The 109,550-nt window shown below is 40.6% G+C and overlaps 4 protein-coding genes across 11 annotated transcripts; 2 read left to right on the top strand and 2 right to left on the bottom strand.

The window, feature by feature from the left end:
* Positions 1-6,551: 6,551 nt before the first annotated feature.
* Positions 6,552-54,283, bottom strand: frem1a (Fras1 related extracellular matrix 1a). 5 transcript variants are annotated; one of them, XM_029526238.1, is made up of 37 exons: positions 54,202-54,283; positions 48,979-49,416; positions 46,537-46,631; positions 46,144-46,454; positions 42,218-42,414; positions 41,656-41,979; positions 41,307-41,415; positions 37,480-37,611; positions 36,796-37,140; positions 36,560-36,702; positions 35,863-36,059; positions 35,684-35,774; positions 35,430-35,597; positions 35,143-35,351; positions 34,305-34,398; positions 33,954-34,206; positions 27,093-27,296; positions 21,615-21,800; positions 21,333-21,529; positions 21,007-21,217; positions 20,603-20,747; positions 20,368-20,509; positions 19,322-19,517; positions 18,900-19,164; positions 18,303-18,720; positions 17,673-17,874; positions 17,447-17,591; positions 17,210-17,339; positions 16,949-17,021; positions 16,479-16,622; positions 11,530-11,726; positions 11,395-11,442; positions 11,144-11,308; positions 10,883-11,014; positions 8,952-9,067; positions 8,730-8,815; positions 6,552-8,307 (listed from the first exon to the last, which is right to left on the bottom strand). In XM_029526238.1, exons 2-37 carry the CDS (start codon positions 49,210-49,212, stop codon positions 8,105-8,107), a joined length of 6,507 nt encoding a protein of 2,168 aa, XP_029382098.1. In that variant the 5' UTR covers positions 49,213-49,416; positions 54,202-54,283; the 3' UTR covers positions 6,552-8,104. The 5 variants fall into 5 exon arrangements, 4 of the variants coding, with proteins under 4 accessions (XP_029382098.1, XP_029382100.1, XP_029382099.1 ...); XM_029526240.1 differs by having other exon boundaries at positions 6,553-8,307; positions 11,132-11,308; positions 34,038-34,206; XM_029526239.1 differs by having other exon boundaries at positions 6,553-8,307; positions 11,132-11,308; positions 21,088-21,217.
* Positions 54,284-57,046: 2,763 nt separating this feature from the next.
* LOC115059304 (uncharacterized) lies at positions 57,047-58,868 on the top strand. The gene is made up of 3 exons (XM_029526961.1): positions 57,047-57,332; positions 58,037-58,048; positions 58,465-58,868. The coding sequence occupies exons 1-3, from the start codon at positions 57,047-57,049 to the stop codon at positions 58,866-58,868; spliced, it is 702 nt and encodes a 233-aa protein (XP_029382821.1).
* A 1,290-nt stretch (positions 58,869-60,158) lies between these two features.
* On the top strand, positions 60,159-75,710 carry tspan5a (tetraspanin 5a). 2 transcript variants are annotated; one of them, XM_029526662.1, is made up of 10 exons: positions 60,159-60,514; positions 64,679-64,729; positions 67,776-67,922; positions 68,015-68,185; positions 68,587-68,712; positions 69,410-69,457; positions 70,220-70,336; positions 70,435-70,496; positions 72,780-72,820; positions 72,917-75,710. In XM_029526662.1, exons 1-9 carry the CDS (start codon positions 60,434-60,436, stop codon positions 72,790-72,792), a joined length of 816 nt encoding a protein of 271 aa, XP_029382522.1. In that variant the 5' UTR covers positions 60,159-60,433; the 3' UTR covers positions 72,793-72,820; positions 72,917-75,710. The 2 variants fall into 2 exon arrangements, with proteins under 2 accessions (XP_029382522.1, XP_029382521.1); XM_029526661.1 differs by lacking the exons at positions 72,780-72,820; positions 72,917-75,710 and adding an exon at positions 71,483-72,743.
* A 1,040-nt stretch (positions 75,711-76,750) lies between these two features.
* rap1gds1 (RAP1, GTP-GDP dissociation stimulator 1) lies at positions 76,751-105,843 on the bottom strand. Of its 3 annotated transcripts, XM_029526280.1 has the most exons (15): positions 105,481-105,843; positions 101,431-101,538; positions 99,762-99,884; positions 98,339-98,464; positions 92,998-93,144; positions 89,700-89,828; positions 88,824-88,949; positions 87,530-87,673; positions 85,851-85,982; positions 85,550-85,684; positions 84,591-84,716; positions 83,463-83,602; positions 81,331-81,457; positions 80,912-81,040; positions 76,751-79,055 (listed from the first exon to the last, which is right to left on the bottom strand). In XM_029526280.1, exons 1-15 carry the CDS (start codon positions 105,482-105,484, stop codon positions 78,928-78,930), a joined length of 1,824 nt encoding a protein of 607 aa, XP_029382140.1. In that variant the 5' UTR covers positions 105,485-105,843; the 3' UTR covers positions 76,751-78,927. The 3 variants fall into 3 exon arrangements, with proteins under 3 accessions (XP_029382140.1, XP_029382141.1, XP_029382142.1); XM_029526281.1 differs by lacking the exon at positions 92,998-93,144; XM_029526282.1 differs by lacking the exons at positions 76,751-79,055; positions 80,912-81,040 and adding an exon at positions 81,707-81,791 and having other exon boundaries at positions 81,346-81,457.
* Between the last annotated feature and the right edge of the window lie 3,707 nt (positions 105,844-109,550).

Genomic DNA, 109,550 nt, shown 5'->3' on the forward strand with positions numbered 1-109,550 from the left:
CTCTATTAACAATTGTCATCAACAACAAAAAACATTATTAAAAATACTAATTTGTAAAGGAATGTAACTTGGTAAATTTGATACTTACCTGGGGACTTACCTGTGGAAAAAGAATAAAAAAATTAAAAAATATACTTACCTGGATTAAAATTACATATAAATTCTATTAAAAAACACTAAATTACTCTAAAGGGTCTAAATAAAAACATCAAAATTAATTCATGATTGAGATTAAGTTAAAAAACACAAAGAATACTAACAAACAAAATCTTATTTGGGAATCCTTAAAACAAAAACTTACCTAAAAGAATCAGAGTGGGCGGATCCCTCGGAGAGTATATAAAGCCGAGCCAGGCTTCGACTCTCATTTTTTTTCTGTTTGTTCTCGGGGTAACATCTATGTGCACTCAGCCTGAAGAAGACCTACTTCGGTCGAAACGTCACGGCAGTGCACACAAAGGCCTATTATTTTAATTTCTTTATTTTGGGGTTTTATTTGATTTAATTTTGTTTTATTATTTGATTAATTTAATTTATAAAAAACAAATAATAAAAACTAAAGTTTGGATGGGAACTGGGAGGCGGCCTGATGATGGCCTGTGCATCCCCGTAAGGGGATGGCCAAAACACCCTACACCCTACACCTAAACCTAGCCTTATCCTAACCCTAACCCTAACCTTTTGTCTTATCCTAAACCTAAACCTAGCCTTATCCTAACCCTAACCCTAACCTTTTGTCTTATCCTAAACCTAAACCTAGCCTTATCCTAACCCTAACCCTAACCTTAAACCTAAAATTAGCCTTATTCTAACCCTAATCCTAACCTTTTTTCTTATCCTAAACCTAAACTCAGTCTTATCCTAACCCTAACCCTAATTCTTATTCTAACCCTAACCCTAGTCTTATCCTAACCCTAACCCTAACCTTTATTCTTATCCTAAAACCTAACCCTATTATTTTTATTATTATTATAAATAATTATGATGAATAATACTTTTTTATATATACATATTTAAACAGATTGAATAAATAAATACATTATAAAAATAAAATGGTTTTATGGTATATATAAAACTATATAAATAAATTAAAAAATGTATAAATAATTTTTATAGATTTGAATAAATATTTATTTCATTATTTTGTTATTTGATTTTGAGTTAATACATTCAAGAACATTTATTTGCATGAAAAAACAAAAAAACAGACTAAAAAAGTAAATTGGGAAACTAAGAAACAAAGTTAACAAAAACCGATAAATAAGGAAAGCTTGTAGGAGGGTATAAAAGGGGAAGCACACATACAGACTCATTCTCTTTCTCACTTTCATAGGGACAACATCACACACATTTCTCTCTTGCACACATACATTTTCACATACACCCAAGCCTGAGGAAGACCGACAACGGTCGAAACGTCGCGATTGGGTGTATGACATTTATTTTTCATTAAAAACAAATTGATTTATTTTATTTGAATAAAAAATAATTTCAATTTTTTTATTTTTTTATTTTTTTATTTTTTATTTTTTATTTTTGTATTTTTCGCCTTGATTATTATATACATATATTATTAATAAATACTTTATTTAATAAATAGTAATTTAAAATAAAAAATCATTACATAGAATAACCAAGGCGACATTACAGACAGACATAAATAAATAAATAAATAAATAAATAAGTAAAAACACTAAACAGAAAAATAAAAGACCCAATATGGGTCAATATGATGGAGGCTGGACGGTGGTGCAGTACGGTAGGGGGCGCCACCGTCAACCATTCCGGGACCAGGGTGGCGGAAGAATGTGGGGGAAGGACCGTGCCCCTCCTGTCCTCAATCGAGGACAGGCTCAGCCCTTCCGCCCTAACCCTAACCCTTATTTCATTTTATTTGGGGATTATAGGGTTAATACTAAAAAGAAAGGGAAGAAAAGAAAAAAGTATTAAGGATAAAACCGAAAAAAAATAAAATTAGGCGAAAAGCGAAAAGACAAAATAACTCAAAAAACAGAGGGTATAAAAGGGAGACGCTCAAGAGGAAAACCCCATTATCGGTTAGACTCTTGAGAGGAACATAGCATCCAGCCATTCTTTCTAAAGAGTTTTTTGTGTGCTTTCCTTTTTCTTTTTTACTTTTGGACCTGAGGAAGACCCATAGAGGTCGAAACCTTTTTTTGTTTATTATTATTTTTTAAGAAGCACACTTTCCTTATTTCATTAAAAATATTCAAATAATTTAATATTTCTTTTTTTTAAATAAATAAATAAATAAATAAGTTAAAAATCATAAATAAAAAAAGAAAGGTACCCTCTACAAATGGGTCCTTTCTTTGAGGATGGTTGGACGCTGGTCCAGCGGGGCAGACGCCACCAGCGGACCCGCGAGCCTGCATGGGACCGGGATGGGGGTTGGTCTAGGGGGTGGATGGAGAGTGCATCTCCCGCCTCCAGATGGAGACGGGTTCAGTACCCCTATCCTAACCCCCTAACCCTAACCCGTGAAAGGATGGCCCCTCTCTACCTCAAACCTAACCCCCTAACCCCTAACCCTAACCCTCCCACTCGCTCTTCATCTCCAGCCCAGTTCCACCCCCCTGGACCGCCCCAGCCCGACCCCCCCTACCCAAACTTGGTTTTGCATCCCCAACCCCATCCTCACCTTGATCCTATCCACAACCCCTCACCTGACAACATTTGTATAACATTGGGGAGGGCCGACTGGCCACCCCCTTAGTTCAACATTTTCAAACACACCCTCCAGCCCACCTTATCATTTCCGGACTTGAAAATAATGACTGTTGGACCATTGGGCAGAGGAAGAGGGCGGAACGGATTTGGATTAACAGGCTCGGGACCACCGTGCCGGGAGGCCTCAACGCTGACTGAAGCCCACCAGGCCCCTAGGCTCCTGGCGCGGTCGTCTCGGGCCTGGGCCCTATTATTGGCCACAGGGTTCTTTATTCTCATCCCCTGTTACAGCAATTCAGGTCTGGACACCACCACTCTGACTCTTATTTTTTCCTTTTAATAAAGCTCTTAAAACATAACATGTCTTTTGACTTTATCCACTAATCAGAAACTTTTCATGGTCATACTGTTCCTTTTTTAATATACTGGACTAGGACCTAATTTTGACTTGCATGTTTTACAATTCTATTCTTTTGATGTTCCTTGTGGATCTTAGCACTTATCTTATCTTGTTATTATAGCACTTATTTGATTGCATATGTATGTGTTTGTGGATAATTCCATGTTTTTTTAAGCACTTAACTATTAATTTTTTACCTCTTTTATCTCATTTTATTATGTTTGTCTTATTCATTATATTTAGCACTTATCCTAGCATGTTGCCTGCTTTATCTTTTTAGCACTTACCTGCGTGCAGTTTTAGTCAATTTCAGTCCTGGTTTTTGCTCTTTCCATTTTCTACTCCTTGTTTGACCTCCATTTTGTCTCAGTTCTTCCTCCATTTTGATCCCTGTGACCCAGACGGGGGTGGAGTTCCTCAATCATCCCTCAACATCCACACACAATTTATTTAATTATTTATTTATTTATTTTTTTCCTTATCACATACACATAATAAATAGCCTTGGATTCACTACTCCACCCCTGTCCCTTCTTTCTGAGACACTTGTCCACTCCTGGGCCTCCGTCCCTTCCTCTGCCGTGGTGCTCTGCCTGGGGTTTGAACCCTGGTCCCTGGGTTGAAGGTCATCCAGAGCACTTTAATGTGCCTCATGTGTACAAGTTGGTGTATTGGGTTGCTTGGCACGGCAGGTACACCCATTGCTGAACTGCCCACTTCTTTTTTAAGTGTAGCATGTGAACAGGCCCTGGCATGTTTTTTTTTTTTTACAATCTTATATTATTAAATGCCTCTTTAAAAAGCACTTTTGCACATTTTTGAAGATAGAATAAACTTGTAAAATGTATTTTTGTGGCAACTTGTGATTTTTACTCACTTAATAGAGCATTTGAAGAAGCAATACTGCAGTATTTGAATGGATGCAATTTGACACTACAAAAGGGTGAATTAAAGTGAATTTTTAGTGAGAAAGTGAGTATTTGTGCAGTGTTAATGGGTGTTAGGATGTGACTCTATTCGAGTAATTTTTCACTGCAACAGAGTAAATTATCAACACAGTAATGTGTAACATTAACACTTATAGAGTTAAAAGACCCTCCAGTTCTAACCTTTAATAACTCAAAGCAGTGTTAATGTGCATTAGGATCAGAGTAGATTTGTTATCTCAGAAGAGTAAATTATCAACTCTGCCGAGATTCACATTTACACTCTCCAGAGTTATTTAACCTGTAGTGTTAAGCTAAAATAACACTATGCAGTGTAAACCAGTGTTAATTTTTTTACTAAATTTTTAGTGAATTTTACTCTGAAATGTTAGCACTATGGAAAGAGTCAATTTAACACAGATTCCGATAAAGACCAAATACACTCAGGAGTAGTGTTAAATTTAACTCTCTAAGTGTTGATTTAACACTTCCCAATTTACTGTGCTGATAAAGCTTTTGAGACAAATTATTTTTTTTCAATTTTATGGAGCTGTTGTAATGTGAATGATCAAAATAAGTGCATAAGTTGGTCTCCACAATGTAACTACGGCCCTTTGCAGTGGTTCACACATGCCTACTTGACAGGCGTATGACAGAAACCTCCGGTAGCAGCCCCCCGAGTCACTGTTGAAATTTCTGCCAAAGAATTTTCTTGTTATGCCATAAAATAACATAAATACTATATTCTTCTGTTTGTACGTTGGGGGACAGGGGAGTGCGGGGTGTTTGCAGCTATACCACCTCATGTAGCTACATTTGGATTTATATGTTGCTTCATCAGAGTAGGGTAGAGTGAGCTGAGGTGGCATTGGATTGCACTGACTCTTTTGTGTTTCCCTGAGAGTCACACCTTCATTGTTTTGTTGTATGTGTGTATCATGTATCATTTGTTTTTGTTTTGTTTTGTGGTGGTGTTTTTTTTTTTTTTTGTCCTGTAATGTGGTTCAAATGTGTTTGAATTTTTAAGTGAATTTTAAGTTTGATATGTCCATGTGTCTGATCCCCATGGAATTATGGTTAGGAAAAGATATGGTTTAGGTCTATTGCTTTAAATGAAAGTAAATCCCAAATTATCTTATATTAAAAATTATGGTTCAGATTCAAAGCAAATTTAATGAGATTTTATTTAGATAGCAGCAATCATAAGAGAGTTACATCGCAGCGCTTTGCATAAATCCGTCTATGAGCAAACAGTTGGTGACAGTGGAAAACTTCCTTCAAGAAACCTCAGGAAGAACCAGGCTCAATGAGGGCAGCCATATTCCTTGATCTGTTTGGAGGGAGGAGAGATGCTCAGTGAATAAAGTCAATGAAATGAAGAAAGAGGGCAAGGGAGAGAAAAGAGAAATTGAGAGAAAGCACCACCCCTAGAAGAGAAAAGAACAAATAAATTGAGAGACACAGCTGCGGCAGGGCTAAAAGAGACAAGGGAGGAGAAGGTGAGAGAGAGAACTGGACCTAGAGAGAAAAAACTTGGGTTAGAGAGCAAAAGCTGGGCTGTGTGGAAGGAAAACGTTAATCACCTAAAGTTCTATGAAAGAGAAAGAGAGAGCGCTCAAGGCACCATGGCAGCATCAGAGGATTGTTGTTTGCTCTCATCTGAAACAAAAACAAATATTAAAATGGCAGTGGACCAGTGGGCTCATCTCCTGAAGAAAGTGGTGAATCGTCTCCACAGCACCCTCAGACGACTCGGTCTCCTTTGCTGCTGTATTTGCACTGCATTTTGGCATTTGAGCTGAGAAATGTAATGTCTGAGCTCTGACATTTCTTCTTCTTGCTGCTCTAGCTTCATTCTCTCAGTCAGTAGTTCGTGAGGATGGATCGGAGCTTCTTCTCTATAATAAAACCCATCTAGGGTTTCCAGCTCAATATTCAAACTTCGTTTTCTTAATAGAGTTCTTTTACACTCACTTATTTCTTTGTAGAGTCGGTCAATCTTTTTGTGAAAGCTTAACTTCTCCTCCTTCCACTGCATCACTGATGAATAACTATATTCTTCAAGCTCATCCAGTATTTTCTGATTAGCTTCTTTCTGCTCCTCCATGAGCTTGATCTTTTGCAGCAGAGTTGCACAAAGTCTTTCAATATTTTCAGTGTCCTCTGGAGTGCTTTCACTCAAACTGATGTTCTCCTGGGAATCCCTCTCCACTCTGATGCTCTCCATGCATGTCATTTCTCAGTTCTTTCCTGGTAGGGTAATTTATAAATGAGATGCCACTATATCTATAAATATACCTTCTATATACCTGAACAAGATCATGATGATGATGTCACAAAGGGTTGATGACATCACACAGCATCATCATCCCCTGTGTCACTGATTGGTGGAATTCTTGTCAAAGCAATTCCAGGCCACGGATCAAAGAATTTGCTCTTCTACTCTTTTCTCACTGGTTGTTGCAGAAAATTCTTTTAGCTCTTCCAAAGAAATTTTCCTGGCATTACTTTTATTAGCAATTTGTCTAAAACTTTCCAACATTTTGATGAACACATTGACACAAATAGTTGAGGGAAGCTTCAAACATGTACTGGTGGCGTTTGTTAACATCCTCAGCTGCCTGGTCATACTTTAAGCTTGAGACTTTTGGGTTGGGCTTTCTGTTTTATATCTTCCTTAAACATGTCCCAACACTTTTCTTAGGTTATGCATCTGGCTGTTACAGGGTTTATAATGGGAGTCTATGCGAGCAACTTAGGGTGATGACTTCATAGCTACAGTGGGAGAGGCTGTTTAGGTCATTTTTGGCTCCACAGACTAAATTTGAATATGTTATAGTGGAATATCTTTTCTCAGAAAATATTTGTCACTACACAATAAAGATAATTTACTGATAAGCCTTACTTTGACAGGTACCTTTCAAATGAAATGTCTTCCTCAGCAGAAACTGTTACAGATTGCGTCACCATGGTAACCTTTGCCTGCAGGTCAGGACATAAGGTGATCAGAGACATCTGTGTGCTTTGTGATGTTTATCAAACACTTTACAGACACAAACTGCTCCATATCAACATATGAAAGTGATGGATTTAAACATGCCAGGAGTTTCCAGTGCAAATATGTTCTCCTACATTTTTAAGTCAGAAAAGCTTGCCAGTTAGTCAATTTCAGTTGACAGTTTTGTGTTTTGTTTTTTGTTTTTTGTTTTTTTAACAGCTGTACTTGAAGTGTTTGTTGCTGCCTCGTTGAAAAATGAAGCAGCAACATTTAGTAGTTGAGTGAAATATTCCACTATAGCCTCATTTCCAGAGATTTTTTTATTTTCCCTGTACTTTATTAAGAATGGAAAGAGGTTTGGATATGTAGGGATACATGGATGATCTGTTCAAGATGGCAATGATGAACGGAGGCGCTGGGTAAAATACCCCAGTTGAACCACACTGTGGAGAGTCCTTTTCACTCTTCCATATCTGACAAGTCCAGTATCAGATATGGTCCTCTCATTTTGTATTTTGTCTTTGGAAATTGATAATAACAACTTCATCCTGCCAGAATAATGTGTTGGTTTGTGGGAATGGCTTTGTTATTAATCACTTATTCATAAAGTATTCGCAATGCAAGGACAACTTAAAAGGAGTCTTAACAGAAGATGCCAAAGATAAAAAGATCCTGAAAATAATTTGCACAAACTTCAAAATTAACATACTGCTTTGCAACTAATAAGCTAACACCACAACATTGGATTTTAGGCCCTTGTTGCTTATTCAGTTTGAGCTCTGTCAGAAACAAATAAATGACTCCAAACATAATTTTTCTAAATCTCAAGAGCTTCCCAAACATAACAATAGTTTCAGTGGCTAGTTCAAATAAATGCTGTGTAAACAATATCAATTAGTATAATATGTTATTATTTAGACAATATTGTCACAGGTTCAGTATAAATCATAAAAACAGCTCCAGTTCCCACTGATACTTATTGAAGAACTGTCTTCTTGTGCAGTTTAGACATCCTGAGGATGAGTCCTTCCTCTTTGGTGAAAACACAGTCAGGGGATTATGGCCATGACTCTGTACAGAAAGCTGAATTCAAGTCTTCACTGAACAAACAAAACGATGACCTCTGCTGGCGTTACAGTCCCTTATCTGCCACTTTGCCCTTCTCCACACTAGAACGCAATTTTTGCTTCCCCTCTTCTTTGACCAAGGTGGCATCTTTCTCCAGTTGGTGTAGCTGAGTGGCTCACCGCCTGTCCACGCCCAGTGTCCTTGGCCTTCCCTGTCATTTAGACCTTGAACAGTAGTAGGGGAAAAAGTGTTAGCTGCCTTAAAGCCCTGTGCTGTGGAAAATATTACCATTGATGTTGTTCATTAAAGCCCATAAATAGCTCTACAGTCCCCCTGCAGTGTGAAACAATATCTGTACTGTACAATACTGTATGTACACTACCCCCATACCTGTAAATGTGCAAAGTAAAATAAAGTGGCATAAGTGTGAACAGTGTGAACAGCCGTAGATCTTTGAATTGGGCACTGGGAAGACATGGCAGATTTCTATGAAATATTTTAATATCTTCTCTCCCAAATTTCATGAGGATTTATGAGAAGTAGTTTGCATGATTTGTAAAAATCAACATACAAATCATTTCATTATTTTATTTATTTTTACACTGTAATGTCATGCCACAAAAAAAAAAACAAAAAAACAACCCACCTATCCAGAATGGTTTCCTTCCACTAAAGTCCCACAGCCAGTCCATGTCAGCTTTAGAGAGAACACTTACTAGAGTTCCTTTATATCTGAAATAAAAAAAGGGAAATCAAACTTCCACTTTTCAGGGGGTCATTTGCTGAGCATACAGTACAGATTATTCTTCTATGTGACAGTGGGCTAATGTGAAGAATGCTGGATGCTGATCTTGATGTTGAGCTGTACCTCTCCCGACAGGCCCGGTTCGCTGTGCTCCAGGTGGCTTTGTGCTCAGTGCTGAGGATGAAACATTGGCCAGCATGAAAGGTCCAGCCCCGGGGACATTTCTGAGTACTCACCATCTGTGTTTTAGTAACAAATGCACATACATGAACATAAATAAATCGAAGTAAAATGAAAATACAGAGGATATCAGAGAGAAGGAAGGCAAGGGGTAGGGAGTTTTGCTGGAACTACATAGAAATCTAAGGTTTCACTAAATAAATCAATGTTTAAATTGTGAAAAATCTGTTTATTTATGATCAGGGTTTCTTTAGCACGACCTGTGACTGTCAATGATCATCTTCTGGACCACTGTCAAGTATTCTCTGTGGTTATGGCTGGCTGTGCTGATCCAGAATGAGAGATACTAGATATATCAATAGTGTATGAATTTTAATTCAACCAAATGACAAATACTGTAATATTTTGAGACACCTGATTTTTTACTTTCATGAGGTGCAACCTATTCATTCATCTTCTACTGCTTATCCGTCATCTTGGGGGATGCTGGAGCCAATCCCACCTCACATTGGGGCAGGGTGGGGTACACCCTGGACAGGGCGACAGTCCATCGCAGGGCCAACTCACAGAGACAGACAGAGACTAACAACCACTCACACACACTCCTCCGGGCAATTTAGAGTCACCCATTAAGCCTAGACATGCATGTCTTCGGACAGTGGGAGGAAACTGGAGTAGACGGAGGAAACCCACACAAGCACAGTGAGAACATGCAAACAGCGCACAGAACCACTAACCACTATTCCACAGTGCTGCAGCTGTAAACTACACTGCTCAAAAAAATAAAAACAATGCAACTCAGAGTCAATCACACTTCAGTGAAATCAATCTGTCTAGTTAGGGAGCAACACTGATTGTGAATCAATTTTACCTGCTATTGTGCAAATGGAATAGACAACAGGCCAGTACACAAGGAGACGTGGAGGTGGCCGGAGGAGGGCAACAACCCAGCAGCAGGACCGCTGCCTCCTCTTTTGTGCAAGGAGGAACAGGAGGGGCGCTGCCAGAACCCTGCAAAATGACCTCGGTTGGTATGAGGGCCCCGACATCCACAAGTGGGGCTTGTGCTTACAGCCCAACACAGTGCAGGTTGATTGGCATTCCTCCATGTGCTTGCCAGAGGTACCCTGACTGTCATTAGGTACTGGCATGAGATCCTCAGACCCATTGTGAGACCCTGTGCTGGTGCAGTGGTGCCCTGGGTTCCTTCTGATGCATGACAGTGTTAGGCCTCATGTGGCTGGAGTGTGTCAGACGTTCCTGCATGATAATGTCACTGATGCTATGGACTGGCCTGCCCGTTCAGGGACATCATCTCTCGTTCCATCCTCCAACACCACGTTGCACCACAGACTGACAGAGGAGTTGACTGATGCTTTAATTCAGGCCTGGGAGGAGTATCCCTCAGGATAACATCCACTGCCTCATCAGGAGCATGCCCTGGCATTGTAGGGAGGTCATACAGGCACGTGGAGGCCACACACACTACTGAGCCTCATTTTGACTTGCCTTGAGGAATTTCCACTGAAGTTGGATCAGCATGTATCAGCATTTTTTATTTATTTATTTATTTTTTGAGTACGATTCCAAATCCAGACCTCTGTGGGATAGTAATTTTGATTTAAATTGATAATTTTTATGTTATTTTGTTCTCAACACATTCCATTATGTAATGAATAAAGATTGTCAACCAGAATATTTCATTTATTGAGATCGAGGATGTGTTATTATAGTGTTCCTTTTATTATTTTGAGCAGTGCATAATCATTGAATTGAACTGAAAAACACTTGAAATGTTTTTCAAGTGAAAAAAAAAAAAGGCACTGCTGTATTGTTTCAAAGATGATTATGGTGTACATGTGAGGCTGGAATACCTGATCTGTTGGTGACCAGGCCTTCCACGAAACACCATTGCAGTGAAAGAGCTGATTGATTGATTGGTTGAAATGCAGGAGTCCCATCAGTTCTGGCACACAGGCCTTGGGGACAGTAATGTCAGCTGTAGCCTATGGACCATAGGAATAATAGAAAGTTTGAAGCAATTAATATTCAAATAAAAAAATTTGACCCACAAAGGTTCTAGAGGTAGAAATTCTTCCAGCGATCAGAAAAGAAACAATTACATTTGCTCTCACAGGTGCTTTATCCAGTCCAGTTCTTTGAGGATCCCGTCTTGATTCAGTATGGACTGCTGACGCCCCTTGCTGTCCCCCTCTGGTAGCCACACGGATGTTTGCCTTTCTGATCTTCCTGGATGGGGAGGTGCCATCTTCTACCTGAACTTGCATGATGCCGTGATACTGTAATCAAAAGGACAAAGGAAATTGTGGATTTTATGACTTTAAAAGATGAGGTCATGTTAGAGTCAGCTGTTGCTGCTACTTACGGTGTAAATGATGTCACTCCTGTTGTGAAGAACTGATGAAGGTTCAATCTGACAAACAGGACATTGTAATTTTTCAGCTAAACATAAACATCAAGCCAAGACAAAGTCTGCTAAACTATAAATGCAGATACTTACAGTCTTTGGATTATCCACAACTCTGAGTTTCTTTTTGGGGAGCCTGGAGATGCTGTCTCCACGGGTCCAGATGTTGGCTTCACTGCCTGAAGGAAGTTTCTCTAGTCGAATGGATCCATGCTGGGGATATGTGTCTGACTTAATCTCTTTCCCTCCGAGGACAGGAGCCTCCCCATCCTGTTTCGGTCTGCACTGTCCTGTGTTGGTAAAAGATTTAACTGTCAAATCAGTATATTTGGACAATTTGCAGAGTCCTCAGATCTCAAGAATACAGAGCTGGTGGGGTTACGTGATCAGCCGGACACAAGGGTGGCCTAGGTCAAATCTGCTCAACCCAGAGTTACTATTTTTGTTGATTTTCACTGTTGTGACTACCTTTATTTCACTTGTTCAACTCTGCTGTTTATTGTTGAAAGCACCACGATTATTTAAAATAAGAAGATAAGTGGAAAATTTGACATGGAGGCCACAGCGGAAGCTGTATTGGAGAAACAAGGCTCTGTCTGGTGGAAGTTTTAAGTCTGGTCTTGAAAATAGCTAAAGAGTCCACCCCCCGGACCGATACTGGAAGTTGGTTCCATAGAAGAGGAGCCTGATAACTGAACGATCTGCCTCCAGATTTACTCTTGGAGACTCTAGGAACCACAAGTAAACCTCCATCTACAGAGCAGAGTGGCCTACTAGGACAGTAAGGAACTATGAGCTCTCTGAGATATGATGGAGTTTGGCCATTAAGAGCTTTATACGTTAAAAGAAGGATTTTGAATTCTACTCTATATTTTACTGGCAGCCAATGAAGAGCAGCTAAAACGGGAGAGATATGATCTCTTTTCCTAGTTCCTGTTAATATTCGTGCAGCAGCGTTCTGAATCAACTGAAGGCCTTTCAGAGATTTGTTTGGACATCCAGATAGTAATGAGTTACAGTAGTCCAGCCTAGAAGTTACAAATGCATGGAGGAGTTTTTCTGCATCATCCTGAGAAAGGATGTTTCTGATTTTCCTAATGTTTCTCAGGTGGAAGAAAGCTGCCCGACTAACTTGTTTTATGTGAGGGACAAAGGACATGTCCTGGTCAAAAATTACTCCAAGGTTTCTTACAGTGGAGCTGGAAGCCAAAGTGATGCCGTCCAAACTGATGAGATGATTAGATAGTATTTTTCTGAGGTGCTTAGGGCCGAGTACAATAACTTCTGTTTTGTCAGAGTTGAGAAGTAAAAAATTTCCAGTCATCCAGACTTTTATGTCTTCGAGACATGTCTGCTGTCTGACTATCCAAGTGACTTCATTTGGCTTCATTGATAGGTATAGCTGAGTGTTGTCTGCATAGCAGTGGAAGTTGATGCTGTGTTTCCTGATAATGTTGCCTAGAGGAAGCAGATAAAGCGTAAAGAGGATTGGTCCAAGTACAGAACCCTGCGGGACTCCATGACTGACTACAGTACATGAGGAGGAGCTGTTGTTTACATGAACAAACTGATGTCTATCTGATAAGTAGGATTTGAACCACTTTAGTGCAGTTCCTTTAATCCCAATTTCATGTTCCAGTCTCTGTAGTAAAATATTATGATCTATGGTGTAGAATGCCGCACTGAGATCTAGAAGGAGAAGTATGGAGGCTGATCCATTGTCTGAGGCCATTAGAATGTCATTGGAGACTTTAACCAGCGCTGTTTCTGTGCTATGATGGGCTCTAAATCCTGACTGAAATTCTTCAAACAAACTGTTCCCATCCAGATGCTCGTGTAGTTGTTTTGCTACAGCTTTCTCACTGATTTTAGAAATAAATGGAAGGTTCGATATGGGTCTATAGTTTGCCAAAACATCTGGATCAAGCTTAGGCTTTTTAAGCTGGGGTTTGATGACCGTGGTCTTAAGTGCCTGAGGTACATAACCCAGAAATAAAGTCAGATGAATCAAATGTAGAATGAACGGCTCAATTAAATAAAAGATCTCTTTAAAGAGGCTATTTGGTACTAGGTCTAATAGACAGGTTGATGATCTGGATGATGATACTATAGAAGCGAGCTCTGAGAGATTCAGAGGTGAGAATGATTCCAGATGTAAGGTGAGGTGAGGTGTTGGAGCTGATTCAAGGGTTGCTGTATTCTTTCTCTGATCATGAGAATTTTATCTGTAAAAAGCTGCTCTGATTGAGGCGCAGAGGAGCGTGTTAAACAGCGGCTCTGCCTCCTGGTCTGACTCGGGATTGTCAGGGTTTTGGATTTCTAATAAAATCGGCCATATATAAATGAGAGCGGCCCCCGTCCACGGTGGGATGGACACCATCTCTCCTAATTAGACCAGGTCTCCCCCAGAAAGACTTCCAGCTATCTATGTAGCCCACGTTGTTTTCGGGACACCACCTCGACAGGTCCAATTGGGGAGGAGGCCAGAGAAAACTACAGTGTCCGACATCGTTTAAGCAAAAGTACACACCACATAAATTTTTGTGACTTCCGACTGGCGAAGTCAGGTGTCGTTACTGCCAACGTGAATAACAATATTAGCATATTTACGTTTACCCTTAGCCAGCAGTTTCAGATAAGACTGGATGGCGCCTGCTCTGGCCCCCGGGATACACTTCACTATGGTCGGCTGCCGTATGAGCTCATCTAGGTTGGGCCGCACTGGCTACAGGGGGAGGCTAGCTACACTAGCATAAGTTTAGGCTAGCTAAAGCTACATCATCCCACTTGAGTGTTCCCACATTCAAACACCTCAAACTGCCAAAAAGTGGGAAACTCTGAGCATAATAGAGAGATGCAGAGAGTGCAGAACATCAGCCTGACGCAGAATGTGTGTAGTATATCCCTCACAAAAGAGGTTTATTATCCCAGAAAGCCTGATGCCTTGATGTAACTTTGTTATGATTTGGTGCTATACAAATGAATATGACTTGATTTGATTTGATTTTTGGTTTTTTATTGTTCTGTCAAAAAATAGTGCCATATTTCTCAATGATCACTTGCTTGCTGCACCTGACCTCACAAATGGCTTGACCCACCCAGATTTTGCAAACACCCAAACTGTTTCAAAAGGATAGAGATTATTTGCAGTTTGTGTGGTGGAAAAATGGTGAGACCATCTCAGGACCAAAGGAGTGCCGTATGAAAGTCCACCTCTTTGGAGCAGCGTCCTCTTGTGGCTACGCAAATGCGAAAGAGTATCCTGCAGCAGCTGATTTCATCAGGAAGACATTTTGTGGTGATGATGGCCTCATCAGCATAGAAACTGTGGACACAGCCATCAAACTAGTGAGAGCAGCGCAGACTGTATGTGCAAAAGGGAAATTGCACCTTCATAAATTAATATCAATAACAGAGAGGTTCCGGAGTCAATCCCGAACAGTGAAAGAGCTAACGCAGTTCATGATATTGATCTCACCTATGATGACCTCCATGTCCAGACCCTGTTGGGATCAAAACCTATAAATGTTGGGGAAAGATCCTGCCAAGAGATGGTGTGGTGACACGTGTGATCACAGATTACTGCCACCACAACACTCAGCACCAAGGCAGAGGACCAACACTCAATGAACTTAGAGCATATGGTTACTGTGTTGTTGGTGGCAGTGAAGTTATGGCAAACCACATAAACTGTGTCACATGTAGGAAAGCACGAAGGCCAACAGAAAGGCAAAAGATGGCAGACCTACACATAGAGCTCTTGGAGGATCTGGCCAACAATTCCTTCATAAGTGCTCAATGTGGACCAGTGAGACAAATCACATCAGACCAAGGAACAAACTATGTGGGGGTGAAAAACAGACAAAGAAAAGCTTTAAATGAGCTTGATGAAGACAGGCTGACAACTTGCCCAGCTGAAAAACAGTGTGACTTCACTGTGAATGTGCCTGATGCTAGTCACATGGCAGGTGTTTGGGAGTGTCAGATCAGGACAGTTAGGAATGCCATGAGCTTGGTCCTCTCAAGAAGTGCTGGGAGATTGAATGATGCTTCCCTTTATGAAGCCATGTCAACTGTACATGGCCGTCCACTCACCATTTACAGCATCAGTGACTCCAAAAGTCTAGAACCGCTTACTCCAAATCATTTGCTGACAATGAAAAAACTCATGTTTTGTTTCCCTTCCTGTTTTATTTTGAAGTCCTGTGCTGTCTTGTCTTTGGTTGTTTTACTTCCTGTTATCTTCGTTCACTAACTACTGTCCCCACCCTAACCCCACCCGGTGTCTTCCCCCATGTCTGTCAGATTGTCTGCATCCTTAATGAGTTGCTTTCCAGGGTTATTTCCTTGTATTTGACCAGTTTTTTGTCTGTTGTGCCTAGCGTCTCTGTGCCTTTGCCTGTGTTTTTTGATCTCCGTTTTGATCCTTGCCTGCCTTTTGGACTTCTGATCCTGCCTTGTGTTTTTGTATTGCTGCTTATTCTGACTGCCTGCCTGTGTACCGAACCTAGACTGATAATAAACGACTTCTCGCTACTTGCTTCCTCTGGTCCGCTCTGTGGGTCCCAGTTTGGCTGTCTGGTCCTGACACTTTAAGGGAGTTGATTTAAAGATGACAATCTAGACGTGACTGTGTTACAGATGAGTATCTGTGTATGGTGTATTACTAGATTTCCTCAACATTTGCATTAAAGTCATTGTATTAAATCTTAGTAATTTGGCGGGAGTGTGACTGTCAGATGTGTGCATTTTTTCTTTCACATATTCATGTTCATTTTAGTTAATCTAAACATAAAAGTTTACATTTATGTAAAATTACTTTGCATAAAAATGTGCCTTTAAGTAATTCATGTGAAAAAACAGCCACACGTGACTTAACATGTAGAGTCAAGATCACATGATCAGAGCTAATTGCATTGGGATAGAAACCTCCCCATTCTGCCAGCATAAGATGTTGGCCCCTTGCTTTCGCAAATGTTGTATTTAGTACTGTCCACTGCTAGAATTAATGGTGTGAGTCATATTTTGTATGGTTCGTTTACCTGAATCCCTGATGTTGACTTGAGCTGAACTGATGCCACTGATGATTGTGCCTTCAGGGGAGACTAGCAGCACTTCAAACGTTTCCTCCGCCTCCTCAAGGTGATCCTGAATAACCTCTATCTGCCACTTCCGCTCTGACACCCCTACACAAAGACACATATCACAACTTTGGCACACAAATTTGTCTGATTAATTGTGATAATTCCCGGCAGAAGTTTTTTATTTTGCAGCTCTTTCTAAATTACTGACTAATTAGAGCACAATAAGCTCTGAGTAATCAGCTTCAGAGAGGGCGGGTGGGCTTGAAGAACAACAACAAAGTGTCAGACAGGGAATGAACAAAGTGTAAGATGAAAAAATAACATATTTTTGCATATCGAAGCATCTAAATTTATTTTGAGCATTTGCCAACTATTTAGCATTTGAACTCAATGCTGTGCAACAGTTTATTTAATCAATGAGGACATACCTGGATCAAACTGAATGAGCGAAGAAGGGCTAATGAGGAAATCTTTTCCGGCAATTGCATTCATCTCGTTTACCTGAGCAAAGACTTCTATGTCAGGAACATGTCTTAAAGAAACAGGGTAGAAATATCAAATCCAGTGGATATCAAACTGTTTAAGGTAGTGAGAAGCTTTATACATACAACTGAGCTCTATTTAAATATGTTTATAAAGTGAAAAATATAGTAACAACTGGTCAGTCTCAGGATGCATGGACTGCAGACCTTGACAGTGACATACGAAGACTCTGCCAAGTTTCCTTTTCGGATGATTTCCAGGGAAACGCCTCTCCGCTCCTCACACACTGAGTAGTGAGACTGAGACAGCTCCACGCTGGACCAGCTGAGCTTAAGTCTGCAAAGACAAAGGTCGAGCATGGTGTGGTTAGGGGTCATGTTGTGATTTGTGACAGTATAAACTGTAAATATGTCATGACATTGCCATTGAATTTTGCTTCTTACATGTGAGGCGGTCCAACGTTCCCTAAAGGATCAGACACTCTGAACTCTAAGCTGTCTGAGAGAGACTCACTCCCTGGACTGATGATGTAGATGATGTTTCTCTTGATCAGTTCCACCTGCGAGAAGCATTGTGGCACAAATGTGCCTGCAACAGCAAACAGAGAGACTTATTTCTTCACTCCAAGTCGAGCTGAGGTGGTAATAGGAATAAACTTAATTTTCCAACCTGTAGTGATGTTTTCTAAGTAACCAAAGTAAGGTTGGCGAACAATGCAGAATATCAGCTCTTCTTCTCTGCTGTCGCTGTCTTGGGCCTTCAGCTCTCGAGATGACAGGAAGATCCCATATCGTTTATCACCTAAAACCTCAGCTTTCCAAAGAGGGAGGATCTTCACTACCTCGGGAGGTGACTTATCCAAAATCTTGACCTGAAATCAGAAAACACTAGAAATCATATTTGGAGGTGGAGAAAGTAGAGCTGAGCAGGAGTAAGGGTTGGATCTGACCTGCTCTGTACTCCATAATCTGTCAATCACATGGCAACCACACCCTGATGCACACTAACCCTCTGAGTCGGCCCATAATTTAAAATGCTGAAAAAAATCATGTTACTTTGAAACTAGAAACTGAGACCATAAACCAATTTGGAAAATACTTACTGAACTAAAATGTCAAGTAAAATGTAGGAACATTTTCACATAGACCTCAATATAATCTGACTTCTACTGGCAACCAGTGGAGATGCCCCCTGATGGTGCTTAGATATAATGATGGTTTAATGCTCTTCAGCATTAGCTTCACTTTACAACTCAAGTATTTATCTCCAGGTTTTTATACAAAAACTTTTATCACTTACCTGAATAGTGAAAAACACAGGGTCCAAATGTAAGTGCCCATTCAGGAGGAAACCTCGGTTGGTGCTATCAGAGGCCGTAAAGGCGAAGCGGTCGATCTGCGATGGCCCTCCATCATGTCTGTATGACAGCTCCAGCTCCTGTATGTGTCTGTATGTGAAGTTTGATCCAGCAGTGAGTGTGCTGCCAGCCAAAAGTAGTCTGCCATACTGTGGAGGCTGGATGAGGGTAAAAGTCAGGGCACTAGGGGGGGTGTCTGGGTCAGACAGAGCCAGGCAGTCAGGACCCAGGATCATGGCAGAACCCTGGGGGACTGTGATGCCTTTGTTGGAGGTTAGAGATGGCAGGACCCGATCCACCATTTCTACTGAGATCTCAAAGCTTCCGTTTCGACTGGTCTTACCATTACCCACAACAAACCTATTGAAACATACACCAGACTGGGTTTAAGACCAAAGGTTGTTAGTGCGCAGGCAAAAAGCCAATATTTCACAAATATTAGTATGATAATATTATATATATTATATATATATATATATATATATTATTATTATATATTATTATTATTATTATTATTAGGATAATATTAGGATACTCACTGAAAGGTTTCTGTGGATGAGCTGCCTCGGTTGTCGTGCACATAAGCTACAAGGTTTGCTGCTATGTCCATCTGGCTGAAGGTCGAGATGACCAGTCCAGGATGCTTGATATACTCAACATATCCGTAAGTGGGAGGGTTAGTGATGACATACAAAAGCTCCTCAGGCTTTTCTGTCCCATCTGTGGCTAGAAGGACGTCAGTAGTAAGAATCACTCGATCACCCCGACTGACTTTGACCGGCTTTACCAAAATAGCGATATTCCCTGGAAAATGATGGTGGAGGAAACATTTAAAGGTTGCATCAGAACTGTATGGATTGAATCACATTGGACATGTGTCCTGCAGTCATGAGGATCTCACATGCAGAAAATTTGTTCCAGACCCAGGTCTAAGAACGAATATAAGACTTGCTTCAAGCACCTTTCTCAAGATCTTTCATGGAGATGTGGAAGTGCTGTGGGGGTGATTGATTCTTTCCGTCCATCAAGTGGAAGACAAAGAAATCCTGTGTTTTAGCTGCATGCAGGTCTGTGTGCACATAGCGCAGAAGGTTCATGTCCACCATCTCCTGGGTGCAGTTTGCTCCAGCTCTCAGTGTCACCCAGTCTTGACCTTCCTGAGATGGGATCAGTCAGAGTTAGGAGCACAACACCCCTGTGTCTTACTTATGTTTACATTGAATTTACCATGAAGTAAAAAACCCCAATGTCATGGGATGAATTCATTCTTCAACAGGTCAAATTTCTTGTCTTGTTACAGGAATACCACTACTTCACGACAGCTTTTCTTTTCCATATCTTTCCTTTTCAGTAAATAAAAGCTTTTAACCACAGTAATTTTGCATGCCTTGTCACATTCACCAGTTACAACCATTGCCAAATTGTCATAAATCCAAATCAAATCCACTTTCTTACAGTACACATGACCTCTGGATCTTGCTCCAACATCTTGGAGGGGCAGCTGACTCTCATAATTACAAGTTAACTTATTTACATTTTTGAAAATTTTGTTTTTTACACTTTTAGATTTATTTTAAGGACAGTCAATAAGAAATACAATGATACAGGACTGCTTTGGGGGCAAATGAAGGGAACTTGAGCTCTAATGCAAATGTTTTGATTTAATTAACAGAATTTAGAAAAAATAAAATATTTTTTTTAAGTAATTGAAAAAAAAAAAAAAAAACTTTGCATGCTTATGTCAGAGGCTTAAATGGCAGGTGCTTGAGCACCATCTGATGTCTATCTGTCCTGATACCTGTGTGCTGTATGATAATACAGCAAAATGTATCAAGATTGCATTTTATTACATTTTGAAGGCCAGCTATCAGGTTCTCCAAAAAGCCTTCACCATTTAACGGCTGCCTGTATGACAGTCCGGTGTGAATCATCTATTGGGTAAAATCATTGAACACAGCTGAAGTGACAGGAGACATAAGAGCAGATGTATTTCATCATTGCACCAACCTTGAGTTGAAGTAATCCCTGGGAAGGAATGCTCTCAAATATGTATCTGACCTCTGAGGAGGGAGTGTCATTGTCCTGTGCTAATAATGCCATGCTGGATATGAGCCGGGTGTCTCCTGGCTCCATCTCCAGCCCATTGTTCCTAAAGGACAAAAGATTGGAACACATTCTTCTTTCCTTTTTTTAACCAATCATGATAACTGATGAATCACTTCAAATGGTCTAATGGTCAAACCTTATGCTATGTGGCTCCTCATCGTTGACTGGCAGTACTTTAACCACCACTTGCTTGTGGAGTTCATGCCTGCCATCAGTCAACTTGATAGTGAAACTATCCTCCATGTTCTCTGAGTCGTCGTGCATGTACATCAGATTCATACCTGCAAGCCAGTAATGATACAGATGCTTTTCTGATTTGATGAAAGATTGAATACAAGCATTGAAGTATTCTGCAAAGGTTTTTCCAACTTAATTTCATCTAATTCACCTTCTAATTCACAATCTGTCACATATCAACCATAAATATTTCTAATCTACTCCAACACCTGAGCAAGGGGCCATTTGTTGGAGAAGGCCATGAGTTTATTCAAAAGCTTGGATAGCAGTTTAGTGTTGCAGGTGGGACTCTTAAACAGATACCATTAAGCAGATCTCTCATTGTAAATTCGACCACAGGGAGAAGGGGACCGGCATTTCGTCTCTTGTTGACAAGCTTCTCACTGTTATGGTTGATGATGTTGCCGTGCTGAGGGGGTTTCACTATGCTGAACAGCAGCACGTTCCTGGGGACATCCAGATCCACTGCATTCAAAAAGGATGAATCCAGCTGCTTCATTTCTCCTTCTTGTACCTAATCCCAAAGGGACATCAATAAATATTGTAAAACGTGAACAAAATCTGATTCTGACAACTCTGACAAAGTGTGTCTCCTGGTTATTTTGAGCTTCATGACCATGAAAACTTACCGTGAAATTGCGAGCCATAAACTCTGGGATCTCATCATTTGTTGGGTTGATAATAATGTAGAAGGCAACCTGGGCAGATGTGTGTTTGCCATCTGACACACAGAGCATGAGCTGATCGGCTATGGGTTCCATCCTCTCATGTCTGGACTGTACGTAGTTCACATGGCCATCTATTATGTCTTTGTATGAAAATGAAGCTGGAAAAGTGATCAGACAGGAGAAAGTATGGTCCTAATTATTTGTTTCAGCCACATGATGAAAAACACATATTTTAATGCTTACCTATGCTTATGCCCATGTTGCTTTTCTCAAAGCCAGGACTGGGCAGGATATTTTCAACATAGCCAAACTGTGGCGGAGAAATCAGACTGACCACCAGTTGATCCAGCATAGTGTCTACGTCAGAGGCCTTCAAATGAGAAGCAGTTATTGAGGCAGTTCCACCTTCACTGACCACAAAGATGTCTCCTGCAAACAAGAGAAAATTCAAAATACTCAAACATCTATCCCTGCAACAATTTTAATCATTGAATATGTTGTTGATGATTTTTATTATATATATATATGTATATATATATACATATATATATATATATATTTTTTTTTTTATTTTTTTTTTTTTTTTAACTTACTATTTCTTTTTACAGTATTTCAATGCATCCAAACCAAATCATAAGGGAATGAGATATGTGACATATATGTCCCTATAAAGAAAAGAAAGAAAAAAAAGAAAGTAGCGGGTTTGGTTCCCGGCTTGGATCCTTTCTGTGGAGAGTTTGCATGTTCTCCGCATGTCTGTGTGGGTTTCCTCCAGGTTCTCCAGTTTCCTCCCACCGTCCAAAGACATGCATGTCTAGGTTAACTGGTGACTCTAAATGGACTGTAAGTGTGAATGCAAGTGTGAGTGGTTGATTGTCTCTGTCTGTCTTTGTGTGTTGGCCCTGTGATGGACTGGCGTGCTTGTCCAGGGTGTACCCAATCCCTCACCCAATGTGAGCTGGGATTGGCTCCAGCAGCCCCGCAACCCGGAAACGAATTAAGCAGTTGAAGATGAATGAATGAAGATATAATATATGATATATATGAGGATATGTTTATACTCCTATGGTATAATATCAACATACATTAACAACCTTTTATATACACAGATTTCTCATACCTGTGTTTATTTTATAATCTTATGTGTAATTTTACATTTTGGATTTTATACATTCATAGTTTAAATATTGAACTCATAGGTTCCATTGGTGTATGGGAAATATTGTAAAAAATTATCAGTTTGTGTGACAGGGTTGCTGGTTTGGAGAGCACAAGGGTTCTTAAAATATATTATGGTTTTCTTTTTCTTTAGGCATGTTTGGTTGCATATAATTATATTAGTGTATTCTATGCTTTAGGTCTTTTTCCTCATCATGCATTCATCTTCTACTGCTTAGCCATTTCCAGCTCGTGGGGGCTGCCGGAGTCAATCCCAGCTCACATTGGGCGAGGGCGAGGTACACCCTGGACAGGTCGCCCTTTCAGGAAGCCATTCTCATGGCTTCAGACAATGGATCAGCCTCCATACTTCTCCTTCTAGATCTCAGTGTTGCATTCGACACCATAGATCATAATATTTTACTAGAAACTGGAACATGAAATTAGGATTAAAGGAACTGCACTAAGGCGGTTCAAATCCTATTTATCAGATAGTCATCAGTTTGTTCATGTTAACAACAGCTCCTCCTCATGTACTGTAGTCAGTTATGGAGTCCCGCAGGGTTCGGTACTTGGATCCAATCCAATCCTCTTTACGCTTTATCTGCTTCCTCTAGGCAACATTATCAGGAAACACAGCATCAACTTCCACTTCTATGCAGACGACACTCAGCTGTATTTATCAATGTAGCCAAACAAAGTCAGTCAGATAGTCAGACTGCAGACATGTCCTGAACATGTAAAAATCTGGATGACCAAAAATGTTTTACTTCTCAACTCTGACAAAACTGAAGCTGTGCTCGGCCCTAAGCACCTCAGAGAAACGCTATCTATTCATCTAACCAGTCTGGACGGCATCACTTTGGCTTCCAGCTCCACTGTCAGAAACCTTGAAGTAACCTTTGACCAGGACATGTCATTTGTCCCTCACATAAAACAAATCAGTAGGGAAGCGTTCTTCTACCTGGGAAACATTAGGAAAATCAGAAACCTCCTCTCTCAGGATGATGTATTAGTAGTGAGTTACAGTAGTCCAGCCTAGAAATTACAATCTGGATGTCCAAAAAAATCTCTGAAAGGCCTTCGGTTGATTCAGAACGCTGTTGCATGAATTCTCTCTCTCTCTCTCTCTCTCTCTCTCTCTGAGTGCGTGCTGGGAGTGGAGGTCGGTGAGAGTGAGTGAGTTTTCCAGGCTAAAAGTCTTTTCTTTTTTTTTTTTTCATTTATTTTCTTTCCTGTGTGTCATTGTTCGGTTACTGGTTTAATTGTTGAGCGTTTGTTAGTGTTTAGTGACTTTTTTGTGTCTTTGTTGGTGTTTTTCTCTGTGTTTCGTGGCAGGGGTGGCGTCCTCAGAGACGCCGTCCCCGTCTCTGAAACATGCCGTGAGGCTGGTGCCTCAGCCCAGCTCCTACATGGAGCAGGTGCTGCTGGCAGTGGGAGAGCAGGTCGGCCACGGGAACATCTGCTACACCTCCCGAATGAACAAAGCCGTGGTGGTGTTTCTAAAAGATCAGGCCTGTGTCACCCAGCTGATAGAGAGCGGGCTGAACCTGGGGGACGAGTTCCTCCAGGTCTCCCTGCTGGCGCTGCCTTTGGCCCGGGCCCTCTGTTCATCCCAAACAAGGCTCTGGACAGAGAGCTGAGGTGGTCTGGGTCTGGGTCTGAAGGGCAGGAGACTGAGACTGAGATGAGGACTGAGCAAGTGAGCGCTGAATGTGTAACCATGGCAACGAGTGGTCAGGAAAATACTGATGTGGGCAGGGATGAGCAGGGACAGGAATGTGGTCAAGGAGGAAAAGTGGGCGGGGCTGACAAAGAGCAGAACTGTAGGGAGGTAAGTCAAGTGGGCAGGGCTAAGCAGGACTGTAGTGAGGTAGGCGAAGTGAGCGGGGCAGAACAGGGGCAGGAGGGTGCAGGTGGAGCTCAGCAGGCTGAGCCGGTACAGGCCAGCCTGGACAGCAGCCAGGTAACAGAGATGGAGGTGGAGTCAGACTCAGACTGTCTGTCCTTAGCAGAGAGTGTCTCTCAGAGCGCAGACCTCTACTCTCTGAGGGACATTAATGAGTTTTTAGATGAAACTTTTGGCAGACAGGTAAATATTACAGATTTCTTCCCCAATGTTGAAAAATTCATCTGGTCTGTGTCCACCCTGCAGAAGGTGGTGGGGGTGGACCTATTGGATGAAAAAAAAAAAGGTACAGGCTAAAAGAACATGTGGCTGCCTTAAGAAAGGGCCTCAAAGGCACCAAAAAGGTCAAGAAAATGAGAGTGACCAGATAAGGAACAATGAACAAACAACGCAGGGTGTCTCTCTCCTGCTGTGTCTGTCTGTCTGTCTGTCTGTCCCCCCTCCCCTCTGATGCAGGGAATCAGGGTAGCCTCTCTTAATATTAATGGGGGAAGGAGCGCTGAAAAGAGAGCTCTCGTGTCAGAGGTAGTCAGGGACAAAAAACCTGATATGGTGTTCTTACAGGAAACCTACAGTGACCCTGTAAATGAAACTGACTGGGGCTTATGGTGGTATGGGCAACATGTCCTTAGCCACGGCAACAACATAAGTGCTGGAGTGGCTATTTTATTCTCTCCCACTTTAGCTGCAAACATTTTATCCAGTTCTGAGATAGAGGGGGGGAGGGTGCTCATGGTCAGGGCTGAGGTAGGGGCTTTTGTTTTTAAAATTTTTTAATGTATATGCTCCAAATCACGGCCCTGAACGCCTCGCTCTGTTCCAACGGCTGAAAAACGGGCTTGGCCGATGTAACCAGGGGGAGGTTGTTGTTCTGGGGGGGGACTGGAATTGCTGCACAGATTGGGTGGACAGGACGGGACAGGAGCCCCACCCTCAGTCCTCCTCTTTTCTGGACCAGATGCTGAGGGAGTCTGATCTGGTGGATGTTTGGAGGGCAAAACATCCGTCAGCCAGGAAGTACTCATGGTTCAAGATGTCAGACAGCAGAGTCAGTGCAGCCAGGCTGGACAGGTTTTATATCTCTGAGTTTTTTATTCCCTGTATCAGTAGTATCCTCTGGGGTTTACAGACCATCACTTAGTGATGGAAAGGAGAAAAACAGAAAGGAGGATTTCCCCTCCATTAGTCAGTGGTGGGAGATGGGAAAGGGGCAGATCAGGGCCTTCTGCCAGCAGTACACTCCTACTCAACCACCAACACCAGGAGGGCTGTGGAGCAGCTGGAGAAGGAGATCAGGGAGCTGTGGAGTGTGTCTCCAGCCAGCACATAGACTCTGACGTCCAGGAGACAGCAGCTGAGCGGCCTCATGAATGAGAGAGCAAGGGAGCTCTGGTCCAAGCTCGCTTCACCAGACTTAAGGATATGGACGCTCCGACCAGCTTCTTCTTTGGTTTGGGAAGTATGAGGCCCAGAGGAAGAGGATGGTGTGTCTCTGTCTGCCGAACGGGAGGCTAACTTCCGACCCAGCGGAAATGAGGAGGCATACTGTGGATTATTATTCTGACCTGTTCCGGGCAGAGGACTATTTTTGCGAGGACTATGGCTGACCATTGGAGAGAGGGCCAGGACTACATCTTCCCCTCGGTTAGTGTGAGCCCTGCTGTGGGGGAGTGGACCGAGGAGAGCGGCCAGCTCCTCTCCCTGAGGACACCAGTGCTGGGCACCTTCAGCACATGCAACAAAAAACTCCTGTACCTCAGCTGTATCAAGGTGCTGAACCACCGTTCGCTGGCTGGAGTCTGGAGGTCGAGGTCCCCTAAAGGCTGCAGGCGTCTCCTGTATAAGCGTCCTGTTGAAAAACGGATGGCCGACCTCCGGTGGAAGATTATACACAGAGCTATAGCCACGAACAAACACAGAGCTCACTTGGACCCCAGCACTGAGGAGAACTGCCCCTTCTGCCCTGAACCCGAAACCCTGGTGCTGTCCTGCCCTCACCTGGCAGGACTGATGGACCTCCTGAAGGTGGAGAGGCTGGATAAACCTTCTCTCCATCCCTCTTTGTGTTTGGACCCAGATATACTCCCGTGAAGAGACTGTCCCTGGTTTTAATTAATTTTATCTTTGCAGCTGCTAAGTTGGCGATCTGGAAAACCAGGAAGAATCAGATGAGGGGTGAAGGCTGGACTGACCCGGTCCGCTATTTGAAAGGTTTGATGGTGGCTCGGTTGAAAGTAGAGTGAGCGTTTTTCACCCTGAACATGAACAGGTTCAGAGCCTTGTGAGACTGTGGGCAGGTCCTAACCTCACTGGGGGACAGCACTTAGCTTGGCTTATCTTAGCTTAGCTTAGGTTATTTTAGCTTAATTTAGCTTGGCTTTGCTGGGTCTAGCTTAGCTTATTTTATTTTTCTTCCCCCTTAGTGTGAGAGTGTGAATGGAAGTTTACACGTTTTGTTCTTTTTATTTATTTATTTAATTTTCAGATTTTTCTTTCTTGATTTTTTTATGACTTTTGACTTATTTGAAAAAGTTATTAAGAATGGGCTATCAATAAGGTTTAAAATAACGTTTTTTTTTTAAGTCAAAACTCCCTCTCTCTCTCCCTCTCTCTCTTTCTCTCCCTCCCTCTGGAGAGACTGGAGTTCAGCCCACCTGTTGTTAGTGAGGGTGGTTCACTGTCGACTGGAAACACTGTGATCTGGAGATCATACACAGGAAGGCTGTCCCGGGATTGATCTGTGGTTGAGGTTCTGGCGCTATTTCCTCTGATGCAGCATGGAAGCGCATTCTCTGTTTCACCATCAGAAATGACAAAAGTGATGGTGTCATAGCGAGGAGTGAGGCCGATCTCCAGTCCTAAAAAACAATCATCACAGGTATAGGTGACATTTTATTTTTTTCTTGCAGGAGGAAGGAGGAAAGATATGAGAGGTATTTAGAAGTTCTATTTCATCCCTGCTGATCACCAGAGGCGGTGCTTTAAGCACTGAATATTCCCCTTTGCGCATGCACAGTTCGAGCATGTATATAACAATATAACCTGTGACTTCTGGGTGACCCGGAGGAAACCATATCTTCCGGTGTCACCTGAGGCTCATTTCCTTCTTTTCTTCTTGCACGCAGTTTGCTTTTGGAAGCACTGAGCTGCACTCGGCCCGCTTCACTACAGCTACCTTTTTCCGTCGCTAGTAGTTCCGCAACCGTTGTTGGTTGGAGCAGCGACCATTCGCCCTCCAGGAGCTGCGACGGCGATATCTCTCTTTTTCAATTAGTCGTATTGAGCTCGCGTGGACACCGCGACACTCTCTCGCTGGTAAGGCAGTGCCCTTACCTCCCTCCTGGGACAAGGTGAATATATTCTTATTTCTTTGCAGCTACTTTGTTTTGCTTATTAACTTCCTGTCGGTGACGATGGCGTTCGCGCATCCTTCTCCCGGCATATAAATTACTTGCTCAAGCTGACGTCTTTCGCTTGCTTACCTAGTTGGTGGGTTGCCCGAGCGCGTCCCAGTGCCCAACGTAGATTCTCTGCTAGCAGGAGTTTATAATTTCATTCGTGGATGAGTGTGGTTGTCAACCTCTGTTGGTACAGGCTGCGTGCGCACTGCCTCCCCCCAGCACACAGTTTGCCCTGATTAGTTTTGTTAATTAAACTTGAGAACCCTGATTGGGTAAGGGTCACAGCGGTGGCTACCTTTGTTTTGTAACAGCTTCTGCTGCTGATTAATTTCTCTGTTTGGGCTCCTGCTGGGATAGGAAACGTACGCGCTTCCTCCCTTCAGTATACAGTTCCCACACTTGGCCTGCCCATAGCGTCCATGCTCAGGGTTGCCCAAGTGGTCACTGATCTCTACTGAGCCCATTGCCTGGCACAGGCGACACACGCGCCCCATCCCCCCAGTAAAAGGCCGCAATTGGACAGCAAGGCAGGATCACCTAAGCAGTCTTGAGCTATCACAATGGATGACTCCTATCTCTGCACATCTTGTGAGGCCCCTCTACAACCAGAGGATGGCCACGACCTCTGCCCCACATGCCTTGGCCCTGAGCACCTGTGGGATGCACTGTGCGACAATCCCTGCATGAACTGCAGCTACTTACCTCGAGCTGTGAGGGCTGCAAGCCTGGCAGAGCCTGGAATATCCAGAAGATGGGCGTGACCTCCCCCCATCAGGCCAGCCACCTCCGGACTCTCTGAGACACTCCAAGCGTCAAGCAATGGCGGCGGCAGCTGCACCCCCCAGGAGGAAGACAAAGTCTGATCATAGCAGGCTTTCGTCTAAAGTAGAGCAGCTGTCTGCTGAGCTAGCCCTGATGAGATCCTGGCAGCCCGCCAGCCTGACGCTTCCTTGGAAGCTGAGATAGCACCCTCTCCTCCAATGCCAATGCTGATACCTGAGGAGGTTAGGGTTAGGGTTCTCCCTAGCGGCTTCAGCTACCCGCTTTCACGATTACGGGGAGGAGCCAAGGGAGGGTGGTTCCCAAGCATCTGAACAGGGTTCCCACTCCTCAGCTCAGAGTTCAGTGGCTGGAATGGAGAACAGCTCCATGCGTGCTATCATGCGCTTGGCCCTACAGCGGCTGCACATGGATGTACCACAGCAGGCAGAAGCAGCACCAGCAAGTGCCTTCTTCAAACGCAGGCCGGCCCCCACTGCCTTTGCTATTCCCTACTCAGAGGACTACCTGGAGGAGTTGTAGGCCTGTTGGAGGAACACTAAAGCCTGCTCCCGCCTCTCTGCAGACAGGCGGACCCTGGCAGCCATGCACGATGCAGTGAGAGTTGGCCTGGATTGCATGCCAGCCGTTTTTCACAACGGGAAAACGCGGTGCAAGTGCGTTGCAGGGAGGACCCAAATGCAGGAGCCAGAAAACCAGGTAGGTGATGAAGAAAACACTTTAATAACAAACGGACAAGGCAGGAACAAAACGACAGGGCATGGGCAAAACAACAAGGCAGGGCATGGACAGGGCTTGGACAAGGCAAGGACGAAATTACAGGGCAAACGACAAAATGACAATGATCCGACAAGGACTAGGCTGAAAACAGGACTTAAATACACAGTGCTAAACAAGACGCAGGTGATCCACATTAGGGCAGGGAAGGCAATCAACATGGGACACAACCAGGAAGTAACATAATGGGGAACACTAAGGAACCAGGACTACAAAATAAAACAGGAAGTTACGTGGACAGAACACTAAACACCAGAATTAACTCAAAACCTGACACAGTTGAGCCCACCATTGCCTCACTCATAGTGTCCCCGGATGAAGCTCTGCGAAGGGATGCTAGGTGCCCTCGACCCCAGTGTCGGATCACAGACGATCTCCTCACAAGGGCCTACGATGCTGGAGCACGTGCTGGTCGTATGGGGAACTCAATGTCACATCTCATGTTGACCCTCTCAGCTTCACTACAGGAGGGCAATGTGACTGCTGAGTCCGTCACCTTTTGTGATGCCTCACTGGAGGCATTTCGCCTTATGTCCAGAGAGATTGGAAGAATGACGTCCATTCTGGTTCAAGCTCGTCGCCAGGTTTGGCTTTCACAGTCACACCTGACAGAGACAACTAGAAGAACACTGCGCAACCTCCCGGTGGAACCAGGGGAGCTATGTGGCCCGGCAGCGCAGGAGGCACTAGAATGTACCATCCAGGCCGGACAGGCCAGGGGCAGCCTAGGGGCCCCTTGGCTGCCTCTCACACCCGCTTATTTCCACCAACCCACCCCACTGGCCGCCATAATGTCCAGTGTCCCGCACAGAGACCGGCCAGGGAGTTTCGAGACCCCACCTGCCTGCCCTCCAGACAACTTCGTGCCCCAGACCCCGTTCGTCCCCCTGCTAGGGCTCCTAGAGCCCGGGGGGCCAGACACTGAGGCCTCTGGGCCGGTGGTCGGGTATTTCTCGCATCAGCAGCTCCAACAGTGGACTGCTCATGCTTCAGACCCGTGGGTAGTTACCACCTTGACCCACGGGTACAAATTTCAATTCCGCCGCCGGCCCCCGACATCCGACCAGGTCAGAATAACTTCCATCAGCGACCCGGCAAAGGCTCTTGCACTGGACCAAGAGTTATCCGCCCTCCTGGCCAAAGGCGCCATCGAGGCTGTGGCTCCTTTGTCATGTCCCAGAGGGTTCTACTCAACCTATTTCCTTGTGACAAAAAAGGCCGGGAGCTTTCGCCCAATCTTAGACCTCAGAGGGCTAAACAGATTCATGAAAGTCATACCCTTCCACATGCTGACCATAGCAGAGGTCCTGCGAACTGTAGCACATGCAGAATGGTTCACATCCATCAACCTCAAGGACGCTTACTTCCATGTCCCCATCGCTCAGCAACATCAGCAGTTCCTTCGCTTCGCCTATCGAGGCCGCCACTGGCAGTTCAGGGTGCTGCCCTTTGGGCTCTCCCTCTCCCCAAGGGTGTTCACGAGGTGTATGGCCACAGCCCTTGCGCCTCTCCAGTCTCAGGGCATGAAAGTCCTTCCGTACTTGGAGGACTGGCTTGTCTGTGCGCCGTCTCGGGCCCAGGCATCACAGGACACAGCGTGTCCCCTGTCCCACATGGCCCGCCTCGGAATCAGGGTGAACTTGCAGAAGAGTTGCCTGGTGCCGTTACAGACCAGATCTTTCATTGGAGTGACATTGAACAGTGTTACAATGACAGCCAGACCGTCCCCCCACCGGGTCGACGACATCCTCCACCTTCTTACACTATTCCAGGAAGGCCGCCAGCTGACCTATGTTACATTCCTTCGCCTCTTCGGCAAGCTAACATCCATTTCAGCTGTGGTTCCCCGGTGCTTGTTGTCACTGCGCCCCCTGCAGAGATGGCTGAACAGTTTCCACCAGGACGCCAAGCAGCACAGGTGCAGGAAGCTCAGGGCATCACGGCAGGCTGCCCTCGCCTTGGCCCCTTGGAGAGACAGGGCCTACATGCTCAGGGGTATGCCTATGGGCTGCGTTCCGTCTCGCAGGGAGACTCTCACCACAGATGCCTGCACCTCAGTATGTTGTGCAGTGTGGCAGAGCAGGGCAGCCCATGGGCAGTGGCCCATGGGAGACTGGGGTGCACACATCAATATGTTGGAGCTGCGGCCAGTACACCTAGCTCTCGAACACTTCTTTCCACACCTAAGAGGAAAGCATGTCCTCGTACGGGCGGACAACACATCAGCTGTGTATCATATAAATCATCAGGGCGGGACCAAGTCTCCGCAGCTGCTGGAAGTGATCTCCTCACATGGGGAGCTCCCCGCCTGATCAGCCTTCAGGCAATGTACCTACCGGGAGAGCAGAACCACCTGGCAGATTTTCTCTCCCGCCAGAAACCTCCAGCAGGAGAGTGGTGCCTCTACCTAGAGGTAGTGCACACTATCTGGAACCTCTTCGCTTCAGAAGCGTCAACCCACTGCCCTCTGTGGTTCTCCTTGGCCGAGATGACAAGCCCGCAGCTGGAGGGCCCGAGCCGCTTTTGAACATCTGTGCGGACCCTGTCTGACAGAGTGCCGTCCACTCGTCTCCAGTATGAGAATAGATTGAGACTGTTTTTCAACTGGTGTACGAGTCGTGATGAAAATCCTGTGTGCTGCTCTGTGCTTTTTGTCCTTGACTTCCTCCAGTTCCTCCTGGATGAGGGTTGTTCTCCGTCAACACTAAAAGTGTACGTGGCAGCAATATCCTGTATGTGTGTATGTAAGGGTTAACAACAGCACAGTAGGGAGCCACAGTCTGGTGTCCCTCCTCTTGAAGGGCGCTCAGAGATTACATCCTCCGAGGGTCACGAGAATTCCACCATGGGATCTTTCACTAGTGCTGGCTGCACTACGCCAGCCACCAATTGAATCCTTGGCACAAGCAGAGCCTCTGCAAAGCGTGTCACTGAGCTGCACACCCTGTCAGTCAGTGACTCGTGCTTAAGGTGGAACTCAGATGGCTCGGGGTCACTCTGTGGCCAAACACAGCATTCCTCCCTAAGGTGCTGTCCTGCGCTCACCTCAACCAGCCTATTCGGCTTGCGCAGTACAACCCTCCTCCAGGAGATGGAGGGGACAAACCTGAACTAATGTGCCCAGTGCGGGCCCTGGGGGCTTACATCGCAGCTACTGCGTGCATTAGGAGATCTGACCAGCTCTTTCTCTGTTATGGTGGCCCTAACAGGGGTTGCGCTGTCTCCAAACAGCGCTTGTCCCACTGGATTGTTGACGTCATTGCCCATGCATATCGGGCAAGTAACCGTCCCCTGCCATTTGGTGTGCAGTGCCACTCTACCAGGAGTGTTGCTACATCATGGACTGCCCTGAGGGGAGTGTCCCTGGAGGACATTTGTGCCGCGGTTTTGTGGGCATCGCCGGACACTTTCTCCAGATTCTACAGGGTGAATGTGGCCACCGACCATCCATTGGCTGTGGTCCTGAGGCCAGAGTCCACTACCTCTTCACACTGAAGGTTCGTACTCCGGATTCTTTGTGACCTTGCTGGTATGAGTCGTTCAGTCCTTAAAGCACTGCCTCTGGGAGTCAGCAGGGATGAAATAGAATGAAAGTTACAAATGTAACTACGGTTCCATGAATCCCGAATGACCGCCAGAGCTCTCTGTCACTCAGAATCCTTGCGTGCTCGTGAGAAGATTCTGAAGAAAACGAGCCTCGGGTGACACCGGAAGATATGGTCTCCTCCGGGTCACCCAGAGGTCACAGGTGATATTGCTGGTGCTGGTATATAACCGAACTGCGCCTACACGAAGGGGAATATTCAGTGCTTAAAGCACTGGCTCTGGCGGTCATTTGGGATTCATAGAACCGTAGTTACATTCGTAACTTTCGTTTTCCCTACAAAAAAGGATGCAAAAGACATATGTTTCCATTCTGGGGCTTAAATTTGGGAACAATTTCAATATAAATCTAAAAAATCTAATTTTACTTTCTGCTTTTCAAGAGAATGAGCTGCAAAGCAATTTTTAAGGTAACAAATGTGACATTTCCTTTTCTTAAATTCTGGAAAAATGCAAATGCAAGTAAAAAGTATTTTGAATGAACAGTTTTCTTCTCCTTTTGTTGTGTACACTATTGATGAGATAAAAAAAAATATGAACTTTGGCCTGAGCCCTTTCAGTCACTACTTAATATTAAGTACTTGTCATCCATTGGTGCGTGACCTGCAGTTTTGAAGCCTGCACTTTTTTGTCCATCAGCCATCTTGGTTTTTTGAAACCAGTAAAAACCATCTTTGGAGGAGAAGGTGTAGCTGTGGAGGGAGGGCCTGATCTGACCTGCTCTGTACCCTGGTTGTGTGGTACACACTGTCAATCACAGAACAGCCCCGCTCCCTAATTCAACCCCTGTTTCATGGTTTAGTTTTGCATAATCTTTGCATACAACTAACCTGGTGTCAGTAAGAAATATAAAAAAAAAAAAAATGCTTAAAACTATTAGCTATAATTGGGTCTCTATAAATTGACACCACATGATTTTCAATGTGCTGATATATGGATGTATTTGGTGTCTACCTGTGTGTCTGTAGGAGATGATGCCTGCACTAATGTCTGCCTGGATGAAGCGATCAACCACAACACCATTTCTTAGCACCACACCGTGATAAGGCTGCCGGGCAATTAATACAGACAGGCTGCTGTTGTCAGTGTCTGCATCAGAGGCATAGATATACTCTGCTGTGATGACAATCTCCTGTCCCTCGGCACAGCTCAGAACTGGTTTCAAGCCAGGAACCAGCACTGGGACCTCATCATTGATGGGATTCACCTGCAGATGACCAGAACAGCAGATGGTTCAATATCCACAAATGTGAAGCCAGATAGAGTGTTCATGTTTAAAGGAACCTTTTGAATAACAGCAGTTACCTTCACATGCAGGACAAAAGCAGCTGAATTGGTGCCATCTGTTGCAGTGAATTCAATGCTGTCCTCCACAGTTTCTGAGCTATCGTGACTATAACTATGATGAATCATTAAAATAATAATTAAAAGTCAACAGAGAAAATGTTTCCACAGACAGACAGAAAAAAAAAATCAACAGTCATCAAAGTCCCTAAAACTTCTTGTTGAAGAAAGGTCTTGTGGCCATTCTTTCCCATGACAACACAATATTAACACACATACACAAGGGTGCGAAGTGACATGTTTATGCAAGTTGAGTGTGGGGGAATCCCAATTCTGGGTTTGCTGGATCTTTCTGATGCAGCAGTGAGTCAATCAAGGGTACTTATGTAATCTAATTATGTTTTGTCTAGGCCTTAATCAACCATCAAGCTTCACTACATTTAAGAAAAACATGCAATTATTTATGACACCCCTGTTAAATATATTAACATGTTTTGAAATATGTTTTCATTACTAAATCTTTACTTATTTACTTTGTTGGAGAAACATATAAAACCCCAGAAGCCAGAGCAAAATGTTTTCTTTTTTTTTCGGCAAAAACATATTTATGTCCAAAGATAATCAATCAAAACACAAACATGACCATAACAAGATCATGTCATAACGTGATAGAGCAGATTTATCACTCCCATCACTGCTCTTGGCTTCCACATTAAACAGCTGCACTGAACAACAGATCATTTGTGAAATGTTGAATTACACAACAGCTGATTCTGTGTTTTTAGTGAAAGAAATTTTTGCTAGCACTGTGATTAAATTAAATATAACATAAATACATGAATGTTCCAGGATGTCTGACCTAACTTTAAAGCTTTTCAGGTCGCGCACTGTGAATGCCTGGCCTGGTGTCAGCAGAGTGCCATTTAGCTGCAGAGCTCCATGCTGTGGGCCCCCCTGCAGCTCCACCTGCAGGACGTTCTCCAAAGAGTCCACGTCTAACAGCAACAAGTGCTCAGGGCCAATCCTGGCCTCACTGCCCTCATCCACAGTCAAAGCATTGGTGACTGCCTGAAACAAACAGAGCACTTTCATATATTTTTACATGTTGGCATGCATGCAATGGGATTGGAATTCTGTCTTCTTCACCTTTGGTGGCTGGTTGTCTTCAGGGATCACGGTTATGTTAAAGCAGACCCCAGTGACTGTTTTGCCCAGATGGTTAGTGACAGAGAGAACAAGCTGGATGTACTGAGGGTAAGGGCCGATATCCATGATAGGAGGCATGTAGGCCACTTTCATGAAGTTTACAGCATGCTAGGACAAAAAAAGCACAAAAATGGTTTTGGCTGAACCTATCTCACAATATTTTCACTCAAAATATTGGACATGGAATGTATTACCTGTGTGAAGAGCCTCAGCACTGGTGCGGTTGGGTCTTTGGTGAATTTGGCTATGCTGTCCACCAGGAACAGCCTCCCTGCATCAGGGGTGCTGCATGTCCAGACGGGAGCATACAATTCAGACAGCGCTTCTCCACAGTTGGGTGCACAGTGTTTTCAGAAGCTGAGGACACACTGACCTGTGAGGACCGACGTAGAAAGGCGGAGTGGTGACTGTGTATGTCAGCTCATTGTCAAGAGACTCCTGGTCCACGAAGTGAAGCTGCTGTCTTGTTAGGTGGAGCACTTCGGTTTCTTTAATGACAAGGCATCGAGTGGAACCAGGAACCTCTTTAGGTGGTTGGTCTGGAACAGGTTCTATGTGGACCATCACCACCTGAATACAACATCATAAAGAACCACATAAATCAGGCATTAAAAACAAGGCTCATAGAATTTCATTGTACTAGTACAATATTAAAATGTGGCTTTTTTGTTTTACTGGGTGTTCATCGGCACCAATTTGATTCATACTTAAAAATCTCTGATACTACTGGATGGATTGCCAAGAAATTTGGTAGTTATGTACATTAAAGCTCTCCAGAAGATGAATGAGAAGATGGTGATCCTTGAGAGTGATAGTTGAGATTTCTTGACAAATTCAGTACAAACCTTCTTATTTCTAGTGGCTGGTTAAGTGGTCATGCTAGCATACTGATGTTAGCATTTAGTTCAAGTTCACAAAGCTACTAGCATGGTTTTGGACCGTTGACATCTGCCATTAAACAACTATGGACCTTTGACATATACCTTTAGCATTGGCCTTTAGTCTGTTGTGGACCTTTAGGTTGGAATTGCTCATACAACAGTCAGTCAGATATGCATGCTGTTACCCACTTGAGGTTCTGACAGGTTGGGTGGTTCATGGAAATCAGATAGCACCACCTCAAAGGAATCATCAAAGACCTCATTGCCAAGGTGTCGATAGTAAAGCATGGACTGAGACAGATCTTTCTGCAGAAAGTGGCTGACAGGGTAACCTGGATGAGCGGATCAGCACAACACAGACAAAACAGGATGCATTAAAATACAAATCAAATTCTATGTTGGATTGAAAAGTCCTCTCTCCTGACCTGTGAGCCCTGTTCCAGGGATCTTCATGACCTCTCCTGCCTGTGGCAGGCGGGTGATGTTATAGAGGATGTAATCGTCACTGGAGTCCATGTCTGAAGCCTGAAGGGTGGACCCTCTCAGCAGAGCCGTTTGGCCCTCAGACACCTCCAGCAGCATGTTGGTGATGAGGAAAGGAGGGCTGTCATCTTTGGGCAGGATCTTGATAGGGAATTTGTGCCTCGTCTGATGCCGACCATCAGAGATACGAAAGATAATGAAGTCTTTGGTTGTGTCGCTGTCATCATGGTGATAGTGAACAACACCTGCTCTGATGTCATTGACAGTGAACATGAAGCCCTTTCCACCTGGAGTTTACAGGAAACAATAAACAGAATATATTTTTATTATTCATTTGGCTGATGCCTTCATCCAAGCAACAATTAAAATCACAGAAAGTACTATCTTAGATACTGGATAGCCATAAAAAATTACTGTCCAGAATTTTAGGATGATGATTTTTACTCTAGTCGGGCTCTATTTAGCTGCCTTTCTGGGTTTTGCTAACGGACCAAAACCAAACAGATCCAGGCTGCTGGGTTCAGTCTGTCCCCACTGATTTTACCATGACTTTCAAACTGATGTATTGGGTTAGGGTTAGGGTTAGCAGTGGATGAATGTGATGTCACAGACAGTTGGGTCAGTACCCCTGACAGTGAGCCGGCCATGCTGTAGACCATCCACAGTGATGATTCGAACAGCATTCAGGTTGTCGTTGTCCACAATCTGGAACTGCTCCCACGTTATTGGACGGGATTGACCCTCTAACAGGCTGAGACCTGCAAGACAACGAGCAGAAAAACCTAACATATACCATAAACATGTGAACACCAAGCCTGAGGCTGCATCCACACTGTTTTTTTAACTCTGGGAGAAACATACCAACCATATGTTTACAGCAAGGCAGACAGATATGTACAGTTTGACTTACCTATTTCTCTCTGTTTCTCTCCCTCCCATTTTGTAATAAATAAAATATAAAATGAATATTCAAACAATGGATGTCACACTTCCTTTCCAATATTTGTAAATCAACAGTCTGGTACTTCAAGTCATATAACAGAAGTACTTATAGCATTTCAGGTCTCTGTGCTCATATGTATCCTGTCCATTTGGAGCACCATTTCTCAAATGTCTCTGACTGTAGCCTTAGCGCAAGTATCAGTTTCTACATAGAATAGATTTCTTGAACAGTTTCTTGCCAGTCTTCCATTTTCGATACATTGGATTGTAACCAATTCCTTGTTGTAGCATTCTTCACTCCAATCAATAGCATCTTCATTAAATATTTATCTGCTATCGCTTGAGTATGTAATGCCATGGTACCAAAATACATTGTGTTGACATCAAATTGTACAGTAATTTGAAATATGTGTTCCAGACAATCATGAATGTCCTGCCAATAGGACAGAGGTTTTGGGCAATCCTAAAATAATTGATAATGGTTACCTAAATCTGAGCCACACATCCTCCAACAACTTGTTCCACTTCCTAGTTGTCTCTTCTGAGCAGGTGTTATAAAAAATCTCGTGAGGTTTTTCCATCCAAATTCACGCCAGCTGTGTGAATTTGTTGTTTTCCATTGTAGTTTACAAATACCTTCCCATTCTTCCTCAGATATGATCAGATCTCCCTCCCTTTCCCATCTACATTTAATATGTAGAATGCTGGATTTTGATGAGTCTTGGAAACTTTTGTATAATCTAGATATCAATTTCTTTCCACTCCCAGATTTGTAAATTGAAATAAAGATCTTCAGAATATCACTAGTCAAATCCTGTCAAAATTGTCTTTAGTTGATGTTTTACTTGAAGATATCTGAAAAAAAATCTTGCCTCTCCAAACCATATTCCTCAAAACTTTTCACAGATACATTATGTATGAAGCATTAATAAGCCATAAGGCTTCTTTCCATCCATATTTTAAATCTATTACCTGTCCTATTTGGGATAAAATCCACATCATATGTACACCAACGTAATATATATATCTGCGCCCTTTAAATTGTATTTCCTACCTACTTTGTGCCATGTTTTTAGTGTTGTTTTTATCCAGGGGTTATTTTTATTTGTAAGACTATCCTTAAGTTTTGGGTCTGCCATTACGGCCTGAATAGGTGGACCAAGAGATCCTCCCTGTTCTATATCCTTTAATCTGGCCCTGTACTGTGAGTCACAGAGATACCCCAGGGTTCTAATCTGAGCCGCACAATAGTACTCTTAAGTCTGGCAACGCCATTCCTCCTGTGCCTTTTGGCAATTGCATTATTTTAACTTTTATCCTGGGTTTTTTTTCCCATCCAGATATATCTAGAAATTAGTTTCTGCCATTCAATAAATTGTCCATCACTTATTTCGATTGGCAGCGATAGGAAGAGATACAACAGGCAGGGCAAATCACCATTTTGACTGATTCAATTCTTGAGTTTAGGCTGAGGAAGGGTAAGTTATTCCATCTAGTGATGTCAGATTTAATTTTAAGGTTTATAGGAATGTAGTTTGCTTCGAATAGTTTTGTAATGTCTCCAGTAAGGTTAATTCCCAGATATTTCATTGATTTCTTGTTAAAAGTTCAGGCTATATTTACTTACTAAGTCATCTGGTGGAGCAAAATTAAAGGTCATAGCCTGAGTTGTCTGAATATTTATTTTATAGCCTGATATATTACCAAACATATCCATTGATGACATTGAGATTGGAAGAGATGTGGATGGATGTGATTAAAAAAAATTAATACGTCATCTGCAAGGATATTTTGTGTTCTTGTCCTGCTATGTTTATACCCTTAATTTGTTTGTTTTGCCTAATATATTGACTAAGAGATTCAATAAAGAGGGCAAACAAAAGTGGAGAACAAGGGTAGCCCTGTCTACAAGAATGCTCCAAGATAAAAGGCTGCCAAAAGGCTGCCATTTATTTTAATTCTTGCTGTTGGGTTATTTTATACTGTTTTGAAGGCCTCAATAAGAATATGGTGAAAGCCAAATTTATCTAATACCTTATACAAAAAAAGTCCATCTTACTGAATCAAATGCCTTCTCTGCATCCAATCCTGTTAAAATAGCTTGTGTCTTGGCTCTTGGTAGTTTGAGTCTTGATATTGCTGCCTTAACTTCTATTTCCGTGATGTCCGCAGTCAGGGCTTTATTTTGTTCTTGTGTGATTGTGGGAAGATTTAAAGAATCCAGGAAACTCGTTATCTCTTCATCGTTATCCAGTTTTGGCTGTGAATATAATTCCTGATAATAATTTTCAAAACTTTTTTGAATTTGGTCTAGTCTATATTGTATTTTTTTAGTTTGGGAGCATCTTATCTTACTAATAGTGGCATCTGCCTGTTGTTTCTTCAGTTTATATCATAACAGCTTCATTGCCTTACTTCCTGCCTCATAGTGCCCCAGTTTCAGGAAAACCAGTTTCTTTTTCACCTCTTCTGAGTATATTTCCTTTATCTCATTTTGTAGTTTTAATTGTTTAATTGTTACTTCATTGTTAGTCCCTAGCCTACTTTTATGGTCTTTCTGTAAGGAACTAAACTTCTCCTGTCTCCACTTTTTTAAGGATGAGGAAATAGAAATTATTTTCCCCCTCAGGACTGCCTTGAATGCATCCCATACTATAGGGAAGGAGACTTCTGCATTGCTGTTTTCGTTAAAATAGGTCTCTAATTCTTTTTCCAAGTCTGCTTTTACCTGGGGGTTATTCAGTAAACTCAAGTTCGAGTTCAGTTTTTATAATGTAGATTTTGGGTTATTGCCAATTTTGATCACCATTACTATTGGTAAATGATCAGACAAATCAATTGTTCCAGTGTAACATGACTGGATTCTAAATTGTTCTCTCTTCAATGTCACATTGGTTTTTGAAGCGCCTAAGTGATACTTAATTTACTGCTCCATCCATCTGGCCCCAGAAACCTATAGAAATGCTGAATGATTGTTTTGTTTTGAAATGTCCAGGGTTGTGTTGTAGTCTAGATGGACTCACATTTAGGCCTTGGACTGTCTATCAGCTCTTTTGGTGTAGTCCTAATTGGCTAGATATTGTCTGCCACAGTTTTAAAGCTTTATTCAGTGTTCTTTTGTTGGTTGGATAGTTGGTTGTTCTTTTGACCAACCGGGGGCACACACGATAGCCTTCATCTCAGTTGTGTTTCCAGGAGGATAGTCTCATTTTAGCTCTCCTTCTCTTTGGCTGTTATACTTTCTTCACTAGCTAGTTGCTATTTCTGTCTTGGGTGGTGGGCAGGTGATGAAAGTAAGGTTGAAGAGAATAAAGAAATGCAAAGATAAAGCACAGAATCAAAATAAATAACGTTAAGAGGTCAAAAAGTTCTTCAAAGCCTCAAATTCAGTACCTGTGGTTTTACCACTGAGTGACTCAATTATTCCATTGACAGAGCAAACACTAGAGATCATAGAAATAAAGCACATAAACAACAAAATTGCATTATCAGTACAAGGATGCAAACATACCCATGTTCCAGGACACTCTGGGTGCATTTGTATCTGCATTCCTGACAGAGAGGTGGACAGTCATTGATCGGCTCTTCTCAAAGAAAAAATCATGAACCTCAAATTCCACCTGCAGAGAAGATGGTAAGCAGTTTCAGGCTATAAGAGGATTGTTGCTTCCTGCACAAAGTAACTCCATCATCGTCACTTTATCATTATCACTGCCACTTTGTTTTTTATATTTTTCTAGTACTAGTAAGTCTACTCTTTGTTTCTATTCTTGTATTTTTACTACACCTGTGGTTGCTGCTGTAATGACGAATTTCCCAAACGTGGGATGAATAAAGTCCTATCTTATCTTAGCTTATACCTCGTAATTCCTGCGCTGGGTATGTGAGGAGTTTGGAGGTTGATATCCAATGAGCATGTCATTTAAATCCATCCATGTGAAGGAAGAGATTGGGGATGTGTGATCGGACAGGTGAGTGATGAAGCCATCAGCGGGGGAGTTGGTGATGTTAAAAACCAATAGCTGTTTGAGAGTTTCTTCATCTTCAGCATCTAGTGTGGCGGTGGAGAGTGGGGTGAGGATGAACTGGTCCACTTCCAGGATGAAAATTGACATGAGTGACGGTTTGGGAGGCTGGTTGAGCATTGCACTGTCTATCCGGATTGGAATCCAAGCCTGTTCAGACTACCCCATAAAATGAAAACATTGAAAACATGAATCTGCTTAAGAGGAATGAAAGGCATGAATGAAAATCAAGAAAGTGATGTACTGATTGCGCTAATTGGATGTTTTAGTCAAGATAAACTTTACTACACTACATTCTTCATTCTAACCCATTTATTGAGGTCCTGGTATCTTAATCAGATGCTCAGTTCAAAACACATAGATGCATAAAATTGCTAAGCAAGCACCATCCAAATACCTTATATATGCTGCCACTCCTGGTGTCCTTGAGGTCCACCCTGATGGGAATGTAATCTGTATCTGGTGATGGTGGGTCAATGTGCTGATACCTCAGCCCCATCAGCAGGAAGTCATCACAGGGAATTTTGGTGTACTTCACCAGCTTCAGACCTTTCAGGCAGTCTTCAGATTTACACATTGCTCTGGCTTTATTATCTGAGCGATGACACAACCAACACAATTTTCATCACAAAGCATAACCTAGTTTATTTTCCATTTAATTCCATCTATAAGTAATACAATGTATATGACTGTTTTGTCATTTTTTGTACTAAAAAATGTTAAGCCAAAAATCTTACAGGACTTTGTTTCAGTTTATGGTTATTCATGTGAGGAATTTGAATCTCTTCATGTTGTAATTTATAAATTTACATGTGGAATTTTAGTTTTAAAAAATGCATTCATTGCAGGAATTACACCACAATGACCCAAGCACATTGAGAACAAAGGAACTTAGAACCACTGCAAAGTGCAAGTACTTCTGCTGGATTCAGTTCCACACAATTTTCAAATAGCAAATACAGTTGTTCACTGATGGGTGTGGTGGTCACACTGAAGTGTAGTCAGGAACATTGTTTACACCAGTGACGTGCAGTGAGGATCATGACTGGTGACGCACTGACTTCATCAGTGTATCGACGATACTCAGCTGTACCTATCAATGAAGCCAAATGAAGTCACTCAGATAGTCAGACTGCAGGCATGTCTTGAAGACATAAAAGTCTGGATGACTGGAAATTTTTTACTTCTCAACTCTGACAAAACAGAAGTTATTGTACTCGGCCCTAAGCACCTCAGAAAAATACTATCTAATCATCAGTCTGGACGGCATTACTTTGGCTTCCAGCTCCACTGTAAGAAACCTTGGAGTAATTTTTGACCAGGACATTTGTCATTCCTTTGTCCCTCACATAAAACAAGTTAGTCGGGCAGCTTTCTTCCACCTGAGAAACATTAGGAAAATCAGAAACATCCTTTCTCAGGATGATGCAGAAAAACTGCTCCATGCATTTGTAACTTCTAGGCTGGACTACTGTAACTCATTACTATCTGGATGTCCAAACAAATCTCTAAAAGGCCTTCAATTAATTCAGAACGCTGCTGCACGAATATTAACAGGAACTAGGAAAAGAGATCATATCTCTCCTGTGTTAGCTGCTCTTCATTGGCTGCCAGTAAAATATAGAGTAGAATTCAAAATCCTTCTTTTAACATATAAAGCTCTTCATGGCCAAGCTCCATCATATCTCAGAGAGCTCATAGTTCCTTACTGTCCTAGCAGGCCACTCCGCTCTGTAGATGGAGGTTTACTTGTGGTTCCTAGAGTCTCCAAGAGTAAATCTGGAGGCAGATCGTTCAGTTATCAGGCTCCTCTTCTATGGAACCAACTTCCAGTATCGGTCCGGGGGCGGACTCTTTAGTAACTTTCAAGACCAGGTTTAAAACTTTCCTGTATGACAGAGCTGATAGTTAAAAAGTTAGTCCTCTACTCTTTAGCTATGCTGCTATAGGCCTAGACTGCTGGGGGAAGGACTGAGCTTCTCTCTCTCTCTCTCTCTCTCTGTCACCCTCTCTCCCCCTTTTCCTCTTTCTCTCTCCCTCCCTCCTTGCATGCGCTGATAAGAACCATCCTCCTTAAAAAACACCCAGTTCTAAGCATTTATACTGCATTGACTAACCATGTTCTGCCAAAGTCTCTGTCTCTCCCAGTCCCTCTCCTCTCTCTCCCTGTCCTCATCCTGCAGGTGGTGACTCATCTCCATCCCATGTTCCTGCAACACCTGCTGGTCCCATATTTCATGAATTCTGCACTACAGCTCAACTCCATGAACTCCATGCAGCAACATGTTCCTGCCGAGCGTTATAGCTGTGCAGGTGTGCCCTATCGCAGTTTGGTCTCGTCTCCTGCGGGACTGGCGTCTATGTGTGGCGTGGCGCGGCGCTTGTGTGGGCCTGACCGTTACGGCTGGCGTGGCGAGTGTGCCGGATCTCCTCCACCTCTCCATAATTGTAAATCCATCTCAACCGGTTGTGTTGGGGGTATGTTGCGGTCTCTGGGCATGACACCTGCTCATTGTGCCTTGGCAGTGTCGGTCTCCTGGCTGCGGCTGTGCTGGATTGGAGCTGTCCGCGCCGTTTGTCCATTCTGGTTGGTCTCCCCTCCTGAGCAGCGTTTAACTGCGGCCCACTGCTCTCCCTCTCTTCTCTGTCGGAAGCTGGGCCATTGCTCGTGGTGGGTGGCCTTCGTTTATTTATACGCCTTTAACACGTGCGTAATTGTTTGTGTGGGCGCTTTGAAGGCACTTTCCGGTTTGGCTGCGCGCTATGGTGCCCCGTCCACCGGGACAATACTGCTGTCTTGCCTTGTCTGGTTTCGGTCTGTATAGAAAACAGTGTCCGCTGACCTAGTCGTAGTTGTGGGATGGCCACGGGTCCCGGCTTCGCTCCAGTCCCTAAATGACGACCTCCGGTGATGCTTTATAGTTCGCTGTTATCAGGTCACTGTATGCTGGACACTGATCCACGGTCCATATGAATCATATGAAGTGAGTGGTTTTGATTAAATTTTCATTATTCTAGTTGGATTTTGCATGTTTTCTTTTTGAGTATTAAATTATTTGCTTTGTTTCTCTTGTGTTTAAATACGTTATTTTGATTGCTTTGTTGATCGTTAAATATTTTACTTTGGTGGCTTGTTTCTTTGTTTTGATATTCTCTTTTGTCTGCCTTGTTTCTTGTAACTATTTTGTCTGCTTTATTCTTTCTTTAGGTCCACTACTTCTATGATTTGTTTGGTATCTGTGGTCAACTTCAAATTTTATTTAAACCCAATAATTCCTTTTTTTTTTTTTAACGAGTCACCACCCCCCTCGCCACCTTACCTCCTGCCTCTATCGAAAGTCCACTTTAGAAAACGGTTTGAGTTTAGATATGTAATCCTCCATTTTGAAAGTAAGGCCAAACAAGAGGAAAAATAAACGGATGGCTGCACCTCAATTGCTTGATTGTAGCTTGCTGTCACTTATTCTCCAGCCTAGGAGTCGCAAGAAGAATCACTGGGACTACGAGTGCCCCCTACCGTGAGGCAGGAGAACTGCGTGCCGTTTGATTGCTCATCACAAGAAACACGTTACACACATAGTTGTCAAGAAACGCATGCATAGCATGCCAGTTCAGTTAGCCGAGCCTCACGGCACGTCTCTTTGTGTTTGAACAGTAAATGTGAAAATTCAGCGACTTTGAATAAAAAATAATCTAAAACTGGTGAAGTTAAAGGGAAAATGACTTTATAGTGCAAATCACTGGATAAATATAACCATTAGTTTTTTGTTTGTTTTTTTTTTTCATTTTACATTTTCTTTCCATGATGACAGGTGAGGCACGGCCTCTCCTGTCTCCCATGACTGCACATCACTGGTTTAGTGTTATCTTGAGGCAGTAGGTGATTATTGGATTGCCTCACTTTTAAATCAAATAATAGATGGCAGTGACTTATCTCTACATTTAGTCATTGCTCACATTTTTACATTAAGTGACTCACAATCAGGGACATTAATACAGCTTCAATGCAACAGTGGCCTTGACATAAGCATTAAATACATCCATTAGGTAATATGGGCAACAATATATGATAAAATGCAATACACTATGCTACAGTATGATACAGTAAACCTTATTGTCCCTTTGGAGACCCTTTTCTTGGACTAATGACAAACAAAATTGCTGAATACTCATGTTAGGGATTTCGAAGAGAAGTTCCTGCTCTGACTGGCTTTAGAAGCTGGTTCCACAGACCAGAAAAGTCTGCTGCATTAACTAGTGACCACTGAAAAGGAACTGGTGATTTCCTATCATGGCTGTCAGCCATGCAGTTTTTGACATTACCTAGTTGCTGCTGTAGGGGGACGAAACTCTCTGGCTCGTCCCCTCTCTTGGTGGCTTTCTCTGGCTCTCCGGTGACCAGCTGGCCGTGGGCTGGAAGGTGGGTGTCATGGTTGTTCAGATGGATGCTACACTCCAGACTAGATGTCTTCTCATAGTGGAATGACACCACGTTTCCATCAACAACATCCGAGAGGCCATAAAATTCAGAAACTACCAAAGATTTTGGCCCAAGCTTTATGATACTGCAGTCAGGTTCCGTAATGTCCACGTGGAGAGAAAACAACTCCATGTGTGTCTTTGTCTCAGTAAACCTGGACAAATAAACATAAGCTCATGTGACTGCAACAACAAAAACATGAAAAAGAATGATTTTATCTTTTATATGCTTTCTACCTGTATAGTCTCAGCTTGACAGTATCTTCTTTTAACAGTGGGCAGCCATTGTGGACGTATTTCACCTCATCAGCCAGATAATGGCAGTCAAACACCTGCAAAAAGGAAGGGCCAAAACTTAGCTATCTGGTATCATAAGTAAGTCAGGCTGACTGGCTCTATATCTGTATGGTATGAAGTAACTATCACACAGAATATGTATTGGTAAATTGACCAGGAGAGGATCATCCTGAGGTCAGTTGTCAGATGCAGTAATGACAGTTATTCACTTGTATCAAAGTTTTAACAAGCTAATTATGAGATAGTGGTCATATCAGTCCAAGTGAAGCGGCTGCATAATTTCTGCTGCTGCATTATAATGTTCGTGTTTTCAGATTGCAGAATAAAACTTTGTCTATAAATCAGTGTGAACCAACTTTTGTGGGAACAGATTTAAGACCAGAAGGGAGATTTTAAAAAAGTAACTTTACAGGTACAAATAACATCCAATAGTTTTGTGTAATTTTTTAATTATTCTGAAAATATAGACATTAAGTTAATACATAGTAATTAACTGCAATTCACTTATTTATGTTTTATATCCACTTTATATTTCCTTTTATTAATTCAGTTAAAATGTTATTTTATGTTGAAGGGCATTCCTTTTTCTTCCTGAGAAAGAATTTTGAATTACTAAATATAAATATTAAACATAAACAAACACAGCATATTATCTGACAGACAAATAAATGTTAAATAAATTTTGGGTTGACTTTTAGCCAATCCCCAACTAATAATCCAAGACTGACCACTGCCTTTATAGACTGTGCTAATATGATAAATATTTATTCATTTTCTACTGCTTATCCATTTCCAGATCATGGGGCGTGCTGAAACCAATCCCAGCTCACATTGTGGGAGGACGGGGTACACCCTGGACAGGTCGCCAGTCCATCGCAGGGCCAGTGGTCTTATATGATATAGATATAAATAAATGAAATGATATGATATAAATTCTAATTTCTAATCTCACTCATATTTTTAGTGGGACTGCAGGAAAAGTAGTGTGACTGGAAAAACTGACAAAAATAACATTTATTTTTGGTAAAAGTAATAATATTTATTCATTAATGTATTAATAATGTACACACCCCCCTATAACACAGTCAAGTAATGACCATGTCTTTCAGGGATACCTGTCATCTTTGTATAAATTGTAGCATTACATTTATTATTAGCAGTATTGTTGCTGTTATTTTTTACCCTATTACTGAACGGCAGTCTTTTTCCCCAGTTCTCCCTCTCTCTCAACCTAATTGGTTAAAGGGGATACTATGCCCAACCCTGAGTCTGGTTTTGCTCAAGATTTCTGCCTCTTGGAAGGATGTTTTTTCTGCAACTGTCACCAAGTGTTGCTCTTTGTGGGTCTCTGTAAATAATTATAATATTTACTGAAATATTATCAATGAAATATTAATTATAAGGAATATGGTTTGATTGTCTCCTTTTGGAAAAAGCCTTGATAACTTCCAGACGTGGTATGAATCATATAAAATGAACTTGACCATTCAGGTCTGATTCTATAATCTGTGGAACTGAGCGGTATAACAACTCCTATGTAACTAAACTTACATAACTAAATTAAGTAAAAGGCTTAAATGTTGTTGGTGCACTTAGAGTGATGTCAATGTCTCAAGATGAATCCTAAACTTCTCCTTTCTGCCTTTTAGCATAAAAACTGGCTAATTCAGGACACTGAGCTAATTAATTTGTCTGTCAGCACAGAGTCATTAGAGAGGAGACAGCCTGTCTACTTGGACAACAGAGCTACAGGTACTGAGAAGTCCCTTCACGTACCCCTCCCCATACATCCCTAAGTATTTCTTTGGCCTTTTCGTGTCTTTATCAAGGCATTGAGTGCTAGGGAAGAAGCAGGGAGAATGACATGCAGTGTAATTCCATGGGTTGGATTCAAACCCTGACACTTGGTGTGGGCACTAACCACTTCACTACCCATGCTGCCAAACAATGCTCTTTTTGACAGATTTCTGCTCAAGAGACAGATACATCCACTAATGTTCATTCTATGGTGACAGTATCAAGCTCACATGTTAATCACATGTTAATGTTTAACCCAAATTAAAACCTTACGATAAAATAAATTAAAGTGGCCTACATCTATTAGTCCATGACACCAAAGGTCATATTCTTTTTTTGTTGTTTGTTTTATTTTCTTCGCCAGAGAGGATTTTGAAGGAAACTCAATGCATAAAGTTAGAAAGGGGAAGGGACCTTGTCATTAGCACAACAGTAATAATGTATGACATGGTTTCCTTTGTGTTTCTTGTCAAGCAGTGTATGCAGTGTAATGTTGTCCTGGAACTATGCAACTTTATTTCATCACTGATGGTAAATTGCCAGAACACACAGGCACTCTTCACTGGAGGAGGCTTTTTACATTACCTGAGGCATGAGTTTCCCCACTCGCTGAGTTATGGGCTCATTTAACACCACCTCCACCTTGCATACATCCTTCTGACGGGGAATATGGAACTGTAAGTCACCCTCATCAAGGTAGGTGGACTGCCCCCACTTCACCTTTAAACCCTTATTGACTTTGACAAGGGAAGCGCGTAATGAGCAGGTCATTCCCAGCAGGAGCAGTGTCCAGGCCATCATTTGACCTTGTGACCCCATTGCTGTCAGTCACAATCCAAGGTCCTGTAGGGTCTTCAGTGATGAGCTTCAACCAAAACCAGGACTGCTTTTACAGCAGGTCTTCTGGAGACTTGGATGGGAGTCTGAAGTTGAGAGTCTTTCCTCTTGAGAAGAAGCTACATTTCCCTCCTGTCGTACTGTGATTCTGCTGCTTGTACGTCAGTTCACTTAAAGAGCCAGGAGCTGCAAGAAAATACAAAAGTTTCAGTCCATGATATTTTATATTAACTTCATCACTCCTAGACTGAACATAGAAAAGGTGGGTCATTAAAGTGAAGCTAATGTTGAAGGGCCTTAAACCTGCAGTCTATCTAATGACCATCAGGCGGCAATTCAACTGATTGTAAAGAGAAGTCAAATTGTATGGAACTGAATTCCAAAATGTCCCTAAATTTCACTTGATTCACAAGATCAGTTTTCTGAATGAGTTTATTCTTTCAATACAACATGGTTTTTGTTTCATAAATTATGGACCCATTTGTGTGTTATTGACAGACTGAAACAACCAATCAGGATAGAGTACAGTACAGCTCACCCAAATATAGTTTCTTCTAGTATCAAAAAAATCTAGACTGTGACATACAAACAACAAAGTGAAGGCTTACAAACAGCAGCTTACAAACCACTGGGTGACTCTTTGTATCACTAGGTCCTGTAACATTCTCTCCCATTCTTGTTTAATCAATGTCTGTTTAGAAGCATCCATTTCCACAGGAAGCAAAACTAGTTTGAAGGAGCACCAAAGGTTTATGATCAGTAGCCTTGCTGTTAATTGTTGTCGTTTTTTTATTTTACCACGTCTTCTGCCTCTAAACGACAAGTTCTGCACCCAGCTCGCAAGGAAATGTGCTCATTATGACCAAATGTTTCCCTTAGTTTTGAAATGATACCTTCCTGAGGCTGGAGCTAAGACATAGTACTAATTACTAATTTCTCTGCAGGGAGCAATAAAATGAAAACGAAAATCTCCAAGCCTAGGTCTCACTCAGGGTGTGTGATGTAGCTGTTTTGTATTTGAAAAAAGGCCTCAGATGTCATACAGCCACATTCCTTCAGCACTGGTATAGGACACTTACCCCAGACCTCACACAGAAAGCACCCTGAACAGAATAGTGCCTTATAATCAGCCTCGGCATTGGGGAACATGTTATAGCTTGTCCCCGTGAACAATGCTTGTGTTTAGAGTGCTGGAAAACTCATGCTCAAGGAGCTGAATGTAAAAACAGGATTCTAATGGTAAGAATATCATCCACCTCAACCTCTGTTACTCAATCACCACTACTGGCTATACTTCCTCATAAAAATCTAAAAGCCAAAATTACTAATTCCTCCTGGTTTCTATTGGCCTCATTATTAATTTAATGCAATCTCTACTTTATAAATAGCTTGTGTATCCTGTGTGTGTTGTGTTGCATGTCTTCGATGTATGAACTGCTGTATTCCTTAATGAATTTATTCTCTGTTGGTTGTACTACAAATTTCCCCTTGTGGATAATGAAGTTTACTTAACCTTAATCTCAAAATAGATCACCATATTTTGTTTTGTAGGATTACATACTAAGTGGTTTTCAAAAGTCAGCACGTGTCTTTGCTATGTGTAATAGGAGCAGATATGAATTGTGTTGCACATCTGGGGTACAGCAAGGATGATTCAAAACAGAGCAACACTAAAAGCTGTACCACTACAGTCAAATATTAGACCTTTTAACTCTGTTTTCAGCTCCACCAACTCTAAAAAAAACTTTAGTGAGCAACATCCTTCATATTTAAGAGACAAATTATTACCAAACCATAGATTTCCCTACTGTCATAATTAGTTTTTCTCAGAAAGAGCTGTGTTGTGTTCACAAAAGAAGAGAATATATACGGCCTCTGAGAAGCCTCTGACTTCATTGCAGATGGCTACAAATAATATTTTATCAAAAAATGACCTGAGAAACTAGGACTATATCATTGCAACATGCATGCAAAAGAAGAGATTGAAAGAAAAGCAGGGCTGCAGAATATTGAAAAATGCATATATATCATGATCAATTAGACCTGGAGAATATGACTTGTGTCATGCATTTACATAGATGTAGCACCAAAATACTTATGGTGATAATGTAACGCTGGTGTAGAGTTAGCATTACTTATTTAATATATACAGAGTTATAGTGTGGGTAATCACAGCAAGGTGACAGTTTCTTTAGATGAAACACTTGCATGACCTTTAATCTCACGCAAGTAGAAGTAGAACAACTGAATATCCCTGCGCATCAAAACTTGGTGCACGTCTCTGTGTGGCATATCATGCCGCCAATTTTAAACAAACACTAAAGATATCATTCCTCATTTATCAAGAAATGTAAATAATATATTTAGCAACTAATGACCAATCATGAACCAATATAAAATATTCAATCAATACCAAAATAAAAGAATATTCAAAATAATTATTCACACAAATTAAATCTCATTTTACACTAATAATGCACAATGCTGTGATAACTTTTTTTTTTTTTTTAATTCAGCTCCTTTGATTTGGACATTGTACTTGGCTACATTGTTAATTCGTTTAATTGCATCATTGAGTCTATTGAAGAATTAGGATAATTTAAATTTACTTGACATAATTATGTGAATGATAGATGATGTAACTGGATGTTGACGTATTGAGTTTTGACTAACAGCTCATTCATAGTATTTCCAACATGTAAGATGAGCTTTTTCCCTGTTATTCTACATGAACCCCAACATAAAAAAATTTTCCTCTGCAGCTTTGTTAGAAATTAGCTGTGGCGCAAAAGTCCGACTACATTCCAGAGCTGAGAGTGGATCACATTTTAGCAGATAACAACCTTTCCAGCTTTGTGTCACACTAAATGTTTACACATCCTTGATATTTACTGTCAGTGTAAAAGCACAAAGGTAATCTGTCATTTATCTGTCATGTTTAAGCTTTGGATAGCCTTTTGGATGGTGTGTGCCCCAGTGGGGAAGCTGCAGATGGGATGTGGGAGTGCTGGGAAAGGTCCTAATGTTACCCTGCCTGGAGCACTCTGAGAGTTCTGTCTCTGTTTGCATTTGATCCTTTTCCTGTTTTGACAGAGCTTCATGTTACAGTTGCTTTACAATGCAATGCAAAAAAGACTCATACAGAAGTACACAGAAGTAATGTAGGCTGTGGATTTAGACTCTTGATAGACAAATAAAGACCATCAACCACTGAATTAATGTCACGTCTCAGAACTGGACAGTTTGGTCTGCTAACATATCATTCAGGAGGCCTCTCGGAATCTGTGGATCTGTGTATCAGAGCAACAGGTCTAATGACAGACTAGATTTGAATTCCTTTAAGCTTGTGGCAATACCACATACTCTCCCTAATCCAAACCTAAACAAAGCATCAGTGTGCAATGGTATGGGTCCACTCTCTCTAGTGCATTCATATCCTATTAAAGGGGCATTCTAAAAAGAAAAATAATTAATTAAAAAAGCAAAGCAACACAGGGCAATGTCAGTCCATTCCAATGGAATCATTGCCATAAGTGGATTCCCTCCACAAAAGTTGCAAAACTTTGGTCAACTTCATGCTTTTCACCAGTAGAAAACAGACAGTGTTGACCGAGATTTTACGACAGGAAGCTGTTTATGAGTTGTCACATAAGTCACATAAGCACATAGGTCTTCTTAAGAGAGGTGGCTTGTAGAGAAGTGGAAAAGTATATATAATGTAAAAATGTAATGGTTCCTGTCAATAATGACAGGAACCTAAATTAAAGTCATCGCTTCTTATATACCTGTGTCCATAATCTGTGCCCAAGAAAATGACAGTCAGAGGATTTTCTATGTTCATTCCAGATGTCACAGTAGTATCCGATAACTATACCATATATAAGCCCGATTTAGCAAAGACTGACGACATTGTCATACCAGACCAAACAATTGCAAAAACCTGAAGTGTAAGGTAACTGGTATATGGAGGAAAGGACACAGATGTGTCTACAAGAATGAATGATCCACACAGGGGCTAGATGTCAGAATTTCATTATCTGTTGATTTGCTGCTTTACTTTAAACTTTAAATCCTTACTGCAGTTCCCCTTTAATGGTTTGAGAAACAGTTTTAGAGGTGAGGTATATAAAGATGAGGAGCACATTCAACACCAGTTCCACAACTAAAAGCTGGACTTTTGCTTTTGCTCGTAATGTATATATATATATATACACACATATATATATGGTGTTATGCTTATTTTTTTTTAGCTGAATCCAACACAGTTCTGAGATACTGATACATGACACATTTGAAAACTATCAGCTGGTTAAAACAGAATACATGCTTTTTGTCTGTTTACTCGTTTAACTCACTTCCCCCTCAAAAAGACAACCTAGTACAAGCTTAAAATAATAATTAAAATAAATTGAGCTCACATAGATTCTCATAAATCTAGCGATGGACCTAAAGCACACAGCTGTGAGGGAACCTTTTGTTACAGCTGTGAATGCCTGTTATGTCGATTCACACCAGCCCTTCTTCTTCTAATCTTAATAATGACAGGTTCCTCAGCAGCAATTTTCAAAGAAATACCTAGCGGCTAACATTTGCCTTCTGTCCAGCACCATAGACCCAACTGTGCAATTGAGGCTTCCAAAACTCCAGAATGTCTGCTAAACTGGTGAAAGTGTTTTCTGCACTTGAGCATATAGCACATTTTATACAGCAGGTTTTTTACTTTTGAATACAATTTGCTATTTTGAAAACCCATCATTTATGATAGTGGGGAAGCTGGAACACTCCCCCAATTTAATTCAATTCACCATGAAACTGATTGTTCTCGAATGCGCTGACACCAGGCTCAACTTTTGAAGTTAAGCAAAACCAAAAAATGGGAGAAGAATGACAACACATCTAAGCAAATATTATGCTCTTAAACAAGAATGCTCCCGAGCAGAGGTTTACACACACATTTGGACATGTCCATACCTGATCTGCTAACATCTGGAGCTTCCTTTCCCTCCAATTCTTGTCTTTCTTCTCTTTCCTTACCTGTCCGCTCACTTCAGCTTTCAAGAGCAACTACCTCATTGACAGAATCTCCCTCTCTCCTTGGAGACAAACTCCGCCCCTGAGAGTGTGAAATGAGAAAAAGGGGGCAGGAAGAGTTGCCTGTAGACGCCTTCCTCCTGTTGCTGCTGCTGCTGCTCAGTAATCAGAGCGGAAAAACCTTTAGACAATCGCCATGCTCTGAGATCAAAGTCTTGTGCAAAGTGCCAGGTGGTTTGTCATTACTGAACAGAAATGGGCAAAGATAAAAGACATAACAGAGCAGTAACGCGAGGAAAGGAACCTGAAAATGGTCTTCAAGTATTTTTACACTGAAAAACAACAAAGCAGGGGTTTGAAGAGTACATCTGAGGAGACTGACGTGGACCAGTAGAAAGGAAAAAATTATGGCCTAAACTAAGGCATCTCAACACTGCTGGAGGATGAACACCACTCTTAAAATATTCCCACCAGCGTTGACCATGTAGGCACAGTCCAAGCCTGGGTTCAAGTCCAAATCTGTTTGTGATTTCTCCTCTGTCTGCCCCTAACCTTTTTATGTCTCATACATTCAGTAGTTGACAGCATCACCACTCTGTCTCAGAGCTCTCAAACATATCTGCAGACCTGGGCAAAGATAATTAAAATGTTTACTTGTATGCTTGGTCCTGCTGGTGCTTACTGTTCAAGTTTCCACACACATGTGCTTCTGAAGCTCCAATTTCATAACTGATCACAGAACAGTAAGAGTCAAAGACAGATTCTTTGTCTCATTTTGTCGGATGCTAACCACTTGTTAGAGATTATCCTTAATGCGCAATACTCCAAATTCAGCTGCTGTCCTCTCCATCTGAGAAGCTCCAGCCTCAGATTACAGGAGAACCCAAGCTTCGAATAAGACAGAATCTACAAAATCAAGCCTTGAGTCAGTCAGGGTTAGGCCAATGGTCTGCAATGTTGACTATGAATCGCCCCTGAAAATACAGAGCTGTAATTACAATTATATTTCACTTTTATATTTATCAGTTATAATAAAAAAAAAATCCCAAACACTTACCAGGAGAAAAAACTAATAAGTGTAAGCTTACTTAATAATTGAGCTATATTTGTGTGAAATAATAAAAAAAGAAATAAAATGCAGCCAACTCTGATAATTTAAAAACTGCAGCCTAAAAGTTTAAAAGGGCAACACATGGGCCAGTTTGTTTTCAATTATCACTACATTTTATTTCAGTGTACTGTCATGTTCCTGCTTTTTTTTGTTGTTGTTGTTGTTGTTGGATTTTGTTTTGTTTTATTTTTTGGTTGTTTTTTAGTCCACGAACAACATCCGATGCACCTGAAGATATATCAGCTCTGGGGTCTAAAATAAATATTCATTTACAAAATAATATCCTCTTAAATGTTAGTGCATTCACCTGTATGATCTGATTTCTGTTTCTAAACATCATTGCAGATTTATAACAAGCACCTTATCGACTTCTTCATGGTGAGTTTACAGAGGGCTGGGCCAGAAACTGCGAAACGCCTGCAGGTGAAGGTGCTGGGATAACTCTGCAGCAAAATAAGTAATTACTATTAAAATATAAATAACCATTGTTTGTTTCCATGGAATTTTTTTTTCAAATGCAGAAAGAACCCCTGCGGAGAGGGTGCCGAGCCCTGGGTTAGAAGGAGGCAACTGACTTCAGGGACCTAAACTAGTACTCTTGTTTTTTGACATGGGGTATGACTACTGCTGGATCCAGACTAGGGCTGTTCAGGAACGTTAGGTTTGACGTGTGAGTCTACATTGACTGACTTTTTCCTGGATACAGACTCAAGTGGTCTGTAGAAGAACAGCAGGTCTTCAGCATTGGCTTCAGCTTGGAGGTTGGTGTTTGCAGCAACCAGACCAGAAGCCTAAACAAAGGATGTAGAAGGAGTGAGAGGAGAATCTGTCTAAATTCTTTGGAGGCAGCTTTCAAAGAGCTAATGTTTCACAATTCAGATGTCCCATTTCAGGCCTCTTCAAATTTTGTCGCCATATGTGTCCCACAAATGATTTCCTGGGAAACCTATCCAAAGGTTCATTACATGCAGATAAGGACAAAAATATGTCATCAAAAGCCTTTTTTTTTTTTGAAAAACAAAGTAATATATCTACCAGGTTGCTAAGCAAGAGTAGCCATGCTGTGTAAGAATGGTAAGAGCAGGAACAGTTTGTGATGCATCAATCCTCCATAGACCAGACCATCTTGTTTAGATTTAGCTGTCACAGTCTACAATAGCTACAAAGGATCACACCTTCATGGATTATAGCCTTCGAAGGATGCAGCCCCTGAATTAGGACACAGCAAATGTATCGAAAATAGTTGTTTGATGCTGTATTATTATCTAATTTAGAAAACTTTTAAAGTTCTTGATGATCATGAAAAAGTTACATGTATTAGAATATGAATACAAATTATATCAGACATGAGGATGCTGCCTATATAGTCACAGTCCTGTTAATGACTCCTGCTTTTATTTAAGTCAGACCCTGTGGTTGTGTGTCCAGAGCGGTGCAGGACTGTGGCTCATTACAGTCCACGGTAGAGTGTTTGCCAAAAGGAAGCAGCATTCCTCAGCTTCAGAATGGGACTGCTTCACTAAGTCCTGACAGCCCCTGTGGTTCCTGCATGCCTATTAGTGTACAGACTGTTACACTACTCTGCCAGATGGAAATTTTACCAGAAATCTGACAAGAGTAAGAAGCACAGATGCACAACTATATCACAGTAATTCAAAATTAAATAAACTCAAAATGGTTCAAGGAGTCCGTCTGGGAGGATCTGATGCGACGCTGGTCTTGCTCTTGCTTTGCTCCGTCACAGGCTTGTGGCTGATGGATAAACGCAGAAATACAGAAGATGACCAGGAGCTCAACAAAGCTATTTTAGAAATGCTACATATCAATATAGTGTCTGCAAATCATCAAGCCAAACCACATCCCTACATGAGGAGGGTCTATCTGCAACTGGACTCACTGGAGGCTCAAGACTTTGGAAAGTCAGATGGAATGCTGGTGCAGAGTTTTCGGAGTGTTGTTGGTAAGAAACTAAAAACATCTTAACATAGAATATTTCAGTATACTATTATTACTATAATTATAAAAACTGAGAAATCTATCTAAACAAAGTACACAGAGTACTTAGTTTTGATGGTGCATTATTTGGTATAAAGAGTACAGAAAATGATATACATCCATTGATATTTTTGGCCATTTAGGTGCAGTGGAAAGACCTGTTAATACAACACAGAATTACATACACATTCCCTTTGACTCCACTGCTGTTGTAATAGCGAACAGATTATTGAGACTGGTGTAAGTTTCCAATATTGACTTTCTCTCTAGCTTTGTTTAGGGTCCTGCTGTCTATCATTAGCAGCCATCAATAGGTTAGTAGTGAGCTAAAACAGCCCACAGTGGCTTTATCAGAGCTTTATCTGAGAAAACACCTGTCCCTGGAGCTAAGTTTAATGAGATGTTCTGTGTTGCAACCAAAATAGGAAGCTGAAAGCTGTAGATCAAAGCAGGTATTAAAAGAAGCTAAACAACTCTGTAGAGCTTGGGGCTAAGTTACCTTTTCCCCTGTACACATCATCAGTAAAGTTACTATTAATGCGCTATATTGTAATGGTGCAGCTTTAGTTGGAATAAGAAATTTTAGAAGGATGAATTGAGTATTAAATGACAGGAAATAGCTATGAAATCATGAGGGTCATTTTGTCAGACAGAGAGCATGTTTTACAGACAGCCAATTCTGTATGAATTTGTAAAACTGTTGAAATTGCTCTTTAATTTTGTGTCAGCTTTAAAAAGTGCTGTTTGTATATCTTGATAATGCTAAATAATCAACTTGAGCATTAACAGCTCTTCGCTCACAACATGGTAATGATAGCTATTACTGTGTTCACAGCAAAAGAATTTACACTACACCACAAATCATAGTGGTGCTCACTGTTTAGCATATTTACTTGAGTATGAATAAAAAAAATTATAGAAATATTAAAAAAATAAGTGGGTTTCTTTCGGTGACTGGAGACAAATATTCACAAGAAAAGGAATGAAGTTTAATGCTGAACTCTCAATGTGTTTTCTGTGTTGGCTGTTGAAACTAAAATAACCACACCAAAAGTTACCAGTAGTTCCTTGAATTGATTCTTCAGGTCCAGATCAAGCTCCTCCAGGCTGGATATGGTTCAATGTCAGCAGTCTGAATCCTTCTATGCTGGGAGCAGAGCTGGTTCTGTTCCGAAAAACCCTCCACCCCCATCCCCTCAGTGTGACCATCACCCTGCACAGTGCCACTGCTTCACAGGGAGCACTGCGGGAGGGTCCAGCTCTGGAGGAGAGGCTCCTGGCACTGGACCAGCGACCCTCATCTGGATATGATGTATTTGATGTTTCAGCTATTCTGGCTGTGAAGCCTGTGGGGGTTGTGGGTTTTCAGCTGCGTTATACTGATGAGAATGGGAGTCTGGTCCTTCATGAAGCCCTAACACAGAGTCTGTACTGTCTGAGCCGAGGCTCTCTGAGTGAACCCCTGCTGGTGCTATACCAAACACGCCCCTTCCACATGTGACTCACTCAAGCCACTGTGGTCAAGTAACAGGACACGCTGATATGCTTCTGTTCCAATGGATCTAATCCTTTCAGTGTTACTACCTCTGACACGTTAGAGATATAATGTAGAACACACCAGCAAAATAGACGTGTGTGCAGCATAATCTAGTAGTTTTGGTTTGCTACTTTTGGGCTTTGTGATTGGCACATTTGTTTGTGCATTTTCTTCAGAAATCCTTCAACAATAAGGCATTTTCTATCAGCATCACTCTCAGAGATCTGTTGTCGTTACACTCTACTCAGTCTAATCTTATCAGACTCGACACTGATGGAGCTGATGCATGTCATTACGCTCATGGATGTTCAGTGCTGTCCAGTGGACACAGCTAGTAACTACAACCTGAAATCATAGCCTTATAACTCTATTACAATCCAATCATTTCCATCATGTCTTTATTATGAAATATTATTGGTACCAGTTGCATTAATGCAGTGTGTGTGTGTGTGTGTGTGTGTGCATGTTAAGTCTTAATCCAAGTCTTAATGATCATGAAGACAACCACAGAATTGTTCTCATTTCCCGTGAAAACTGATAGAGCAATAAGTATATATCATTGTAAACCTTAATGTAATTATAATTATCATTAGCAGCAGCAGTATTGTAGTAGTGTTACAGGTATCGCGCATTGTATTTTAAATTAGAAATGTTTGTATACTAAAAAAAGAAAAACGCAAACCTTCATTTTCAAAGTATGACTTTTTGTGACAGTTTGAATCTGTTTGTCTGACATTCTTGACATTACCATTTCATCCATCCATTCTCTAATCTGTGGCCCCTGTTGAACGGTGAAGTAGACCTGAACACATCCCAGGGGATACAACAAGCCTAGATTGGCATTATTTCAATGTAATGGTAAAGCCCTGGTTATTGTATTATTATCAGTATCTTCATCAGGGTAGCAGATACTATAGACACCAATGCAGTTTTACTAGCAGTAGATTCAGATAAGTACCAGATATAGAGAAGCAGCAGAGGCACAGCACAGAAGCTCAATGGTCAAAAAACATGTTTTAACCACATAATAAATAAATAAATAAAATCTATATATCTAAGTTTACACGTGTAGAGAGAAATAATAATAATTCAAACGTATGGTAAAAGCTTTTAGCTTATATTTACTAATAGACATGTCTATATTATGTCAGTTTAATCACAGGAAGTGGACCAAACTTCCTGAAATGCGATTGGTCACAGTCTCAGTCTTTTAACTGTCTTTGCAGCCAATCGTTATCAAGTAGCCGCTGTAACAGTACCGCCTCACTTCAGCGCAGCTCTGTCAGAAAGCTGCGGGGAACAATTTATTGTGCGGTGTTTTGAGTGTATGGTACTTGTATTCCGCGAGCGAGCGCGTGCTGGACTCCTGTCAACATGGCGCCGGCCGGACTGTGAGGAGGCTGGTTGAACATTTGAAGCGGGACAAAAGAGATGCGACCCCGCATCGCTGAACCTGTTCCCTCCCGCACACAAAGCCTGTGAAGCAGGCCGTTTTTCTCCGGGAACCTCTGTGCTGACGATGCCCAAACATGTCGGGGAATCATTACAAAGGACACGAAGTCAGCTGCTGCATCAAATACTTCATTTTTGGCTTCAACATCTTGTTCTGGGTAAGAGCTGCCTTTATTTTTTTCCCCCTTTGTTCTATGGCTCTCTCGGTTGTTGCCATGGCCGCCGGCCAATAGGGAGGAAGGCCCGAGTCACCATGACGTCTTCCCCCGCTTCGTTATCTCACACTCAGATCCCTGCTGCATTCATCTGCTCTCTGCTTGGACCAGGACACCAAACTGGGGAGAAAAGAAGCTGCAACCCTGTCCAAACAGAGAGACAGACAGAGACAGCAACAGAGAGCGAGAGAGTTAATCGGCTTTCTGTAGTAAACTAATGTGAGCTCAAGCTGTAGGCTTAACACTGAGGCCGCACACTGACTGCCCGCTGTCCACTGAGGCTACAGACTGACTGTCCACTGTCCATGGGTCTACACACTGACTGTCCACTGTCCATGGGTCTACACACTGACTGTCCACTGCCGCTAGACTGACTGTCCACTGTCCATTTGTCTACACACTGACTGTCCACTGAGGCTACAGACTGGCTGTCCATTGGTCTACACACTGACTGTCCACTGTCCACTGAGGCTACAGACTGACTGTCCATTGAGGCTATACACTGACTGTCCACTGTCAACTGAAGCTACACACTGACTGTCCACTGTCCACTGAGGCTACAGACTGGCTGTCCACTGTCAACTGAAGCTACACACTGACTGTCCACTGTCCACTGAGGCTACAGACTGGCTGTCCACTTACCACTGGTCTACACACTGACTGTCCACTGTCCACTGAGGCTACAGACTGACTGTCCACTGTCCATTGGTCTACACACTGACTGTCCACTGCGGCTAGACTGACTGTCTACTGTCCTTTTGTCTACACAATGACTGTCCACTAAGGCTACAGACTGACTTTCCACTGTTCTACACACTGACTGTCCACTGTCCTACACGCTGACTGTCCACTGAGGCTACAGACTGACTGTCCATTGAGGCTATACACTGACTGTCCACTGTCAACTGAAGCTACACACTGACTGTCCACTGTCCACTGGTCTACACACTGACTGTCCACTGTCCACTGAGGCTACAGACAGACAATCCACTGTCCTACACACTGACTGTCCACTGAGGCTACAGACTGACTGTCCACTATCCTACACGCTGACTGTCTAATGTCCACTGAGGCTACAGACTGACTGTCCACTTACCACTGGATTACACACTGACTGTTCACTGTCCACTGAGGCTACAGACTGACTGTCCATTGTCCACTCTCCACTGAGGCTACAGACTGACTGTCCACTGTCCATTGAGGCTACACACTAACTGTCCACTGTCAACTGAGGCTACAGACTGACAGTTCACTGTACTATACATACACCTGAGGCCCTATGGTCAAAGGTGACATCATTCATGTCAAGGCAGAAAGATGTTTGAATCGTCTGCATGTGAATTAGAATGTCATGCAGTTTATTTTTTATTACCAATTAAGTGAAGGATATATATTGTCAAATGTCAGAAACTAGTGAAATGTCTCAATAAGTCAATTCACTGCTGATATTGAATCACTTTAAACACATTGTTTGCTTAGTTTTCTACTCTAGGCATGAGAAAGTCAATTGTTAATTAATGAATTCATTAATTATTCGACTATCAGAATTAATGCATTTTCTCCCCAGTGATTAATCATAAGGCCACCAATTGTCTGAGACATTAATATTTGCACAAGATGGAGGGACAGGAGTTAAAATCAGATATTGTGTAACACTTATACTTGAAATTCAAAGCGACAATTTCAGTCTCTTAGTGTTCCCTCTATCAAACTCTCTTTGTTGTTGTTTTTACTGCTGACCTTTAGAACATCAGGATTTTCCACCTTAGCTGTTTAGTTTTTTTCATTAAATTAATTGTGGAGATGTTACAAACATTTTACTGGCAGTGTCAGATATGTGTGTGACCCTGTCTTTAAATCAATTGGAAGTGTGAAAGATTAATAATAGTAATACATGATTTATATGTCGCTCAAAGACGATCGCAGGAGGCAATCAATAAAACAATACAAGTAAAAACAAGATTAATAAAAAATACAACAATAACCACAATCAGTGAAAGATAAAAACAAACCAAAGAAAACAACATTGTCATCACATTTCCAATAAGATTAGTTTTGACAATATATAGCATTAATTAATGAGTCAATCCGTAGAATATTGATGTTATGACTGCAATAAATGATGAAAATTCTATTTTAGTCATGTTATATACGATACAAATATTAATTAAAAAACACAGCATAGCAAAAGAATCCCTTATATGGTATTTTTTTAGTGCATAGACTCTTACAATAGCATCACATTTGAAAAACATTTTTGCCCATTATTTTCATCATCAATTGATCTAGTGATTATTTTATTTGTTAATTCATTTATTTATTAATTTATCTACCGCTTATCCTTTTCCGGGTGGTGGGATTGCTGGGACCAATCCCAGCTCACATCAGGTGAGGATGGTGGACACCCTGGTCAGGTCTCCGGTCCGTCACAGGGCCAACACACAGAGACAGACAGAGAGAAACAACCACTCACACTCATACTCAGACCTACTGACAATTTAGAGTTACCAATCAAACTAAACATGCATGTCTTTGGACAGTGGCAGGAAACCGGTGTACCCGTACAAACCCCCCCCCCCGTAATAAATACAGTAAATGACAGCTAGTGTAACATGGACAAATTAAATTTTAAAGGTGGTTTGTTATTTAGTTATGTCTTTTATTACAAGCTGCAGTTCATGGCAGTTTACTTTTATTTTTTCAAAAAAGGTTGAGGTTTGTACTAATTACATTGTGTGAAATAACTCTGAAAACAAAATATGTGTATGTATGTCGTGTTCTTTTTTTTGGGGGGGGGGGGTTTCTTATGTACCAAAGGGGGGCCCAGCAGAGAAAGTTTGGGAACCATTGCATTAATGTGGTTTTTAAAAAAAAGGTAAAAAGGGTTAACAGTGGCCTTTTTATTGATTGCGATTAACACGTTAACATTGACAGACCTAATCTCTATCCAAAGAGAGTTGACTCAAAAGTGACTGGACTTGGTTCAGTATCCTTGAAGATGTTTTGCCTCTCATCCAAAGGGCTTCCTCAGTTTGTGCCTTCTGAGTAGGGAAAGCTAGTCTGACTGACTGGTGATGAAACGTAGATACATAGCCTCAGATGAGTCATTAGCCACACTATTGAAAGTCAATGCCTCATTAGAGCTACATGTAGGGAACAACTGTCATTTGAGTGGTTCGTTTCAGCTGAGAGTTGTGGAGGACTGTTGTTTCTGGAGGCTAAGTATTTGAGTCTCCTGGGTATAGCTGAAAGGACAGCATTTTAAGTGGGAAATAGGTGGTGTTGCAGACCTCCTCCTTTGTTGAGGGATTTGTCGCTAAACCCATTTTGACATAAATGGCTTCTTTGACACCTCTTTCAAAACATCTATCTTTCCTGTCCAAAATATGTACATTACTGTCTTCAAAAAAGTGTGACTTTTCCTTTAAATGTAGATAGACCACTGAATCTAGTCTGGAGGAGTTTGGGCTTTTGTGTTGTGCCTGTGCAATTTTCACAAAGGTCAAAGTGCGGTAGCCGGAGGTTTTGAGAGCTTCCCTCAAGCGTTTGTTGTCCACATATCTGAACCAGTGGTTTGGGGATGTTCCTCTGAAGGAGGTCAGGCCCCTGTGTTCTGCCTCTTCCCACATATAAGTTTGCCAAAGTAGAAGATACTGGGGACCCCTTAGCACAACAAGCTCTAACATACCATTGATATTCAATATCGTGGACGATATCTGTCACTATATATGTGAGTTTCATTACCAGCCGCTCAGACTAGCTTTCCCCAGTCAGAAAGCACAAACTGAGGAAACCCCTTGGATAAGAGGTGAAAAGTCCAGTCGCTCTTGACAGAGCTCTTATTTGATAACTATGACCTGGATGAATAACAACCTTCACAGACACACGCTGTATATATAAACAGAAAGAGCTCAGTTTGTAGTATTGTGTATATACTGTACAATAGTGAGACATGCATAAATGCTGCTAGCAGATAAACACAGAGAAGTCACATCATGAGGTCACAGTTTGCATATTGTCTTGTAACAACATTGTGACAGACTGATTTTATGTCACTCTGCATCAAGACACATTCACAATATGATGTGACTGTAATATTTTTTGCAGCTGTTGGGAATGGCCTTAGTTGGAATTGGACTGTGGGCATGGAGTGAGAAGGTGAGTACAGTTTCCAATACAGTATTGTCATATAAATAAAGTCAGGTGTATGTATTTATTCTGTTGGTCAGACAAAGGAAAAACTTTCTAAGGCAATAGCAAAAGATGCAAATGTGAAATTAATTTCTGTGGAAAATATCATGAGTTCCAGCCCTAATTGTTGTGTATGAGCAGCAACGTTTTCCACCAATGTGCTTATATTAATAAGAAAAAGTTTGCCATATGATGAAGGTATTTTACAAATCTGAATAAAATACCCCAAGATTTTTTAATATTTTTATGTTTTTAATATTCATATTTTCTTCAATACACAATTCCCATTTAATACTAATTTTATGGGCACCATATTTATATCTCCCTTTCCAAATTAAAGCTGCATTTAAGCCTGTAACAATTATTTCATAATTGTCTAACCGCGATTTTTTTTTGACGTAATCGTGGTTTCTTTTTTTTTTACCGCAATTTTTGTGTGTGGGTTATTTTCATTAGATGGGTCAAAGCATTGTAACACTTTTGTTTGCATCCATCAAACATGTTTCCAGTGTCCGTGTGTATCCTGCAGCGCAACAGAAAAGTCTCTGTCCCATCAGAGGATGTCTCATACGCATGGATTTACAGTTGGGAAGTCAAATCGGCTTACTAACGTTAACAATCCAAAGAGAATTGGGTAGTTTCGTAAGATGCATTGTTCAAAAATTTCCAGAACATTAAGCTGGTATGCGTTTGGTTTTCACTGGAGTTTTTATTTAGTGTTGGTAATAAAGAAAGAAAGAAAAACTGTCGCCTGACCCTGTGTTGCTGGTCATGTCATAATGTAGGGCAGGGGTGTCAAACTCAAATTCACAGTGGGCCATAATTAAAAACTGGGACGAAGTCGTGGGGCAAACTCAATATTTATTGAAAAATGACCTGCAACTGTGCATCTTTTCCCTTCACTCCAGATATGTAATGTTGAACCTTTTCATATCGAAACAACTTTTTGCGTAATCATTGAATCTGGAACAACCAAAGCTTAATATTATTAACACATGAGAAAATAAATTTGAAATTACACACATCAGTTGTATTCATTTCTTATTATGTCTCTCTCCATCTGTAGCCTTTCAAGTTCCTAATTAATGTAAATCTTTTTTAATAGGCCAAAAACAAAACAACCAAAAATAATAATTATTTCCTTAAATGAAAGTGCAATCTTTCAACTATTAACAGTCCATGCCTTGGAGTAGAAAAAGTGCATCAAGACAACATGGCAACATGGCGGGTGAGATACGTTTGTCCAATGTGCCTGGTAGAATAGATGATTTTCTGACTGATTGTCAGCAGAAAATTGTGTTCATACATTCTGGGATTTTTAGTATTTGCAGTGTATGTGCTATATATGGGCGGACCAGTTCTAATACATATTTGGTATGATCTCTCGGGCCAAATATAATTACACAGAGGGCCAGATTTGGCCTGCAGGCCTGAGTGTGACACCCGTGATGTAGGGAGTCTGCAAGCCCAACTGGTTTCAGCTAAATTATGATTTGACAGTCGGTTATTTGGGGAGGGACTAGACTGCCATTCAGCTTTCAGCTATAGCATCATTTTGACACTGAATTTGGAAAACAAGAAACGAGGTGGAGACTGTTTCTAAACTTAGTAAAACCTATACATTGTGGGATAATCTTGGTTTCAAGCCAAATCAGAGGGGAGAGCCTACAAACCTGGAAGAGGTGGCTATGCTGCCTATGTAAGAAAACAGTCATGGTAAAAATGCTAGTACAACCAAAAATCACCATCCCTTACAGCTTACACAATTAAACAAATCAATCAGTGTCCCTGCATCAGTGGATGGCCCCTCCCGGCAGCTGTGCATAGCGGAGTCATTCAGCTGGGAGATTAAATATAAACGTGACAGCGAATGCCCAGTCCAGTGAGGTCCAGCCCCAAGCCAGAGAAACTTAACATGCTTGTGTTTCTGGTCTGCAATCTGCCCAACAAATATCCTTTTTTTTTTTTTTTTTTTAAATCACCGACAACGCCCATACCCTTTTTTTGTTTATCATTATAATTTAAACTTTTGGTTGTTGGCACTTCATATACCATATACATCATATCAAGTGAAACGACAAGTGAGATACAGTTGGCAAAAAATGCAAGTCATGATGATGGTGGTGGTGATGACTATTTTGACACACAGTTTTACAAATAGTGATGACTATCGGACTTGGATAATGAAAAATGTTACCAAAAGAGACAATTATATCCGAGACAATTAATTGTGTAGCAACATTTGGAATTGTTATAGCTCTATGTGCATTAACTAATATTTTATATGGACAAATCATCAATCATCATCAATGTCAATTAAAGGTCACAGATCAACTCATATCTAGGAATAGGTTTCTTTCAGGAGTTGTGAAAGAGACCAAACAAATACCTCCAAGAGAAAGCACTTTGCAACAGTGGCAAGGAAGAACTTCCGCTAAAAGGCAGAAACCTCTGGTGAAGCATGCTCAGGGAGGACAGTCCTCTGCCTCAACTGTTTGGGTTGAGAGACAGTGAAAGAGACACATTGCATGAACACGAGCATGAAGGAGAGAGAACAAGAGGAAGTGGCCAGAAGATGCCATAAAAATACAAACAAAACATAGATAAATAGCAATTAGTAGTACAGGTAAATACTGATTGAAGCCTGGTATCACTAAATGTGCACTAGTAATTGTTAGCAGTAGGGGAAATCTGGTTTTGGAAATGATTAGTAGTGTGTAATGAAAGCTAAAGGTAATTATTGATAATAATTATTATTGTCCCCCAGAGTTCATTCCAGCTCTATCTTGTTGTGCGTAAGTGCTTGCTCATTGGGGATCTGCAAGAGTTTGGTCTAGACCTGCTCTATATGTAAAGTGCCTTGATGTAACATTGTTATGATTTGGCGTTATACAAATAAATCTGATTTGATTTGATTTGTTTCATGTCGCTATGACCCAACTTGCAAACATGTGACAGAAACACGGCTGCCCGCCTCACACTGATTGTGTTGTGCACTCCCTTCCTGCTCCAGGGGGTCCTGTCCAATATCTCATCCATCACAGACCTGGGGGGTCTGGACCCAGTCTGGCTCTTCATGGTGGTTGGGGGGGTCATGTTCATTCTGGGCTTTGCCGGCTGCATTGGAGCACTGAGGGAAAACACCTTTCTGCTGAAGTTTGTATGTTCCACATTAAGAACATCTTCCAACAAAGAATAGTCCAAAAAATAATAGTTTTCTGAATTGTTTGTGCTTTCCTTTGACTGTTTTAGTTCTCTGTGTTTTTGGGGATCATCTTTTTCCTTGAGCTTACAACGGGAGTCCTGGCGTTTGTCTTTAAAGACTGGATTAAAGATCAGCTCAATCTTTTCATCAACAATAACATCAGGGCATACCGGGATGACATTGATCTACAAAACCTCATCGACTTCACTCAAGAATATGTACGGCTGAAAGACAGTCCAAATACCTAAACTAATTGTGGTGCTTAGAAATATTAGTTGAACAAATAGGAAGGATTTTTTTTTTTTTTTAAGTTCCAGAAAAAAAATCTAGTAAGTGCACCTTTAGTTAGCATTTTAAAATTGTCCATAACAATGAGTAACTAATCACAACATTATTTATATTAATGATGATGTAAACATTTTGGTAGTTGATTAGGATAACTTATAAACATGTAAAAGAAATTTGTATTTCAATATAATGTTTCGCAGAGAAATTTAAGTTTCAACACAGAGTGAATTTAAAGTCTGACTGAAGTTATTTGCATGCGAGAGGGTGCAACATCTTTGTCTGTAACCACTATTGCAGTCCTGATCAGGTTTTGTCCTCTGCCTGAATTCAGTGGGAGTGCTGTGGTGCATTTGGAGCAGACGACTGGAACCTGAATATCTACTTTAACTGCACTGATGGAAATCCCAGTCGAGAAAAGTGTGGTGTTCCTTTCTCCTGCTGCACCAAGGACCCTGCAGTACGTCTTCACACGTGATCACATGTACACCTCAATAAGTGTCACAAATAGAAACAGATGCCCTAGCAAAATACTGCAACACTGTAAAACACAGGGGAGAACACTGATGCTGGCTTCCTTCTTGCACCAAGCGGCTGCTATTGAATTTAAGTACTTGTGTGCCGTAGGGTATTTAAACCAAAGTTCAGTCAAACTGCCGAAGGATAGACCAAACATCAAGCAAAATCCTGATCAGGCCTCTTAAGGTTCCTGTTCCTCCACAATTAATTCTTGAAAGGCAAGTTAATTAGGCTGACTCCTCAGTTATGCTGTGCGTAGTCCTAATTAGCAATAGCCACACATTTACATCATTGCAACACTGAAGCTATTAGCGGTGCCCCAGTTTCACAGACCAAACCCTGGGACAGGTTGGACCATGAAGGAAACATCCGCTGAATCCTTGGTTACTCTAGAAATGAACGATGCATTATTTTTTTTTTGTAAGATTTTTATGAATGCTTGAAATTAGACAACTTATTTGGTGCTTTTGTTATTCAAGCAGCCCTAAAGGGATGCAGCTAGTGTACCTGCTAGCCTTGAATAATCAGGGTAGCTAAGTTTTGTGTTAGACTCAATCCCAGTATACATCCATGTTCCATAGATAATCAGCTGCTGGCATCAACATTTGTACGACACCATTTACTCTCTCTGTTTCTAGGAAGATGTAATAAACACTCAGTGTGGATATGACATTCGAGCTAAATCGGTAAGTGACATGATTACATTTTGCTTGTTTTGATTCTTCCAAAATGCTAATAGTCAGCATTTATGCTAATGTTCACTGTTTGTCAGATTAAAATCTCCGAAATGGGTTAGAGTTGAACAAAAACCTAGCATCAAAAAAACGTAGTACTCTGCAGTTAAATATTCTGCCATGCATTTGCATCCTTTTTCCAGTCCAATTCCATCAACTCAACTTCATCCGTTGAGATTCAATGGCTCCCAGAGCCACTGGAATAAAAGGGGCTCATCCTTTAAGGCTGTGGAGGGATTACACTTGTTATGCTGCAACTGCTTAAGAGGGGGAGCTTTACACACCGGTTCAGATAATTTGGATACATTTCCAAGTAGAATGCAACAAATTCTGCAGAAATCGCTGTTTCAAAAGTCAGCTTGGAAACAATGGAAACCAGAATATGAGCAGACCTTAGGTCAGCTCCACAGAGACTGAAAATCTGAACCATCAGACTGCTCTGGGTTCATGCTATGTCAGGATTCAGCAGTGATATAAAGCCTGTGTGTGTAAGTCAGCCTCTGCAGAGAATGGTGAGTAATGCTGGGAAATTATGAGAGGAATTTCCCTGCTCTTAGGAAACCGAGGAGGATGTTTCTAAAATAGGAATCTCCTAATATCATTTCATAGAATTTAAGATCAGTTTTCATAAAATGGAAGCATGATTTTTGAAATCTGTATTGTGAGAGCACTCAGTGAGGCTGTGAAGACGACGAGGCAATTGTGTTCATACAGGACTCGGAACAGAAGGACTACATCAATGTCAAAGGCTGCGTTCCACAGTTTGAGAAGTGGCTGCAAGACAACCTCACCTTGGTGGCCGGGATCTTCATAGGAGTTGCACTACTGCAGGTCAGTTTTGTTTTATGTATGTGTGTCACCTACACAAAAAAACATTGCTTAATATATTCTCTTTGAAATATGTATTTTTTATTTTTTCCCATCTGCAGATTTTTGGGATTTGTTTGGCCCAAAACTTAGTGAGTGACATCGAAGCTGTGCGGGCGAGCTGGTGAGAAACTGATCTTCACTTCTGCCTCTCATGTTTTCACATTTTTATCTTTACAATCATTTCCTTTGGTTTGCACCCATCTCTTTTTTATGTTCCATTTCACATTTCAGCTCTTTACAGCTCCTTTAGTCATAGTAAGAATCCTGGAAACGTTGTTTTTGAGATATTTCGATTTTAGAAGAAAGTATGTATTTCAAATATATATGTAAAAAAACAATTGGAAACCTATGGTACAGTGAAATATACATGCTTTCTGTGCTTCACTGGATAATGTAACAGCATCACTTATGATTTAATCCTTAACCTTAAAAGTCACCAGAACTGTCTAAAAATACTTTAAAAATGGCAAACACTTCAAAAATTATTTTATATACATTGGCTATCACAAGATGCAAGGGCTGGTGAGTGATTTAAAACTAGCTGTTTTACTATGTTTTACTATTGCTGCATAGCTAACATTAGCATTTGCAGCTGTTTACTCACCCATCTGTAGAAATGCTCGGAGTTCAGCATCAAAGTTAATTTCTTTCCAGAACTGAATAGAAGGCATTGAGTTCTTATTCATGTTTTTTAGGTATTTGTTTGACAAGATAATATGTGGACCCAAGTTACTTTTATCTTGAACACATTATCTTCTTTGCAGAATAGCCATCTCTTGTGTGCACCAGTTTATCTTGTTTTCCAAAAATCCCCATATCTAGTTAAATCCCAATGAATAATCTTAATGTGTGCAGGTGTTCATTGTACTGTTTGCAATTGTTCAAACAGTTCATTGCAGTTTAGATCCCCAGGCTGTAGGTGCCATAGCAGTTGTGACAAAAAGCTCAGCCTCTTTAGCTTTTCATCAAATGTGTTTCTTTAAAAAAAAAAAGAAAAAACAAAAACATGTTTGAACTGAGCAGTAGCTCCACAGCAGCCCGAGCAACTGCTAACATAATACCAACACTCACCTCAAACCTCATTCTTCCTCCTCCATGCTTCGTCAGGGTGCCCCCCCCTCTGTCCATGCGTCGACTCCCACCACACTCCAGCAAGAAAGCATCGGCTTACTACTCATGAGACACACACACACACACACTGTATGTGTGTTTGTAGCCGGTGGGTGTGATGGATCCATTTGGTGCTTTGCTGTGTCTTGAGCGTTGCTGTGATTGGATGGATGATCTGTTAGTGTTGTGTTGTGTTGTGTTCTATTTGAGATCCAAGTCTGGAAACATAGAGCTGTTCACTCTGCCTTTTCAGTGTGGTATGGAGGCTAGAGACTTTGAAAGTGTGATGAAATAATTCCAAAAACTGAAAACTTGTCTGACTGAAGAGTTAGAAATTTGCTTGACAGGCTGATGATGTGGCCCATTTGTAAAAGCTGAATTTCCTTTACATGACATTTACCTAGTTGTGGTAGGTAAATGTAGCCAATCACTGTCGACCATGACTTGCACCCAAAAAAAAAATAGTGCAAAAACAAGTTAGCTCAGTTTCTGAATTAAAAGAACTGGACCCCAATGTTGAACAAAAATAGATTGTGCAGTGCAGCAATAGCTTAGCTAGCCAAGTTGGAGTAGTTTAGTATAGCCCTGCTGAGAGAGCAATGAAGTCAGAAATTTGCTAACAAAAAGTAGACGGATGTCTGTAAAAGTTGAGTTTCCTTTATTTTTTGGGGTCTTTGCAATGATTGTGGCAGTAAGGCTCAAACATTTCCAACCTGAGCGCTGCTGAACTTTTTGCTGCAGCCAATCGCTGTTGACCAATAATTACACAAAAACAACTAAATTAACTACCTGCATTCATCACAGTGGTAGAAAATCTGTGTAATTGGCCTGTTGTAACATGAACAAGAGGACATTTTTCTGACAGACTTTAGCTTTGTCAGAGAAATGCTGCCCCAAACCTGTAGCATAAGACCTCAGTGTGGCTGCATGTCACTTATTTTTCAACATGTTCTCTTGGAGTTGGGCCAGTTTGCAGTCATGTCACCTAGACAACAAGTCTCTCTTTCTCTGTGGCTTTTTCCTCTGCTACCTGCTAGCTGTCATTTTGTCTGACTGACAACTATTTTCTACTTGTGCCTTTTCCCTCTGCCTCCTAATCCCTCATCTTCTCTCTCTAGGTTAGATCCTTTGCAGAAAACTGTGTCCTAAGCCAGACCCTGAACTTCGCTGTTTCCTGCTTCCTGTCTCTGTCCTTAATTTGTTGAACCACTGGAAGCTGGAACTTTTTCATGACTAGATTTTTTTTTTTCACTGACTTTTTACTCAATCCAGTTCTTTGTCTAATCTTTTCCAGTTTCTTTACCTAATGCTGAAGCCGCATTCCACTTTTAAAAGGTAAGCCTTTTTCTCCTTATGAAACACTTTCATCAGCTTGCTAAAATATGCAGCCTGTTGTAGTATTCATTGTTTGTTGTCTTTTTTTCCCCCCAGTCTTTAAGCAGAATGTCCTTGAGCAGTGGGAAGACGTCACTGATCACCTTCACCAAGTTGTTCACTGAACCAGCACCTTTTATTAAGGCACTAATATGTGAAAAAAGATCTGTATATAACACTCTGTGACTACTGTAAAAACAAAGCAACTGGGAAGGAAGGTTAAACATGAACTCAAGCTATGATGCTCCAGTTTTGATAGCCATGTCTAGAGAGTAGGAGTTTTAATACATCTTTTTGATATTAGAGTGGTATTTTTCACTGTGGGGATAATGCCCCATTGCTAAGCCCATCACATAGGACTGACATACTAAGTGAGATGTCCTTTTTTTTTGAAGTTCAGTGCTTGTTTCACACACCTTTCCACCACTTGTCTACAGATAGAAAGTTACAGTATTTTCAAATTAAAACGTAATGGATATTTATGCCCAAGGTACTTCTTATCTAGAACAGTTGTTATTGCACTAAAAATCAATTAGAATTTCTCTCTATCAACAGGAGTGCATTGGTGATGCTAAATATTCTTCAAATGCTAACTAATCCAGTATTACAGAGGAAATGACCACTTGCTAATTGCTTCAACCGTTTAGCATAATGAGTTCCTACATATGTAATGGACTAAAAGGGCCCTCAGATCATTATGTGATGGATTTCACGGCAGAATGTCCCGTGTGCAAGAGGACATTGCACATGTAGGACTGCAGACCTGGATGTCTTTGGTAAAGACCAGAATGTTGCAAGACATAGAAGGATGGAAATAAATGTCTGGTCAGATTTTTGATCTTGTTCACTTTGTCTTGAGTGAGCTGCTTATCCTTAGACACCTCACAGCTGTTCAAACTTTGGCCTATGCTGTTAAAACAGATCTAGTAACCACATGGAGGTTGGTAGAGTTTTCTGACCAGCCTTTAGAAGATGGGGGTCAAAATCCAAAGTTCACCTGAGGCTTTAACTGGCATGACCTGGTCAAATAAATTACTGATCTTTGTCTTGGCTTTCACATGTAGTTTTAGTGCAACATCAGATTTATATACAAACATGAGGCCACGGCAAGCAAAGACACAACAAGATTAAGATTACTTAAGATTCACAACCTGTCACATGAATTTCCATCTTTGCAGATGATAAAATATGTCCCAACAAAGGTTTTCCCTTATCATTTGAATTTGATTGTTTGTCAATGAGTTCATGTTTTTGCAGGACACCCCGATGACTCAGCAGGTTGAAGTGAGGACAGGTGGAGCATTGGAACACAGACCAAGGAGCATATTTGTCTCTGATGTGGACATTTTTAAAGGATATTTTCATATAAAAAGTGGAAAATGTTCCCTGTTATTGTCTGTTTGAACAATGAAAAACCAAAATCTATTAATGCAGTCCAGGGGTAAAATCTGGAATTTCATAACAGTATTAGAGATGGGTTGTTTTTTTGTTTGTTTCTTTGTTTTTTCTTTTTCGGCTTAATGTTTTGTTTTTTTTTACTGTTTCTTTTGATGTTTTTAAGTGATTCTTTTGCAACAGAAAGTGACACTTTTGTTCTTAAAACAAGCTGCAAATTGGTATTTGGAAAATATGAATTCTGACAATTATGAGTGTTAAAATAGGTAAGGATGTTTTCAGTACCTGAAATTTATTGTACATTTTATTTGCTTTTTCAATTTCCCTTTTCACTGAACAGATGAACAAGGAGAACCGAAGCAGGTTCAGGAGGTTCTAAGAAGCTCTGTCAGCTGATAAACAGGACCTGATCATCATCCACTGCCTGTCTATATGATCACAGGACACTGATGAACCTGCCTCCTGACACTAGGACACAGAAACCCATCAATCTAAAACATCCCACACCTCTGCGCCTCTGTTAGATATTATCCACTCATTCAGCTCATCAGTGTTAACCAGCTGACATTGTCATGTAACTACCTCCTCATATTTGCTTTTCTCATGTCCAACTAAAATTTGAGTGATTTTAATCTAATGTGGAATAAAGTTGATGAAAAGAGTGGTTTAAAGTGCCAGACTGAGTGATGAAGTTATACCAATGGTCAGCTGCTGGTGTATTTATGAGTTATATTTATTACTCAGTTTAAGTACAGATGTGTTCAAAATAATAGCAGTCCCACATCACTAGCAAGATAAATTGCTGTTTTTGTTAGCATTTCAACTTCTACACTGCAAGTACGTCTTTAGAAGGGTTAGGAAATGTATAGAAAACCAACAGACCCAACAGGCATGGCGTACATGCTGCTGATTCTGTGAAACTGAATCATTTAAAAACCCTAACCCAAAGGGGCATGTTCAAAAGAATAGCAGTGCTGAGTTCATTTAGTAAGGTCACTGATTATGTGAAAAAAAGGTGTTAAACAGGTGGCCCTTATTTAAGGATCAAGGCAACTGACCCTGTATATGCATTTGTCCTAGAAAAACAGTAAAATGGGTTGTTCAAGACACTGTTCAGAAGAAGAACGTTCTTTGATTAAGAAATTAATAAAAGAGGGGAAAACCTATAAAGAAGTGCAAAAAATGATAGGCTGTTCAGCTAAAATGATATCAAATGCTTCAAAATGGCAGCCAAAACCAGAAAGGCGAGGAAGAAAAAAAAAAAAAAAGAAGACTATTCAAATGGATTGGAGAATAACCAAAATGGCAAAGGCTACGCCAATGATCAGCTCCAGGAGGATCAAAGATCTAAGATTGCCTGTGAATACTGTGACAATCAGACGTCTATGTGAAGCCAAGCTACCAGCAAGAAGCCCCCGCAAAGTTCCATTGTTTATTAAAAAAAAAAAAAAAAAAAGCGTGCTGAAGCGGTTAGAATTTGCCAAAGCACACATTGACTGGCCTAAAAAGAAATGGCGTAGTATTTTGTGGACTGATGAGAATAAGATTGTTCTTTTTGGGTCTAAGGGCCACAGACAGTTTGTCAGACATCCTGAAAACACTGAATGCAAGCCACAGTACACAGTGAAGACGGTGAAGCATGGTGGTGCAAGCGTCATGATATGGGGATGTTTCTCCTACTATGGTGTTGGTCCAATTTATCGCATACCAGAGATCATGGATCAGTTTGAGTACATCAGAATACTGGAAGAAGTCATGAAGTTGAAGTTGAACCTTCAAGTATTTTTTAGTTTATACAGTTTTATACATTTTTGAGTTTGTAAAGAAAGATGTCAACACTGCTATTTTTTTGAACATTATATTTCTTGACTTTCTTTAAAATATTTTCAAATCCAATCACTTTTTCCAATTATCTTGCTTTGAAATAGAATGTACAGTGTCCCCAATGCATTTGTGTTCATTAAAATACAATTTGACGAATTTTTACATTTACTCACCTTTTTAAAGACACTGCTATTATTATGAACATAACTGTATATATTTGAGTTGAACAGAGATGAACAGAAGCATTGGTTAAACTTGCAGATCGAACATTATTATTATTATTATCATTATTATATAATATTTGCTAGGAACAAATTTGTTTTTTGAGGTGTCTGTGACCTTTGCCCCCCCAAAAAATAGAAAGAAAAAATAAATCTCATCAGTTTATTGATGAGCTCAGCCAAGATATTTGTGATCTATTTTAATCCTTTCCCTTTAGGGGTCTCTCTGGTGAAAACCGGGTAGGACGACCAACATGAAAACATCTTGTCCCACGGTGTTATGTAGCTAATGCTACACAACACTAAGGGAAATAGGATGCAAAGCCTGTGTAGTGCCTGCTGTGTTTGAATTTAACTGTGAGTGTATGGCTTACTAACAGCTGCATTCAAAGTGAAAGGACAGACCAAGTCTTCCCTGAAAAGGAATAAAAGACAGCAGCCATCACCAGCTATCATTTTTTATTTATCTGCTGAGTTACAATCCTCCAAATGTACAACTCATGACATTTACAACAAACACTTAAGTTTATAGTATTTTACGCGGTTACTATGGATACATCTCCACTGGCATGTGTCCTTAGAAGAGCACAAATCTGATAAATAACCATTTAAACCTTTAAAAGTGTGGGACCAAACCAGGAACACACCTGGATATGTTAACAGGGTCTTGGTACAGTGTCAGACATACTGAGGTGTAGGCAGAGATCCCTTCGACTAGAAGAACCAACCATCACACTGGAAAAGAGCTGTTCTCTGTGGGGAGTGCTGCTGCTGTGGCAGTGGTTGGCAGGGGGTGGGAGGAGTTGGGGCATGATCAACAGAGCAAATAGAGTGATACAGTGACAGTTAACTGCTTTCATCAGATCCCAGACTTGTTCAGACGCCCAACTGTCCCTGCTTCTCTCACAGAGAACCTTCAGGTTCTACAAATGGATCAGGAAATTAGATCTTGGTGCCAGACTCATGTTCTTCAGCTTTCCCTTCAAAACTTACCTGCCAAAATTTCATTCAAAACAACCTGGCCCATCTAAAATGACTTTTGTATTGACCTTTTATTAAACTACAGACAAAACCTGCAGAAATCTGGTTTCATCAAGCTGTGATGCATTGACCAGACTGATGAAATATACAGTTTTTTCAACAGTTTAAAAACAGAGAGAACTGTGACGTGAGTGGAAGGAAAAAGACAGAACTCCACTGATAGTCACCTTGCACCCACCTTATATCTGACTGAGACCACTGGCACCCATCTAAGGATTTTATATTTTCAACATTCCAACTGTAACACATTTAATGGACCGCTTTGCAACTGCAACTTCAGGGAGTTGCTGATTCAAGACTGATATGCTGTACTACCGTACTGATGGAGGCTGACAAGAGCCCTTGCAAAGAGGTGACATTTAAGTTTAATAATTGTTTTTATTTCCATTGGAAAAGACAAATTTTCAGCTTCCAATGTTGACCTTCTCATCACATGAACCTGGCTTCAATCAGTCTTGGAGCTGACTTGAATTCAACTAACTTACCCACAGCCCTGATCATAACCTCCTTCTCATGCAATTCTCTTTCAGTGATACGATGGAAATGTGCAGAGCCTCTCACTTCACTGTGTAGCTCTCAGGTGTTGAGAATGGACAGAGTGCTCAAACTACTGAGGAATTAAAAAATAAAAAAAGAATCTGAATAAAATCTGTAGATCCAGGTGCAAAAACTAGACTGATGGTGTCCGGAGGAGAGGGCAGGCTGTACTTTGGAGTATGCGAGCAGTAGAGAGGTAAAAATGAACACTGGCACACCTTCAACAGGACTAAAACATGCACAGTTTCTAGTCAATTTAAACTTGAGCTACATGGGACACAACTGGGCACATCATAGATGGCGGCTTCTTCTTAAAAATGAAAGAAAATCACAACAGGAAGTTTTGTTTTTTGTTCTTTTGTGCACACTTTCACTGGTGAGTTATTGGCGAATGGGATCACAGCTATGGTCGTAAAAGAGTGTGGTCTCTTAATCTATTGCGTTACGCTGTTTATGGCGCCTCAGCTCCTGTTGGAGATACTTGTAGCAGAAGATGCATGCACAAGTAGAATAGGGGGACTAGGGATAGACTGATGACTCAAGAAAAAGAAAGATACCAACAGGTCAGGGGTGTTGACCTCTAGACAAAGGACTTGAGCATTAAGGAGAGTCTATAAAGCCTCACGTTGCCTGAAGGACCTGGTAACCCACCTAAATAAATCAAATTTGTATGGCTTTCAGAGGAGAGTTGTGTCCCATGGTGGTCTAAAAACTGTTTCAGAGGCCTTCCCACCCTAACAGGTTATTTAACTCTTGGTGATTTCTTGGGTGATTCAAAATGAAAGTTCTATTCGGTAAAGCTCAGGTGATGACTTGAATAGGAGCATAAAGCCACATCAGTCTAACCCTAGTGGAAGTAGGCAGGGTAGAGGTGAGGGTTGAAGGTAGAGACATAACTGGAAGTCTGGCTGGCAGTTAACGCGACATGGTACCTTGGCACATGACGATGGGGCACGGGGGAGAGCAGTCATGAGGTGTCATCGGGTGATTAGGTGGTCAGGCAGGCATTTAATTAGGTGTGTGGGGGGGGGTGGGTTTAGACACAGTCTTTTAGCTCTGGGCTGTAAGTCGCTGCTCTGTGAGCGAAGCCTGGTGAGAGACCGTCTTGTTTTCATGAGCCCTCAGTTTGGACACCACGTCGATGAACGCCAGGGTTTGGACTTCTTTGTGAAGAGGCTCTGACATGAGATACAGGAAAAGAAGCTTTGTGAATTCTCAAAATAAAGAATTAAATAAATAAAAGTCTAATAACACAGTGATGCACATCACTGGTGTGTTCCTTACAGATACTTCTGCTCATCATGCTTCAACCCACTTCCATTCAGAGTACAACTGAGATAGCGTATGAATTCCCCCAATGCTGGTTTGCGCATATTCAACACATACCTAGGAACTGTTTGCAAGCAGCAGTGTCTCATAGGACCAGTCGTGGGCCCGTCCGTGTGGGGACAACTCTGATCAAAGTTGTAATGTTAAGTGAAAAGCTTGAGTTCTAATTGACATAGGATTCTAATAGTTGTAACATCAGTAAACCTAAATTTATATTTATTCAATGTGCTAAAGTAAAGTAAAAAGTAACAATCTCCACTTAATTTAGCATTTGCTTCAAAGCAAAAACACAAAAAAAATTTTTATTTTTTATACAACTGTTAATAAATTCAGGTGTCAAGGAGTCAATGTGAAACATCTTATTCAAAAATATTAAGTTTTGTGGTTCAGACCTCCATAGCCACAGGAAAATACAAAGCAGAATGACAGTAATGTGTCGAATTGCATAATATTTCATTGATCTGAAGAATATAGAAACTGATGAACAAACTAGCTTCCAAGGAGGGCTGGTGATGGTCTCTCTCTCTCATGCTCACTCACGCACACGCGCACACAGAAATAATAAAATATAAATATATAAATATTAAAATAAATAAAACAATACTATAAGTACATCAATCACATGAAAGGTTGACACACCATGTGGTGTTAAACTATGAGGACAAATGCAGACAAATAAAGAAAAAAAAAAGAGAAAGAATTTGATGATCAAGCATTTTTTGCTGGGTCTTGTACCAAAGAATTTTCTCTTACACTTGGAGAATATAACATGGTGTCTGACTGGCAACACAATACGTAAGGAGCTAAAAATATAAAAATAACAACTCCTGTGATATATAAATCAAATACTGTTTTTATATAGTGCCAAATCATAACAGTTACATCAAGGCACTTTTCACATAGAGCAGGCAGACCAAACTCTTTATGGAGTTCTTAAAGAGACCAAACATATTCCTCCAAGAGCAAACACTTGGTGACAGTGGCAAGGAAAAACTTCCTTTAAGAGGCAGATACCTCTGGCAGAACCAGGCTCAGGGGGGGCAGCCATCTGGGTTGTGAGAGGGAGAGATGGGGGGACAGAGAGAGACACATTGAGAGTGAGCGTGAAGGAGAGGAGGTGGGACTCAGTAGAGGGATGGAGAGAGAACAAGAACAGTAAAAGAGAGGATGCCATGGGGCTCATTGGGGGATCTGTTGGGTCTCTTTAAATCATTTTATAAGGAGTCTGGTCTAGACCTGCTCTATATGTAAAGTGCCTTGATGTAACTGATGTAACTGTTATGATTTGGCACTATACAAATAAGTCTGATTTGATTTGAAAATACAAACGGAACATACAGTTTTCCTGTAAATATTAGCAGTAGGGGAGAAGCAGACTTTACAATGGGAAGTGAGTAGTAGTAGTGTGTTGTAGTGTGTAATGATAATTATGCACGGGTGTGTACATGTTGTAGTGTACACACTACAACCACTGGGTGCTATTTATATGGAATGTGCAAAAAGGGCTCGCACGTGCACGCACACAGCGCTTTTGGGTTCAGTATCTTGCCAAGTAACACTTCAACATGCTGACTTGCAGGATCAAGGAATTGAACCACCAACCTCCTGACTAGTGGACAACACCCCTTCATTGTTTTAATGCTATAAAACAGAGCGGAAGAAGCCCGTTCTGTGGTTTCTGTGTGAAGGACGGTGGAGGTCTCACCTGAGCCCATGACGGCGCAGATGAGGATCATGGAGTTGTACTTGATTTCTGGAGCGCTCCTCTCATCTGACAGCAGCTTGTGCAGCACCGACACCAGGCTAGCTCCAACAAAGTCCTTCTCAGCTGCAACTGAAGTCCAGAAAGAGTTTGTGTGTCATCATGAAGAACTACAGAACAGACTGTCAGGTTTATAAGTCATAAAGGCTGAGATGTCACAGGATAGAGTCCTGCTGTTCAGGCCTGTTGTTAAGACTACACCTCAGGGTAGGGTAGAATATACCCTAGATCGGATTTCTACCTCTTCAGATTTCCTCATCTTTACAGTTTAAAAACTTATTTTTATTTGAAGTGTATTAAAATGTTTAGACTGTTAAAAAATAAATAAATAAATATATAGCTGAATTATGTTTTGCTCTTACCCAAATCCAGCGCAGCTATGAGACCCAAAGCCACCAATGCTTCATTCTGCATGATCATATGCTCGCTAGTTGCCATGGTAACTAAGTGCTTGACTCCTCCACCTTGGATGACAGTTCTGACAACTTCCTGAAATCCACATTAAAAAAGGCTATTAAAAAAAAAAAACAACTGTCAGACGTTTTTCTCTTCAGGTAAACAAAATGTTGACAGCAGAGGGTATTCTGGATTGTGTCTTTTTGTCGCTTCATTAACCAACGTTTTCCTGAAATGGCTCCACAATATCATGAACATTTAATAAAATTTCAAATGTATAATATCCTGGTTTATCACAGAGTCATCAGATTAACTCCACCCTCTTTTCCTCCTTACACTCACTCTGACTCAAGGGTCAGGAAGGCATAGCTGAGCTGTGGCTGATGAAGAGCGATGTAGCAGAGGAGAAGGAACAGCCAACGTGCTGCTGTGGGAGACAGTAACACAGAGACCTAGCTGTGCACATTGTTCAGTTGTGTGCAATTTATATACAGTGCCACTCAACAACTAATTAATTTAACACAATTTAATACAGAAATTTTTCAATAAATAACAATAAAAGTGATTTAATGGTCCAAATCTGCAGGTGACAGTTTCATCAGTTAATGGGTTACAGCCAGTAAGACTGTATAAGTAAGCAGCATGAGTAGTTGAATGGTTATTGTGCACACCACGTTACTACAGCATCCTGTTCCACTCTGACTAGTCATTCTCCTGTCTCTCTCTAATTCCTGCCAGCCTCTCTGCCACTTCCTAATAGGCAATTATTCCACATACACAACTGAAAAGTTGAACTTTTCAGAAATAAGTTGCTCTGAACTGTTAGTTTAATTTGGAAAGCCTCTGATCTTCAAATGCTGGCCCAGGTATCAAAAAGCAGGTCAGTCTACACATTGACCTGATGCAATTTCACGCTAGCATAAAACTGCATTTTCCTCATAAATCCATTCTTCTTCTGTACTGTAACACTGGAGCTCATATAGAAAAGTGTACTGTGCAGCAGTGAAGAAGAACAGCAATTGCTCCTCTCCATGTACAGTAAGTAAACTTTCAGTTTGAAGGAGGTATATAATCCCTGAGTATGAACGGGAGTAATTTTTCACCAGTGAGTAACAGATAATAAAAGAAAAGATTCTGTTGCATTAATGTGTGTTCACAATGAACAGTGGCTTAGTAACATACAGCTGATTGGTGTCAGGTCAGTGCTTGAATCAGCTGATCTACAGTATTTTGTATTTTGATCGGGGGGAAAAAAAAGTACTTTGACATTTACATCTGCTTCAAATCCATGATGGGCCAAAATAATATTGTCTTTAACCAGCATTAGTTTGGACTGTTTAGTTTAGTCTATCTCCAGCAGTCAAGGTGGGAAGAGTGAGGGTGGTCTTCTGTTTAAGGACTATATACAGTGGGAGCAACAATTATTTGATCCCTTGCTGATTTTGTAGGTTTCCCCACTTATAAAGAATGGAACTGTGTAGAGTTGTAATCATAGGTACAATTATAACATTGAGACAGAATATCTCCCAAAAAATCCAGAATAACAGTGCTGTATAAATAATAAATATAAATATTTACTATCATATTTTCACATTAAATAAGTATTTGAGCCATACAATAGGACTTAATACTTGGTGTCTTGCCCATGGTGGAAACGTTGGAATCTGACTGATTGTGTGGACAGCTGTCTTTTATACATCTGCATAATGATGTAATGAGTTGTTTTGGATAATGAGTTGAGATTAGGAGTGCTTCTTAACAGAAAAGTAACTGGACTGTGGGAGCCAGAATTAGCAAATATTAATTTCATGCAAAAATATGATAGTAAATATATACATTTTTTTGATGTTATTCTGGATTTTTTTGTGATATTTTGTCTCTCAATGTTAAAATGTACCTATGAGCAAGTGGGCAAAATCAGCAAGGGATAAAATAACAGACTACAAGCAAAACTTATCTTACAGTGTGGCATTATGGGCTGTTTGTAACCTTACTTCTACTCAGCTGGTGAGAATTACAGTGGCAGTGTGGGGTTAGTCATCTGGCAACATGTTTCTCTGCAAGAGTAAAACAAATGATATAAACTGTAGTGTCTGACCTTGGACTTGCTGTGTCGAATTAGGGCTGACAGAAGCCTGTTGGACTCTCCCATCACTCCCGCGTGATCTTTGGCTTCACACCACTCCACTAGTCTTTCCACCAGCTTCCCATTGGTCCCCAACTGGTCTGCAGCTTCAGCTGAACCAGCACGCACACACACGTATAAGTCAGTATCACTCTCTCTTCTTTGGTGTAAATCCAGTTTGCACCCAAACAAATAGCCACATTTACTTAGGTTCTATTTCATTTTCTTTAAACTTAAAACAAACAAATGGAGTTTGTTTTCCGTTCAGGTCCATTAGAGGTCGACTGGACGAGATTTTCATTTTTAACCAAAGAGACCATCTGATATGAAATCATCTGCCTGGTGTGTGCAGCATCAGTTACAATATCTGTATGTTTTTAATAACTCATGGGGCTCCAGCAGTCTGGGGTCTGTATTGATGATCTTATAGCTTAAATAGAGCTGAGGTAAATAATCATTGCTGTTAGCTCTGGGCGATATCCAAAATTTGGCAGATGCCATGCCCATGATTGGATTTATAACTGGAGGAGACGAGTCAGCATACATGAGGTCCAGAGCAGAGCCTGGCCCCCTTCTTCATTAGCGCTGGGCGCAATCCCTTGGCAGTACAGGATCACATCGAGAGCATCAAAGATCTGCACTCAAAGTTCAATCAGAACATGTTGACTGTGGCCATCCTCTGACCAATTTAGATTATCTTTCTTTTTTAATAAACATTGTAAACCGTAGCCTACTCAGCAAAACTCTTCACTCTTCCACTTCTTTTAAGTGCAGTATGCTTGTGTCTTTTGTGTTTTGTTTCTGTTTGCAATGAAAAGGAGTAAATCTAAGATATTTGTACAATGCCAATAACAGCTCCTACTCTCTTCATAACTCAATACAGGCCAGCCATTGCAATATTCAATACGATCAAATGTGAGAGCCTGATAATCCAACCAGAGTCAGCTCTGCTTGGATTATCTTTCACATGGAACTCAAACTGTGTAACATGACAACAGGGTTTAGTTTAGAATATATATCAAAGCAACAGTCAGTGCAGAAGCTTGGCCAGGAGGATTTAAGGATCAGGTGCAAATGATGAATGAATGATAGAATTTCTACCTTGCGTATCAATGAGCATGCGTAATGTTCCCAAAAGTTTAAACTGGACAGGAGGCATCTCTGATTGCAAAAACTTCAGCACCACATCTGCTACGCCCGCTGACAGCATCTTTGATTTGTTCACCACTGGAGGGAAGAAGAACACAAATAACTTAAAACACTATTAAGGTAAAAGAAAAGCAAAGCGCCAAAGGTTTTTCATTGGTTAACATACCATTGCAGTTAGAATATTTTTCATTAATTCATTAATTCATATTCCACTGCTTATCTATTTCCAAGTTGCAGGGAGTGCTGGAGCGAGTCCCAGCTCATACTGGGGGAGAGCAGGGTTCACAGGGCCAACACACAGAGACAGACAGAGACAAACAACCACTCACACTTACAGTCAGACTTACAGGCAATGTAGAGTCAACAATTAACCCAAACATGATGTCTTTGGACGGTGGGAGGAAACCCACGCAAGCATGGGGAGAACATGCAAACTCCGCACAGAAAGGGAACTGACCCAACGACCTTCTTGTTGTGGGGCAGCGCTAACTATTATGCCACTACATTGCCCTTCATTAACATACCTCTAAATATTACCTTAAAGAAAACTGTTACAGCATCTCTCAAAATATCAGGTAAAGATTACATAAAAATCTGCAGATCCCATGGAAAACCACATGTGAACCAATGTCGTGAACTTGATTTTTGAGAAAATTATGCTTATTGCGGGGCGCATCTGCCCATAATACTATCCTGCTACCCTGTCTATTAATCTCTAAATGGGCCAATAAACCTATAAAGGAAAACATTTACTGAGCTAATAAATTATGTGAAAATTAGTTTCATGTTCACATGGACTTCAATACAATCTGGAATCTTTTTACAACCAGTAGAGACACCTCCTAATGGTCATTAGATTTTCTTGACAGTCTAGACTTCTAGCTGACAGACTCTGGTGTGTAGCAGCTCACCTGGTATGGCCAGGTTTCGCAGGGCACTAAGAGCTGCATGTTGAACGGTAACATTGCCTTCCTCAACGTGTCGATCCAACAGCTCCAGCAGCTTCTGCACTATACCAGTGTCCACCATGTGGATGCAATTCCCATCTGCAAAATGCCAAGAGTAAAAACCATATTGTGTCTCATAAGATCTCATAAGTGTGTGTGTGTGTGTGTGTGTGTGTGTGTGTGAGTATATATGTAAAGAGAGAGACAAGATAACAGGGTTAGCTCTACTTGACAACCTCATCTGAAACTCTGCAGTGAAACTTACCGTTCCGAGCAAAATTGGCGATGGCCAAAGCCCCTGCCAACTGCAGCTGATGGTTATGGGATGGTATCCAAGACAAGACCCTCTGGAAGACGCTGCCCTTTCCTCCTTCAAATAGCTTCTGCATGGACTCATCTAAAGAGCAGCAAGAAGAAAGTTTCCACTTTTAACATATAACTAACACCGAGCTGATATCTTAATTTTGGGCACTTATAAAGCAGCTTCCTGTTGTAAATGCCAATGTGTTACTGAGTGCATTAGTGCTGAATCATATTTCTTTTTCAGTCTGTGGTGTATACTGTTGACAGATTATAACCTGGGCATTATCCTGCTGGAATGGGCCACAATCTTTAGGGGATACTGTTTCCATGAAGGGCTGTAATTGGTGTGGACAATGTTTAGGTCAGTGCTACATGTCAAACTAACCCTATCCAAATGAATGAAGGACCCAAGGTTCCTTGCAGAACATTGTCCAAAGCATCAAACTACATCTACCAGGTTGTCCTTTTCCTATGGTGCATATGGGAGCTACAGTAGCTTTTCTGCTGGATCAGACCACAGAGTCCAACCTTAACTCCAGAGAACATCAATGACATGTGACCCTTGATGCTCAGGTTCATTGGTTTTCCTTCCTTCTGGTATGTCCTTCCTGTACACTGCAGACCAACACCATCCCACAGAGGTGACGTGTTGGAAATGCTCTGACTCAGTTCTCTACACGTCACAATTTGGCCTTAACAGTCTCTCTCTCCCTCACACTTGACCATTTTTCCTGCTTCAGCATCAATTTAAGGACTAAATGTTCACCTGCTGCCTGAGATATCCACCCACTCACAAGTACCATGGTAACCACATAAGCAGCATTATTCACATCAACAGTTTATGTTAATGACTGATCTGTAATGTTATAGCTGCACCAACATCACAATTGTTACTAAATGAACAGCCCCGTCACAGGCCCACCTCTGAAAGGGGTTCCTGCCTTCTACACCACCAGTGGCTCAAACCACATTCAAACAGTTTAGAACCTGGCAAAAAGGATTATCGCTTGAGAAAAATCCAGGGGGATTAAAATTTGTTGACAAAAGTTTCGTACTGTACAGTTTAGCTCTAACAAAAGTCTTTGATGATGAACACAGTATGAACACTGCAAAGGAATAAAGGGTAAAAGCATTGGAATAATGTGACCTGTCAGCTGATCATGAAGCGCACAAAAGAGAAGAGCTGCTGCTTTAACATAACTTAATGTACAGCACTACACTACAGCAGAGACCAGAATGTATATTTATCTCTCTCTCACACACACACACACACACGTCTATTTCACTGTAACAATATGTACATGAAGGCTGAATTACTCAATCTCTACATCAGCTCTGACAGAACACTCATATATGGGAAGGTGAAATTTCCCATCGCCTAATTAAATTCCTTTCGCCTTATAGTCTTGCACAGCTTGTTGAAGCACCTGTGCTGCAACAGTGATGACAGCGTGAAGAAACTGGTGTGAAAAATTTCCTTCCTTCCTTTACACAAAGTTATTTTTCCGTCCAGATTCATGGATGGAAAAATTTATTGTACTGGTACTGCATTGATTATTTGTTTTCATCTCTTTATCTTGAGCTGAACATGATCTTCACAGTTTCTCATTTTCTTTTTGACTGAACATGTCAAATGTTTACCTCCTAGAAGCAGGAGAACCATGAGGTCGGAGGCAGTCTTGAGTTGGGCAATGTCCTCCTCCCTGTCTCCGTCAACAGTCTGAGCCACTACCTCCAGCAGACACTCCACCAGGCCTGCCTCAACCAGCTGAAGTTTTATCACATCTGGCAGGAGAAGAAGGGAAAAACACTGAGAGAAGACAGGCAAAGTATGAAACACAGCACTGTTGCAACATAGTGGTGCAAGATATGATGTGCATCATATGACACCATTCACATACATGGGACTTGATATGGTCCAGCAAACCAACAGCACAGTGTTTGTTTCATTCATTCTCAACTGCCTATCTGCTTCCAGGTAGCGGAAGGTGCTGGAGTCCAGCCCACACTGGGAATACATATACGTATACACACACACACACACACACACACACACACACCTACATATATACATACATACATATATATATATATATATATATATATATATATATATATACATATACATATACATATACACATACATATATATACATACATATACATATACACATACATATATATATATATATATATAAAACATGGGGCCCAAAATTAATCCTTGTGGGACACCTTCATCAATTATTTACAAAAATGACTGGATCAGGACTGACAGGTATACATGTAGGTATATAAAATTTCTATACAGTCATCTATAGATGTCACTATGAGCTCAGGAAACTAGAAATTATGCTTGCTGACATTTTCCAGACCATTTAATGGATGTCAATTTTGTTGCTTTAATTTTGAAAGGGTTGAACATAATCCATGTCTCACCATTGTGCTTTTGATTGTTCAAGTGTTTCTGAAAAAACGTAATCAACAACATGCAGAGTAAGAAATATAAGAGCAAGGTTTCTCCAGAGTAGAGTTAAGTAGGTTGTTGTCCTGGAGACTGAGAATGTGGGAGCACCCAGTGTGCCTGGATTGAAGATAACAACTGTCAGTGAGATGCTCTTTCTGCTTCACAAACGCACACACACATAAGTATGCTGATGTCTTGTTTAAAAAAAGAGCACCAGAGCAAAGGCAGGAGCTGTCTGCCATGACTAAGCAGTTAGCGGCTGGCCTGGAAAGCATGACACACACTGAGCATTATAAATTATTGCACAGTAGGTGGAGGTGATTTTCCTCTAAAGGCATAAGGGAATGTGGCAGTGTCTCACAGTTCTGAAATCATGTGCTCCATGCCATGCAAATGACCTTTTGTAGAGTTTAATCATGAACGAACACACACACACACACACACAAAAGACAAAACTACCAAGTTCATTACCATTTTCTGCAAGTGGAGCCAGCACCTCAAAAACCATTTCCTTCTTCTCATGCTCTGTCTGTTTCTGAAAAAGACGTACCAGCTCCTCTGCAATATTGGTGGAGGCAAACTGCTCTTTGCTGGACTCTAAAAGCACAAGGAGTATCACAGGTCTGTCATAACAGAATCAGCCTCTCAAAGTAGTTTTTCTGCAGCTAATATGATTAACAGTCAGGTTAATGACTACATTTTCTATATACAACTATAACTACAGTTACATCAAAAAATTATTTTTGATGTTCTTTTTGACAAGTTCATTAAAAAGGAGAAACTGAAATATTACATTGACATAAGTATTCTTACTGGGTTTTTCTTTATGCTTGACACTTCAAAGTTAGCTCAAAAACACATACCTGCCTTTATGCAAATCAGAACAAATATGAGGAGGGAGATACTGCCTGCAGAGTTTAGACACATCATTCTGTCAAGGCTCTGAATTGGGGTAAGATAAAACAACATTTCTGCTGTATTGGAGGTTTTCCAACAGGGGTGACAAACTCTGGTTGAGCTCTAGAGGTCCTTTGTGGCTAAGAAGAAAGTTACCAGGTAGGAGCTTTGGGCTTTGGGGTGTTTTTTAGCAACAGGAACCATTAATGATCCAGCACCTGAGACTGGGCTAAAGGTTTGCGTATTAACATGAGAGCAACCCTAAGCACATACCAAAACCTAAATATGGACATATCAAAACAAACAAAACTGGAGGCAGTAATTACAGGCAAAGGGTCAGTGAAGAACTGAGTGAAGGATCTGATTAATTACATCAATGTGATATTCTCCCAAATGAAACACCTCAGAATGCTCCTTTGATTGACTGAACAGTTATTTAGATTTACTCACCAAGTTCAGCCAAATTCCCAAAGGCAATGAGACACATCTCTGTAAGGGCTGTGTTGTGGGAATGGATGCCTAGTAACTTCACCAGTGTGGGAATCACACCCATACTGATCAGCTGGGCTTGTAAGGAATCTAGAGTAAACAGAAACACAGAAAGGTAGGTAGTTGATGTGTTGCTCTAAACATCACAGAGCTGAAGAAATTAAGAGAAGAGCATTTGGAAAATTTTGCCTTAAATAAACAGTGACCACAACATGTAGGCTGTTTCTATGAGAAGCAGTTAACAGCATTATTGGGTATGCAGGGGGACATATTTCTTGCATCAGATTCCTGTGTCAATTAAGAAGGAAGAAATAAGATTTAATTTAAATGAAAAGAGAAACGTATTTAAAATACAGTCTTCTTCAATGTCATACACTTCGATACTGTTGATTATCTGACTTTATGTATGATTCTCCATTTACTTTTATCCCATAGACACCATTTAAGACCATATTACACAGGCTATTCTTATTGTGAATTCACACTCAAATAATCAAATAAGGTCACCAAAACCAAGTACCAACCATAGTTAAGATCTTATGAAAACAACCATCAGCAAATACTTAGTTTGAATTGATATTTGATGGTAATAAACAGACAAAGATATGAGAAGGGTCAGAAGAGAAAAAGATTAAATTTATTCATTTGTGTGAAAACTGAATAAATGGAGTAAGACAGGAGTGCGTAGATAAGCAGAACAGAAGACAACAGGAAATCTGGGATGATTCAAAAAGATCTTTTTAGGTGACAGTCAAAACCTGAAGGAATAGCACCAGTGAAACCATAAAATTCTTTGAGTAGTGACAAGTCATGTTAAAAAAAAGGTAATAACATTTTCTAAGTTCATTGATTAAACACCAATAAAATATTATGTTAAGATCAGACAGAGTGGGAAATGTAAATCTTTGAAACTGTTTCCTGAAAGGAACACTCTTGTTCTATTGCAAATGACACTGAGGCTTTGACAGAGCAGAAGGGAAGATGTTGGAAGTTTAATATTGAGAACATCAAGGAGCCATGATGAAGATAATGTGTTGTTTCTAGGATTCATTTTATTACATGTATGTTTCATCCTGATCCAGTTTTTTGATCATGCGCTATGAGACTTATATGCACCATTAATTCTGTTGGGTTAACATGTCATGAAATAGTGCGACAAAGAAGTCAGTGATCTACTAAGCCATGGTCTCCTCTGAAGTATTTGCAAGATAAACGAAAGATTGTCACAATGACTCTCTCTTAGCTTTGACAATGCCCTTTAATCAACCTGAGTGCCAATTAAAACACATGACGATTGATGAATTTCATTAGCACCTGTCAAAGAACAAACCATCCTTCCTGTTAGGCTGCTAATAAAATTATATAAGATGAAGTATTCATTAAATACACATGCAAAAAAATGCACAATTTAGATTAAGTATTCCTTTACAACCAGATACAGTACATGGCTGTGATTAGCTTACATGCTTACTATGTACTCCATGGCCATTTGCTCATGACCAAAAACATCACTACAACTAGATGTTAGTGAAAACATTCATCCCAAACTCTAAATATTAAAAATGTTTCTAACATTATCTTTTTTATGAAGTTCTTTATTTAAATTAAGACTCATCAGCTATACAGTGTGCAAATATCTACATGCTGTGGTTGTCAGGGGAATATCTGAAAAAGAATCATGTCATTTTCTGGAATGATTCAATTGAACTGATGTCTAAGTAAGTGGGCTGCTTTCTCAAAATTAGCTCAATACGAAGAGTCAGCTAGATGCTGAAAGCTTCAAACTCTCATCCAATCTCAGCCTACCATCAGCCAGCCAAACAAATTCAGTGCCAAAGGACACTTTGGCAGAAGCTCTGTGTCTGTCAGATTATATACTCACTGCCGTCAACAAGCCTTGTTAGCACAAAGACAAAAACTGTAGGACCTCCCAGAAAACTGCAGATACAAAGAGACAGGGAAGTGTACACCTTCTAACCTTTTAAACTGTCAAGGCAGCTGAACATTCATGGTAAGTACCAGTTAAGTCCATATAGAATGATGCCTTTATTATAAGGACGGAGACATTTAAAAGAGGAAGCATAAGATGGATGTAAACTGGTCTTTGGCGGCCTTAAGTCTTGGTGAAGCCACAGTCATTAATCTTGGATATCCAACGTTAAAAAGAAGTCTAACCCCAAGTCTTGGACATTCAAAATAATTCTTAAACATTTAACTTGCATCATTAAATATTTTATAAATAGTGCCCTGCCTTCTAAAAAGCAGTTTCAGAAAATAAACCTGTTCACTTTGTTTCAAAGAGCGAGATGAGAAAAGAATGTGTAAAGCAAAGAGCAGGAGTCCGGACATGGTAACCCTAGCTTAATATAAAGACTGGAAGTAGGGGAAAAGGAGCTGGCCTGGCTTTATCCAAGTTAAAACACACCTCCAATCAATTCCAAGGCAAATTAAAAACCAATTTGTACATTTCTTATCTGTTCTGTATAAAAACAGAAATGGATCAACACTGAGAGTCTATACTACACAAATCAGTGAGACTGTGCTTGACCAAACATTAAAGTCAGTGTGAACAATTTAGTAACACTGACGAGTGTGGATGTTTTGCATGTTAGCATTTACTAATTATTGTTTAACCTACTGATGTTACTGACAAATTCAGGATAGTTCAACCTCAGGGGAACATGAATATGAGCATTGCATGATCTAATGGTGGCACCATAGGACAATTCAGTAGCTCAACAAGCCCATCAGGATCCATCGTCAAAGAACCCTGAATGTTTTTGTGAATGTTTGTGCCTATTATCTTGTGGATTTTGTCACTGGACAGATAACACATTTGAGCTGCTGATGTCATGAAGACTCATCTGAATTCATCATCTGAGAACCCAAGACATCATGACCAACATGGTGAATCAACCAATAGATATACCACCAGTACCTCTCAGGCCATGTCACTACCATGGCTGAAAAGTATCAAGGGGGGCTAACTATTGAATACTTTATCTGCTGAATCTACACACAAAACAGATTTACAGAGGGGATGGTGGAGGGAGAAGGGGTCCTCCAACAGTTACCTCAGAGGTGAAGTTGAAAGAGCAACAAATAGCATAGTAGAAAAATAATGAGAATGGTCAGTTCAAACTAGAAAAGCACAGAATCCTGGTTGAGATCAACCCTACTGTCTGTGTATAAGAAAGAGAACAATCACTGATTAGTTGAGATTAGTTAACAGTTGTTCTTGGGGGAAGATGGTCATTACCATTATCATTGCTATAGTTCATCAGCATGCCACAAAAGACAGTCAAGAGCTTCTCATTTTCCGGCTCAGTATTTTGGTAGAGGGATTTAATGTGTTCAGCTACTATCTGAGCCCCTCCTGCCAGGTCAACTGCACTCCTGCCCTCATCTGCAAAACAAAGAGGCCAGGACACAAATCAACCACAAAGAAAACAAAGACAAAAAAAAAAAGAAAAATAACCACAAGTTGAAGATGCACATGAAAACAATGCTAAGTAAGCAGTGTAAAACATTTAAATCAATGCAAACTACGTCTATAAAATGAGTGAAGGAAAGAATTATGTCCATAACTATAGGAATGTGGTGAATAAAGATTCAACCAAAATAACTTTCCATCTGATATAGGTATTTTATCATTCAGATCCTGCCAAGAACCAAGAGTTGAATTTCTTTAATGCCACAATTTACATGGTTGGCCATAATTCTTCCCGTATAAAAAAGTCTTTCTAGAATATCCAACAGAACAAAGCTCTCTGTGCATGATGTTTAGGATAGTCAAGCCTTTATGCAGTATCCATTTCCACACCCTAATTGTTTTGAAGGCCAAGAAACTTTACTGTTGACACGTATTCTCTTCACAAGTTCCCTCATCACTGTTGTTCCTTGTTTTTTTTCAGAGAAACAATGAACACACAGAAGTGACAATTGTGACTCTGGGAGGCTTTGTCTAGCAGAAGAGCTGCCAAAGGAAGCATTGCATGAGTCAGTCCTCTCAGTGTCACTGCATCTGCTACTTTCAGTTGCTCATGGCAGCATACCACACCTTCACCCTCAACAACAAGGAAATGTCATGTAGAAAATTTTCTGTTTTGTTCACATTAAGTTGTTCTTTGTGCTCAGCAATTTATTTGACAAACAGGACACGTTAGGCCTTTATTGTGAGAAATTAAGTGAATACTCTAAGAGTTCAGTCATGAGTAATTCTCAGTACACATAAAGAGATCAACCTAGGTGAGAGCTGCCTACAAGGATCTAAGATACACTGCAAGAGACATAATGAATGCATGGCATGTGCGTTGCAGGTGCCTTTGCCGATCTGCTATGGAAAAAACACATGTTCACGCACTGTTGCAGCTTAATCTATACACAGAGTTACTAGGATATCTGAATCTTCAATTCTCTTCATTTTAAATTATTTTCTTATACAGAAAACCTGTAGTCTTTAGTCAAGCTGTCCACAGGTCTTTTCTGTATTATTTCTGCAATTTCTCAGTCTGGGATAAATAAAGTATCTATCTATCTATCTATCTGCTGTCACATGTGTCTCATGCATTAAAATAAGTGAGGAGCCAAGTCCCCAGATAACATGATGCATCACCTAGGCAGCATATTTGCTCTAAACCATTAACAATGGCACCAAAGTGTAAACCAGGACATTCTGCAGCCACAACTCGCATGCCACGCCACCTGTGTATCTCTGGCAGCTGTGCTCGCCAATGGGTCAAGTGTTACTGACTCTTATTTCAGACTTAAATATCTATTAGGTTTATTAATGACATACAGCGATACAGTCAATTTTGTGTACCCAGAACATTTTAATAAAATGTCACAGATACTTCTACGATCAGCTCACATCAGTTGTCGCCTGCAATGGAAAAGTTTTCTTTATGTATTGACATTCTTTTATATATTTTCATAGACTTTCATAGTTTTTGAAATCACAAGGATTTGCTCCTAAAAGAATGTTGTGCCAGCATTTTTGCTGCCTTCATCATCTTGTGAGCTGTGTGATGGTTGTGAAAAGCCTGGGATGGATCGAGGTCAGACCTCTTTGTGTTGTTACCAAGTTGATGCCACAGGAAGCAGTTCAAGTGTCTAAAGGCCCTGCTCCCCAACAATGGTATGGGAGCACTAGACAGATGCACGTCCACATGCTTGTCCTGAGGCCATGATGATGAGCAGATTTTGTGTCACAAAGTAAAAACAAGTTTCCTTGTACAGTGTGTGGGTTATGTGAGCTCAACCAAACATTTATTGGACCATTTATCAGCACATGTAGCCAGAAAGTTTCAGATGCCTTTTCAGTCCTTTGCCTCATAAAGCAGCACTCCTCTTTTATTCAATCCACACAAACAAGACATTTTGTATTTTATTTGTGCTTTTATTTGTGTTCCTCCCTGCATTTGAGGCATAGCACACTTGTGACTTACAGGGCTCTGTACAACTAAAGGTCTAACGTGTGGACACACAAAGTACTAGATTTGCTGTAGCTCAGGCTACACAGACAGGAAGAGGGGCCCTTACAGTGGTCTTGCAATTGCATTATATTTACCCTCATGAATTAAGATGTATGAAAAAAAGATAACCTTCAAGATACAGCCTGTTTAAAATTATTTCTGACCTACATATACCTTGATTGGTGTACAAATCAAAGCTCATTTAACTTTCTACTGAATTTGCGTCACTTCACGTCTGTCACATAAGTGTGCTTGTCTTCCCTATGTATGTTGTAAAGAAAGTTTCAAATTAAGTAAAAGATCTCGTTTCAGTTATTCTTCTAAAGCAACAAAGGCAATGTCTAACAGATCACAAGTGTGTGCTTCTGTGATGTGGCAAAGCAGCTGCTTCTCTACACTCTCCCAGTGCAGCTATCATTAAACCATGCCAACCTGTTGAGACACCCCCCTATACTCAAACAAATGTCACATCCCACCAGATTCCACTGACAGCCAGCTTCTGGCAAGATGAGAATCTGTGCCCCAGAACTGACAGCTGTGATTAAAGCCTCTGAAGTTGGCCTCAAAAATGAGGTCTAAACGCTGCAGCCTGTCCCTGAGGTCAACACTTAAATACTTAGCTGGTACACTCACTAATGAAATGTCTTAGAGCAGACATCTCAAATGTGCTTTTTTCCAAAGACACCCCTTTTATTTTCAGATAGAGTGTGACATACCTTTTTAGTTTAGTTTAATTCCTTTGAACCTTGACAACTGGGCTTCTTCAAATCTAAAGTCCACAACCTAAACCCAAAAGTACCACTAGTGTTAATTCCATGTGTGTTTGGAATTATATCAATATCATAATTAAAGCCTAATATCTTAATATAGCCCAGTGCAAATGTTATCAGATGTCATATCAGATATTTAATGAATACAACTGTTCCCTCCTCTCATGTATTTGTAATATTCTCCAAAGTGTCAGCAATTTTTTTGTATGGCAATCATTTTTAATAATACATAACTGCATCCTTAAAAATATTACAATACTAGCATTTAGCTTAATGCACCACTATAACCAGAAATCTAATCCTCAGTTGCTCTATAAATGTAACCTACACAGGAAATGGTGGCATGGAGCCACTTGCAACTACTGAAGAACAGTGAAATATTCGCTGCTAGCAAAATGCCAGCAATTTGGTAATACTTTCTCTGGAAAAGGCAAAAAGCAAAAAGGCAAAATACACTATATACATGGCTGTGATTTAGAGAGGAGGAGCTTGTGCTCCTTCAATTCAATCAGATAAGAGCAGAATAAATTCACCAATGCAAAGAAAAAGAGTGCTGCTGTTGTTTCATGTCTTTATTGTTACAATTACGCATTTAAATTTATTATTTTACTAAATCTTGGAGTCAATTTGTTATCTGTTCTTGGATAAATTAAATTTATGTGGGTTTATTTCTGACCTACAGACCAATTAGATATTAAAAGGGTTTCTGGTTACGTTTTTTCAAGTTTAATCTGAGAAATAGCCATTGGCATTCAGGGTTAATAGTATGCCGCTATCCAATTATTCAGCATTTATTCGGTACTCTGTCAAGTTCAGATATCAGATTCTCAGCAAGCATAAGTATCAGGGAAGAAAAGATGGCCTCTGGACTTTTTTTTTAAGCTGAAAGTGCATGTGAAGACATTAAATAAACTTATAATGGCTAATATGGAGTCAAACTGCAGTTGTGCTGTGTAAATATTGGGTAAAAAGTGCATCAGAGTGGAATCAAGTTGATTTTTACACTGTTGCATGTTCTATTCCTGTTTAGTTTCCTCTGTATTAAAATTGTTTGTTTTCTGTTGCAGTAATCAGTAATGTTAAAACATTCCTGTCCACTGATATAACATTATCATTGTACCATGGAGTGTGCCACCTGGTATCAACCATAAGGTTTTGGTCCTTATGCAATACATCGAAGAAATCTACTTATACTTTAATATTAAAACAATCATTTTTAGAAAAGAACCTCAAGGGAAGACCTTTTAGTGTGATAATGAAGTAACCAATTTTCAAAGCCTGCTCTTTTCCTGTCTTTGGCATTTTACATATTACACTCCATTATCTCACATTCTTACAAATGACGTCTGTATGCAAGTGTGTCAGCTTGTTTGTAACATGATTCTGTTTTTATAAGGTCTCCTGTAATGCATTGGTTCACAGCTAAGATAAGTTGGTCAGGAGCTAGGCCTGCACAATGACCATTCATATTGCAATGACAATATGATTTGAGTTAAATTCCTGAATCAAATCAAATAAATAGGGCTGTCAATGTTAGCGTGTTAAACCGCAATAATTAAAAGGCCATCATTTGATGACGCATTATTTGTTATTTTGTTGTTTTAAAATCGCATTTAGCTATTTTGTCCATCACAAATAAATAAATCTGATTTTTGACTGATTTCCTCTGACAATTTGCTATTGAAAAAATTGCAGAGCGAGTGAATGTGATAAAAAAATATATATGTTTATTGTTGCCTCTTAATTGATTGCAATTCATGCATTAACACTGACAGCATTAGAAATAAATTATTTTGAAGGCGTTGAATCTCCTGAATTCAAAATTATTCAGAATAGCAAATGTGCTGTTCTTTTCTCTCCTTCCTCAGCCATCGTGCTAGCTAACCTCACAGTTGCCACCAAATTGACAAATGCCAGATTTTATGAATGCATGTCCAATGTATCCAGGGCTATATCTGACATGTCAAATGCTCATATGCTGAATGTAAACACATGATACATGTAGATAAAATAATCTTTCTTATTCATTGTGTTTTAGGCAGTCTTCTGCGATGTGTTTATCTCGCATGTTCGTCTTGCAATGACAATGAGCATATGATTGATCTGTCAGAACCTTCAGGAGGTGCGCTGCCTTCCATCTGAATGCAATCAACAGGCAGCATTTCATTACACCTCAACATGATGTTCCTAGACACAATCCTCTAAGTGTGATAAAGGCATATGAAGCTGAAATACACGCCTCAAGAACCATAGTCCATAAACAGCATAATTTTTATTACTTATATTCTTTGAGTTCTGTGATGACAAAGCTCATGAGGGATCCAGTGTTCCCTAAGCAAAGCGCACTTGTACTTACGGCTGTCATAACAGATGTTGCCAAGAGCGCGGCCAGTCTGCAGTAAAACCTCCTGGTCAGGGGAGTTTAGCAGCTGAATTAGAGGTGGAATGAGGCCAGCTTCCACACAGGGACTTCGCATGAACTCTACAGAGAAAATCGGACAACAGGTCAAAAGAGAACTGACAGTTCAATAAGGTTAAGACCAGCATTGCTTTACCCACTAGTTCATGATACAACAGCAAATGGAAACTTTCCAATGGAAAAGACACAAAAGTCTGGAGAAATGCTAAAATCTATGAATGCGGCATAGGGCCAAGTGACATGTGAATATTAACCCTTATAAGGTGATCTTATAAGTTCTTAGTACAAGTAGGTCCAAAGTCCTGATTCAAATGTATCAAGTCCTGATACATTTTGGAGACATTTCCTGTTAAAAATAAATCTGAAATAAACTCAGAATTTCTGCACCAGTAGCATAATGCGTCTTAGATGTTCTGTCTATGATCAAAAAACCAACATTGAAATAGTTAACCTCATTGTCATGATTACCCACACAGTTATCTGTGATGCTTTGAAAATGGTTACAAAAGAAAGATAAAGATATTAGTGTGAAGGGTCCAGGCCTCTGGGCATAACAAAATTACTCACTGACTGCTGTCTCAGACACAGTTTACATCTCCAACTGACAGTAAGCATGGAGTCATCCAGGAGTGTACGTGGTGAGAATATCCCACCAGGGACCTTACACTTACCAGTATGGGGGTGGGGGAGTATGATGATTTCTGTTACATACATACTAATAACACCTATCGGTTTGCACATTAAATCTCTCCTGGTGCAGCTAAAATAATCCAGCCTGTTTCAACTGTCAGACAGAGGGAGTTGTCTTTAGCTCAGCAGTCACTTGGCTCCATGCAGACGGTTCCGGAAGCAGTGACAGATAAATGCCAGCGGGTTGCTGCCAAGCTTGGCAAATGCTGCAAAGTGATCATTAGCTGCAGTCTTGCAAACTGCTAAAAAACCCATCCATTATCCTAACCTTTTCTAACCCCAAGTTCTATTCACGCCTGGTTTTCTCTGCTTTAAAAGCTTCTCATGTACTCACACAGAAGCATTATAGAAAATGGAATCTCGCTGATAATACAGTTATACAAGATTCAAGTTTTTACACAATGGCCTCAAACTCAGCTGTAAAATGCCAAGAAGCCTGGTTTGAAATAGCCTGCCAATCCATCACAACATTCTTTAATTCTAATATATATTCTACCTTATCCGTCACTGAAAAAGTAGGTCCATTGATTATAATATCTTAAAGTAATCTATTTAGGACAAAAAAAGAAATTAAAACTAGAAGGATGTGAGGAGGAGAAAAAGAAAGCCGAATGCTGACAAAGGGAGTCAGGGTGTTCCTGGGCGAGTGGCCTTGATAAGCAATCCTCACCATTTTTGGCCACTTCAGCAATGATGTTGGCTACTTTAGGAGTGCAGGAAGACTGGGGATTTAGCAGGGTAGGGAGCAGTGGGAGAACACCCATCTCCTGGATCTTCATACTGGCTTCTGTGTCTGGAGGGAATAAATACAGTTCATCACTTTCAATCACATTAATGTGTGCTGAAAGCATAACGCTGCTTACATTACTGCTCAAAATATGTGACAAAGTGTCAGATTTTGCATTGTCAATTTCGAGGCAGGTAGGCTTTTTCCATAAATACCTGTATTTTATTAATAGAAATAATTATACAAGAAAGATGGATGCAGATCATATTTGAAGGGTGTGTCCAGTGCCAGATCATGCTGCCAGGGTTGGTACCTATGTGACAACAATTTATGCAGCTCTATGGTTTATGCCTCAATATCTGCAAAAATATCAGCCGTAATGCTTTTAACCCAATATCTATTGTGATGACATGAGATCACCGAGTACACTTCTGAAGGACAGCAAGACGTTTATACACAAGAAGTCAGTCAATGGGACATTTCCATGGGGGGGACAGGTTACTCTTTAACATCCATATCAGCATTCAGCTCACAGCATCACTGGGCCACTAAGCATGGCTGCAGTGTCTTACCTTGTCCTATAACAACGTTAAGCACAAATACACCAGTGTGGAATTTAAATACTATTCAAATCAAATCAGATTTATTTGTCGCGCCAAATCATAATAAAGTTACATCAAGGCACTTTACATATAGAGCAGGTCAAGACCAAACACTTTTTTATTTATTAATTATTTAAAGAGACCCAACAGATCCCCCGATGAGCAAGCACTTGGCAACAGCGGCAAGGAAAAACTTCCTTTAAGAGGCAGAAACCTCGAGCAGAACCAGGCTCAGGGGGGGCGGCCATCTGCCTCGACCGGTTGGGTTGAGAGTGGGAGAGAGAGAGAGAGTTCTGTCTATGTGTACAAGCACATATTATATTATATTAACATATTATATTAATATGTACATGAATCAAGGGTGTCTTTATGGTAATATTATGTTCACACAATAATGCAGTAACATAGTTTACTTTTAGCAGAAAAACTATAGCTTCTGCTGCAATTTGGATGTTGCACTTGGATATGTTCTATTTACATTTTTTTAATATTATTTCTGCTTTGTTTAAATTTCCATATAAAGTACAGTTAGGTCAGAGGCTAAGTTTAAAGTAGGTTGTCATTGGATGACATTTCTCACAGGGGGAATGAGGACTGACACTGTAAACTTTATTAAGGCCTAGGTAACAGTGTGTAAGCTCATTAGTCAGACCGTAGGAGTGAAACAGTGCAGTCTCTCAAGTTTAGCACCACACATGCTGAATGACAATGACTCCTGCTCATTCAACTGCGAGACATCTACTCCACATTAGTCACAATATCACACTGTGTCTTCAGACAAACACCACACAGCCTCATTAACAAGACACATACATTTCTAATCTGAGTACAATCGAGATCTGATTTATTACATTAATAGATGAGCATGCTAATGAGAGTGCTATGTCTTGAGTCATGTAGAAAATATTACCAAACTGGTGCAAGGTCCAGAGCAGGCAGATTGCCATAAAAATTTCACAGACCAGAAGTAATTTGTAATACAAACAAATTGAAAATCAAGCTGTGCTTACTGTTGTTGGCGAGAGCTTTAAGCAGACAGTCCAGGCAGCTTTCCACGCTGTCCGTGGCGCTGTCCGTAGATGCTAGCTTCAGCTTCTCAAGGGCTTCATTCAGGTTGTCTGCAAACAGAACCAACAGGAGGTGCTGGGTTGAGCAAAGAAGGATGCAAAGGCAGAGAGTCAGTCAGTCCTGAGGTGTTTCTGTTTGAGACTGGGAATTACTGCAGGTTATATTCCACCCTGAACACTGATCAGACAAAATATACATTTTGTGTGTGTGTGTGTAAATAAAAAACACTGTAAAGTTAAAAATTATTTAAAAAATACAGAATTAAAGCAGCAATACTCCAGCCACAGAATTAGACAGATCTAAATCTTACCTGATCTTGTTCAGAACTGTATTGACAGAATATTGGGCCTGGTTAGAAAGAGATGATTCTCTAATTTGGTATAAATTCCAAACATACATTTTGAATTCCAATATAAATATAAATTCCAATCCCTTGGACCCCAACCTACACTCCCAGGCCCCCAAACCCCACCACTGAACCCGTCCGTCAAACACCCAGAGTCAAGACTGACATGATGTAAACAAATTGATGGATGCACAGATTCATGTCTTTTTTTTTTTTTTTTTACATTTTCACATAACCCAACAAATTACATGTTGCTATAAGGAGTCTATATTAATTTTATGAATGAAATACAATTTACTTGGAAGCAGCAGTTTGTGTTGCATGGCCTGGGATCATAATCATCCAGACGTCAGTCTATCCCTCACCCTCTTCCACCTTGCAGTGTCTTCCGGCACACACAACCTGTTTACATGCAGCAGCAAGTTGACATGATAGTAGGGACACCCTGCGCCCACTCCACTAACTTGACGTGGAAATGAGCGGTATTAGTCTAGAAAACTGGAAAAAGTTGTTTTTTTGGTTTTTTTTTTAGGGTGCCCCCAAATAGAGTGTTCCCCTTGGCGGTCGCCCATAGCAAAAACTGTCCCTGATTCAATCCATCCAATTGTTCTCCTGACAATGTCAAATAATTCTGGTATGATATTGTTCACAAGCACATGAGTCAATGAGGACAGCCACATTTCATTAAGTAAAAGCCCAAAGTTGATTAAAAACTGGGGCTTCAATAAAGCCCAGAAGCGTGGAAGGCATGAACATGATAATGAAAGGTTAAAATGATGAGGGCTTTTGATTTGAAACTGTCACAGCAAGTGTTGGGTTTGTATTAACAATACAAACTAATAGGGAAGCAAGACAGGGAAGCACCTGCTTTGTTTCGTTTTTTTTTTGTTTTTTTTTTAAGTGGTTTCTTACCAAAAAGTGACTAAATGTGAGGAAAATAGAAAGACATTCAAACCTCTTGTACACTTGAGATTACCAAGAGCCCCATCACAGGAAATGCATTATGGAACCAACAGTGATTTGCTGGGGTCTAGTCTTGTGAAGGAACTGTTTTTCACACAGTGAGGAAGTGAAGAGATGTGGTCTCATAGTGATAGTTTTTTAAATTGCTGTCGCATCGTGAACAACCTCGTCAACCATTATACAACAGATGAACAAAATCCATACAGTCAATACTGTGATGCTGATGTACAGTCTAACCATGATGTAGTCAATTACTGAGCATTCTGGGCATGGTGCAGATGGACAAGTATTGTGTACGATGTCATACAAAGAGCACCGCTTATTGTTTCTCAACTTATGATGTACAAGTCCTACAATAAATATCTACAAATAGATGATTAAAGGATTGAGGTATTTTATAATAATTTTTATAATAACAACAATAACAATAATATTATTAATAATAATAATGTATGTAATTATATTTTTATTATAATTATAAATTTCTGTTTCCCCTCAGTTGCAAATTCCTCTGAGCTGGTCAGTCCAGAAAGGATAGCCACTATAACTATGTCAACACAAATGCGTTTTCATTTGATGAGCATCCATACGAGCACACCTGAAAATGCACATATACACGATCATTCAGATACACTGGATACACAAAGCATAAGGTCGGGTAAACAAGAAGGAGACTGTACTCTCACACTCTCTCTCTCTCTCTCTCTCTCTCTCTGTCTGTCTCTGTTGTATTGGAGCGTTAAACATGCAGAGCTTCAGTGAACAGCTGCTAGCAAAGACAATAAGGTCAGTAAGACTGTAATTCATTACTTGTGTCACTTTCACCACTGCTAGTTGAGGCTGATGAAACCCAATCAGTGAGTGACTGCATCATCATTTCCAAAAGTTAAAATATATTTCATTTTCTTAAAAATGTCATACTGTGCTCTGGAGTTTGAGCTAAGGAGCAGATCACTTTCAACGAGAACTGAATGAAATGTAATAAAAAAAATCTTTGCAAATATTTTGACAGAATAACTTTTTTTATAGAATGGCTACCAAAGGTCAACAAAAGGAGAAACTTGCACACCAACTGCATCTCATTTATGATTTGTGAACATATAATCGTATTGTTATCTTCCTCCTTAAGCTCTTTATAAAGACTAGAATCCATTAATCTGTTGGACTGCCAATCCATGTTAACTACAGTAATAGAATCATTTATTTATTTATTTATTGCTGGTGTGCATCCCTCAAATGCTATGACAGAGGATTAGGTTATTGTTCCTGTTATTCTTATTAATGAGAGAAAAAAATGAATTGCATCCTTGTTTCCTCACAACATCATATAACAGTGACTGTTGGTTCATGAACGTTTTCCCCTTCAGGCTTGTGTGTACTCATGTTTAATAGATTTGCATTTTGAGATGCTTGACAATTGCTCCACATTGCCAGTAAACTGTGATAATGCTTCCATTCATATTGATCTATTTACAGTCTGATACTAATCACTCGCACCAGCTAAATCAAAGAAAGGCTAATTAATAATGATTAATTGCACAGCTTTAATACAGTACCTGTGTTACATATGTAGTGCTTGTTCATGTCAATTTCAGTTCAGTCTGTACAGCCTAAATCTTCAGCAAAACCTGCACAGGACCAACCTGTCTGGTTTGGTCCAGACTGTACTCTAATTACTCAAGAAGCTGACATGCTACTTTCTCCTATACGTTACTGATCACTGGTAATGCTACAGATCATTGGAGTAACAATGGCAGATGTCTTAACATTTATTTCACAGTCGTGTCTGCACAAACCAGGTGATGGTTTGTGCATAAGGGCTGGGTTGCAACATGAATGCAGTCACCTGCTTGTTTCTTTTAGTTGCTAGTGCACCACACAGCCCACACATCCATCCCATCATCCCTGGGTCTCCTATATGACAACATGAGTGATCCAGCCTGGGCTTTGCTCTTAGAAAACACATCATAAACTGCAAAACATATATTGATATAGATTTGCATTCAGGAATACCCGAGATTCTCAATGGGATAGATACAGAAGAAAAGAATCTACAGTGAGCTACTTTTGGCTCTTTGTATTAAATTACATGAAGATACTGCACTCAGTAACCAGTGCTGTGATCATCATCAACAACCAGCATAAAGAGTAAGACTATAGAGAGCAGTGCAGTATAAACAGCAACATAAAGTGGGCTTCTGGATCCTATTGCATAACAGCTGTGGAGATGGAGAAGTGCCATCACCACCATCCACAACACACTGCCATTTCAAGGGCTCCACGTCAATGTAGCTGCTGGTCCCTTCATACTCAGACCTGTGTTTCACACGGGTTTAAAAAAAAAACCTTTGCCAAGGCGGAATATTGGGAGGACCTGGGATAAAACACGACGTCCACAACGAGCGGAGACTGGATGGAGTCAGGGAAGCTACCCCACCCGAACACTGAGACACACACGCGCACGTACACACTACCCATCGACAGTGACAGATAATACAGCAGTAAACTCCGATTCTCCACCAAAGGCTGGTGTGGCATTAATTCTTCAAACATCACCGTCAACACTCGGCCATGCGTCGCCGGTTGTAGGCGTTTGAAAAAAACGTAGACGGTTTAAACGAGCGGTGGAACGGTTGTGGTTAGCTAACTGGGTTCGGAATGCGCTGGTTAGCCGTTTACTCACCCATCTCAGCAGGGTGTCGCTCCGGAAAATGAACCGTGCTGCTAAGCTCTCCAGGGCAGCTGTAAACCGAGTCGTACTTAGCCGGAGGCCCCGCTTAGCCAACACAGCTCGCCCCGTAAACCGACTAAAACTGGTGAAGTTAGCGGGTTTAGGTTTGGTAGCTAGCTAGCCAGTTAGGTAGTGACAGTAGCCGCCGGGCCGGTTGGTCAGTCCCGCTCAGATGGATGCTGCTGTGCGGCGGCCTGTACACCGGCTGACTACGAGGTTAAATCAGACTTCCTCTCATATCCACAGCTGCACTCGGGACCTGCTTGCTGGCTGCGTTTTCACGGACGACTGCCTCAGTCTCATGCCACAGCAAAGCCAAACACACGGGATTTAGAGCGGTGCTTCCGGAAACAACCTTCAAAATAAAACCTCTGTGGGGGAACTGGCCGCTTGTTAAAGGACGCATGGCCGGCAGGTGGCAGCCGGACACATCTGCAGACGAAAGGCCGCAGGTAGACTTCGACTTTCTGCGTTTGTCATTAACATTTACATTATTGCAGTGTTTGTCAGAACGAGATTTCGTTGCCCAACAACAAAATAGTAGCAGGTGTTAGTTAACAATAGTGCAAAAGTATAAAGTTACAGTCGAGAATTAAGATATATTGCACAAATGGGTCAGTGACATATATACCAGAAAAACGTGTTTTTCAAAAATTTCAAATAACAGGTTCTACCAACTCTCATCTCTATAGAAACATATCTTGTTTTTAGATTTGTAATTGGAATCTGAATTTATGTGACAACGTGTTGTATTAGTGCATAAAATCGTCATATGGTGCGGCATGAAAATAATTGAAATTGCATTATACCTTTCTTAAGTTACTGACTTTATCAAAATAATTTATCATAGCTAAACTGTAATCCATTCTAGTTTTGTGAAATTGATTAAATTTGTGTATTATTTTCTAAATCATCGGTCAATGTGAGACCTATACCGTCGGTCTTTCAATATATTTTCTATTTATTTTGATATACCTTGCGATAAAATTCTAAAAATAACTCTTGCTGATACTGTTTTCTATATATTCCAGGAACATTTTAAATTTTTATCATGAATAAAAGTATGTTATTTTCACAATTTGGAGTGTCACACCAAATGATATAGTGTCACACCATATGATCATGTCGCCATTTGTCAATGCAAACCAAATACTAATGATTCATGTGGCAGGAAATATTTAATCAGTCTTAAATGCTAGAAGGTAATATTAAAATTGTATTTACTTATTTTATATTTAAAAATAAAACAAATATTTTTGGGCTTTGGGCTCTATAGTGAGCTAGCTGTATTGTGAAGAAGTCACCTCTATAGCAAAGCCCAATTAAATGTTTAAAAGGACAAAGCATACATTGGACTTTGTTTTTTGTTATTTTTGCAGGAAATTACAATTTGTTTAATATGATGTGAATCATATGGTGCAACAGGCAGACATGTCACACCATATGATGTTTTTTGCACATAGCACAACCTTGAGTCTAGTACAATATTGAGAGGATTTTTGGAAAATATATTTTTTATTTGTAAATGTTTGACACTGAAGACAGCAATACTGCCATGTCACGTCATCCACCCCTATGCATTCTTCTATTGCACAGCAATAATGTGTCAACAATACTCTGTGAGTATGCGAAGAAAGCCCAGAGTAGATGTGTGTGTGTGTGTGTGTGTGTGTGTGTGTGTGTATGTGTGTGTGTGGGTGAGGGAGCATGGATGGATGTGCATGGGAGGGTGAAGTGGGCTGTGGGATTTTTACTAGAGTTCGACAATCTTATGGCTAGTTTTGCTGCAAGACCTCTTCCCAGAGGCCAGCAGGCCTTTTTTGCAAGGCCTTGCATTACCATTTTCACAAGCCTCTTGTTTTAGTTCATTGCCAAATTGGAAACTTAAAAATAAAAAAACAAATTGCAATGGAAACCAAAAAATGTATTTCTGTCATTATCACCGTGTGGATCATAGGTGACAGCTGTGTCTGATGTCACACCAAGAGAGCTAGATAGACCTTAGGAAGTGTGTCTCAGTGTGTCAGATGCATGTCTGTTGGTTTGCCTGCGGTGCACTGCAGAGGAAAGGTATTTTCTCCTTTACATCCCACTCCCTGTGAGCGAGAAACATTATGGAGGAGGTCAGCTTTGTTTTTGTTTCTTCATTAGATAAGCCTCGTAATACCTGTACAACACCCACATGACCTCAGAGGTCACACAATCAAGTTTGGACATTCTTTGTGAATGTGATTTTAGTCTTAATATTTATTCTGAACAGTTTATATGACAAAAATGACGTGTTAGGGTATTAGCAGTAATTATGGTGACATAAGTGATATACAATATTTCTGCCTGGGGTTAGGGTTAGGGTTAGGGTTTGGATTCAGAGTTAGTCTGTTTCTGGAGTGTAATAATTGTAAAATTTGGGTTCATGGGTTTCAAATTAAATGAAATAAGAAATTATGCAAAATACTCTAAAATCACAGGGGTAAGAGGTTTTATTGTATTTTTGTGGTAACCTACTGGCAACAGTTACTGTAATTACTGGTCTTTAATACCTTTCCTGTAATGATGCATCACGGTATAACCAATTTACCGTAGATATGCTTTACAGTACAACAGCTTTACTGTAAATGTGTTTTAGGGTAAAACAGCTTAACTGTAAGTGAGATTTACAGTTAGAAATTCTTATTGAGTACGTTTTACCATAAATGTGGTTTATAGTATAATACTGTAATTCTTTTGTACAGCATAACTAGTCTATTCTGTAATTGTTTGTTTGTTTTCTACACAATACAACAGTATTAAACAATATTATCAATATTATTTAATAAAATAAAAATTAGTCTAAGAATAATAAAACAGACATTTATTGTCAACAGATTTTAAACAATTAAATCCATTTTCAGTGGCATAAAAACAATATCACAAACAAATAAAGAGTATAGGGCACTATACAAAAAATAAATGGAAAACCTCACAGGACATGACAAATTTTGTACAATCAATACACATAATACAAAAAAAATTTTCAATTTATTATCAGTTATATTTTTCGATAAGGGATCTACATAGCTGAAGTTGTGTCAAAAAAGAAAAACTACCTTAAGATAACTGTTACTAACTTAAACATAAACCACAACAGACATTCAAACACTTAACTGACAGAGACGCTTTTTTGAGGGCCTATCAAGCTAACGTTAAACCCTTAAACAATGGCTCCTTAGCTAACGTTGTACAGATGTACGCATGAACTAAGAATAAATTTTACACTGAGCTAACTCAAATAACAACAGCCTTATCTGTGTCTCTAAATTTCCAGACTCTAGGCTTTGTCTTCCTTTAAATCTGATTAAATACAATGTCTTTTTACCTGCTCCTTTGTCTTATCTTGCAAAGAGCAGAAGCTAACGTAATGTTAGCACTCTGAAGGGCAGGACAGCAGGCACCACATTTGGCGGGCAAAGACAAACAGTAGATTAAAGTTACATTAATTTAGCCCTTGTAATATCTATTTAAAAAAGTAAAGAAAAGAAAAACAACAGCACAACCTATTTTTGCCGGACTAATTTAGCTAATTTGCTCTTTTGACCAAGCTAACACCAACACTAGTATTTTCCAATGAAAACTAAGCCTGACAGATGTTAGTATATTAAGAACATAAATACATGCTCCCTTTCCCTCTGAAAAATGAATATATGGGTAGGTGGGAGTGTCTTGGGATTCTGATACACTTTACCTTATAACGCCATGTGTATTGCAGTGAACACAAACTGGAACAAATCTCAGGAGTCCAAAATTAAGTGGTTTTGAAAGCTGTCTAGCAATAACGCGCTGCAAATGGTAGTGAACTGGTCAAATGTGGCTTCGAACCTACGGAGCCCCTAAAATCCCAAAAGTAGTTTTTTTTTTATATCTTTTGCACACAAGTTATTATCTTGAAGGATCACCCTAATATCTTGAGGGAACAAGTTATACAAGATAATTATCTTGAGGGTACGAAATATTAACTTGTGTGCACACCAATATTAACTTTGCAC

The sequence above is a fragment of the Echeneis naucrates genome, chromosome 18 (assembly GCF_900963305.1).
Source record: "Echeneis naucrates chromosome 18, fEcheNa1.1, whole genome shotgun sequence".
NCBI classification, from domain to species: Eukaryota; Metazoa; Chordata; class Actinopteri; order Carangiformes; family Echeneidae; genus Echeneis; species Echeneis naucrates.

Coding starts and splice junctions, on each gene's coding strand:
- frem1a (XM_029526237.1), bottom strand. CDS start 49,212: ATGGGGTCACAAGGTCAAATGATGGCCTGGACACTGCTCCTGCTGGGA. Junction 35,352..35,429: donor AAGACAACCAGCCACCAAAG/GTGAAGAAGACA, acceptor TGTTTGTTTCAG/GCAGTCACCAATGCTTTGAC. Junction 21,530..21,614: donor CAACATGGGCATAAGCATAG/GTAAGCATTAAA, acceptor TCACTTTTCCAG/CTTCATTTTCATACAAAGAC.
- LOC115059304 (XM_029526961.1), top strand. CDS start 57,047: ATGGTTCAAGGAGTCCGTCTGGGAGGATCTGATGCGACGCTGGTCTTG.
- tspan5a (XM_029526661.1), top strand. CDS start 60,434: ATGTCGGGGAATCATTACAAAGGACACGAAGTCAGCTGCTGCATCAAA. Junction 64,730..67,775: donor TGTGGGCATGGAGTGAGAAG/GTGAGTACAGTT, acceptor TTCCTGCTCCAG/GGGGTCCTGTCCAATATCTC. Junction 68,713..69,409: donor GCTGCACCAAGGACCCTGCA/GTACGTCTTCAC, acceptor CTCTGTTTCTAG/GAAGATGTAATAAACACTCA.
- rap1gds1 (XM_029526280.1), bottom strand. Junction 93,145..98,338: donor CAACATCTGTTATGACAGCC/GTAAGTACAAGT, acceptor TTTGTTTTGCAG/ATGAGGGCAGGAGTGCAGTT. Junction 81,041..81,330: donor CATAGCTGCGCTGGATTTGG/GTAAGAGCAAAA, acceptor TCTGGACTTCAG/TTGCAGCTGAGAAGGACTTT.